Source organism: Triturus cristatus, chromosome 5_2 (assembly GCF_964204655.1).
Source record: "Triturus cristatus chromosome 5_2, aTriCri1.1, whole genome shotgun sequence".
In the NCBI taxonomy this organism is placed as follows: Eukaryota; Metazoa; Chordata; class Amphibia; order Caudata; family Salamandridae; genus Triturus; species Triturus cristatus.
The window spans coordinates 192,301,846-192,446,024 of record NC_140588.1 but is presented as its reverse complement, the minus strand read 5'-3'; the positions used below and the strand labels follow the sequence as shown (position 1 = coordinate 192,446,024).

Below are 144,179 nucleotides of genomic sequence, written 5' to 3'. Positions count from 1 at the left end.
ATGATGAGGCAAATGCTGGCCGCATCATACTCATATGGAAATCTCCCAATCTGATTGAATAAAGAGGGCAAGCGCCCCCTTTGCCCTCCCTGAGTATACCCATGCTTGTATTCATACTTTTTGGACTAGAATCAAAACAAAAAGAAATAAGGCACAAAAAGACTTCAATGAGTGAACACGAGCACAAACTGAAAATAGAAAATGTCATAAAACAAACTTAAAAATGACTAGTTGTGTGCTATGCTACTGGCCACGTACAATTTTAGTGCCCTGCGCATACTATACACGTTATTTAATAATCATATTCATCTGTGTGCATTGCATTAATAAATGATTAGTAGGTGGCTACATTTGTTTTTAGTAAATGCCACACATATACTTGAAATGTAATCATTATATAAAACTTTGCTAACTGTACTTTGTTTAGAATCCATTTTGATGCAAGTTAGCTGAACATGTAACCAGACCAGAGTAACATGAATTTCATTTTATTAAATACCTTGCCATTGTCTTGTTTTTTCTCGCCTATGCAGGTGTCTTAACATGTACTTCGTTACCTAGAATAGGCTAATTTGTTATTGTATTAGATTGGTAGGCAACTGACTCGATCAATCCAGACAGCGTTAAAGCAGTCGCAGAGGTCGGTCGGTGTCAGCATCGAGCAGAGAGAGAATATAGTTATGGGCTATTATCTTACGGTGATGGTCCCTCACTCTGTAGGAATATTGCTTGCCCATACTAACACACAACACATAACCAACAGCAGACAAACCTGCTATGGGCAGATCATAATTGGTGCTGAAAACATTAAGTTGAAAAGCTTTTGCAGCCTCAGTCCTGCCACATGGTAACCCCTGCCTGGATCTGAAGCTGGGGGGCCGGGGGGGATTGAGCATTACTGTCTTGATGTCACGGAATTGTACACCAAGCCAAGACCTGATATTAACCCCTTCGATGCGTGTGACGGAGCGGTTCCGTCATGCGCGTCGGTCGCGCTGTGCGCATGACGGAACCGCTCCGTCACGGCCCTCCCGCGCACGGACCCTTCAGCACGGTGCGGTAATCCGCGACGCACTGAAGGGGTTAAAGATTAACCTCTTGCAGAGCCGGATTATGTATTGTTTGTGGAAGGCTCATTTGAGGGAAATTAGAGAGTTTCTTATTCTGTCTGTACCTTACAAGGTGTAGTGTAAGCCTCCTGGCACCACAGTGTAACTTCTGCACAAGTGGCTGAATTGGTCATTCTTACTAAATCTTGCTGTGTTTCAGGTCAATTATAAGTCACTATTTTCACTGATTGTCAATATGGCTTTGGTGTTGTCCCTGATTTCGGACAGTTGTAATCACAAAGGGGATTTCTGACATCATCTGTGACCCCGATTAGGAATGGGGACTCTGACATGAAACATCTTGAGGCATTGGAGATGCCCTAAGAAATTGTTGTAGTTAAATGCACAGTTCACAGGAGCGGAAACGATTATGTGACAGCAGGTAACTGGTATGCCGGCAAAATCATCTGATATTGTGCTTATGGGTCCTGTGCTTTTAATGGAGAACATTCGGACAAACCTAAAAATGAGACAAACTTCAATTTTTTGTTGTCCGTCACTAATATATGGGAGGAGGCTAAGTGATTGGAGGAAAACTTGCCAGAGGTTAAATGGTAGGGCTGAGTTAGAGCAGGATGTGTGAAGAATGAGGATAAGATTTGGGTTTTAGCACATGTAAGACCTGTGCTGCCAGACAGTTTGTTGTGGCTGATGGCTAGGCACTTTCATGGTCCAGTGCACATAGGGAGGCATGCAATGTTGAGGCTGTTGAGGCAGAACTCATTTAACCTTGATTCAACTTAATAGCTGAGACTCTATGTCTTAGATATGTTGTCTGCCAACAGATAAATGAAGGAAGAAGAACTCCAGTCACCTTGAGTCATATAGGGAAAGCAGGAGGCCCCTTCAACAAAAATCAGTTAGATTTTATCTAAATGCCTGTGTGTAACAGGCTGAGATGTGCCCTGATGTAATGTGTATTTTCTCTCTCTGAGTTGAAGTGTACCCGACTAGAAGGAATGTCAGTCTCACTGTAGCTAAACTGCTGTGGTGTGAATTGATACCCAGGTTTGGATTCAGGATTTCTCTGAAGTTAGACCGAATTTCAATAAAGAAGTCCTGGCATTCATGAGTTTGGCCTTGCAGGTGGAACAATGGCTGCACTGTAGGTACTAACCCGAGTTTCATGCTTGAGTACTCAGGCTTTTTCCTTAAACTTTAAACTTGGTTCTTCTGATGCTGACACCTTCCTCTTAGAATTTCCTCATTCCACTTTCATTGCTTTATTTAGCATAGGGAAGTTCCTTTATGTTTTCATTGGTGTATGTGATTTTATTTTTCAGCTTTTTTCTAATAATATATACATTTAGACTGCATGATCATTTAAATATGTATACCCCAACCTAGCCCAATATACTAAGTCCGGTCTGGGAGGTGGTCACACCTCCCTGTGATAGGAAACCTATTGTCCTGCCTTCCACTGCTGAAGCTTGGCTGAGCAGCAGGAGGGAAGAATCGTGTCTCTGGTCAGCAGCAGCCATAGTTTGCTGTTCGGGTTTGGAAGACTGGTACTGGTAGCACTGAGGGCTTTCCGAAAGGGCCCCACAGTGCATGGAATCATATCTCCAACAGCATTTATGGTTTTGGGGTATGATTCCAATATGTTAGATACCAAACACGTCAGGGTTAGTTTGTCTTTGAGTGATATTGCATGTACCTGTTCCGTAGCCACTTATACTGGAGACCACGGTGTATTTGTGCAACTTATGTGTTCTATTACTAAGGTATTGTGTGTATTGTGATTATATCTTCAGGGGGGGAGATATTGCAATGTGTTAGTGAGTGTTTATAATAAATACCTATTTTTATAACTACACTGTATGGTTCTCTTTCACTTAACCTACACTATATGATTAGTACTGGTAAAACAAGCTGCTTTACACTCTTTCTGGACTAAGCCTGAAGGCTGATCTTTACAGCTACCACTTAGAAAGCTTTCTAAGGTTGTCTAAGACCACTAAAATCACCATAAGGGTTGTCTGTATCAGTGCATGGTGCTACACTTACATAAGTGAACACCATATACTAAGGCAGCCTCCTGCAAGTAGCTATCAACGTTTTTAAACCATTAAATCCACTTGTACTTTTGAACTCCAGCTTCCGCTAAGAATGGCGGAGGAATATTTGCATTTTGCAACTTGCACAAATCCAGGTAATTAGAAAACATAGAAATATATACTAACACAGGTATATATACTATATAGCCTATATAACGTATACCATATGTTCAAAATATAGGAATGTGAGGCAACTAAAGAATAACCCAAACATGTCACCCACAATCACTTAATATAAAAACTGAACAACTAGAAGGTTGCCAGAAATGAATAAACTACAAATCATAGAGAATGGCAAATGTTGAGTAAAATTCTTGCAGCAGAAATACCAGACCAAATGAATCTCAATCAATCAATCAATCTAATCCTTTATTCGATCTTACACATAAGATCATAAAAGTGTCAGCGAAATATTTACAATCACGTTTTAAGAGAGACATTATAAAATATAGCTTAAAACCTAAATCTTAAAAGTGTGCTACCATACAGTTTAAATAAGAATCCATTTAATCTATTTACATAATACAGTATAGGTTATATGAATCATTTTTAGGTCGTCTTATGCGCCAACCTGCTTCCTCTTTTTAATACATGCCCATAGGAATGATGCTAATGAAAAACACACTAAAGAATTTTGCAATGATTCGAAAAAAACAGTGCTACACAACAATATTTAAAATTGTAGCGCTTGCAAATTGGTACGATAAAATTACACCTTTCCTGATGGTAGAAACCACAGAAAAATAAAACATGAAGATCATCCTGTACAGATAAATTATCACACGGACATAGGGAAAGTGCGAATGTTTCATATCTTTTCCCTGGATATCCCACCATCAGAGGAATCAACTTTAGTTGAAATCTAAGCAAAATATATTTGTGCTGTGGGAATGTAACATCAGCCAGATTGTAATAGCTATTCTCCTCCAGTACTGGGGTTAGTTCATACAGTTGTGTCGACTGAGTATGGAAGTTTTTTTCCCTTCTTAAATATTGGACTCTCTTAATAAAGATCTCCTTTACTTTCCACTTTGATAGGGATTTACAGGTAGAGGGATCGATAAAAAGGCGACTTAAACCAAGTGCACATAGTTCTGACTCCACGTACTTTATCTGCCTAATCCTACTGTAGTTGTCTGACTTTAGAATAGTTGTGATTAGGTTTTGCATAAGGGGGATTTTATCCCTCCGCCAAATCGAATGCCACAGTAGAAGTGGAGCCATTTTAATGAAGTCCGTAATATAAGGTAATGCCAGTTCCATATGAAGCACATAATTCGAATATGACTGGGGTAGCGAGGTAAAAGACTTAAAAAATGTATTCTCTATTACTTGTAAAGAGTCGCTTGGAGCCGTCCCTCAAACTGCTGCCCCATACACCACTGCTGCCTTTGTTTTAGCGTGATAGATTTTTTTCATAGGAATTAGGGGTTTGGCTCCCAGCTTTTTAGAGAATGATCCCAATGCAGCTAGATTTCTCTGCATGCCCATTGCTCTGCCCTCTAACAGTTTGGACCAGGATTGTTTATTATCAAATACCTCAATCTTGGCAGAGTCCATACTGAAACAAGGGGGTCGTACGCGTTTCCCAACCCCTGCAATAATTATAAAAGATTTAAATTGATTAACCTTTAACTCCAATCAATTCATAAAAGCTGCGTAGGCTGCTATAAGACGCTGAAGCCCCACTGCAGTTCGGGCCATCAGAACAGCGTCATCAGCATACGTCAAAATCGGTAACCGCTGATGGTCAGAGAGCACAGGGGCATCCAAGGCTGCGCTCTCAAGATGTTTTCTCACACCGTTGGTATAGATGGAAAATAAGAATGGTGCCAGGACGCAGCCCTGCCTAACCCCCTTTAAGATCTGAAATATTCGGGTACACTCCCCGTTCTTCCCGTAGCGGACTGGTGACGAGGCTTCAGAGTACAGCTGTCTGATGAAGTCGACCAAATGAGTCAAAACAAACAATATGCAGCAGGGCTCTTCAGCATGCTTCATTTTGTGTTTCCTTTACTGAAGACAAAAGGCGTGCCGATCACTGAGAACGAGCAACTACAAATGCAGCAAAACCTCAGGTAACTGTAAGCTATGCTGTCGCTGAAGACAGGCTGATAGCGAAACAGGAAGGGTTGTGTTGTGGTTTTACTTATTTAATTCATTCCTTTTTATATAACCTTGTTCCTGCTTCACTACTTCTTTGCCTGTGCAGCTCGTTGCATTCTATGTTCTATCTGTGACTAGCCTGGCAACAGAATGTGGGCAAAGGAGAGTGGAGGTTGGTGTTGGAGGAGGCGGTTAGCTGGAATAAGGACTGGTGGTTTTATTCTTTTACTAGAATAAATGTTACTGAAACCTACTTGTAGTCCTTCTGAGTTTTATGGACGTTACACTGGCGACGAGTGACCTGCTTGGGGACAGGAATTGATGCCACCAGTTTCCCCATATCGAACCTACAATCAAGATATACTTATTTCATGTCAGCTGAATCTGGATTTTGAACGTTGTGCACAACAAGAATAAATACTCAGAGACATCGGAGCTGTACCGGGCTGTACATTGGTCTTCATCTAGTTTGGTACTTTAAGCGCTCCACAACGAGGAGGCTGTTCATTGTGTCAAGTCAGCACGGTAAAATATGTATGGCGAGAATATTTCGTGGATGTTGACAAGAAGGCTTTGCTGATGGGTGCCGATGTCGAACTGCCCGTATCCAACAACTTTAAGTAAACTTTAACGGCGTTCGCGCTGCCGTACTGTCGTGTGGGAAGACAGATTTTCCGAACGCGCTGCTGTACTGTCGTGAGGGAAGACAGATTTTCGGAACTACTGTGTGCTCATGAGCTAACGTGTGGAGAGACAGATCCTTTGGAGGAAGGATTCAATTTGCGATATAGTTTTTGTTTTTGATGACCTCATCGATTTTGGATTGAACATTTGACAGTCAATATTTGAACGTCAAGATTTGAACGGTAACGGTAACAGCTCCGCGAGCTAGACTCACCTGCTCGTGCGCTGCCCCGTTGCTGTGGAGTCTCGAGAAGCGTGAAGCGAGAGGCGAGCGGCAGCGTTGCTGAGAACCACCCGGCTCACGTTACGCTAGCGTCATGATCAGTTTCATCGTGTATCAGTGATACACACACTGGATATCTACGGCGTTTGACTACGTTTCGTTTGGGAGGAGAGCTGTTGTGTATCAGTGATATACACACTATTGACACAGAGGGTTTATAGAGAGAGGTTTTTGAAACAATTTTAACCTTACGTTTTAATGCAGATTTTGGACAAAACTATTCCTTATATTTCAATGTATTGAGATTAATGACAACTAGTTTTTTTTTGTTGTTTTGTTTATTTGTTTATTTATTTATTTTGTACAGGTGCATGAGTTATTACTCTTTTAGTACTTATTCATGATGACTGCGTCTAGCATGTCGCAACCTCCTCAGTTTTTGAGTGATGTGGGTGACCCCATGTTACCTTGGAAAAGATGGAAACCTCTCTTTGATTCGTATTTACGGGCTATTGGGGGAGAAAAGTTCTCAGCAGTGCGAAAGCAAGCTACACTTTTACACAATTTGGGGATTGAGGGTAGACATGTGTATGATAGTCTAGATGAGATTCCCCTGGGACGTGGTGAGGGTGAACCTGAGAATATTTATGACATGACTGTACTTATGCTGGAGAATCATTTTGGTTCCAAGATCAACGTAGTTTTAGAACGCCATAAATTTTTCTCCAGAATTCAAGGGAAGCAGGAGAAAATCACTAGTTATGTGGCGACTTTGAAGACTTTGGCACGTACCTGTGAGTTTGAACAACTCACGGATTCTCTCATCAGAGATCAAATTGTCAGGTGCACGAATGATCCTAAAGTACAACAAAAGCTTCTGGCCAAGAATCCAGATCTTAAGGACACGTTGTCCATTGTAGAGGGTATGGAGAACACAAATATGTGGGTACGAGAGATGAAAGTGGATAAGGGTCCTTGTGTTTCGGCTGATGAGAAGACTGTTAGCGAAATAAAGAAGGAGGAAGTTGTAAAGACTGACGTTAAGGGTGTGATTAAGGAGAATTGTGAGAAAGACAAGAAGTCTCCATATTCAGAACAGCCTAATTTCAGAAACAGGTCCTCTGAACAATTTGGATTTAGGAGTAACAGAGGAGGTTTTAAATGTTTCAGGTGTGGGAGTGAAAATCATTCACCTAACAGTCCCAATTGTTTCGCGAAGTCTGTGGTGTGCAATAAGTGTGGTAAAAGAGGCCATTATGCACGGGTGTGTCGGAATGGTAGAAGTCAAACAGTGCAGTGTGTGGATCAGGAAAGGAAGTTTGTTTGCAGCATCAGGCATGATGGAGTTGTTGATGGGGACACATTAGACATGCCTGAATGTGAAGTGTTGATTGGGGGTGAGCGATTTTCAGTGTTGGCTGACTCGGGATCACCTTACACGATGGTTGGTGATGCGAACTGGGATGCTGTTATTGGTCTGGAGAAGACTGAATTGTTTCCCCCGGATATTAGTCCTGTTGGATATGGGGGAGTTAAGATTGATGTTTTGGGTTTTGTTGTAAGGAAGATCCAGTTTAAAGACAGGGAGACTTTTGGTAAAGTGTATGTGGCGAAAAGGGGGGACAACCTTTTGGGGTGGAGACACCAAAGAGATATGGGAATCAAATTGGATCCAAATTCCCCAGAGAAAGTTTTACTTGTGTCACCTTCTTCCATGTCAACTGATATATGCTCCCAATTTCCCAGAGTTTTTAGTGATGGGTTGGGGTTGTTGAGAAATTTTGAACATAAGATTATTCTAAGGGACAATGCTCAACCTTTTGTCAGCAAGGTTAGAAGAGTTCCACATATGTTAATGGAACCGTTGGATTTGGAACTTAAGAAGTTGTTGTCGAGTGGTGTGATTGAGGAGATTGAGTGCTCTGAGTGGTTGGCTCCCATTGTTTTGGCACCTAAGGATGGTGGGAAGGGGATCAGGATGTGTGTGGACTTGCGTGGGTTGAACAAGCACATTTGGGTGGACAGACAACCTTTACCCAATATTTCCCAAACACTTGCTTTGATTAAAGACGCTAAATGGTTTAGTGTGATGGATCTTTCTTCTGCTTACCATCAAGTTCTTTTGCATCCTGATTCTAGGCATTTGACTTCTTTTGTCACGCCTTTAGGAGCTTTCAGGTTTGTCCGAATGCCCTTTGGGTTGGCCTCTGCTGCGGCTTGTTTTCAGAGGGTGATGAATAAGGTGCTGGCTGGGTTGCAGAAGGTTCTAGTTTTTCAGGATGACATATTGATTTATGGTAAGGATGTGTGTGACCATGATGAGGTGCTTTGGAAAGTTTTGGAAAGGTTGCAAGAAGCTGGTTTGGTTATAAAAAAAGAAAAGTGTAAGTTCCGTGTGTCGTCTGTGGATTATCTGGGGCACACCATTTCTTCTGATGGTATTAGTCCTAAGCTCAATTTGGTTGAAAGCATAGTTAAAGCCCCTGTTCCAGTCAGTAAGGATCAAGTTCGTTCATTCTTGGGTTTAGCCGAGTTTTGCTCCAAGTTCATACCTAATTTTGCAGGGGTTTCATTTCCTTTAAGGGAGTTGTTGAGGAAGGGTGTACAATTTTCATGGTCGGTTGAGTGTTCTTTTGCTTTTGACTCCATCAAAAAGACAATAAGTCTTATGCCCACTCTGGGACATTTTGATTCTAGGAAAAAGACAATCTTGTCTACAGATGCGAGCACGCTTGGTTTGGGGGCGGTACTTTCACAAGTTGTTGAGGGTGAGTTGAAGATTGTTGCTTTTGCGTCTCGTTCTCTTAAGGGTGCTGAGGAACGATATTCAGTAATTGAGCGGGAGGCGTTAGCGGTATTTTGGGCTGTACATCATTTCAAGTTTTATCTTTGGGGGTTACCGGTGACAGTTAGGTCTGATCACCGTCCCTTATGTCAAATTTTTGCTTGCAGAGATGTTGAAAATGTTTCTCCTAGGATCAAGCGTTGGGTTGAGGGACTTTCTGATTTTAATTTCATTGTTGAGTATGTTCCAGGTTCTATGAATGTTGTTGCGGACTGTCTGTCTAGGTTGCCTATTGATCAGTCTGGTGCTGAAGTTGATGGGTCTTTGGTTGGATGGGTGCAGGAAAATGCTGTTAATCAAGAGGAATGGTCTTTGATCTCTCATGATGATAAAGATTTGGAGTTACTTAAGAGGTTCACGATTAAGGGTTGGCCAGCGGTGGAAGACATTCCGGAGCAATTGAAGAAGTTTATTAATGTTAAGGAGGAATTATGTGTTTTTGATGACAAATTGTTAAGGGGTAACCGTGTGGTGCCTCCTTGTGAACTTAGGAGTAGGTTAATCAATTTGGCTCATGAAGGGCACTTGGGCAGGAATTTAACAAAAGCTAGAGTCCGCGAATGTTATTGGTGGCCAACAATGGACAAACAGGTGGAGGAGGTAGTTAAAGACTGTTGGGAGTGTGCTAATAATGATAAGAGCAAGAGTAGTCGTACTGCACCGCTTTCACCTGTTGAGATTCCGACTGTACCTTGGACCAAATTGGGTTTAGATATTGCTGGTCCTTTTGAGTCCTTCGCGCACAATGAGCGGTATGTGTTACTGTTGGTGGATTACACCTCCAAGTGGGTAGTTACCAAATGTGTACCAACAGTAAATACTAGAACTGTTATTGAGTTTTTGACTGAGGAATTTTCAAGAGAGGGTATACCTAAACAGCTTGTCACAGACAATGGTGTTCAGTTTGTCTCCTTTGAGATGAATACATTTTTGAAGGAATTATCTATTGTACATTTTAAGACAGCTCTATATTCTCCGCAATCCAATGGGCTGGCGGAGAGGATGAATAGGATTGTGAAGTCGTGCGCTCAAAGAGCTTTGCAGAGTAGATCTTCGTTGAAAGAAATGCTTAGGAAAACATGGTGGGCTCACCGCAACACTCCAAATTGTTTAACTTTGGTCTCACCTTTCTCTGTTTTGAGAGGGAGGAAACCTCGTGATAAATTGAATCCGGCTTGGTTGTTTTTGAATGTTGAGGGTGTGCAGTTGGATGAGGATGCAGTGTGGAGGCAGAAGTGTCACCAGGAAAAATATAAGAGCAGGTTTGATTCTAAGAACTCTGCTGTTCTCAGACAATGGAGTGTGGGTGATGAAGTTTTGGTCAAAAGATCTGGGCTTCTGAGGAAGGGTCTTTCACGTTTTATGGGCCCATTCATTATCAAGGAAGTGAGGAAAAATGTTGTGGTATTGGATTCTGGGGAGGTTTGGAGCATGTCTCGTCTGGTTAAGTGGGTGCCAGGTTCTGAAGGTACGTCTGATGTGTCTACTCATGATTCTGCCTTGACTCATCACGATTATACTCCGATGGCTATGCATCATTCTGGCAACCACCGTAGGATGAGATTTACGCCATCTTGGCATAAAGATTATGTAATGTCTTGAGGTTAACTTGACAAGGGGACTATGAGATGTCTGTTTGTTTTGTTTTGCTTTATAAAAGTTGCCTTGTAAACTGAAGTTTCAATATTGTGGGGAGGGAGATGTGTTGTGGTTTTACTTATTTAATTCATTCCTTTTTATATAACCTTGTTCCTGCTTCACTACTTCTTTGCCTGTGCAGCTCGTTGCATTCTATGTTCTATCTGTGACTAGCCTGGCAACAGAATGTGGGCAAAGGAGAGTGGAGGTTGGTGTTGGAGGAGGCGGTTAGCTGGAATAAGGACTGGTGGTTTTATTCTTTTACTAGAATAAATGTTACTGAAACCTACTTGTAGTCCTTCTGAGTTTTATGGACGTTACACTGGCGACGAGTGACCTGCTTGGGGACAGGAATTGATGCCACCAGTTTCCCCATATCGAACCTACAATCAAGATATACTTATTTCATGTCAGCTGAATCTGGATTTTGAACGTTGTGCACAACAAGAATAAATACTCAGAGACATCGGAGCTGTACCGGGCTGTACATTGGTCTTCATCTAGTTTGGTACTTTAAGCGCTCCACAACGAGGAGGCTGTTCATTGTGTCAAGTCAGCACGGTAAAATATGTATGGCGAGAATATTTCGTGGATGTTGACAAGAAGGCTTTGCTGATGGGTGCCGATGTCGAACTGCCCGTATCCAACAACTTTAAGTAAACTTTAACGGCGTTCGCGCTGCCGTACTGTCGTGTGGGAAGACAGATTTTCCGAACGCGCTGCTGTACTGTCGTGAGGGAAGACAGATTTTCGGAACTACTGTGTGCTCATGAGCTAACGTGTGGAGAGACAGATCCTTTGGAGGAAGGATTCAATTTGCGATATAGTTTTTGTTTTTGATGACCTCATCGATTTTGGATTGAACATTTGACAGTCAATATTTGAACGTCAAGATTTGAACGGTAACGGTAACAGCTCCGCGAGCTAGACTCACCTGCTCGTGCGCTGCCCCGTTGCTGTGGAGTCTCGAGAAGCGTGAAGCGAGAGGCGAGCGGCAGCGTTGCTGAGAACCACCCGGCTCACGTTACGCTAGCGTCATGATCAGTTTCATCGTGTATCAGTGATACACACACTGGATATCTACGGCGTTTGACTACGTTTCGTTTGGGAGGAGAGCTGTTGTGTATCAGTGATATACACACTATTGACACAGAGGGTTTATAGAGAGAGGTTTTTGAAACAATTTTAACCTTACGTTTTAATGCAGATTTTGGACAAAACTATTCCTTATATTTCAATGTATTGAGATTAATGACAACTAGTTTTTTTTTGTTGTTTTGTTTATTTGTTTATTTATTTATTTTGTACAGGTGCATGAGTTATTACTCTTTTAGTACTTATTCATGATGACTGCGTCTAGCATGTCGCAACCTCCTCAGTTTTTGAGTGATGTGGGTGACCCCATGTTACCTTGGAAAAGATGGAAACCTCTCTTTGATTCGTATTTACGGGCTATTGGGGGAGAAAAGTTCTCAGCAGTGCGAAAGCAAGCTACACTTTTACACAATTTGGGGATTGAGGGTAGACATGTGTATGATAGTCTAGATGAGATTCCCCTGGGACGTGGTGAGGGTGAACCTGAGAATATTTATGACATGACTGTACTTATGCTGGAGAATCATTTTGGTTCCAAGATCAACGTAGTTTTAGAACGCCATAAATTTTTCTCCAGAATTCAAGGGAAGCAGGAGAAAATCACTAGTTATGTGGCGACTTTGAAGACTTTGGCACGTACCTGTGAGTTTGAACAACTCACGGATTCTCTCATCAGAGATCAAATTGTCAGGTGCACGAATGATCCTAAAGTACAACAAAAGCTTCTGGCCAAGAATCCAGATCTTAAGGACACGTTGTCCATTGTAGAGGGTATGGAGAACACAAATATGTGGGTACGAGAGATGAAAGTGGATAAGGGTCCTTGTGTTTCGGCTGATGAGAAGACTGTTAGCGAAATAAAGAAGGAGGAAGTTGTAAAGACTGACGTTAAGGGTGTGATTAAGGAGAATTGTGAGAAAGACAAGAAGTCTCCATATTCAGAACAGCCTAATTTCAGAAACAGGTCCTCTGAACAATTTGGATTTAGGAGTAACAGAGGAGGTTTTAAATGTTTCAGGTGTGGGAGTGAAAATCATTCACCTAACAGTCCCAATTGTTTCGCGAAGTCTGTGGTGTGCAATAAGTGTGGTAAAAGAGGCCATTATGCACGGGTGTGTCGGAATGGTAGAAGTCAAACAGTGCAGTGTGTGGATCAGGAAAGGAAGTTTGTTTGCAGCATCAGGCATGATGGAGTTGTTGATGGGGACACATTAGACATGCCTGAATGTGAAGTGTTGATTGGGGGTGAGCGATTTTCAGTGTTGGCTGACTCGGGATCACCTTACACGATGGTTGGTGATGCGAACTGGGATGCTGTTATTGGTCTGGAGAAGACTGAATTGTTTCCCCCGGATATTAGTCCTGTTGGATATGGGGGAGTTAAGATTGATGTTTTGGGTTTTGTTGTAAGGAAGATCCAGTTTAAAGACAGGGAGACTTTTGGTAAAGTGTATGTGGCGAAAAGGGGGGACAACCTTTTGGGGTGGAGACACCAAAGAGATATGGGAATCAAATTGGATCCAAATTCCCCAGAGAAAGTTTTACTTGTGTCACCTTCTTCCATGTCAACTGATATATGCTCCCAATTTCCCAGAGTTTTTAGTGATGGGTTGGGGTTGTTGAGAAATTTTGAACATAAGATTATTCTAAGGGACAATGCTCAACCTTTTGTCAGCAAGGTTAGAAGAGTTCCACATATGTTAATGGAACCGTTGGATTTGGAACTTAAGAAGTTGTTGTCGAGTGGTGTGATTGAGGAGATTGAGTGCTCTGAGTGGTTGGCTCCCATTGTTTTGGCACCTAAGGATGGTGGGAAGGGGATCAGGATGTGTGTGGACTTGCGTGGGTTGAACAAGCACATTTGGGTGGACAGACAACCTTTACCCAATATTTCCCAAACACTTGCTTTGATTAAAGACGCTAAATGGTTTAGTGTGATGGATCTTTCTTCTGCTTACCATCAAGTTCTTTTGCATCCTGATTCTAGGCATTTGACTTCTTTTGTCACGCCTTTAGGAGCTTTCAGGTTTGTCCGAATGCCCTTTGGGTTGGCCTCTGCTGCGGCTTGTTTTCAGAGGGTGATGAATAAGGTGCTGGCTGGGTTGCAGAAGGTTCTAGTTTTTCAGGATGACATATTGATTTATGGTAAGGATGTGTGTGACCATGATGAGGTGCTTTGGAAAGTTTTGGAAAGGTTGCAAGAAGCTGGTTTGGTTATAAAAAAAGAAAAGTGTAAGTTCCGTGTGTCGTCTGTGGATTATCTGGGGCACACCATTTCTTCTGATGGTATTAGTCCTAAGCTCAATTTGGTTGAAAGCATAGTTAAAGCCCCTGTTCCAGTCAGTAAGGATCAAGTTCGTTCATTCTTGGGTTTAGCCGAGTTTTGCTCCAAGTTCATACCTAATTTTGCAGGGGTTTCATTTCCTTTAAGGGAGTTGTTGAGGAAGGGTGTACAATTTTCATGGTCGGTTGAGTGTTCTTTTGCTTTTGACTCCATCAAAAAGACAATAAGTCTTATGCCCACTCTGGGACATTTTGATTCTAGGAAAAAGACAATCTTGTCTACAGATGCGAGCACGCTTGGTTTGGGGGCGGTACTTTCACAAGTTGTTGAGGGTGAGTTGAAGATTGTTGCTTTTGCGTCTCGTTCTCTTAAGGGTGCTGAGGAACGATATTCAGTAATTGAGCGGGAGGCGTTAGCGGTATTTTGGGCTGTACATCATTTCAAGTTTTATCTTTGGGGGTTACCGGTGACAGTTAGGTCTGATCACCGTCCCTTATGTCAAATTTTTGCTTGCAGAGATGTTGAAAATGTTTCTCCTAGGATCAAGCGTTGGGTTGAGGGACTTTCTGATTTTAATTTCATTGTTGAGTATGTTCCAGGTTCTATGAATGTTGTTGCGGACTGTCTGTCTAGGTTGCCTATTGATCAGTCTGGTGCTGAAGTTGATGGGTCTTTGGTTGGATGGGTGCAGGAAAATGCTGTTAATCAAGAGGAATGGTCTTTGATCTCTCATGATGATAAAGATTTGGAGTTACTTAAGAGGTTCACGATTAAGGGTTGGCCAGCGGTGGAAGACATTCCGGAGCAATTGAAGAAGTTTATTAATGTTAAGGAGGAATTATGTGTTTTTGATGACAAATTGTTAAGGGGTAACCGTGTGGTGCCTCCTTGTGAACTTAGGAGTAGGTTAATCAATTTGGCTCATGAAGGGCACTTGGGCAGGAATTTAACAAAAGCTAGAGTCCGCGAATGTTATTGGTGGCCAACAATGGACAAACAGGTGGAGGAGGTAGTTAAAGACTGTTGGGAGTGTGCTAATAATGATAAGAGCAAGAGTAGTCGTACTGCACCGCTTTCACCTGTTGAGATTCCGACTGTACCTTGAACCAAATTGGGTTTAGATATTGCTGGTCCTTTTGAGTCCTTCGCGCACAATGAGCGGTATGTGTTACTGTTGGTGGATTACACCTCCAAGTGGGTAGTTACCAAATGTGTACCAACAGTAAATACTAGAACTGTTATTGAGTTTTTGACTGAGGAATTTTCAAGAGAGGGTATACCTAAACAGCTTGTCACAGACAATGGTGTTCAGTTTGTCTCCTTTGAGATGAATACATTTTTGAAGGAATTATCTATTGTACATTTTAAGACAGCTCTATATTCTCCGCAATCCAATGGGCTGGCGGAGAGGATGAATAGGATTGTGAAGTCGTGCGCTCAAAGAGCTTTGCAGAGTAGATCTTCGTTGAAAGAAATGCTTAGGAAAACATGGTGGGCTCACCGCAACACTCCAAATTGTTTAACTTTGGTCTCACCTTTCTCTGTTTTGAGAGGGAGGAAACCTCGTGATAAATTGAATCCGGCTTGGTTGTTTTTGAATGTTGAGGGTGTGCAGTTGGATGAGGATGCAGTGTGGAGGCAGAAGTGTCACCAGGAAAAATATAAGAGCAGGTTTGATTCTAAGAACTCTGCTGTTCTCAGACAATGGAGTGTGGGTGATGAAGTTTTGGTCAAAAGATCTGGGCTTCTGAGGAAGGGTCTTTCACGTTTTATGGGCCCATTCATTATCAAGGAAGTGAGGAAAAATGTTGTGGTATTGGATTCTGGGGAGGTTTGGAGCATGTCTCGTCTGGTTAAGTGGGTGCCAGGTTCTGAAGGTACGTCTGATGTGTCTACTCATGATTCTGCCTTGACTCATCACGATTATACTCCGATGGCTATGCATCATTCTGGCAACCACCGTAGGATGAGATTTACGCCATCTTGGCATAAAGATTATGTAATGTCTTGAGGTTAACTTGACAAGGGGACTATGAGATGTCTGTTTGTTTTGTTTTGCTTTATAAAAGTTGCCTTGTAAACTGAAGTTTCAATATTGTGGGGAGGGAGATGTGTTGTGGTTTTACTTATTTAATTCATTCCTTTTTATATAACCTTGTTCCTGCTTCACTACTTCTTTGCCTGTGCAGCTCGTTGCATTCTATGTTCTATCTGTGACTAGCCTGGCAACAGAATGTGGGCAAAGGAGAGTGGAGGTTGGTGTTGGAGGAGGCGGTTAGCTGGAATAAGGACTGGTGGTTTTATTCTTTTACTAGAATAAATGTTACTGAAACCTACTTGTAGTCCTTCTGAGTTTTATGGACGTTACAGGTTGCCTGGCATCGCAACAAACGTCAGAATGGGAAATATTATCTCCAAATATGGCCGCCGGGCATAGCTGACATGCTGTCAGTAGACAATCTATTCTGTGCTTGCATGTATGTGCACCAGTTAAAGAATACCCATGACCAGGGCTTTAAGTGGGCTGGGCCTCACAGGTGCTGAGCACTGGTAGTTTTTTAAAGGGGGACTCGAAACGGGTCTCTATTGGGCTCTGTTTTGTGCCCTGGCACAAGCGGTCTGTTTTTTTCCGGACTGCAGTGACAGCAGGCACATCATGTGCCCGTGCTCACACTGCTCACTTCTCACTAGTGGAGAAGTTAGGGCATGATGTCATGCCAAGTGAGCGTTGTAGGGGAAGGGAAATCCTTTAAAGAGAATCCTTTTCTATCTGGATTTCCCTTCTCTTTTTGAAACTCAGCAGCAGCAACATTGTCGTGGTGTCACCAGGGCTTTAAGTGGAAGCTTTTTCAATATTATATGCAAGTCATAGTTGCTGCTTATTTATCTTATGCAACTAACAACCATTGACAAAGCCAATAGTCCTGACTTCTTGTAGGTAGTATGTTACTTGTATTAAATATCTGGATGCAGTGACCGAAACAGCAAAATACAAGTCTGGCGGCACACTATGCTAAGCACAGATTTTTAGCTTATGTGTTGTAAGCCACACCCTTAATAACATTGGCCACTCCCCTTTGAGAGACCCCGAGTTTTTTCATCCCACCTAAAGCCCTGCCCATGACGTAGTGGAGATGGAGAGTAACCGTTTGCAGAGCTCGCGCTGACCAAGGCGGGTGCATGGAACTGGCTCGTGGACCCAACTTGCGGCAGTCAGAACACGCAAGCCGGCCATGCACACCCAAGGCAGACGTGTGACACTGGGCAATGTAGTGGAGGCTGTGAGTAAAAACGTGCGCAAGTTATGCTGACTAAAACAAGGGCTCGTAAATATAGCTCATAATAGTCTGTATGCGCAAACTGGCCAGCTCAAAAACTGCCTCCCAACAGCTTATTGCTGCTTCGTCTGCGGCCTCCGTTCCGACAAATACCAGCCTCAAAATTCACTCACACAGAGCGCCAACAACTTGCCTGTCCATTGTCGGCTCAACATCAACTGAATAATGCGGTTGTACAGGTGCTGAAAATTACACGAGGTTCTAGCCACTCATTGCCAAAACATGTTGTGAAGAACAACGCAAAACAGGTGTTTCGAAAAGCAAAGTTGTATGTTATTCCAATGGACATCACACGGCCAATGAACATCACACCGCCGTTCCAGCAGCTCTTCCAGTTGAGACTAACCGTCTTCCCCAGTACGCTCCTCCCGAATGTCCATGGCAACATTCCAACACAAGTTCTATATTCCATTACTACCCCATTACAATATGTAATATTTACTGTGAAATGTATGTTTATTTTTACAGCCCTAAAGAAGCAGTCGTTCTTCCACAAAACAGATGTTGGCTGTGGCTGTACTTGTTCATCAAGAATCAAATCATTGGACTCCAATGAACTTGAATATCCCTATGTTGGAGATTTGCTTTCAGTGAGACTTAAGTTATTTGTATATTTCTGGTAATAATTTCTGAGAATGTAAATCAGTAGAGCTGTGAATTAGAACTATAGGGCATATCAACAACAACCGGTGATAATTATCTCTAAGCGCACTTAGCGCTAGGATAATTATCGCCGGCTAGCGTGAATTTTTATCGCTGAGATAGCGTGCTATTAGCAACGCTTATCTCAATAGCGATAAAAATCCTCACGCTAACAGGTTAACGTGAGATTATCGCTGGAAACCCAGCGATAATCTCACGTTACCTTGTTGATAGGGACAGGCAAATTTAGCCATGATATCCTCCTTCCATAGGATATCATGGCTAAGTCAGAAAAATACCAGAAAAAAAAAAGCAGCGATAACCGTGGCTAGCGCTGCTTTTTTTGTCTCTAACAGGGTTAGCGACATTCTTGATTATAGGAGAAATGTCGCTTAGCGACATTTCTCCTATTATTTTACTCTGGAACGCCCCCTTTGCATCTCATTAGAGATGCAAGGGGAAGCGTAGAGTAAAAGGGTGCTAACATGCAAATTTGCATGTTAGCACCCTGTTGTTGATAGGGCGCTAGTTTTATCTCTCCTTTTTTGGCTTTTAAAGCCAAAAAAGCAGAGATAAAACCCTTGTTGATATGCCCCTACGTCTTTTTTTATCATTTATTTTTTTAAATAAAGAAAATTCAGATTGTAAATTTGTTACGTTTTTGTATTTAATGTTTTGGCTCTCCAAAGGCTACTTAAACTTAAACAATATTCATTAGTCCACTCACCTGTCAGTACCCCACTTGGGTCTAGGCGGTAGGGCAGGGCGGCAGTTTCTCTGTTGTTATTTCCCGACAAGGCGCCTGCCCCTCTTTGACCATACAAGGCGATTGGCCCCCAAAGCAGACACTTGGGTGACCTGCGGCAGCTTTGAATTTCTTGCACATTGAGCGACTATGAGGCAGGACTGAGCAGTTGTGCAATGTGTTGCATACAGCACCAAGATGACTGCAGCAGCAGGGACTGTCAACCCGCCCCCAATCCCTGAACATTATGCAGCTTGGCATTGTCCTCCTGACAGCTGCTGGGCAATACAGAACTGTAAGTACTCAGGGTTTCACTATTATGGTCTTGGATGAATCAAGAGCCACGCCGAAATACAGATATCGCAAGGGTCGATACAGCACTGAACTATTCCTGGTAGTCGGTACGGGAAATGCAAATATCTTGTGAGATTAAAACACCTACTGCAACCATCTTTGTGTACACAGTGACTTCAATGGGATAATTGTAGGGGTGGGCAAAACTCGTAGAGTTTCACTCTGGGGAATTCCACGGAGTTACATAAAAACCCAGCGAGATTACACGGAGTTCTGCTAGCGGGTAGGATCGGCACGTCACGCTGATTTTGGGCGCTGAGAGGTTGCTCCGCACTGATCAGAGTGAACGGCACCATGTGGTATGCCAGAGGGCGCTGCTTCATTGCTGCATCTTAAGTAGATTTTCTACTCGAGCTGCAGTTTTCTTATCACAAACTGTTTTAGCTGCCCGCGACACCTGGCACTGAGAAAATCTTGCTGGATGCCTTCCTAGTGCCCGAAAATCACACTAGGTGCAGTGGTCTTTTAAATGCTGCACCCGTCCCCCGTTAAAAAAAATCCTCTGTCACCCCCTCAAATTTTTCACAATTATTCTGCTAAATTGCCAATGTTTAAATATGTCTAAGCATATTTAAATATTGCAGTTAAGCCCTGTTACTCCTTTTACATGTACTCTAAGTCAGGATATAAATTACAAAGTGGCTTACTGCTGCTCATGATTTTAACACTTAAAACCAAACATAATGCTTCTCTTGGCCAGAGACTGGTGCCCCCCCCCCCCTCAGATTACTTAAGGGCCCCCTGTGGGGCCCACACCCCAGTTTGAAGACCTCTGCGCTAGAGGATGCCAGTTCTCGCTCGCCAACTTACTGTTGGCGAGTCGCGCCCAAGAAATAACTCTGCAACGTGGCGATTGGTGGAGTTTTGTCAGAGCTTTGTATTAAAAGGGACACGCAGATGGGGAAGAACTCTGCCGGTGGAGCGGAATTTATCGCCCACCACTAGATTATAGTAGGAAGATAACTCTGATGGTTAATGCACTTACTGGATGATCTGTGTCCAGTCTTGTCACAGCTTTAACCCATCAGCATAGAGTGCTAATGTGCTTGCTGCAAAGCACAGTGTGTAATAGGCAGGACACAGATTTGAATTTTATGACGTGGAAGGTTACCACAAAGGAACAACGGGAAGGACATTCCGCTTTGTTAAGGGTATATAAAAGAGGGAGGACGTGTCCTTTCTAAACCTTGTGATCGAGGACCTCTCTACCATTCCTGGGCACGTGTGGCCCTGGAGTGGGGTGATATAGGCTCCTAAAAACAAGAACATCATTGAAAAATACAAAGTTAGAGCTTAAGTTTGGTTTAGTGAGCAAACAATAGAGGCCTTCTGAAGTGTTTCAGTTGTGTATACAATGCACCGTGCAAATGATAACAAATTGGCCCAGCTATTCTCAGTATCCAATATGTCATTGCTCATGATTAAAAACTTTGTCTACCAAGACCAAAGCATGTTGTGGCTGTCAGTTGTGGTGTGTGCGGTGGATTGCATACATATCTGGTGACGCGGAGGGTTTTCACTCTTTTTGTTTGTTGACCAAAACTAGCTTTTAACTTTGAATTTTTCAGAGAATCTATAATTCACTGAAGGAGAAGAGAAGTCATGTAGGACTTAAAAAGAGTAATGCATACGATCTTTGCCTCTGATCCACAGAGGGGTGGCAGGGGTATGACCAATTGGTCTATGTTTTTAATAAGGACCAGGACACACACATGCCAGTATCTAGTATATTCACAAAAGGTAAGACACAAAAAATTGAAAGATTACTACTTGGAACCCACCTAGGAACGAAGCTTTGGTCAACGTCAACACAGTGTATGTTCGCCGTATGCTTTCACCCTCAGGAGAGGCATCCCTTTACCCAGTGGCGTAGGAAGGGGGGTGCGGTGGGTGCTGGCCGCCCCGGGTGTCATCACTGAGGGTGGTGACAAAATGGCAAAAATATGTGTTTAAACACATATTTTTGCCATTTTGTCAAGCTGGGGGTGACAAGAAATCACTGAGGGGGGTGACAAAATGGCAAAAATATGTGTTTTAAACACATATTTTTGCCTTTTTTGTCAAGCCGGGGGTGACAAGAAATTTTCCGCACCTGACCTTGCTAAACCACTGCTTTTACCCTCATTGTGAATATCTCTTGTACTTCTCCGTTTAATATGCTGAATACTTCAAGTTCATTCTGTTGCACTGTATGCTATACTAAAAAATAGTGGAAAGATTTGTGCTGCTTTTCGTTGCCTGGGGGCCAATATTGCAGCTATGTTGCAAAACCTAACCCTGTAACAAAAGCTCCCCCCCCCCCCTCCCCAGGGGTCTAAAACCGGGCACCACCCTGGCGGCCTACCGGGGAGACGCACAGTGCCACCCCAGCCCACCTTCCATGGATCGGGCCCCACTCACACACAGGTCCCCTCCAAGGTCTAATATATTACAAGACTGATTGAATTATCCCATTGACCTATAATTCGTGGACTGCACTGAGTCTTAAACAGAAGTAAGTGGCATTTTTTAGCATTATTTAAACTCCTTAAATAAATGTGATTATGCACAAAGTCTCTCGTTATGAGGACAGGGGAGTAAACACAGTGACCCCACAGTGCCTTCGAGGTGATGCTAACTTGTCTGATTATCCAGAAGTAATGACACTGGTCCTCTTAAAACTAATGTTTCTTGTAAAAACTTAAACTTTGGGCTTTTCTGTCTTATGTGTAAATGATTACCTAGAATAGTATTTTAGGGCATGTTTAAACATCTACGCCTTTCTTGTATCAAAGCAGTTCCAGGTAAACAAATTGAAGTGACTCAACCCTTACAGGAAAACCTGTATTTTCGGTTTCCACTTTAATTTCACATACAAATCTCTACACGTTGCGAAGGGCTCACGTTGCCCTTGAGCGCCATTAAAAAAAGGATCACAGCGACTTGGATGGAAAAGCATCAACACAATGCAAAATGTCTGTTTCGACTTGCAGGAAACATTATCTATCCTCCTGCATTTTGTATTTTTCTTTGGTATACGACATGCCCTTTAACTGCTGATTTTTGGCCTGCAACTCTGTAAATGCCAAACAAATAATGCAAATTAGTTTTGTTTTTGAGGTACTTCCAATGGGGGACTGAATTTCTACACCCACTGCAGAGATAGGTGATTAACTCGTCACAGGTTCGAATCATGTTGGGTCAACTCAGCAGTTCATCCTCCTATGGTTGATAAAATTAGTATAATTGTAATTAGTACTTCTGTAATGTGCTTGTTGCCGTTGTTATGGCATCGCTCAATAGTAAAGGGTCGAATTTCTAAACTGTTCTACTTTTTGACTTCTTAATACTATTCAGCCTCTTGGGGATTTTTTCCCCTGCATTCTTTGTTTTTTTTGGTAAACACTCACTTTGCTACTTGCTCATTGGTTGCAAGAATATATTTTATGGGAGTTACAGACTTGTAGACAGATTTCATGGGACATCCTTCACACAATGCCTATTCTACACTTATTGAATATATATATTCCCTGGCTATTTTATTCATAATTTGTAACAAAATAGAAAAAAAGGGTCAATGAATATGTTAAAGCAAAGATTCATTTTATTATTAAATATTAGGAAAGAAATGGGAGAAATATTCTGCACTCTCTTTCTTGACGTGAACAATAGCCTGCTTCTCTTCTTACGCCCACCACTTCTCATAGAGATGATGTCTTGCCCTCATCTTTCAACAAAGCTCTCTCTGGGGAAGTTCACTCACCCCTACTCCTCATTGTTAATATCTCCCTCACTCAAGAAATCTTCCATAAAGCTGTCAAGACAGCCCAGATCCTCCCACTATTAAAGAAACAAACACTATACTCCTAAAACCCTGCATGAAAAATGTATAGGGCCCGATTCACAGAACTAATTTAAGACAAAATCCTAAACTTACTACCATTTTGGTATTCACAGAAGGCACTTACTCATTTTGTTATTCACAGAAGGCACTTACTCATTTCGGTATAAACAGAAGTTAGGAGTCCTAACTTTAGGACTCCTAAATGCCTTCTGTAAATACCGAAAGTCTTAAAGTTAGGATTTTTCTCAGTTTAGGAGTCCTAAAGTTAGGAGTCTTAACTGTACTACTCCTAAACTGAGAAAAATCCTAACTTTAAGACTTTTGGTATTCACAGAAGGCATTTAGGAGTCCTAAAGTTAGGAGTCCTAACTTTATGACTCCTGAACTGAGAAAAATCCTAATTTTAAGACTTTCGGTATTCACAGAAGGCATTTAGGAGTCCTAAAGTTAGGAGTCCTAACGTTACTACTCCTAAACTGAGAAAAATCCTAACTTTAAGACTTTCGGTATTCACAGAAGGCATTAGGAGTCCTAAAGTTAGGACTCCTAACTTCTGTGAATACCGAAATGAGTAAGTGCTTTCTGTGAATACCAAAATGAGTAAGTGCCTTCTGTGAATACCAAACTCGTAGTAAGTTTAGGATGTTGTCTTAAGTTTGTTCTGTGAATCGGGCCCATAGATTGTTGATTCTTTCTTTCGTTTGAAGGACCCTCTCCTTACCTGCCATCTCTGCATGCCATCTCTCTCTAGTGTAGCCTACTCTAAGCCGCATGCCTGTCTGTGTTAATCTGTATCAATGTATTTCTCAAATGTGCCCCCACCTCATTTCATGGATCACATGCTTTTTTAATTTGAATCCACTCATCTGTAACATCACAATACCTAATCTCTTCTAGCTTAGCTATTCATATTGCCAGTCCTTTGCATGTACTGATGTACCCCCACTGTTGGAAGCTGTCTCTGTATATGGTATCAGCACTAGGTGGTTATACCGTGCACAGAGTCCAGGGGTTCCCCAAAAGTGTACAGAGCTCAATGTAAGACCCAAAGTTCTCTATTAGTGGTAGCGTGGGTGAGCAGCCTTTTGCCTAACACAGAGGAGCGTAAGACATTTATTGCACAACAGTGATCAAAAATGGACACACGACTCAAGAAGGAGATCCAGACCAATTTTAGAAAATTATACTTTCTTGTACTTTATTTTAAGACCAAGAACTTCACAATAAGTTAAGTACATTTTTAATTAAAAATACTTTTCACTTAGAAAAATCGACAAAATTTTCAGCACAGTTCAATGTTATCCTATGGGAAAAACAATATCGCGGTGAAACAGGTAAGTAAGGCACATACAATCCCAGTCTTTGGAACCAAAAGTCAGCAAGGGGAAAGGGTCAGGTGAGTACCAAAACTGTACCACCAGCGGCACAGGGGCGGCCGGGTGCTGAGGTCAAAATCGGAGTTTGTCCAATGCGTTTCAATGGAGACTGGGGTTGCCAGGAGCCACACTACTTGCAGATATGTACATCTGTTGCAGGGGGTCAGGCTTTGGGGGTTAGCACCAGCGCAGGGTGGCACAAGGCAGTACCAAACATGCACCACCAGCAGCATAGGGGCAGCCAGGTGCAGGGTGCAATTTTGACGTCGGGCGTCCAACGCTTTTCAATGAGGATTCTTGTTTTGGCAAAAAGGCTGCAGGCGTGGTGCCAGAGGTTGCAGGAGGAAGACCAACAACAGCAGAGGTAAGTAGATATTTAGGGGCACCACTGCTTCAGCTCACCAAGGCCCAGGGACTTCGGGCGCAGGGGTGAATTTCGACATAGGAGTCTTCTTATCGGAGCCTGTCTCGGTCAGGGGGAGCCTATGGATTCATAATGCAGGCGCCATCATGGAGATCAGAAGAGGTCTATCAATGCTGGACACAAAGTCAGGATCACTGGGGAGACTTCACTCCACATGTGAAACACTCAGATTTGGGCTGTGGGCATCGGGTGCAGAGTGGGCAGGAGATAAGGATCCGCCTGGATCAGGGGTCCTTGGAGCTTGTTTCTTCTTGGACAGGCCTGCTATCCACAGGAGATTGGAGTCTTTTTCAAAGGAAACAATCCTCCCAGGGTTCTCAGAAGTCGCTGGCTGCAAGACTGGTTGCAGGTTTGCAGAAGCTGGAAAAAGATCGGTAGGGCTGGAGCCACGACAGTCGTCCTCTTCAGTCTTCTCTGCAGGGACGTTTTCTTGCTTCTTAGGTCGTAGATCTAGTTTCTAGGTCTGAAGGAGCCATCTAAAAACTAGATTTAGAGGCGTTTTAGGGGAGTAGCAGGTAGGGCCAATGGACACCTTCCCTGTGGTGACTACACCGTCCATTATGCCACCCTCCTGTGGGATGAGGCATAGACCTAGCTCTGATTAGAGGGGAAGAAGAAGAAGTCAATCGCAATTCTCTCCCAGGCTCGCTTGAGAAGATCAGACATGTTCAGCTGGTGCTAAGTCATTTTGGGAGACGGATAGTTGCACAAGACAAGCTTTAAGCTCCCTTTCAATACGTTCATCAAAGCACGAGAACCACATTCGATCCCTTAGGGCTCTTTTAGTTGCGGCAATGTCACAATGTCCTTCATGTGCCAGTTAAATAACTTGCTGCCTCAGGCTTTCAGAGATGACTATTCTTGCCCCTCTTAATATGACACCGTTGTGTTTTAAAAAGTTCTTACCTAATATCCTTAAAATTCTGGTACTCAACATCATCTATAAGACGTTGAGCATGTTTCCACGAGCATTACTTTGTCAGTATTAGTAGCTGTCAGAATATGTTTAACAGTAAAAGCTGCAGGTGCACTTGACGTTAGTATGAAATTATGTAGGCTTCAACCTCTTTGGACATTGTGCTAAGACGCTGTAGCGGCGCTCGTGAAAAGTAGTCTGAGAGGTTTGTTCCTTCCCCGGTTTGTGCACAATAGTTTAATCATACTCCTGCAGATGCTGCTACCCCTATCTCTCAATGTGAGGGGGCCCCTTGGCTTTCATATTTCCAAAGCTGGTGTGTAACACCTGATGATCTGTGACAAGTGGAAATGTTTTCCATACAGAAACACACAGAAGTGTTAACTCGCCCATACCACAGCTAAGCTTTTTTTTTCAGGTTGAGAATAAGCATGTTCAGTTCGAGATGTATTCTAGCTAGCATAGGACATAATATGTCTCTGAGCATCAGGCTGTCCATTGTGTTGGGCAGGAATCATGCACAACCCCACCGGGCTTACATCCACCTCAATCTCTGTATGCAATTTCAGATCAAAGCAAGCCATTTCAGTTGCATTTTCAATTGTACGTTCTTTTTTCTTTAAACTTCTTTCACATTCAGATTAATATTCAAACGGAATATCTCGCCTATCTTTTATCTCTCTGTGACACACTTAGTTTCTCCTTGGCTTTGCAAACCGTCAAAAAATGGTTTTCTCTCCCGCAGCCTGTGCATATCTGTCCAATGGCTGGACATTTACCTTCATGTGGAAAAGAAAATCCACAGCAGAAACAGAATTTCCTTTTCTTCAGACACATCACTATGTGTGCCTCTGCCTTGTTTTTCTGATTACGTCCTAAGTTCCTCCACTCCTGCAGCCATGAGCACTTTCTCCAAACTGAACGTTCCTCACCGCATGCGTCATCGGGATGAATCGGAGAAGCAACAATCAATACCTCTAAGGCGCATGGCTTCTTCATCATTGAATTAATTGAAATTGCAGTGCTTTATACGCGTATCAAGTCTCTCAACAAACTCATCCATCGTCTCACCAGGTTGCTGTCTTGCTTGGTTGAAAGTGTATCTTTCATAGCTGACATTCGTCATTGGATTGTACTTGCCCTCCAATGTCTTCTTGATTTGACAGTATGACACTTCATCAGCTTGTGTTATTTTCTTTATCACTTCTTTTACTCTGTCACCTGCAAGGTTATTTAAGTATTTGATATTCTTTGTCTCATTTGCTTCTTCTTCAGCATCTGTGAAGTCATTGAACGTTTCGATCAAGACAATCCATCTGGCGCCAATATTCTGCTTTTTGGTGGTATCAAAAGGAGGTGGTGGTTTCAGGAACATGGCTGAGCCATATTTGGCACTCTTATAGCAGCCATTGAAAAATATCGCTATTCCGAAGACCTTTCAGTGTATTGGACGCTACTTACCACTTTGCACACATTGATGGGACAACCATCATGCGTCGTCACACCCGATTCAAGGTCGTGTGGCACTTCCCTCGCTCATGCTGATACGTACATTTGAACTTTCTATATCTGGTTGTCACTGCCTTTAGCACTTTCTCGTACCTGGTTGTCGCTGCCTTTAGTGTTTTCTTTGCACATGGTCATCTCTGCCTCTAGCACTTTCCGGCACCTGGCTGTCACCCCCTTTAGTTCTTCTTCATAGCTGGGTGTCACTGTCTTTAGCATTTCTGATTTCTGTCCGTGCTGGCTCTATCTTATGTTGTGGTACAGTATCTCTTATTTCGGCCTTACCAGTAGATTTTTGGCAGGATTTCTGATTGTGCTCCTCCGTAGGGCCTTCAAGGACCTCTCTAAAACTGGAGTTGCACTTTGACTGCACATACGCCAACTGTAGACTGTTTCTTGAGATGCACGTGGCATGCAGGAGCAGTTTTCTGGCCCACAGTCTTGTATCTTTGGGGGCACATATTCCCTATCTCGTCACGAGTTGCAGCATCCTCCATATGCCCAGGAACAGGTAACAAGAACATGGGACAGAATTGATGCAGTAAATAAATCAAAGGGTGTGTGTGAAAGTTATACCTTTTTCTTATGCTTTCACATGGCTTGTTCTTCTGTGATAGGAGGAGGAGGTCGAAAATGTTGGCCCTTATGCCTATAGTTCAGCCATATTGTAACCGGAGAATGACCCATGGATGAACTGTACAGAGAAGTTGCATAGCAAAAACTTGAACTCATGCTGTTACTGTTCAGTCATGCTGTCACAGAAGATTGAAGACCCGCACGTGAATTGTTCAGAGAAGCGTGGTGAGAACATCGGCCCATGTAGGAGCCATTCAGCCACAGGAGAACAATGGCCCACATGTTAATTACTCAGAGAAGCTTGGCGAGAACATGGGTTTGTACAGGTGCTGCTCAGCCATGTTGTAAAAGGAGACTGGTGACTTCCCCCCATGAATTATACAGAGAAGGTACATGGTGTGAACATGGGCCTGTGAAGCCATTGATCAGCATTTTGCAATGATGGATAGATGGCCCCTGCATGGTTAGCCTATGCTCAGGGGCCATTGTTATCCAATTACTCTATTTCTTGTATTGTTCGGGCCTGGTCTGGTCGCTTAGTGGTCTAAAGCATCCACTGTAGGGGCCTGCGATCGACCTCATGGTCACAGGTTCCTAATTCCGACAGGTCCACTCAGCCTTTCATCATTCTGAAGTCAATAAAATGAATAGCATTGAGTAACAATAAACATCTGTTATTCAGCGCCAAAATACCCTTCGCGGTGAACGTGCACTTTACAAATACACGCTATGTTATTACTTGCATTGTTCAGACATATTTTAATGAGAGAAGGACAGCCTGTGTAAGCATTGTTCAACCATGTTGTAATTAGAGACATGTAGGAAGGTACATGAGCGCCCTTTTCTTTCCTTGTGTCTGGCTGTGCTCTGACCCTTCGTTTGTCTGTCTCTGATTCCCGCACCAACCTTCCCCTTTAATTACGGGAATTTATCATTTTTGCATGTTCAATCCTGAAGCTTTGTGCAATTTTTGGATTAGCTCATGCTTTGGTATGACCTGTCCGGATTAAAGTTTATCTTGTTTTTCAGTATTTCTACTTAGCACTTACTTCATTCGTATTACCGTATTTTTCCTATTTTTTTCACTCCATTTGTTTAGAACTGATTTCATAAAATTGCAGGCAGGTGTGCAATCATTAGCAGTGATACCTACAATAACAGAAGCTGCCTAGCGATTCAGGAAGCTACATATATTAAAAATGTGTTTTGCACATCATTATTTTTTTTATTGGTCGAAAACGCTGGACAGGGCCTTGTAATGTCTCTTTCTGTGTAACTGTTTCTTTCATATTGTGGGGCATATTATCAAGCCAGGCGATAAAATTATCGCCGCTTTAGCGGAAAAAACTGCCGCTAAAACGGCGATAATGGGCTTGATAATATGCTCTATGGAATTCCAATTGAAGCCCATGTTAGATGTGAAGGACATCTAACATGGGCTTCAATTGGAATTCCATAAAGCATATTATCAAGCCCATTATCGCCGTTTTAGCGGCAGTTTTCTGCCGCTAATGCGGCGATAATTTTATTGCCTGGCTTGATAATATGCCCCTGTGTTTGCCCAGTGGGGAAAAAATCGAACATTGGACATGAGGTTTGCAAGGCACAAACACTAACGACCTGATCAAATTGGGACTTCTATTCTCTTTTAGGGCCTAAACTCTTTTTGTGCCCCAAACGGGAAGAGGGCCGGACTGGGGACTTAAAACAACCCTGGCAAAAATGATAAATTCTGCCACCATGTGCAGACACACTAGAACCAGAGCAACATGTTCAAGTTGCCGCTGGGGTCGCTTAAGACGCATCACCGCTCCTGGAGGCGGAAAACTGCCTCCAACTGTCAAAACCGGCCTCCTGGGGCCCCAGCTACAGGGGAATTGCCCAGACTGTCAAGTCATAAATGGGATAGGAATATAGTTTGGGTGCAAATTGAGGATGTTTCGTCCTAATAGTTGCAGCAGTCAAAACCCTACTGCAAATCATGGGAGCAAATAGCACACAAGCACTGTTTGGGAATCCCGGAATGGGGAATAACATGCACAATTGAAGCATAATTCCCCATTCCAAATTGTCAAACTCGTAATTTGGAACAAATCGGAAAAACTACTAATTCGGAAATAGTGGCAGCACAATTTACCACCCTGCAAAACACGGCCCTTTCGTCATCACGCGCTAAGTATGAGCACGTGCCAAGATACTGCGGGCCTCATTTATGAAAACTGTCGCATCGCTACGATAAAACAGAAATGCAACAGTTTTCACTGCGCCCTCCTTGCGACACGATGGATGCACCGTATTTAATGTTCTTTCTGTAAGAAATTACAGAAACGCCAGGAATCCTGACATATATGTCGGCACAAAAGTCACGCATTGCTGGGGTTGTGTCGCAAGCATGATGCAGCTCCAGCAAAGCATGGAGTAGGCCTGTCCCTATGGCACTTCGTCACCCAGGCGCCAGGTTTTGATGCAGTAGCATCCTGGAAGTGTCATAGGTTTCACTGCAACACTTCTATGACCCTTTTTCAGGTGGGGACGCCCATTCTGCACACATTATACCTGACGCAGCTATAATGTGGTGCAGGGTTTTACAAGGTGACGCATCTGCGTAGATGCGTCACCTTGTAAATATTGCGCAACGTGGTGCATTGTTTACACCACCGCTGCCTCAGAAAAAGTGACACAGCGGCAGTACAAAAGTGTTGCAAGGCCTTCATAAATAAGGCCCTGAATGTACAGAAGCAAGTGAGTGACAGTCCTCACGCCTGCGCATTGCTGATTCAAACATGCACCCATCGCTCATCGCTGTCACATCAATAGGGCTGCAGAGAAAGAGGTACACAGTATACAAGGCCATACATATTTACCAGTAAGGCTTTGTTTTTGAAATCTAATCCGAAATGTTGTTATGCTTCTAAGATGAGCTGTGAAACTCTCAGGTCGGTGCAGTAGATAGTTGTCAGTCTCAGATTTTGTCAAGCATTCCTGGCAGGCCCTGAATCATCCTGCAGAGATCATATCAGCCCAGCATGTTTCAGCACGTGGGTGTTTTGCAATAATGAAAGCCCCTAAGTCACACATTCAAGCATATCAGATAAAGTGCAGTCATGGCAGACAGGCAATGAGTCACATAACAGACACACAGCTTCGGAGTTTCTTGTGTAGCCCGGAGGTAAAAATCTCGAACTACTCAAAAACAGATATTTTTGTCAGCAGGAAAATATTTCCTAAAAAAGAACCAGTCTAGTGTGCTGGAAATGTAGGATGATCGCAGAAGGGTTATGTGATGTTTGTCTAAAGAATTATTTATTCCATGCCAAGAAACCAAGAAAAAAATCAAAAGGGCAAGGATCTTCTTTGACATCCTTAAGTATGGTTAGACAGAGGTTTTATTTTTTAAATCTAGTGATCCTGTGCTTATCTTCAGTCGATTGGTACCTGTCCACTTTTCCCTCCGCTCTATTTTAAGCCCTGTCTTCTAATAATTAGAGCAACCTGTCTTTATATACCGTTTCGCTTCATACCCCATATCAACCGTTTCTAAGCGCTCTAAATAACAGTTACTGCTAAGATATAATTTAAAGACACACAGTTTTGCGGAGTGTGTAGGACGCCTGATGTAGAAGCAAAGGGCCAGATGTATCGAGCAGTTTTACGCTCGCAAATTACCCGATTTGTAAAATCAGGCCGTTTCCGACAAGAAAATTTATTTTTGGATGTATCATTCCCAAATTGCGATTCGGTAACATGTTACCAAATCGCAGTTTTGAATTGCGAATTCATATTGATTCAGTATTAGGAAGGGGCGAGCCAAGATCGTCCCTTCATAATGGCTAATGGCAGTGGTATTTAAGAATGTTTAGTGACTGAAATGCGGTCGCTAAACCTTTGCCTTTTACCACCTACTTCAAATAGGTAGTAATCCATTTGCAAACCGGAAGGGGTACCCATGGGCCACTTCCCCCTTGTGAATGTTCATAAAAACGTTTTTTAAGAGCAGGCGGTAGCCCCATGGACCACTGTCTACTCTTAAAAAATGAAAAGAAAACTTTTCATTTTTCTTTTTAAACGTATCCCATTTTCCTTTAAGGAAAACAGACTGCAGTTTAAAAAAACTATTACTTTTTTTAAAAGCAATCGCAGACATGGTGGTCTGCTGACCCCAGCAGGCCACCATCCTGTGTTTTTAGTGATTCCTAATGGGTCACAAATTCCAACTAACCTCATTATTATTCATGAGGTAGGTCGATTTGCAACACACTATGAATTGCTTATTGAAACTATCAGTTTTATACACTAGGAATAACAATTTTCTAATTGTGATTCGCACAGAATCACAACTAGGTGATCGCTATTCCCAATATTGATACATCTGGCCCTTAATGTTTGCGATTCCCAAATTGTGAATTTTCGGGATTCGCTGTTTGGTAATCACAAACACTAATGTACGAAATTGTATTTGACACTTTCTGAACTTCCCAGTGGGTCGCAAATAGACCTACCTCATGAATAATAATGAGGTAGGTCTCAGTCTGCGACCCACTGGGAATCACAAAAATCACAGGGATGATGTTCTGCTGTGGTCAGCACACCACCATGTCTGGGATTGCTTTTAAATAAACAATCTTTTTTTTAAAAAATGCCTCCCGTTTTCTTAAGGGAAAATGGGATGCGTTTAAGAAGAAAAAATTAAACTTTGAAGTTGCATTTTTTAAGAGTGGGCAGTGGTCCGTGGGACCACTGCCTGCTCTTACAAAATAATTTACCAGCAATTCTCAAAGGGGACCCTCGGGGACCCCTTCCCTTTTGCAAATGGGTCACCAGCAAGTTTGAGTTGGTGGAAAAGTGCAAATGTTTTGTGACCCCATTTCGGTGGCGAAACATTTGTACATACCAATGTGAATTGGTATTTGGAAGAGATGCCCTAAACACACCCCTTCAAAATACCGCATCACAAAACCCAGTGTAGGAGTGTAAAATCTAGTGGACCGGCCTGCCTTGGAAAACAAATTTCATTACACAACGTAATACCTTACAGCCGTTTCTGTGCCCTCTTATGCTCTCCTCATTTCTCGGTTTCTTATGTCTTTTCAGATTACTGTACTACTTCACGGTTTCACAGGAAAGGGCTTGCCTGAATCCTTAACTTCCGAAACTTCTCCTTCTGCTATTCTCAGTTACACAGTAACCGAGAATACAATTACTCTGTATAAGCATTATTTTGGACTATAGATGTGCACCTATATATGCGTATTGCTTTGTATAAATGTGTCTAATTATGTTTTTAAAAATATAGATATTCATTAGTTCTGCTTAACAAATGTACATATTACTGATAGTTACATTATTCTATGTTTTTAACATGTTTATAAGTGACTGCTTAAATAAGGAAATCTTTGATCATAACTAGTTATCTACAATTTCTTCACTATTGAATTACAAAAAATGAAACAAATACATAGATTTAAAGTACAGCAACTTGAATATCAGAGTTTATTAACACATCTTTAATCTACATATACTACCTTCCTTATGTATATATATATATACCTTCCATGTACTTATGTATCTATATATTTATTACTTTTCTTCTAATTCAGCATATCCAATGCACTACCCTGTTTCTCACCCTATACCTCTATCAATATATTATCTACCTTCACTCTCTCATTCATCCCATACCACTACTATGATCCTCAAAATAACCCTTTCTAGACTCTTCCCTACTTTACCCCTCCTTGCATCATCTCATACCTCTTTTTCCATTCAGATCTCCCAATCAAGCCTTTCTAAACCCTTCTCTCTGACTCTTCCTCCTCCACCTCCCTTTTACTCATCCCAAAACTACCAATTTATATTTCTGCTTCTCGCAGTGCGAGAAAGCAGAAGGGTTTGATTGGGGACGAGCGGATTGGATGGGTCTGCTGGAGAGCAGGGGAGGAGTGGCTAGCCCAATGCTGTGGGCCCTGACTGTTTGGCTGGCCTTCTGGGGCCGACCAAACCAGTCATGTGCACTCTCCCTTTTCTCCATGTAGGCTGCATGCAGTCTACATGGAGAAAATGGCCTCCAAATAAGCACCTGGCTGGGCGCTGTCCCCACCAATCACAACTTAATCATTTTTGCAATTTTCATAAAATTGAACAGAAATAATTGTGAGTCATGGGCAAGGCACCGATTTCTAGCAAGCGTAGGAAATTTGGTGAATAGCATATACCTGGCCTTTTGTTGAAGTCGTAATTTGGAAAACTGTAGAGGAAAGTCACAGTTGTAGAAGAATTTGTTTTAAAAAAAATCAAGTTATTTATTTTTGATAATCAAGTTAGATTGTCTTAAATCCAGCAACCCTGCAAATGGATTGTGACAGACAGTCAGTTCGAAGACTCCCAAAATGTCTCAAGGTCAGAGTTGGAATTGTAAAATATATAAATAGTTCTACCTAGGCTGGGGTGGCAAATTGAAATATTGGGGCGTGGTAATATGGTGGAGGGTGTGTGGGTAGAAATGTCAGAAATGTTCATCATTTATTCTTCTGTTGGCCAGGCCTGGACTGGCCAATGTCCCATTTCCCCAATTGGCTGCTTTTAGGGGGGGACGGGCCGCAATGACACATGGATGCCCCATGGCCTCATTTTACCAACAGCCTCCTGAACAGCAAGTCTGGTTTTAATTTTTTTGCAAGGACTGATTTTGTTTTCCAGTTCAGCCTTGTTGGCCACCTTTATTGCTGAAAACAGAGACACATGTACATTCTTCGGGGCAAGGGTTGAATTTATAGGCATCTGTGTCTTGTTTGTCAATAATAATAGCTGGTACGGTTATCCTGGTCTCTATTGCTCCTTAAGTTGGACAAAACGTTTAGCCCCGACCTGTGAAAGCTGACCTAATTTAAAATCGACCTAACTTAATGGATGTCTAAATTAGTGGGGCAAAAGGCACAGAATACGTCCGTTATGTTGCACAGTTTAAAAACATTTTTTTTCCCCGTTTCATAGCCCACAGGCTAATACCAGCTCGATTCAGACTTTAGCTAACACACCCAGTGGATGAAAGGCTGTCGCGCAATAAACAGACCACGGTGTGTCTTAAGCGTAAAAGGCCATTTATTAGGACCAGGCTGCATAACTGTAAACAATAACCAAACATTACATCAATAACAACTTCCAACATCACTCTCCAACCCTTCACTCCTTTCACCCACTCCACACTCACCTTTTGTACCACTCCATGCCCCTTCCGTTCCTCACCATTTCACAAACCTCCTAGCATCCTCCCCGATATCATCGGCCATTTCACTCATGCCTCATTATCCCCACCTCTTTCACTCTTCCCCCCGAGGGATGGGTGTGCCTGCTAATGACTCCCACCCCCCCTTCAAAGTACCGCCAGCCCCGCAGCCTGTCCTAAACTGGCACGCTTTAGCCAACCTTGAACCCAAACCCTTAAATGCAGGGAGGGTGGGTGGCCTTCGCTACAACCCTCCCAATGGTGCCGAGCGCAGGAAGAGGAAGACGCCTTCCTCCCCTGCACTCTTATACCCACCCCCTAACTCCACCCCTTGACCCAACCTGGTCCTACCCCTGCTTGAAAGACCCCGGGGGAAGACTAGTCTGCGACTTTGCTTCCCCCGGAGTCCAGCATCATGCAATAAACAGACCACGCTGTGTCTTAAGCATAAAAGGCCATTTATTAGGACCAGGCTGCATAACAGTAAACAATAAACAAACATTACATCAATAACAACTTCCAACATCACTCTCCAACCCTTCACTCCTTTCACCCACTCCGCACTCACCTTTTGTACCACTCCATGCGCCTTCCGTTCCTCACCATTTCACAAACCTCCTAGCATCCTCCCCGAAATCATCGGCCATTTCACTCATGCCTCCATTACGCCCACCTCGTTCACTCTTTCCCCCCCCCGAGGGATGGGTGTGCCTGCTAATGACTCCCCCCACCCCTCCAAAGTACCGCCAACCAGGTAAACCCCTTTAGGGCGGTTACCTGCCCCCCCCCCCTGGGACTGGGCAAGCCACACACATCCCCGCCCACTCAAACATCCCTGCAACACCAAATTGCCTCATTCCAAAGCTTGCTGACCACATCTCTCATTTCCATCATGTAATACGCGTTCCCCATCCTGGAAAGATGCACTCCGTCATCCCTAAACAGTAGCGGTTCCTCCAGTCACAGTCCAGGGTGAGCTGTAACCTTAATGTCCTTGTCCCCACAAAAAACTCGCATTGCTCTGTTAAGCTTCCGTCGTGCCTTCTCAATTGCCCCATGTTTAACAGCGCCCCTCCATATTCTTCTCGGAACAAATTCAGTCCAGGCAATGCAGGTCCCTGCCAGCCTGTGCTTTAATACCTCCAAGTCTCTTTGCATCAGCTGTAAGAGCGCCAAACCCGACAGCCGAACCAAATCATTTTCCCCCAAATGGATGATCAACAGATCAGGGCATCCCTTCTGTGGGACCATCCTCGCGAGCCAGGGCAATAGTGCCCCCCATCGCATTCCCCCTTTTCCCCACCAGTGCACCTCGTGATGTTGTCCTTTGAGTCCCAGGTTACGTCCGTACACCTGTTGCTCCGCATACTTTGATGCCCAGTGCACGAAAGAATGCCCCACAATCCACGTGACCGTCTTGGCCCCAGGTCCTCCCACGCAACCTATGGGAGAAAAAGATGTTAGACACACATATAAAAACAGCCACCCCATCCTCCAAAACCCCAGCTCCGTTCTCCCAGACCCTTCACTTCCGAACATACCGCTCACAGCACCGGGACTTCCATCTCCCAATCTGCCGAATCCTATCCCAGGACCACCCCAGCCGGGCTGCCGCCGTCGCCGCCCCAATACGGCTCCAAACCCAGACGCACCAATGCCATGCGCAGCAGCGCCAACAACTGTCCCGCCGTCACCTTCGCACCTGACCTGTGACAAAATATCTCCCCTCGCACAGCCTGTGTGGCAAGCACAAATGACCTCCTTTCAGCCACCGGGCACACACCCCCACAACCATTCTTACTCAACCACACCCACTTACCCCGCCCCAACTGATCTGTTTTGGACCATCCCAACCAAATGCCCAGTCACCCAGCATCCAACCTGATCTCCTCATACCGCCTACCAGCCACCGCCCACGTGCCCAACAACTCAGAAACCCGAAACGCCCCAAAAAACATCCAAATCATGCACAAACGGAAAACTCGGACCTCAGACTCATCGTAACAACAGAGCGGCAAAGCCACAACCAACCTTACCAACACTTCAAACGTTATGGCCTCCCGCAGTACCCTCCCCCCGCTCTTTCCCTGCTCCAACCTCTGAGCACCCTACTGATAATCACACCCTTCGTAGGGTCAAACCCAAAAAACAAACAGCAATAAAATGACACTCCTGACAATTTCCCTGAAATGGTCGCAGCCGACAGCCCCTTGTCCATGCAGTGCAATACAAACTGTAACACTCCTTGCTCCACTGCTGCACGTTCCCCAAAGGCAGATTCCCCGCTCCATCCCATAAAGGCTCCAAACTCTGCCCACGCCAGTCTGTAGGTCCGCCTGGTGGTAGCAGCAATAGAATAGGCCTATCACCCTCACTCCCCCAAGGCCCAGATGCCGTCCGGCAGCCTGGTCTTGCACAGATCCGCTCCTGGTGCCAATCGCCGGAACCGCTGCCACTGCGAACGAGACAAAGCATCCGCAATGTCATTATTCGCTCCCGGAACATGTTTGGCTCGAACGTAAGCAAACATGAAACTCCTCAGCAATCGCAGCACTCTCAGGTCCCTGGGCCTCTGTCGATTGACCAACTCGACCACCGTCATGTTGTCCATATGGAACAACACCGCCCTGTTCTGAAACGTGGGACCCCACACTTCCAGAGCCACCAGCAAGGGAAAGAATTCCAAAAACGCAATGCTCCTCCCCTGTTTCATCCTGTGATCCGGCCAACTCTCCGCGCACCACCTCCCATCCCAGAAAATTCCCAAACCAGCTGCCCCAGCCGCATCAGAGTAAATTTGGATTTGCCAAACCATCTTTTCGTCCACAAAGTCCAATGATACCCCATTGAAATCTGTCAAGAACGTCAACCATGTCCTCAGATCCGCCCGCACTCCCATGGCGATCCGGACCCTGTGGTGTGGAAGCACTGCCCCCGACATGGCCATGCCAAGCCGTCTGCAGAACGTCCGTCCCGCCCTGACCACCCTGCACGCGAAGTTCAAGAAACCCAGCAGTTGCTGCACCGCCCTCAATGCAATCCTCTTCTCTCCAATCACCCATTGTAGGCACACCTGAATTTCGGCTACCTTCGCGGCCGGGAGCCGAGCTGTCCACTGGGTGGAATCCAGCTCAATGCTCAAAGAATGTCAAAACACAGCACGGCCCACTTGTCTTCTCATGTGCCAACGGGACTCCAAATTGCAGCGACAACTCCTGGAACCATGTCAGAGCCCTGCCACAGTCCCCCGACCGCGCCTTCCCGAGGAACAGGAAATCATCCAGATAGTGCGTGACGTCACGATGCCCACTAAGCTGCGTAAACGCCCACTGCAAGAAAGTGCTAAACATTTCAAACAATGCGCATGAAATCGCACACCCCATGGGCAGGACTTTGTCCACGAAGATGGCCCCGCCAAACTGCATTCCTAGAAGTGCGAAATCCACAGGGTGTATAGGCAGCAGGCGGAAAGCTGACTTCACATCGCATTTTGCCAGTTCCGCCCCCGGCCCACACACCCGCAAAAGGCGGATCGCATCATCCACCGACGCGTAAAGCATCCGTGAATCTTCCTCCGCGATGAAATCATTCACAGGCTGTCCCTCTGGCCAAGAAAGGTGATGTTTCATGCGAAACTCACCCTCTTCCTTCTTTGGCACCACCCCCAACGGGGAAATAATCAAGTCATCCATTGTCCAGTCATAGAATGGTCCTGCGATCCTCCCTTCCTCCACCTCTTTTCGTAGTTTGGCTGCCTCTACCTCCGGCAATTCTTTAGCTGATTTAAGATTGTCGTCCCACCTCTTCAATCTGGGACCTTGATACCCGACCCGAAAACCCTCTGTAAAACCCCACTGAATCTTCAAGGCTGCTTCCCTGTCCGGGTAGAGGGAGAGTCACGGGGCCATTGCCTCCACCCTAACCGGTGTAGGGGCCCTTCTGTCCAGCCTGACCCCTACCTTTGGAATTCCTTCACTGTTCGGAAGGGGTGGCCAGTGTAAGGCATTGCATAAGGGCATGTTTCCCCCCACACTTAGAGCATTTGTGCTTGAACTTGCACGGATACCTAGAACAGTAGCCCCTGTTGTAGCTCCAACAGGCCCCGGTATTGTAGCTGCCTGGCTTGGCGGCCTGTCCCGTGCTACCAGTACCGGCTGCATTCCCTCCCGCCCCGCTTTAGGCGGGACACGACTGAAAAGACCGATACGTGACCGGCAAACCGCTAGCCGTGTGAGTCGACGCCGAGGAATGCGTTGATGCCATCCACTGCATCCACAATTCCTGAACCACTTCCCCCCAGTGTTTGTCCGGATTCGCACTAGCCCGAGCCCTAAACTCCTCGTCATAACTCAGCCATGCGAACCCCCCGAACTGCATTTGGGCCTTCCTGATGATGTCCATATACTTCAGCAACGCTATGGCCCTGTCCAGATGCTTTTCGCAGTATATGCTCACATAAATGAGAAATGCCGATGTCCAGTTTTCCATATTCACCGGTACCCTAGGCCGTCTCGTCAATTCCCATTCCTCCTCCTTAGAGCCCTCCTTAGCCTCCACTTCCCAGTGTAATAATTTAAAAACGTCTACATATTCGTGCTTCCATATCCTGCTCTTAATCTTGTCTGACAGATGCGACCCCAATGGCATGGCTAAACCCATGTAGGGCAGCTTCTTCAGGTGTCTGTCCACCGACTTGTCCCCTTTGTCCTCATTCCCGTCCACCTTATCTGTCTGCACTCCCACTGTAGTCACCGACTTACCTCCTACCGGCTTGTCCACCAGCATGGGCCTGCCCTTCGGAACCCCTGTAACCTCCCTCACAGAACCCTCTCCCACCCCGATTGACCTACACGCCTTCTTCCTTCCCCCTTTTGGGCCACCGTCCCATACCGTCCACCAAGAACTCTCACCTGCTAGTGATGGGTGTCGCTCACTAGGCCGGCCTCTGGAGGTGGATGCCTGGCATGTCTCCGCCTTCTCCTTCGCAGCTGGTCTCTGGTGCACCTGCAATACACCAAGGTCTCTGTTGCCCTTCCTCGTGCCCGATCCGTCATAGTCATCCCTCACCTCCCCGTCCTCAAGCTCCTCACTCTCCTCCTCATAATCCAACTCAACCTCAGGCTCCAAGCCCACAGGCGCCCCCAACACCTCTCTCACCGCTCTCTTCACACCTTTGCCTCTCACTTCACCGGACACCCGAGACCCCTTCACACACGACGCCACTGCCCGCTCCCGCGCTGGAGGGATGGCCGCCGCGGACCGCCCTACTGCTTCCTGACGGCGACATGGGGCCGTCTTGCGCCCAGCCGTGCTCCCCCGAACTCTGCCGACATCCGCCGACTTAGACCCCCCTACCCCTCAGGTCGCTCCAACCTGAGTGGGCCCCGGCACCATCAGGCCTCAAAGCCGTCCCGGCCATCCCTAACTGCACCTGCGACCCCCTGCCTATTTCCTTCCCCCGGCACCTATCTCTCCCGGACCTACCCAACTCCTCCTGCTCTGCCCACCTCTCCTCTTCGGACGTGGGAGTAGGGGTTCCCTCAATCTCCTCTTCCCACACCTCCCCCACTCTCTGCGCGCTCTGCTCCAAACGCCTGGCCTCAGCAATTTGAGCCAAAATGCGCTGCTCGCGAATCCGGTCGTCCCACGCCAATGCCTCCCAACTCGGGAGGGGAGGGGGGGGCGGTAGCCTTAAAAACCCCCTCCTGGCGGCAAAAACACAGTCTGTGGGGGCAACACCCAAGCCGAAACCCCCCCCAGGCTCCCGTCCCCTGCAGCCCTGAACCATGCACCGCCAATAACGGTGTAGAGGTCCTGGACCCCCTAGAGAGGTAAATGGACGTGTCCTCCGCATGCTCCTTACCCCCAACTGCTCCCCCTGCACCATCCTCAGCCCCTCCTGCCACCACGTGAGCCTCAACACTGCCCCTCCCCCCTCCGCCACTCCTGTATCGTGGTCAGACTCCCCGGCCGCCACTAGCGCCATGGGGGGCCTGCCCGTCCCCGGTCCCGCCTCCCGCACCGCCTCTTCGGGCTGTCCGGCATTGTCCCTTAATGCAAGTAGCAGCTCCCCAGTGGGAAACCCTGACAACGCGCTCCCCGCCGTCCCCTGGGCCTGAAATTCCAATGGGGGAAACTGCAGCCGTGGAGGCAGGCTCCTCCGCCGGCCCCCGCGCGCCGGCAACGATCGCCGTGAGCCCCGCCCCCTCCCGCGCTCCGATGACACTGTTGGCGGTGGCGGCGGCGGCTCCTCTTGACAAGCAATTACCGCCGCCGCCACCCCCGCCGAGGCCGCCCGCGGGGTCCGCTCGAACCCCACCCACGCCTCCCCCAGCACACCGGGCCGGAGGAGATCCTCCCGCCCGGCACGCCCCAGCACCAATAAGGCCCGCCACACCTCCTCAGACGTCACCATACCGCCTCCGTCGCTGTTCCTGCCCGCGCTACACCGCTCCTCTCCCAGCCAAATGACCGCAAACGACCGGCTCTCCGTCCCACACAAATGCTAACCACGTCCCTGCCACCTAAACCTACACCAAAGCCCCCTTCGCTACAACCCTCCCGATGGTGCCGTGCGCAGGAAGAGGAAGTCGCCTTCCTCCCCTGCGCTCTTATACCCACCTAACTCCACCCCTTGACCCTGCCTGGTCCTACCCCTGCGCGAAAGACCCTGGGGGAAGACTAGTCTGCGACTTTGCTTCCCCCGGGGCCCAACATTACCAGACATCACAAAGCATTAATAAAGCTTGGGGTTGTCACATTCACATATCCGTGCGTATAGTAATAATGGAGGGCACATTTGCTAATTTGGTCATTAACGTGTAACTACTAACCCTGGTGTGCTTTTTTAAAAGCAGGTACTTCCGGTGACTCATGAGACTGCCATCATCCACTTCAAATGTTGACTCGACCTCGTCTGAAAGGAGTTTTACACTGTTGGGATGTGTTCTACTATCAACTTTTTTCACAGAATGTTTCAAATTGGCAGACAGATTGAATCACTGCCCCTCGTCGAGGAGCCACGCAGTTCGGTTTTTACAACTTCTGAATAAACTGTCATGGCGCACGTTCTACAGGAGGACGGTCTGTCGCTTTTATGAACATTACACATGGCAGCTGACTAACAACAATATTGTTGCGCAGTGTTCCGTCACAGCTTGTTCACATTCAACTGTTGATGTGGTAATAAGTATGTTTACAACCCGCTCCGGGAATTTTCTCGGTTTTATGGAATCACACAAGCTGACTCCTGCTTGTTCACTATCAAAGCATTGCTTCTCTGACTCATATACAATGTCTGCGTTGTTTTTGCAAAATTGTTGTGTATTTGCCTAATCATAAGCAGTACCAACAAATCGGGCCAATTATAGATTTTAATCAAGTTCCCTGTAAGCACAAGCGCTTTATGCTCCATTTTTCAAAGAGCCTGATTTTTTAAAAAAATTTAAACATTTGGTGGCCGTCGTCATCATTTGACAAAATTTGTTTGCCAACTCCTTAAAGAACTGTGCATTTTCATGCAGCTCTGAGCTGTTTCCTAGTGGCTATCTTGGTGTTAATTAGATCGCACGTACAAAGGGAAGTAGCTGGAAAATTAAAATACACCCCACTTGAACTATGCCTCTAATTACACAGAGCGAGTGAAGCAACCAAACCTAACCCTCCTTGAGAGACTTCCCTTCAGCCTTTCACCACGTCAATCCATTTAGCCATCCGCCCTTTCACCTTTCCATCTAATCATTCAATAAACAGGCCATCCCAACACCATTCCATCAACCAATCCAACCTTCCACCCTTTCATATATATATCTATCCTTCCAAGCATCCACCCTAAATATATTTTTTCACATCGCCATCTATCCAGCCTTTCACCCTTCCATTCACCCTTCTATTCTACCTTTTACACTTTCTTCCTCATTTCATCATTCTTTTTCTTCCTTTCACCCTCCAGTTCTTTCATGTTTGCTCCTACCTACCCTTCTTTTGCCTCATCCTCACCCTTACTTTTTCTTTATCTTTCACTCTCACTTACCTTTTAGGTCTCGCCCTCGCAGCGCGCATGCGCTGCATAGGAGAACCTTTAGCCGTCGCTCTGCTCTTTTTGGAAGCACATACTCGTGCTTGTGGCGGCATCCACCTTGCGGGAGCGTGCAGGAAAGCGCCACAAGGCCAAGTATGTGCTTCCAAGAAGAGCAGACTGCGTGCGCACGCACGCACGCACCACTCTGCTTTCCCAGGTCTCTCGTCTATCCCGCCGTCCACAAGGCCGCCTTCCCTCTTCAGTTTCACGCTCCATCTTGTCTTAGCTTCTTCCCTTTGTATACCGATTTATCCCCCATTCTTTCTGTGTTCCCACGTTTCTCTGCTTCTCCTAGTCTCGCTGTTTTCACCCTTTCTCTCCCCATTTCTAAAGCTGTTTTCCCATCGCTCACAATTTCGCATTCTCTTGCGGTTTCGCTTCCACTTGTGGTTTTGCTTTCACTTGCGATTTTGCTTTCACTCGCCTTTTTCTCGTTCTGTCCCTCGGTTTCTCCTTGCCCCCTCCCTCTTCTCTCCCTCTGTTTCTCCAGTTCACTTGCGGTTTCGCTTTCACTTGCGGTTTTGCTTTCACTCACGTTTTTCTCCTTCTCTCCCTCGGTTTCTCCTTACCCCCCCTTCTCTCCCTCTGTTTCTCCAGCTCCCTGTTTTTTCATTTTTCTGTGTCTGCTTGGCTTTCTCTTGCTACTTTCCCCTTCGCTCTATTTTTCCCATTTTCTCACTCTCCCCTCCTTCCTTCCTATCCTTTCACTCACTGTTCCCTCGATCTCTCTTCCATTCTCTCCTTCTCTCTGTATCACTTTCTCCCCATTTCTCCCTCTTTCTCCTTTTTCTTTCCCTCTATTCACTCTCTCTGCACATCGAGCATTTATTTTTCCGACAGCACAGCATTAAAGTAAACATTCTGTGTGGATGGATCCATGGTTAAGATAAGCCGGCAGTAGACATGGTGTCTGCACCACAGAACATATAAGCAGCATGCGAAGATCTATACAAGTCCTTGGTATGTAACAACAACTGGTGTGTCATTGCAATACAAGCAGTTCATGCATGTATATTTTTATGCCGACAATTTAGTGTCTACAATTTGAAATGTGTTGAAAACCAGAGGTTCTCCTGTTGTGCTAGTTGTGGATTGCTGTAGCTCTTTAAGTGAATTATTATATATATAAACATTTTTTTTACAATTCAGTATTGATTCAATACGCCTTTTTGATTTCACCTCAATTCGTTGTTTAAATCCTCATCTGTCAATCCACGTGCATGTAATTTTATTAGAAATTGCTAATTCTTATCTCTAGTTTAATTATAAATGTTATATATTTTTCAGTGGTAATGTTATTTTTTCATTTTAAACTCTTCCCAACATGTACCAAATATGTTCCATTCTTTGTATCTTTCAAATCTATCTGTTTATTTCCGTGATTTCATTTGTTTGCCCTTATGCACAGACCTCTTTTCTTGTGCTGAGCCAAACGTTTCATACCCTTTTTTTGTCTGTCTAGTGATGGTTTTTAAAGGCTTAAACTGGGTTTCCTGTTCCAGAAAGGCGTAGTTTTAGGGAAAACCCCTAAACTCCAGCTCGGTTTATCGGAAGCAACGCTCTCTTCCCACTTTGAAGCTTGTCTCTCCATCATGTTTCTAGAAGGTGTAACCAGTTGTTTACATTTTGTTAGAATGTCTCCATGCACTCTTTCTCTAGGTGGGATGTCCCTGGAGTACTGCAGACTAGAGTGATGCTGTGATCTTTGTAGCATCTTGATCATCTGGACAGAAATGACCCTTCCCAGACCATGGTCAGTCAGTCGGTTGTCCCTTTTCGAGCTGGTTCTTCAGAAAGAGCTGTGCTCTGTCTCAGAGAGGTGCGTCGCTCTGTGTGTTTTTAGGTCGAGCCTGGGCAGCGCGTGCAATGCTCTGCGAGGAATGGAATAAAAGCTCCGCCCATTTCCCCACCCATTTTTTCTATTGGGGAGAAAAGGAGGCGGAACTGTGCCACGTTGCCATGCATATCCAAGGAAAGCCCCCCGCTAGAAAGATGCTGGGTCTCCAAGCCTTGAGCTTCACTCTTTCATCTTTTTAACAATGTGCATCATACACAATGTGCTCCTGTGGATAAATCTTGTTGCTCCTTTGTGATGTTAGGCTGAAAGCTTTCATCTTTTTAACAATGTGCATCATACACAATGTGCTCCTGTGGATAATTCTTGTTGCTCCTTTGTGATGTTGGGCTGCAAGCTTTCCTCTTGTCTTCCGCCAAGCTTCAAATAAGCTTGGGAATAGCGGGAAAGGATTTGGAAAATGGCAATCAATTCTTTGTCTGAAGCCAAATAGCAACACCATCAGAAACAAGCATTGGCATAGCCAATAGGTCTCGCCTTTGGGACCTTATAAGTGTTTAGCCATGCAACAGTTGGTGTTGTTGCACTAAGGATATTGTGCTGCTTAAGTAAATACTTATAAGGTCCCAAAAGCGAGACCTATTGGCTATTCCAATGCTTGTTTTTTATTTGTTCATCCCCTCTATATTTTCCTCTGTTGTCCTCTTGTCATTTAAAAAAAAATTATTTATGTTTCCTTCCCTGTACATGCCAGCCCACCTCCCACGCCTCTCTGTCATGGCATTCCCTAACAGTGTTATTTATGAGCTTTTTGTCTGCAGAGCTGCAGACAGAAGACTCCCATAAACAACTAGCTAATGTTTTAGTGGTACCCAATTCTCCTGCCCCGGGGGCCGAGGGCCAGTCCTCGACACTTTAGCTGCTTAAGTGGGAGGTTCCCTACTCCGCAGGTACACACACATATTCGTTCTAATACATCAAGGGGCATATTATCAAGACAGGCGATAAAATTATCGCCACTTTAGCGACAGAAAACTGCCGCTAAAATGGCGATAATGGGCTTGATAATATGCTCTATGGAATTCCAATTGAAGCTCAGGTTAGATGTGAAGGACATCTAACCTGAGCTTCAATTGGAATTCCATAGAGCATATTATCAAGCCCATTATCGCCGTTATAGCGGCAGTTTTCTGTCGCTAAAGTGGCGATAATTTTATCGCCTGTCTTGAAAATATGCACCTGAGTTAGTTCTGTGGTGCCTTTGCTGTAATTAGGAGTACTGTGCTGCTCTTTCAAGATAAACATCTTCGGTAGTTAACTACATTTAGCTTGCATCGCTTCCGCAGCCATGCCATCGGTTTAGAGGCATCACTAATCTGTATTTGAATGACTCGATTGGTTTGAGTCTGTTTTGAACGAATCGATTGGTTTGAGAGCTTATGATGTTCCACTGCTACAACTGTCTGGCAAGTCAACAATTCTTTAACAGCGTCCTCCATTTGTCGCAGACTCCTTAAAATGTAATAATGTAATGGATGAATACTGTATTGAACAGTTAATGATAACCATGTCAATAATAGTGTTACATATTAAGCACAAAATTAAAAACAATGTATATACTGACACTGTCTTTACAACAAATAACGTCTTCGAAAGGGAAGAATTACATTAAAAAACACGAAGACACCCACCTGTCCTCTTTTGCAGCCAGTAAAACATCTTATCTTTGTGCGTGATTATCATTGAACTAAAACGTCAAATATCTTCTACCTGCTTGCTTACAGCTTTCGTCAACTTTATGAAACTGCTAGTTAATTGCGTAGCAGAGCTGCTAAAACATATTGGGCTCCATAATAAAGTCTCCATTAGCCCTGCATGGAGATAACAGAAATTTACTACACTAGTCGGTATCTCTGTGAGATAGCAGGATTACAATTTATTTCACCCAGAATGGGGAATAACATGCAGTACTTGACATGCCGAGTCCAATTCCACATGTTTTTCTCCCTGTCGTGAGAAACGACAGGCCCAAATCCACGGTCGTTTACCACCTGCAAGGAGCTCTCGGTGACTTCTTTCTTCTGTATCCCCCTTGTTGAAGGAGGCGGGCTGCTGGGGCCAGGAGCAGCAGTTGTCCACACAGCCACCACAGCTCCAAAGATGTCTTTCAGGCCTGGAGTTATCTGACCTGAAACTTCCAGGCCCAGACACACAGAGTTGCCCGGAGACCAGTGGCGTCTTAACGCATAGGCACGAAGGGCAGTTGCCCGGGTGGGGGGGGGGGCACAAGCATAGGGACCCTATGCAGACCAGAATTTAACAATAATTTTCCATTAAACGTTTTTATGCCTACGAGTGGTTGTGTAGGCAGGGCCCAGTGCACTGCTTTGCCCGTGGGCCTATAATGCTGTTAAGACGACCCTGCCGAATAAGTATACCTCCCCTTGGGAATTGCGCGTCGGGCAGCCAGTAATGGAACTTTTCGGAAAGAAGGTCTCAGCAAAAGATTTGATTCATACTGCAAAGCTGAAAACCAGCATATAATATGCGCAGTAATTTCTTGGGCGCTCCCGCGGAGCCTGCAAACTGTCGAGCTAGTCTCGTGTTTGCAAGGTTGACTAGAATCTCCTAAATTAAGTAGCACAAAACCCAGCCTGGTATAATCTTTGCTATTAGCCATGACATTGATTCGAGCAGGTAGGGCTGAGTATGACCTTGAAGGAAAGATTGCATTACCAGCCTGGGGTGCTTCATCTTACTACACACTGAATTATCCATTTCAAATTACTTTAATTAAAGCTGGTGGTTTTAAATTTGACAAAAGTGGATTGTATCCTCTCAGGGCTGGCATTATTGCATCAATTTAGCGCGCTGCAGATTGATAGCAATCACAGATTTTCCACAGATCTTCGTATTTCATGCCAGATAATAGACTTTATTTTGTTTATTACGCTTTTTTACAGCGGTGCAGGAAATGCAGAACACTTGGCGATTTATTTCTTTATGCAGCAGACTGTGACAATAGGTAAAATTCAGGCATGATTTGGTCCAGGATTGGCCACTGGATTGTGGAAGTTGAAGAGTTTTCTGAAAATATTATACCCCTTACTGTCCATCCAGTCAAAACGTTTTCCTATTACTGCGACACGGAGCTGCTCTGACGAAGGATACATTTGGAGACCTGTATATCAAACTTTCACGCAGCGCAGCAAGCCACCTTGCTGCGCTGCACTGGGTGAAAAGGAAAGGGAAGGAAAGCACTGTATTTAACATTATTCAGCATGTTCCTGTTCTTTCTTTGCACTGGCGCATAAACTGCTCGTGCATAAACTGCACAATGCAGCACTCATAGAAAGAGGAATACACCAGGAGAAATTAAGATATTTCTTCTCGCATTTTGAAACATTCCAATCACTACCAGAAATGGCAAATCTGGGAATGCTGCAAAATCCATGGGATGATGCGTGGGAACACCCACACTCCACCCAAGAAACATCTCCACGGGGCAGAGTAACGCAACACAGCAATTTGCACTGCGTTGCATTACTCTCGATTTATCAAGCCATGCAGGGTCACACAAGGTGGCCTTGTGTGGCTTGATAAACCTTGCTTAGTAGTTGCATCGCCCTATGCCCCATTGCTTGAATCAAGGGCGACTCAACTGCATGATAAATATGCCCCTTGTTTTTTGATTGCATCAAATAAGGCTTATCGAGTGGCCCGTGAACCCCTTTGCAATCTTTAGTCAAGCAAAAATCAGCGAGTTTAAAGTGGTCGGATGCTTTAAATATCTGCCTCTTGCAACCAGATGCCCTGTTAATTAAATGAAGGTGCTGCGCGGATTTGTTGGCCATTCAGGAGCTATCGCCCTGTCGTTGGCTGCATTTACTACTAGATCATTCTCAGAACAGTGTTTAGCCAAACCCTCCCAAGAGTGTAGTAAATGAATACTTGATCAGTCTAGTAAAACTGTATCATCTGTGTACTTCCCTGTTGGCATAGCCTTCCCGCCTACCTTGTGGGAGAGCCCTGTAGTTCCTAAATCCATCTTGTCCCCTCGCTGAGTTCATCTACCATTCAATCCAAAGAGGAGTTACACTCAACCAATGCTTCTGCCGAGACACAGTTCCCTTCAGCTTTGTCTTCTCACTTAACTGTCTTAATTAAGACCTAAATTTGCTCATGTATTTCCCATATATCCTCCCATTCCCTTTCCTTCTGTACCCGTTTCGCTGCCCAAACACATAAGCCGCAGTTAGATTATCCATAGTGGACTGGTTAGCTAAGAGAGCATTGCGAAGCAGACATGTGTTCTTTCCCTCTTTTCATCGTTTTTTTTAAATTTTAGATTTTCATGAGTAAGTGGCAATGCTAACTGAAGCAGAAGTATTTAATCCAAAGCTGAAAGCAGAACATTTGCCTACCCACGTTTATGATGATGACACAATCCTATGTGCTCATATAGACGTGTACCGTCAAAGGGCTTGGAGGGCTCTGGAAGCCTATTGCATCAGAATTGGTTCACAATTAATCAGGGGAAAATAAAAGTAACGTTGATATGTTCATCTCAGCGATGAAAGTTGAAGTATATGGCTAAAGCCCATCTGTGGTTCATCCATTCTAATTATTTTTTGGGGAGCTGTATTGGATGATAGTTTGAATTGGTCACCCCTATGAAAGAAAAACATTCAGAAAATCAATGCTGATGGTACGGTGAATTCTTTGAACCATATGAACGCAAAATATGAGGCTATGACATTAATGTTCTAATCAAGCATATGCAGCTGGTTTTAAACTATGGTGTTTCGATGTGATTGTCATTTGTCCAGGGTAGTCTTAATAAGGTTGATTGGAGACTGTGAGAAGGTGACATGAAGTTAAGAGTTGCTACTTCTGTGAAAGAAATCATAAAGGGAATACAAATTGTAGGCCTGCCTAAGAAATGGTAGTCCATTATATGACTGTTTGGCATGATGAGCTCTTTCTTGCCAGAGGCCTCACTCTCTTAGGCATACATAGAAACTAAACATTGATATGGAGATCCCAAGGGAAACAATTATTTGGTGATTGTGGGTATGCCCTCATTAACTTTAGACAGCGGGCTTACTAGTAACTGAGAGAGTTTCCAAATCTGTTAAAAAACATGTGGTATAGAGAATGCACATGCATTGTTTTTCAAATTTAGTTATTTTGTTACTTACCTTTTTAGTATTGTTGTAGCCTGAACAAAGCATCTTGGACAACAGAGAGTTGCATCAAAGTTTCAGAATATTAGCAGCACTGCAGCAACCAACGGGCACAAAATAAAATAGAGTTCAGTGGGACAAGAAAGAGATCGTTCGACATAACAACAACGGCAAATGACAAACGACAAATTAAGAATACAATTCAAGGGGGCGTACAAAGAGGAACAACATGGCACATTATTGTAAAGATTGGTAGCTGATGATGGAGAGAGACTGGTTAACTTATCAGACTTGCAGGTCTTATTGAATTAGAAGACTATTTAGTTCTTTTTCTGAAAGTGGGGAAAGATGAATTGGTCAGGAGAAAGGATAAGGGGGAATTCTAGATTATGTGTGACTACTTGAGAAGCACTGAGCCAAGCTGTGTTGCTTCATAAATGCAGGTAGAGCCAAAATAGGAACCCATTAACTTTGTAAGTGCAAAATCCATAAGAGATAGTCAGGTTTAATGCCGCTTGGTTGGCAGCATCAGTATGAAAGACTTGCACATGGTTGTAGTATTGAATATCGACAACCCCATAATATTGTGGTATAAGGATATCGAGGACAGAATATCGAGGGACAAAATATTGAACGGTAAGCGTATATATAGGGAAGTATGGATTTACTATTCCTAACTCCACAGCTACGTACCTTGAAGGTGTAGTATATATTGCCTTGGTAACTATATGTAGAGTTAGGTCTTGAAAATCTAGACTTATTTACATGCCAATATTTTATTTCGATATATTTTGCCCTCAATATTGTGTCCGATCAGTGTTCTGGTGTTGCTATTCAGGGCGCACAACTTTGCACAGTAGCTACACCATTATATAAATAGCTCTCCATTCAATAAGCAGACAGAGGAGAGTAAGAAGGAAGGTAGGAATAATGTGATTAATCTTTTTACTCTCTGTAACTAGCCTTATCGCCACATCTCAGGTCACCTTCAAAATGCCTGCCAATAGTAAATTACCACCGTCAAGTTCGAATGGGATAAAGACCTGTACCACAAGTTTGAAATCAGATTTTGGGATTTAACCTCTTTTAAGAGTCTCAGATGGTATTGTGTCTTTTTGGTGAAGTTATGAGAGCATGAAGATGTAGTGTAATCAAGAACAAAACTAGGGATTTCATACACTCAGGTTTAGACAGCAATGCAACTCTCGGGAGCCATGGGGAAAGAGGGAAAATGCAGTTTTTGAATGATTTAGTTTAAGATGATGATGGGTCATACAAAATTGTAAATTCTCTATTGCCTGAGCCAGAACAGTGATGTCAACAGGAAGAGAAAAGTTTCATATCCAGCTGAATGTTGTAGACACATAGATGTTGCAAGAAATGTCTTAGAAGAGGACTGGTTCAAAAACAAATTGGAGCAAGGGATTGAGTCCAGGGATACTCCCTGTAGGAGAAGACCCATGGTAAAGAGAGAGTTTCATATTTTTATCTGATGCAATTTGTCAAATATGAAGCACACCAGTTTAGGACAGTCCCATCCATGCCTGTATGATGTTTTAGGGTATTATGATTCACCATTTTGAAGGATGCTGATAAATCTATCAGTACAAGTACAAATGAATCTCCAGAATCCAGTATGCAATGCGCATAATCAACCTGCAGCATGGTGGTCTCATTATTGTATCCTGATATAAAACCTGACCGCAGATCATTCATGGTATTATTTACAAAAATGAAGTTTTTTAAATTGGGTAATTACATAATTCTCTAATATTTTCACAAGAAGTGGAAAAGTCATGACTAGGTGGACATTATTGAGATCTGTGGGGCCAGCTGGGTTTTCAAGCAAAGTTGAGAACTCCTCAACTTTAAATCAATCTGGGCAAATAGTTTATTACGTGAGTGTACTCTTGTGCAACTCTCTGATTTTTTTGTCCACAGAGGACTGGTTAGAACGGGAACTGTAAAAATAATGTGTCCATGGACCAGCGTAATTTTTGACCTAAGGCGCTCTTTTGTTGGTATTTCCCATGACTTTTGTACAAGAGTATGCCCTTGTGGAAATTTTTCAAGAAGATGACTGATGGAATGTTTTTTGCATGATGCACAAAAGTTTCACAAAATGGACTTATATTACAGAGATCAAAATTTCGCTATTTCACTCACCGTTAGTATTTATAGCAATCATCGACAGTGCACTGAATAAAAGAGATGTTTTTCGGATTGACCCCATTATGATCTAGGTATAGCTAGATCTTCTCACCCAGTTTTGCCCGAATAAGGTCAATGAAAATACTGAAACATCTCAGGATATGACCAGTGCTGGCTAAGTCACACTGGAAGGCTATTTTTCAGATAACCAATTCTCTGAGAATTTACTATTAGATGAGTGAAGTTCTGCCTGGCCACTGAGCAGATTTACAGTGAGCGCAATAGTTTTGATTTTGCTATCAAAGAATTGTGCAAAACACATTTCTCGCTTAGGTTGGGTGTAGGCTGGGAATACCGAGTCTCACATATCAACGAGACAGCATATTATTGCCACGATATCGAGGGAAAGTATTGAAAAGTATGTTAGGATTTTCTGTACTTAACTCTACACATAAGTACACTGGTGATATATATATATATATTTTTTTTTTTCAAGGAACGTAGATGTGGAGTTAACAATATTAAATCCTTACCTCTCTCAGTGCACTTACCTTTTGATATTTTGTAGTTCGATATTGTGGTAACAGTATTCTGTCCTGTCTATGTTTGAAATTCGATATTACCTCCTACAATCTTAGGTTGGTTTCAGTGAAAGCGACAGGAGTGGTCATTGTCTGATTGACAAAGAAGGTGATGGTAAGTTAGTGCACATATTATCACTTCATTTATGGTTTATGTTTTGCCAACAGGACCAAATTCAGACATAGTCGGGGGCAGCTCCAGGGTTTTCAGATTTAGTGGACAATCATATGCTGCCTATTAAACCAATCATGTCAGTCTTGAATGTAAGAGATCCATTGTCTGGCCATAGTAAGGAAGTAAGATTATTCAGTAAAAGTCCTAAGGAATAGGAAATGCTCACACATGTATTGTGTGTATCCTAATTTAACAAATCTTCTGAATTTTCAACTTTGGCCATGTATCCCCTAAATTTTGTTTCCTAATAATCTGAGTTCCTGATTAAGATGTTGAACCTTGAATCACATTTGGTTCCTAAGAAGGTGATTTTTTCAGAGATTTTGCGGTGAGAATATAATTTACAGAATAGATAACCGCTTTTATATAGAACTTTGTACCGCAGTTTTGCCATTTCAATGCACTATAAATAAAAATGATGATTACAACCCGACTCAAGGCTGTCCAATTTACCTATCACATAAGGATAGAAGGTGAGTAAGCTGTGCTGGTATTCTAACTCATTAACTGCAGTTCAGAGCAGAGGGCAGCGGTGAGGTTTTGACTCACTGAGCCATCTTGATGGCATTGTGTAAGTTTATGTGTTTTTTTCAACTATGACTAAACCAACAAAAAATATTACTAACAGAGGATAAACCTCAAGAACTGCCCATTTTCATCATCTTTGTTAGGTAATACTCGTCTGGTCTTTTCTAGCATGTCTTCATGCATTTTCTGTTGAGGCAGATGTGGGATCAAATGTACCCTGTAGTTTAATGTGCATCAGCAACATCACATTTACAATTGAGACAGCTTAGGCCCAGTATTCTTTGAGCAAGTGGAAATTTCTGCTCCCAATGTTTAATCTCTGGTTCTTGTTTGCAGTCTGCCATTGCCGTGCACTGCTGCCTTACAATCACTTGTTCGGGAGCAAACAAAGCCTTGTGTATTTATTCTGCCCCTCATCAACACTTAGAGCCATTTCCCACCAGAAACCAGCTCTGTCCATACTATCCAGCCCAGAACCCATAAACTCTGAATTTGATTTTTGAGATAGGCTGGTATTGAAACTTACATCAACCCACACAACATGGTTAGTTCAAATAATTCCTAACAGAGGTCCCACGTAGAGGATAATTTGTCGTACTTTGCAATTTGGGACCGCGTAGGAGACAGGGCACTACCCCTGTCTATCCCGGTATTAGTGAACCGCGAATGGTTAATGCGGTATGTACAAGTGCTTTGTGTAACGTTTTAGCTATGAATGCACTGTGTATACGTTATTATACATCACTACGTGGGTTCCATCTTAGAGCGGTGGCCATCTTATGGTTGCCCTCACATAGGCTACATAGCATGAAGCAAATACGAGCCTTTTAGAGCACATGTGCTTTCCTTTGACTTCTCTGTGACCTGGGCAGCTTGGCTCCGCTGCCCCAGGTCAGTCCGGTCTCACGAGTTCCCCGTCCTCTGGCCACCTGGGATTAGCATCAGGGCTTGACACACCATAAAGCCTTTACATTAAACACGAGCCTCCAGCTAATCTCTTTCACACCTGACTGTTCCTGCTTTATGGCTTGTTTTCCAAACAGGAGATGCTCATGTTTATTGGGGCCTATCAATATCTGATGTGGGATCTGAGCCTTGCTGGGTAAATAATTGCGGGCTGGCTTAACTGGAATGTGGGATGGTCATCATGACTCTGCCTTTTCGTTTGTAATGTATACATGTAATGGCCATATCGTAAACCAAGGAATGTGTGCCTGAAGCAGGATATTTTGTATTTAAGGAGAAGCCCGTTTCTGTGATTTTTAGCAGTCTCCTGAGAACATACACGCTGTTGTACTTCTAGGATACCTGTAATTGGTCTGCAGCCAATAAACTGATCTTTGACTTCACCCAGAAGACTCTGTGTTTCTGTAGGTCTGAAACAGGAAGAACCCCGAAGTCATAGGGTGTGTTCCCCTGCACCGCTGGGCTTAAAATACCCAGTACTTCAGTTGGCGCCCAACTCGGCACGATTTCAGCGGTACCGGTCCAAGCCAGAGGTTCGTGAGGAGCTTCGTGTGGAAATTCTGGAGGAAGGCCGCCACTTCATCGACCCCTGCATGTCGACGTGGTCCAAAAGTCTTTTCTGCGAGGTTCTCCGCGTCCCGACGGCTACGAAGGACTGCTGCCCTGATTAATCGCCCTGTTTTGGACCCTTGACGATTTTTTTTGGTAGAGCGAAACAATCGAGAGAGTCTTCTGGTGACGCCATCGATCATCAATATTCAGTTAAGTATAAGTGGAGCGTCTCCCAGTTTGAATTTGGTATCCTTCGGGATCATTTTGATTTGGTGCTTGCAAGTCCCAAAGCCAGAGGACTCGTGTATTCACGAGATTATCCTATTCGATAATCCTTTGACGTTTGAAACTAGACTAGTGAGCGAAGATGCCTGGTGCTAGTGTATTTGGTAATTGGTTTTGTTTAAGTTGTAGAAGGGATTTCCAGATGGAGGATTCATGTCCGGTTCCTCCAATTGGAACTCCAACTTATGAACTTTATGTAAAACATTGCGTGGGCCCCATTGCATATAATGAAGTATGGATCCGATACACCAGAAAGGACGGTGTTTTAAAATGGCCCCAAAATGGTAGTTTTGATACAGATATCTTAGATAATTTGGAAGTGAAATTGTTTAAAAAGAAAGCCCGGCCGGCGATGTTTGATTCTTTCCGCCTATGGCGAAAGGAAGCCAAACAGAAGGAAATTAAGCTAGCGAAAAGGAATAAGAGAGAGAGAGGTATGTCAGTGATGCAAGCAGCTGTGCAATTTAAAGATAATGAGGAGGAACAAATGAATGAGCAATTACATAGACAGCGCAAACTAGGGATTGATAAATGTTACCCTGTTTTGTCATCCCTTGTGCAAGATGAGACAAAAGAGAAAGAGAAAGATTCCCTAATGTCCCATTTGCTAAGTTCGCCACCCCCGTATGCGCAAAATGCCACCGCACCTCCACAGCTTGTAAATGCGCAGCCTCCAGTAAATATGCCGCAAGCCTTCCCGCAGCCGCCAGCTCCTCCTCTGCTGGCTCCTACCCCTGCAGTGCAGCCCTCTCAAGGGCCGCCAGTTTTGTTACCTGTTACCCCCGCGCTTCCTGCGACTTTGCCTAGCACGCCAGCGGCTTCCCCTGGCGCTCCTTCTTACACTACCCAGGTACCTGTATCTGAATCTGTTTTTCTTCCCTCTGTCTATCCCCCCGTTTTCGCCTCAACTTCTCCTTCAGCACGACAACGACTAGCTAATGTAGTTACTAGTATAATGTCGCCTCTCTTTGGGTCATCTAGTGCGACTCCTGCCTTACAGCGTAAGCAATTGCGCAGTCAGCTGCCTGGTCCCGACGAGAAAGAGGTGTTAGATCATCTGGCGCATAGGTGGATTGGTTTCCCTTCACTCTATGATGTGGAATCAGTTGTTAACGTTTTTCACCAATGGGATGCCCCAAAACAGAGGTATGTCTTTGATAAGATGTGTGAATTCCTCTGTGAGGAATTGGAGGATAATGGTGCAAACCCAAACCCACAGGAATTGTGTCGAGTGCGATTTGATTTTGAAAAAGGTACAATTGTGGGCCCAAATGTAGATAAAGCAGTTGCAACATTACTGTCCCTCAGAAATGGTGATTGTCAACAATCATTGTTCGAACAGGAATTCCCTGTGGGGAAGAAGGGAAAAGCGCGACAATACCCTATGAGAGAAGTCCCTCCGGTATGGAAAGAAGCCGTTGCGGCTAATGCCGCTCAAGGTATTGCTGCTGCTCCAGCACATTTTCAGCGTGTTTGGGTGCATGTCCCTTGGAAACGATCTGAAGTGTTAGCGCTTAAACAGACATTGCCTGACCCCCGTAAAAACCCTACCGGTTATTATAAGGAGTTATCACAAACTGCAGAATCATGTGTAATGAATTTGGCTGACATAGATATGCTGTTTGGGAATGTGGTTCCACAGCCTTTATGGGGATCCATTCGTAATGTAGATCACGCTGCAGAATTGGGTAACACATGGGCTAATATCATTGCTGCAGATGCTGGCCAAGTTGGTGGCGCGAAACCTGACCCTTTAGTAGCAGAACTCCCTGGTAGAATTATCACCTACATGAAAACTATAATGCCTGCGATGCGCGTAAATTGGGATAAACTATCCACATGTAAGCAGAAGAAAGATGAGACAGTGTCTGATTTTTTCACCAGGTTTGAAGAAACGTTTATCGACCACAGTGGTCAAGACATGAGTACTGAAGGTGGCCAACGGTTATTTGTTGATAAATTTGCGCAGAATCTACTTCCCGAGTTGTGTAAAAAGTTAAAAGACTCAGAAAGTTCTTGGGCTGTTTCCTCTTCAGCGCAAATACTGGCTACTGCACAGTATTATGAAAATAGAGACAAAGATGAGAAGGATAGAACAGATAAGAAAACGAAAGAACTAAAAACAAAGGTCCTCTTGCAGCAGGCCTATCCGCCACGTGGAGGACAGAATAATTATAGGCAAACACAAGGTGTCTATCACCAGCCCCAACAGTTTCACAATAATCAGCAAATGAATGGGTATTATCAACCACGAATCCCTGTAGGTCCCAACCAATGTTCATATTGCAAAGAGGAAGGTCATTTTAAATATAGCTGCCCTAAATTAATGCAGCGTAACAGTAATGCGTATGGCGCAAGAGGTAGAGGTGGTCAGCAAGCTCCTAGAGGCAGAGGGCGTGGAAATGTTCTCCAGAACGCGCGTCTTCTTCCGCCTCAAAATACCATAAATAGCTTTGATCAGCAGGCCAACGCGACTGGTAATACAGCCCAGTACTACAATAATGATTATTATGCAGAAGACGACAATGTAGAGGATAATGATTACTAGGACAGCCGTAGACAGAGAGAGGGAGTTGTTTCAGTGCCAGTGGATCAGAGCGGACCTTATGTTAAAGTAACTACAGCAAATGTAATGGAGCCCTTTCTGCTGGATACTGGTGCTGCAAAGAGTTCAATCATGCATTCAAAACTCCCTGGCGCGCCTTTGTCTGGCGAAATGAATGTTTCAGTAGGTTTTTCTGGCGCCCCAGTTAGGAACCCGATTTCTAGTCCTATGTCTCTTTCTGTTGGACCTTGCGAGCTAAAAGCACCTCTCATCCTGACAACAGGTTGTGGTGAGAATTTGTTAGGATTAGATTTGCTAAAAAGATTGCATGCCACGCTGTATTGTTCTCCCTCAGGAGTACAACTTACATTAGGTAAGAAAGTGATTTCCCCGATGTCCTTTGGGCTACTGGTCCCAATGATGTGGGTCTCTTGGAAATACCGCCATATGTGGTAACTTTAAAGGCCAATGTCAGATTGCCACGTATTCCCCAGTATAAGATCTCCAATGAAGGTCAGAAAGCGTTGTTAGAAATTGTCAGCGATTTGATTAAAAAGGGTGTGATTGAAGAGACAAGAGGCAACGTTTGCAATAGTTCGGTTTTACCTGTCTTAAAAAGAACGGACCCTTCACAGCCACCTGTTTACAGATTTGTGATTGATCTTAGAGAGGTTAATAAGATTGTTGTGCCACAGTTTCCAGTTGTCCCTGATATAACTGCCTTGTTAACTATGATTAAGGCCTCCGCTGCATGGTTCTCAGTGATCGATTTAAAGAATGCTTTCTTTAGCATCCCAATTGCAGAGGAGAGCAGAGACATTTTTGGCTTTAGTTTAGGAGGTCGCAGCTTCCGCTTTAAACGCGCTCCCCAGGGCTACTGTGAAAGTCCATCAATATACAGCCAAGCTTTGAAAGCGCAGCTTGATGCACTTATTTTACCTAGTGGCGCTATCCTCATTCAGTACGTTGAGGATTTACTGATCGCCGCGGATACAGATAAGATTTGCAAAGAAGCTACATTGTCATTGTTGCGTCATTTGTCTGCCTTTCATCACAAAGTGTCTCTCTCAAAATTGCAATATTGTCGACAAGAAGTGACCTACTTAGGTCATCTCTTATCGAAGGAGGGAAGGAAACTGACCCCAGAAAGAATTCAAGCCATTGCACAGTTGAGTGTGCCAAGAACACAGAGAGAAGTGCGTGCTTTCCTGGGCATTACTTCATACTGTAGGCATTGGATTCCTAATTTTTCCTTGTTGGCAAAACCTTTGTTAGCATTAACATGCAAAGACACACCGAATCCTATCCCATGGTCTGAAGAGTGTCAGAAAAGTTTTTGGGAATTGCGTAATGCATTATGTTCAGCTCCTGTGTTGGGTACCCCTGACTACAGCAAGCCTTTTACATTGTATGTTCACGAGAAAGATGGTTGCGCGTTATCAGTGTTAACACAGCCTTTTGGCGACAGACCGCGTCCATGCGCATATTTTTCATCAACCTTGGACCCTGTAGCGAGGGCATTGCCAAGTTGTCTGAGAGCCACAGCTGCCGCAGCTATGTCTATTCGACAGTCTGCTGGCCTAGTAATGGATAATACATTGATTGTTATGGTCCCACATGCTGTGGACACATTGTTAAACAGGACCAAGACGCAGCACTTAACTAGTGCGCGATTATCTGGATATGAGCTGACATTGTTAGCAAATCACATACACATAAAGAGATGCAACACGTTGAATCCAGCTACATTATTGCCAATTCCAGCAGATCTAGATGAGATTGAGCAAAATGATTGTCTGTTCAGAACAGAAGAAGAGACGAAAGGAAGAGTAGATCTCAAAGATACTCCCCTGACTGAGTGTGATGGTACCTTATGGGTGGATGGTTCGTGTTTCAAGCTCCCGAATGGTGATACGACTGCTGCATATGCTATTACTACTTTGCACACGATTGTGGAAACTGCCCGTGTGCCACAAAATTCGGCTCAAGCAGCAGAATTGATTGCCCTTACGAGAGCATGCGTGTTGTCTGAAGGAATGAGAGTGAACATATATACGGACAGCCAGTACGCCTTTGGCGTGGCCCACAGTTTTGGGCGATTATGGAAGGAAAGTGGGTTCCTGACTTCGCATGGAGCTAAGATTCAGAATGGCAAGTTGGTGAATGATCTCCTTGAGTCACTGACCGTACCATTGCAAGTTGCGATTATGAAATGCAGTGCGCACAAGAAAATCACTGATGATGTTGGTCGTGGTAATGCGTTTGCTGATGAAGTCGTGAAAGAAACAGCAAAAGATGTAAAGACTCGAATGTATGTTGCAGGCCCTGCAAGATGGGTTAGTGATGTTGGAATGTGTGAAAACACAATAGAAAGTGTGAAGTCCCTTCAAGCTGAAGCCACAGAGAAAGAGTTGAGCAAGTGGAGAGAAAGAATGGGTAAGTTGGATGAGAATGGTTGTTGGGTTGATTTGTCAGAACATCGGCGATGGTTGTTACCTGATGCATATGTGCTTCCAGTAGTTACTATGGCACATGGAATGGCACATATCAGTATGAAAGGAATTTGTAAGTTATTGGCTCCAGTATGGCAGAATGCTGGAATTCCCAAGTGTGCAGAGAATGTGGTCAAGAATTGTATGGTATGTTTGAAGTACAACCCTGGTAGGGGAACCCCAACTCCTGCTGGTCATTTTGCGCCTCCATCATATCCATTTGAAGTTTTGCAGCTAGATTTTATTCAAATGGAAAGGTGCAACAACCTGAAATATGTATTGGTGGTTGTTTGCGCTTTTTCAAAATGGATAGAGGCCTATCCCCTAAAAGATAATACTGCTCTATCCACAGCCAAAGCCCTTGTGAAAGAATTTTTCCCTAGGTTTGGAATGCCAAGAATGGTGTGGAGTGATAATGGAAGTGAGTTTGTGGGTAAAGTGATGAATAATGTGTGTGAGGGACTAGGTATAAAGCAAAAATTTCACGCTGCAAATCACCCCCAATCAGCTGGATTAGTAGAGCGCTACAACGGCGCTCTAAAACTTAAATTGGCCAAAATCCAGGCGAGCACCGGTCTTAAATGGCCTGACGCTCTGCCTTTAGCACTCCTATCCACAAGAATGACCGTGCACTCACGAGTGGGACTTAGTCCTTATGAGGTTGTTTTTGGCCGCCCGGCCAATGTATGGGGTGTGCCAAGACCTACGAAATTCAGTGAAATCGAGCATCCAGTACTGCTTGATTACTTGTATGATTTGACGGTTAAACTGCGTGTTTTACACCAACAGGTGCATGATACTCTCCCCCCGGCCTCTGAGGCTCCAGGACACCATATCGACCCTGGCACGTGGGTCTTGGTGAAAAATTTTCAGCGCAAGAGCAACGATGAGCCTCGTTGGATCGGCCCTCATCTCGTACTTCTATCTACAAGATCAGCTGTTCGAGTAAAGGGGAAGAAGAACTGGATCCACGGCGCCCACGTGAAGAGGATCCCTTTGCCTCTGCCGTATGACCAGTGGGTCCAGGAGGGTATCGCAGACTCTGAAACAGACACTGTACCTCGTTTTGTGCCGTTCAGTGATGCACGCATAAAAGGCACAACTTCAGCACAGGAAAGTGACGATATTTTGCAAGAAGCTGTGCCACCGTCAATTCGATTGGACACTACCGAGCCTGAACTCTTGTTTCAAGATCAAACAGTACCTGGCCATCTCCACTACAATCTGAGACCAATGCCTATGGACAAATAAATATTCTTTTCCTCACCTTTTTGTTTTTGATACCATAGCTCTCCCATCTGAAGGACTTTCTTGATTTTTGTTTTTCGAACCACCATCCGGGTTCAGCCGCAGGGTCGCGGTGCCAAGACTTTGGGGTACAGGCTGGAGACGTTAGGTCAACGGTTCTGGTTGGTCTAGGGCGTTCCCTGGACTGACAGGCGTACTCCTTAGCAGAAGAAACTCACCCGCCGCGAGCGGCACGATTAGAGGATGGAGTTTTTTGAGATGGAGAGACCCGCTGAGGAAATGAACTTTAAAGCAAGAATATGTAAAATAATGAAGAGCAAACGTTTTGTGTTTTTATGCCTGTTTGTATTATGTAGTATGGTAGTGTTTACTGTAGGATTTGTATTCTTCTCCTCTCAAGAGCCCATTGAACCCACTGTACAGCCTATACCTCCTTCTACTGTCTCCTCACACTCTTTTCACCCTCTGCCTGAACATGAACAAGCCAGATGATCAGAATTTGTAAACAACTCATTTATTCAGCTCCTGCATCAGCACCAACTAGTCATGAATACAACCAATTGCTGGGTGTGTGGTTTAATGCCAAATACCATTAACAAGGGTATTCCTTATCTAGTGCTGCCATTTAGTTACAATGGATCGTCATGGGCATTCCAGACCATGTTTCTCTTTGCCCTAGATGCCTACTCCCCGCGACAACCGCGTTCCATCAGACCTAGCACCAATAATAAAGCTTTAATGAAAGGAGTTGCCGATATGAGCAGAGATATCGATGCATACTCATCTATTCCCAAAGAAGAGTTGAGAGCTGGGTGGAACGCGACGGGGTATAGTAATAGTCTGGGTGAAAGACAGCGAAAAATCTCATCCCCAATCTGGGTCGTACCCCACATAGGTCGGTTCTGTTTAAAAGGTAATGGTCAGAATCCTAGAGCTCAACTGGGAAGAAGTGACTGTACTGAGATGTACACTTTTCCATCACAGTTCTCCCCTGCGTTTTTGGCTGCCAAGGGTACATATTTTGTCTGCAATGACCGAGCATATACGTGGTTGCCCCCTGATTTCTCGGGCACATGTTATATTGCAAATCTGCTACCGCCGACATTTACTGCTGCCTCTGACTATCACAAGACCAGAGTTGTGAGAGGCGTGATTAGTAAGGAGGATACTGCCGGTCAGGAAGCGGGTGACTTCTTCTTGGGTTTCTTGCCGTTTTGGGGACCTATGGTTAATAGTAGGAACCTGAGACAACTGGCTCGTGTGGTTGAATCCACTGTTAATGTTACGGCTGGTGCCCTTGGTAATTTGACAGCTGAGCTCCAAGCGGATCGCCTCATGACTTTGCAGAACCGCATGGTTCTAGACGTTATACTTGCAGACCGCGATGGGGTATGTAAGGTTATCCAATCTAGTTGTTGCATTTTCATACCAGACAACGCTCCAACAGTTTATCAAGCCATCTCCAAACTACATAAAATATCTGAGTCCATACACGTGGATAAAGGAGATTGGTCACTGGTGGGGTGGTTCTGGGAACTGATATCTGCCTGGGGTTGGAAAGTTCTGATGGTTATTGGAATGATCTTAGCCATCCTTTTCCTGTTCTGTCTGTGCATTCAGTGTGCTCCTGCGATATGTGGCCTCTGTGCTACATTATGTGTAAGGAAACCTGTATCAAGGGACGAGCTAAGTAATAGGATGATGCTACAGCAACATCTCCATGACTTCGTGAACATTGACCTAGACTCGGATTGAAATGAGTATAGTTATTGCCTATGTAAGGGCAAAAGGAGGGTCTGTCGTATTTAGCAATTTGGGACCGCGTAGGAGACAGGGCCCTACCCCTGTCTATCCCGGTATTAGTGAACCGCGAATGGTTAATGCGGTATGTACAAGTGCTTTGTGTAACGTTTTAGCTATGAATGCACTGTGTATACGTTATTATACATCACTACGTGGGTTCCATCTTAGAGCGGTGGCCATCTTATGGTTGCCCTCACATAGGCTACATAGCATGAAGCAAATACGAGCCTTTTAGAGCACATGTGCTTTCCTTTGACTTCTCTGTGACCTGGGCAGCTTGGCTCCGCTGCCCCAGGTCAGTCCGGTCTCACGAGTTCCCCGTCCTCTGGCCACCTGGGATTAGCATCAGGGCTTGACACACCATAAAGCCTTTACATTAAACACGAGCCTCCAGCTAATCTCTTTCACACCTGACTGTTCCTGCTTTATGGCTTGTTTTCCAAACAGGAGATGCTCATGTTTATTGGGGCCTATCAATATCTGATGTGGGATCTGAGCCTTGCTGGGTAAATAATTGCGGGCTGGCTTAACTGGAATGTGGGATGGTCATCATGACTCTGCCTTTTCGTTTGTAATGTATACATGTAATGGCCATATCGTAAACCAAGGAATGTGTGCCTGAAGCAGGATATTTTGTATTTAAGGAGAAGCCCGTTTCTGTGATTTTTAGCAGTCTCCTGAGAACATACACGCTGTTGTACTTCTAGGATACCTGTAATTGGTCTGCAGCCAGTAAACTGATCTTTGACTTCACCCAGAAGACTCTGTGTTTCTGTAGGTCTGAAACAGGAAGAACCCCGAAGTCATAGGGTGTGTTCCCCTGCACCGCTGGGCTTAAAATACCCAGTACTTCAAATTTCTGCCCTCCCATTCCTGTTTTGTCATTTTACCCAATAAACCCCCCAAAGTAAATTCTCTTTTCGCACACTTTCTACTTTCATGTTCGATGTAGTGATTCTTTCTCTTTGACCAGAAGGTACTCTGGCTTATGAGAAAGCACGTAGGGCCTGATTCACAAAGGGACTTACAACATATAAAGTTATGAGTGCGGAGTCTATGCACTCAGGGCGTAATCTCTGTGCAACACATTGCAGAGAGTGCACAGTACGGAGAGTCCGCCCCGAGTGCAGTGATTCCACCACGAGTAGGGAGACTCCACACCGAGTACGGAGAGTCCGCACTTGATATTTTAGATGCCATAAGTCTCTTTGTGAACCGGGCCCTTAAAGTTTTCATATTTACAGCTATCTGCTGCTTTAGTTCACAAGCAGCTCTAGTTTCACAACACACGTATGCTAGATTATCAGAACATCGGGCTTCAAAAATATCATAGCCAGAATATCGACGACTAAAATATCGAAGTATATACATAGATTTATTATTAGTAGCTCCTCATCTATGCTCCTTGCCAAATACATATATCATCAAGTGCACATCTTTCAAATTAGGTATAGTAAACATACACTTACCTATATAATCTCACCTTGTCGATATTTTGGTTGTTGATATTTAGCTATGGTATTTATGTAGCACGATATTAAATACTCAACATTTTGATACCACACCTTTAAAATTCTACCCTATATACTCTGCAATTGTGCATTGACTAAGATGAAGCATGTGGCATAACTAAATTGTATTGTAAAACAATAAAAAAATCAAAGTGCAATCTTTAACTCAACACATAAACTGCATGGAGAAATCTTATGGGACAACAATGAATATAAATGTATAAATCACTTATTTTATTTACAAGTTTTATATAGCGCTAGCTAGACCCGGGGGTATCAGAGCGCTTAACATACACAGGGGAACACAAGTTTCATTACATAGCGGAACATTGGGATGCATAAAGATATAAGCTAAACATAATAATTAGACATATGTTACATAGCAGGACACAAGGGTGCAAGAGGATAGAGCAACACATTATGATTGGGCATATAGTGAAGGGTAAGGAGGAAGCTCAAGAGATTGAAAACAGTCCCGTAACCATCTATCCATGATGGACAAGTGAGCTGGGAGTCAGCTAGGTTACCGAAGTCCAGCTTCGTTGGCTTGGCTGGTGAAGTATTTCTTGAGTAGAAGGAGTTTCAGGTCCCTTTTGAAGCAGGGGAAGGAGGGGTTGCATCTGAGGTCAATCGGGAGTGAGTTCCATAACCTGGGTACGTTAACCGTATTGGAGGCGGCATGACTTTTACCTGCCGCCCAGCCTTCCCCCGCTCTTTACTCTACCAGGGGCCGTCCCGGGCGGCAAGCACAGGAACCGCCAAGGGCGACATGCCACTGGAGTCAAGCTAGCCTGGATGATGAGGGGTAATACCCTGAAACCAGTCCCAGGATGTTATGTTATGTTATTTTAATTTATTCAGCGCACAGCTACTCGGAAGTGTCCCGGCGCTATAGACCGCTGGGGAACCCGTCCTGGCTATCCCTGTGAGATGGTCCCTTTCTGGGTATCTCCAGGGTGAAACCAGGCATCCCCGGCTTCTGTGGGGGGCTGTAGAGATGAGGCAAGCTTAATGCCCAGAGTTGCCGAGTGTGTTCCTGGTTAGAGTAGGTACCGAGGCGAGAATTATCGAGTCCGTTTTGACCCTGGTCCACGACCCTGCCGCGTCGGGAATTGAACCCTGGTCCCTGGCTGATTCTCTGCTTACGGGTCTGCCGCCTCTAACCAGTGAGCCACACCTCTCCAGGATGTTTGTTTCTGGTCCAGGGAGAACCTGGCTTGGCAGTTAGGTCTGGACTGTTCCCATGAGGAGCAGGGTTAAGATTGATTTGCATTTGGCTGGGTCTAAACTGGGGTGGCATGGTGAGCAAAAGAACAATGAATTTAACCCAGATCTCTTGACTGGGGGTGAATGTCTAATTTGTTCTGCATTCTGTCCATCATTTGTGTGTCTTTTGCTGTCTCGCTCTAAGTGCGCAAATATGCCCTGACGTGGGTCCCGGGCTCACTGTGCCACTGGATTCAATCTAGCCTGGCTGATAAGGAGTTAATCCCCGAAATCGGTCTCAGGAGGCCTGTTTCTGGTCCAGGGAGAACCTGACTTGGCAGTTGGGCTGTGCTGTTCCCATGAGGAGCAGGGTTAAGACTAATTTGAATATGGCTGGGGTGGGTAAGTGAGGAAAAGAAGGATGTATTTAACCCACATCTTTTGACTGGGGGTGAATGTTTGATTTGTTCTGCATTCAGTCCCTCGTTTGTGCGTCTTTTACTTATATCATGTGGCATGTATTTTACTGTATGGGTCCTGGTGCATTTCCTCCCAGCTCATGCACGCCTCCTGCCGGTAATGTCACTTCACTGCACTTGCCCTCATGCACCGCCCTTATTCAAAGCAGCTCCCCAATCCTGCTCACTTCAGATAAATAGCAATATATTACACTTGTTCAAAACAGGCCTCAGTCCTGCATGCCCTCACTCCCACCACAGTTCCGTGGCTGCGGCCTGCACTGACCTCCTGGAGTGGGCGGATCCTCGTTAAAGCCTCGAGCGATGTTATCACCGACTTCAAAAACACATCAAAGAGAACAGAAAACAACAGCCCCTCTCTTGTTAGTTGTTAGAAGAATAAAACCCACAAGAATATCCTGGAAAAGGCCGGCTACGGAGTGACAAGTGGCCACAGTTTCCCACGGCTTTGTTAAAAGATGAAAGCGCGGCAATGCAAACTTCCAGTTTTTAATGCTCAATTGGCCCACAGTACAGACGGCCCTTAGCTTCTTCTGTCCTCCGCGGAGGGTGAAGAGTGTGACGCACTGATCGATTTCAAGGCAGACAAGCCTTGATTCAGAGACTCGCGCAGCCGCGCACCTCAGCAGTGTGGGTGTGCACGTGGGCTGCTGAGCAGGAGAAGGTTTGTTGCAGGTTTGATTGACGTCTAGTCATGTCTGTCAAAGATGCGTCTCCTCATGTATCTTGCAAAAACTGCCTGCGGTGCTCGTTTCCCGCCATCACAGACAGCCCCTAAGCTCCGGCTGAAAGAACCCTTCACAATATATCCACCGCACGAGCCCCCTCTCTCGCTGCTCACTGTCAGTTCTCCCTGCAGCCTCATCTGCCATTTTGGAGATCAATGACGTCAGCATCACTCGATCCTCTCAGCTGCTGTCAAAGGGCTCTCTGCTCTGCCTGCAATGCTATTATGCATGTAACAGGAGGCCCCAGGCCAATCCTCTAGAGAAAAGGTGATTGATTTAAAAGGAGCTAAAATGATATCGTGAAATTCGGGTATACATATGTTCACCGCAACCTACTGTCGAATTTGTGTTGAATCACGTTTGGGTAGTAAGCTGATAACCAGAACATACGTGAGTGGAACAAACAAAATAAAACTCTGTCATTATGCTTCAATTAAAGATTCTTTGATGGCTACAATGAAATTGACATAATTTAAACAGGGCAGCAATCCGATTGCAGTTGTACACTCAGGGGCAGATTTACTAAGATTGTACGCCATGTCATAAAAGTGACACAAATTGGCGCAAAATCTTTTCCGGTTTGCTTTCCAGTGCTGGAAATAATGTGAAAGTATCGCAAAGCAGCGCATAGCGATATTTTGCATTACTCAGCGCCAAGGGGACGTACCATGGATGGTGCATGGGCTTTCCCACGCAATCGCCCAAGATTTCTGACACTAAACCAAATTTACTACAAAACACTAAACAGGGTTTAGCATCAGAAAATAGTGCACAATTTAACCAGGCGCTATGAAGGAAAAATTCTTTTTTTCTCCTTTATTTTCCGACTTCACGTGTGCTGCACTGTACAGCACACATACAAAGTGGGGGAATCTTTAAAATTAGTCTAAGCAAAGTACTTTGTACTGGAAGGGAGACCTTCCAGTACAAAGCCTATGCTTGACTCAGGGAGACACTCTTGCAATATGTCGCAAAGGTGTCTCCGTGGCGCATGGCAGCTGATTTCAGCGCCGGCCCTGGGGAAAGGGGAGGAGAGTGCCATATATCTGTAAATATGGCACTCTCCTGCTCTCTTCCTCTCACGCAGCGCAGCATTTATGACTGCTGCACTGCGCTGTGTGAGATACTGGTAAATCTGGGCCTCAGACTTTGCTTGCAGATAGAAATTGATTTTAAAGCATTTTTTTAGACAGTAATAGATTACTAGAGTCAAACAAAAAAATGTAAAGTAACATCAGAAATGGAAGGTGTACTAAAGCACTGATTATTTAACGGTAGTCTTCATTACTTCCATGAACCTTTCTCATTCATCTTCCACCAGGCACTACAAGACCTACCTACATTCAAGCACTCTCCCTTCCCTCCTCCTTTGGCCTCTATCTCAGGCCCCTCCCCCTCACGAGGCACCCTAAAGGCAGAGCTGAACTGGTGCATATCCCGACATTCTCAAGCATTAGGAATCAAGGTCATGACAAGGGGAAGGGAGTTCTGGGGCGAGGAAGGATAATCTGCATAATTGCGTTTACTGGTAAGTAGTCCGTGCATTACCTACTCAACCTTTCCACATTCCGGTCTTTGGTATATGAGAAAATGCCAAAGTGGTAAGCCCACAACCCTATCCCAATAAGCACATAAAACCATGACTTCATGCAACCAGCTTCCAGAAAAGGATCCCAGCATCACCGGGGAAATGCGGTCAAGAACAAAAGGAACCAAAAAAGTCCTCACACTGTCAAGCAATACCACTTCAAAATGGTAGGAATCTGCTTGTACTACCACAGCTATCCTCACACTTTTCTCCACACCAATGCTTATGTAAAGCTAGACATTCTCTGCAACATGGTATGATCTGTTTCTTTCATACACGCACAACACCAAAACACATCAGGCCAGATTCACAAGGGGCTTGCATTGTCCTTCCGTTACGCAAGGTGTTAATATCGGTAAATGCGATGTCAGTGTGCTCCATAATTTAAGTACACGTAGCAATGTCAATACGGGTAAATATGATGTTGATGTATGCCATGACAAATGTACGCATATTAATGAGAATGTCAGTAACCGTGATATCAATGACGGCTATGTTATATGTACACATGTATGTAATGTAAATGTAAATGTATGTGTTTTGTAAAGCACACTGCTGCCCTGAGGCGTCCTGGCGCTGTAGACCGCTGGGGAACCCGTCCTGGCTATCCCTGTGAGATGGTCCCTCCAGGGTATCTCCAAGGTGAAACCAGGCATGCCCAGCGAATGTGGGGGGCCATTGTGGAGATGAGGCAAGCTAATGCCCAGAGTTGCCGAGTGTGTTCCTGGTTAGAGTAGGTACCGAGGCGAGAATTATCAAGTCCGTTTTGACCCTGGTCCACGACCCTGCCGCGTCAGGAATTGAACCCTGGTCCCTGGCCGATTCTCTGCTTACGGATCTGCCGCCTCTAACCAGTGAGCCACACCTCTCCACATAATAACAAGCTAGTATCATTGCTGTCTAATCCACCAGAGATGACCTCCCCATCAACGCTGTGTCAGAGGGACGTGGTCAGACAGGCCCTGCGACCCAAACCCAAGCCTACCGATTGATAGGTCACAGGTGGGGTTAGCCTTAACCCGAAGACAAACACGCGAACAGGGCAAAACCCAGATCGTTCTGACAGATAAGCCGCTGCAACATAAAAGGTCTTTGGAGATTAACCCCAACAAAAACATGTTTGGCCAGAGGGGCACGTGTTCCCAAAATACCACAAAGTCAAAAGCCACATGTAATTAGGAACACTCAGCCAATCAGAAAACTGCATGCACACTATACGCAGTGATCACATGCTCCCCATGCCGGACATCTGGGCACATACACATTTGGCCCACGTTGGTTCTCAGCCGTGACTGGAATGACTCGTGGTTGGGGGGGCAGGGGCTCGCGGGGGGAGGGAGTCACGCGGGGTTGATTTTAAATAAATAAAAAAATGTAACTTATCTTCGTGGCCCAGTCCGGTCCTGCGTCCTCTCCTCCACACAGGAAGCAGGCAGCCTCCTTCCCCTCCCCTAATTGGCTGGGACACCGACCGCACAGGCGTCTATGGGGAGGCCATTTTCTCCATGGAGAAAGGGTCAGAGAGCGTATGACTGGTTTGGTCGGCCCTGGGGCAGACCAAACAGTCAGCCAAACAGTTAGCCAAACAGTCAGCGCCCACAACAATGGGCAAGCCACTCCCCCCCTGCCCTGGAGCAGGACTGCCCACCCGCCCCCAACCAAACCCTTCTTCTTTCTCTCAGTGCGAGAAGCAGAAACATAAAATTGTATTTGTAATCCCATTTTATCTATTTGCTTCTCGCACTGCGAGAAAGCAGTGGGGCGACGCTCCTCCGCCCACATGGAGGAGCCGCCCCTGTTGGGTCTCCACAAAGTCGAGAGACACCTGTGCCCTCTTATTAGATGGTCGAATTTATGGGTAATGACTAGGCCAGATTTATGTGCTTTAAAAGAATGTGTAATCGGTATATTAAACTTCAAGAACTGTATATAATGTTGGCCAAAACCTCTGTACATTGAGACAGTCTTTAGACTTGACTCTGTTGCTGCTCTCCCAGCCGCTGCATTTAATTAAACAAACTTGTTCCTGTTCTGCCAAATGCCTCTTGGCTTTTCATTTTTTCAAGGTTAATTCATATTTGAGCAACAAAGGCAACACAAGGTGACTCAAGCCCTTAAGTGGGATTTACTGAGCCACCTTGCATGGCTCTGCATGGGTTAGTAAATCTAAGGTAATGTAAGGCAGTGCATTTCGCTGCCTTACATACCTTGCAGCAGGGAGGTGTTCCATGGTAGAAGTGTGGGCATTCCCACTCATCCCCCCATGGATTTTGTTATATTCTCAGTTTTACAAAGAGTTGAAAACCTGGGACTGCGTAAGAATTGTATGCTTCCCAGACCCAGTCAATCAATCAATCATAGAATTTGTAAAGCACACTACTTACCCATGAGGGTCTCAAGGGGCTGGGGGGGGGGAGGGGGGGAATGCTGCTACTGCTTGAATGGATGGGGAGGGTGTTCCAGGTCCTGACAGCGAGGTGGGAGAATGATCTGCCGCCGGAAGTCGCTCTTCGGATGCGGGAGACTGTGGCGAGGGCAAGGTCGGTGGAGCGAAGCTGGCGGGTGGGGGTGTAGAAGCTGAGTAGTCTGTTGAGGTACGCTGGTCCGGTGTTGTGGAGTGTCTTGTGTGCGTGGGTGAGGAGCTTGAAGGTGATCCTCTTGTTGACGGGGTGCCAATGCAGGTCTCTCAGGTGGGGTGGGATGTGGCTGCGATGAGGGATGTTGAGGATCAGACGTGCAGATGCGTTCTGAATGCGTTGAAGTCTTTTCAAGAGTTTGGCCGAGGCTCCTGCGTAGAGGGCGTTTCCCAGGCGTAACTAGGAGAAATATCTCTATTTCTCCTTGTTACCTTCTTTTACTATGTGTGATACATTTATAGAAAAAGGAAAATGCCTTTAAGGTCCCTTCCTGCCCAGAAAACATTCTGCCTTTGAAGCAGACACCCTTGCAACATGGTGCAAGGGTGCCTGTGGTGGTGCTATGCAGCGCACATTGTGCCAGCGCATGGAGGTAGCAGAAGTGCACCATATCTTTGTAAATATGGTGCCTTTCTAATATTTCCTATTGCTTTTCTGCAATGGGTTGCGTGACATTTTAATCAATCTGCCCCTTCTTACATAACCACTTGGCACTCAAGCACCTTCTATCAATATGTGAATATGTAAGTATTCTATCCCTCATTCTTTGTCGTATCAATACTCACTAAAGAGCAGCGACAAAACATCATAGCACAACTCTGGCCCTCCCGCATGGCCCGCATGCATATGCCCACCGAGCCCCTGGAACGCTTTAATGTAATACTGCCCCCATGTATTATAGGGCAAGGCTTGCTACCGGTCAAAAATCCAAAGCAAATATTTATTTTCTTGAGATTCTAAGGTTTTAATTCAGCATTTGTGTAATTTTCCCTTTGTGCCGCTACATACAAGCACAGATACTTTTGTTTCACTATTTTTCCAATAGCATTTTTTTGGCTACATACCCAGTTAGGCAAAAGAAACAATGTATCTGTTTATGGTCTCTAAATGGACTAAAATCAAGGTGCTTTTTCTGTAATGTTCTGAACCTGTTTCATCTTTCTTTTTTTAAACATTGGTCTAGATTCCCAATGGTTTTAAATAGGCCCAGTGTCACCCCCTACAGTTATATTTAGCTGCCATTTGCTTTTAAATGAGGAGTGTATTTAGCTGTTAATTGTGGGCTTCAATTTTTCCTTCCATATTCTTCCCCTTCTGTTTCTCTGAGTAACGTTGCCATTTTAAATATTCTGGTGCTTTGTCTCTTCCAATAATAGTCTTATTTTTGTTTGATCTCGTTAACAAATGTATGGAATTGTGCAAGAAGGGTTCCTAGCTCCAGCAGAATTTAGTTTTTATTTTGTGCAACATCATGCATTTCAAAGAAGACAATGCCTGTATTCACTTCTGCTGTTGCATGTGCTTGAAATCTGCAAGCATCTTAGGAGGTCGAATATTCCCCTCCCCCAAGATGAATAACTCTCCATAACTGCACTGGTGATTATTGCATCACTGAGAAACTCCCTCCGCAAACTCTGCTTTTTGATTGGCAGGCATATGGTTTAAAAGTATTGTCGGTTTTAGGACATCCTTCCTCTCCTCCAAGCTAGTTATTGTAGTAAATTGGGTTAATGGTTGAGGGGGGTGAGAACCCTTCTCAAGCAACAACCACAATCCTTCTCAGAGTGAACCACAAATGTCACTAAATTAACCTGTGCTTAACCCTCTGGCCGCTTGGCACAAAAGCAGTAAGGCTTAACTTAGGGGCACTGTGTTAAGTATCTATGCAGCACACAAACAGTAATAAAGTGAAAATACAACAGAAGAAATTTCACACACCAATTTAGAAAAATGAGAATAAAACAACAAAAATCCAATAAGTAGAACCAAGCATATACAATTTTAAAGGTTTAAGCATAAATAGTGCCAAGAAGCAGAAAGTGCTGACTGTAGGTATCAGGTTGCGCTATACTGGGACAAAGCCACAAGTTCAGGCTGGCCACGATGGAGTGAGGACGGATACAGGGCCCAGGTTAGTCCTGCTGAAAAAGTTACCGTCTCATAGTCGTCCAGACTTTTTGAGAAGGAGCTCAACTGATGCCAGACAAGTGTGCAGGATCTTGGGGGACACCTTTTAGGGATCAGGAACTCGCTCCTGAAGAGGTCAGGAGGGCTCAGGCAAGTCCAGTAGCAAGTCCAGTTGTAGGTACAAGTAGGGCCATTTGCATCAGGTCAGCTGGGCAGTTGCAGGGAGATCTCTGGAGCTTGTTGTGCATCTGTATCTCAGAACAGGAGGCCAGTCAACTGACCCTTGAAGTCACTCAGGTTAGCATGGTAAGAAGTGAGAAGGTCAAGTCTTCCTTCTCAGAGAGCAGGGCAGGCCTCAAGCAGCGGGCAGTCCTTTGAAGAACAAGGCAGGCCTCAAGCAGCAGGGAAGTCCTCTCAGAGACAAGGGAGGCCTCAAGCAGCAGGGCAATCCTACGGTGAACAAGGCAGTCCTTCTTCTGTAATGTTCACAGGCCCAAGAGTGTACTGATGAGTGGCATAGGCGGTCCAACATGTATACCTGTTGCCACCCTTTAAAGTGGGGGAAACTTCTAGTCCACCCCCCACATCTGGTTTTGTAAAGTTCCTTCCTCCCCATTATTTTCCCTGCCCAGGCTCCAAGAGGTCAAGTGTAACAAAGGGCTGGTGTCCAGACCGTTTATGAGTGTGCTGGAGGCAGCCCTTTAAAATGTAATTGGGGCAAGGAACAGCTCTGCCCTTCCCATCTTGGCAGGATGGCCCTCTCTCAAGTAGTCTCAGGTCCTCTTGCACTCTTTCTGGGACTAATCAGCATTCCCAATGGGGTAGCAGTTAAGAGGCCCAGGCAGCTGGAAACTCCTTGAAGGCCTCAGAAAGTTAAGGACAGGAAAATGCAAACTTTCTAAAAGTGGTATTTTCAAAATTGTAATCTAAAATCCAACTTTACCAACAAAAGCATATTAAATTACAATTCATTTGAGTCCAAACATGAAGTTTCTAACTGTTCCGAATCAAAACTTAGCACTTATGCAACACAGTGGTATCCTTTGGGAGAGGTAGGCCTCACAGTAGTGAAAAACAAGAAATGTAAAACGTAAAAACACATGCCCTACCCTTTCAATAAAATGCACCCTACCCAACGGGCTGTTGAGGACCTACCTTCGGGGTGAGTTATATGCATTATAAATCGCGGTTTAGGCCTGGCAAAAGGATTCATTTGCCAGGTTGAATTGGCAATTTTCACACTGCACTACAGGCTGCAATTGTAGGCTTGGGACAGGTTTAATAGGGCTACTTAAGAGGGTGGCATAATGACTGATGCATGCCTACTAGTAGTATTTAATTTACAGGTTCTGGGTACATGCAGTACCACTTTACCAGGGACATATAAGTGAATAAAATGTGCCAATTGGGTTTAAGCCAATTTTACCATGTTTAAAAGACAGAGCGCAAGCACTTTAGCACTGGTTAGCAGTGGCAAAGTGCACAAAGGCCTAAAGGCCCAAAAAATGGGTTCAGAAAATAGGAGAGGTGAATCCAAAAAGTTTGTGGGAAGACCATATCAAAGCTGTCGAGTCTAACAGGATTGTTCTTGTTCGTTTGAAAGTAAATCACATTTGCCCCCAAAAAGGTAATTAAATTAATAGGAGATGTGTCAGGCAGATGCCACCTGCTTCCCTTTTTCACAACTGGGAAAAGAGTGGAATGGAAAGCAATAGATCACATTTTTATGTAGCGTAGTCTAGTATATAGCAGGGGGTTGAATGAAGGAAATATTTTGCAAGTTGTAGACTACTCCTGAGGTTTCATACTAGAAGTGACATTTTAAACACTCTGCAGTACCTCCATGGCTTTCCATCCTTATCTACTATTTCTAGAAAGTTTTAGAATTTTTCTTAACTGAAAAGTGTTTAAAGCAGAATTAAGTGATAGAGGGCCTGATTACGAGTTTGGTAGTAAGCTGCACAGTTGGTGGTCCACCCGCCGTATTACAATGTTGGCAGTTTTCTGAACGGGAGACCGCTAGAGCACCACCACTACCGCCAACCATTCATAGACTGCCTCGACGGCGGTAGGGGAAATGCAGCTGCCAGAGGGCGGTACAGAGAAGTTCATCGCCGTCTGAATTATGAGTTGGCTTTCTGACTTGCCAACCATGGCGGAAAGACCACCTGCTTTGAGTCTGCGGAAACAAAGGAATTGGGGTGCATACTTACCCATTTCCTTTTTGTCCCTTCAGTTTCCCATGTAGGTCCCTTCTTCCAGGTCCCCCATTCACAGCAGCATCTTGACCCCGAAGAAACCGACCCTGTTGGTGCCAAAATCCAGGTAAATCCATTTTGCAGTGTTTACCCATTGGCAGGACTGGGCACATATGGTCCACACTCCAGCAATGGGAAAGTACTCGTAGTAGGTATTTTTTCAAATGTGTCATGCATATGTGTAAATTTAACACTTGTGTATTCAAAAAATACTCACATGCCATGACACATGTGAAACAAGCATTTGCAATGGAATAGTTTAAGCTATAGGCATTGTAAAATGCATTTTATTTATGTTTCAAAAACCAAAACATAAATAAAAGGCATTGTCATTTACAATGCCAATAGCTCAAACTCGTAAAAATGTGAGTCCTGTTGCCTTGCAAATGCATGTTTGCCTGTGCTACACTGAACTGATGCAGACGGCGCTGCAAATTAATTAAATAAAGCAGCGCAGGCGCTACAGGGAAAGCAGACCACGCTGGAATAAGGAAAGACCATTCAAGAAAATAGTGCTCACCCACTAAATATCGGAGACAGTGTAATGAGCCAAGTAAAAGGTCCAGTCGTTATGGGTGTTAACAAATGTAGACAAGGCGGAACCAAGGCGGGACTAACAAGCCTACGTACGAATCAGAAGCCAGCATTTTCGAAGGACAATGACACAAGCCAATGACAAATATGGGCGAAGAGTGGGCGGGGCTTCCAATGCATATCCTAATACAGCATGCCTTCCAGAGCGAGCAGCGCTAGCATGCTGCCACTAGGCTCGACCTAAAAAGATTCCCCGCCATCAGAAACACTGCCGCTGGGCCAGCGATGAGTTCATAATATGGCGAGCAGGAGACTGCTGCAGTACGGCGGTAGGACTGCTGAACTCGTGATCAGACCCAGAGTGCTTAAGAACACATAGTATGCTCATAAACTAGGCCAGCTGGTGTGGATTGAGAGACTTCTGGTAGATTTTCATTCAGATAGAATTGTTGTGGAGCAAACTTGATTCATTTAAATGGGGAATGGGAACCTAGATCCAAGGGAGGCCGTGCCTTATCTCTCTTTTTCCTTTTCTCTCTACTTTATTTTTCTTCTACTCCCTGAAGGCCCTGTGCCTTCACTTATTTGCTTTTCCTCTCTTTATTTCTGTACTTTTCTTTTTTTCTAATCTCCTTTACTTTTATTGTTTTGTCTGCCCCCTTCAGCTGTATCCTGCCGCTGCTGCCTGCACAGCCCCTCCTGCTCCGCGTTTCCTGCTCCCGCCTCCCAGCTGTCCCACCCTCCGCCGACCCCTTCTTAATTGTGGCCAATATGGGGCCGCATGCATCAGGGGTGCCGTTGGCGCACCGAAGGCAAGACTGTCTGCGCCTGTCCGCGACCCAACCGCAACCAGCACCAGGAACGCTGGCTCTCCGGCCCGCCAGCACTATCAATCAATCAATCATAGCATTTGTAAAGCGCACTACATACCCGTGAGGGTCTCAAGGCACTGGGGGGGGGGGGATCCTGCTACTGTTCGAAGAGCCATGTCTTGAGGAGTCTCCTGAAGGATAGAAGGTCTTCGGTCTGCCGTAGGTGGATGGGGAGGGTGTTCCACGTCTTGGCAGCGAAGTGGGAGAATGATCTGCTGCCGGTGGTCACTCTTCGGATGCGGGGGATGGAGGCGAGGGCATGGTCTGTGGAGCGGAGCAGGCCGGCGGGGGTGTAGAGGCTGAGTTGCCTGTTGAGGTATGCTGGTCCGGTGTCGTGGAGTGCCTTGTGTGAATGGGTGAGGAGCTTGAATGTTATCCTCTTGTTGATGGGGAACCAGTGCAGGTCTTTCAGGTGGGGTGTGATGTGGCTGCGGCGGGGGATGTCCAGGATTAGGCGAGCGGAGGCGTTCTGGATGCATTGGAGTTGTTTCAGGAGTTTGGCCCGGGCTCCTGCGTAGAGTGCGTTGCCATAGTCCAGTCTGCTGCTGACGAGGGCCTGGGTGACCGCCCTTCTAATTTCGGTGGGGATCCACTTGAAGATCCTGTGAAGCATGCGGAGGGTGTTGAAGCAGGAGGAGGAGACGGCATTGACTTGCTTTGTCATGGAGAGTGTGGAGTCGAGGATGACCCCTAGGTTTTGTGTGTGGTTGGTGGGTGTAGGGGGTGCTCCTAGTGCCATCGGCCACCAGGAGTCGTCCCAGGCTGAGGGGGTGGGGCCGAGGATGAGGACCTCCGTCTTGTCCGAGTTCAGCTTCAGTCGGCTGTTCCTCATCCAGCCGGCGACGGCCTTCATTCCTTCGTGGAGCGGAATGGGGGTAGGCAGACACTCTGGGTTCCTCCGGAGAGGAAGGAAGTGGTCCAGACCAGGGCCTTCTCTTGGATTCCGGCATCGTGGAGGCGTCCTCTTAGTGTGCGGTGGCAGACTGTGTTGAAGGCGGCTGACAGGTCCAGGAGGATCAGGGCCGCGGTTTCTCCGTTGTCGAGCATGATCCTGATGTCGTCGGTGGCGGCGATGAGGGCAATTTCGGTGCTGTGGTTGCTGCGGAACCCTGACTGGGATGGGTCTAGGATGTTGTTCTCTTCGAGGAAGCTGGTCAGTTGTTTGTTGACGGCCTTTTCTATGACCTTCACTGGGAATGGGAGCAGGGAGATGGGTCGGAAGTCCTTGAGGTCCTTGGGGTCCGTCTTGGGTGTCTTTAGTAAGGCGTTGGTCTCTGCATGCTTCCAGCTCTCCGGGAAGGTCGCTGTCTCGAAGGAGATGTTGATGGTTTTCCGAAGGTGGGGTGCGATGGTCCTACTGGCCTTGTTGAAGATGTGGTGTGGGCAGGGGTCTTCCGGGGATCCGGAGTGGACGGTGTTCATGATCTTGATGGTGTCGTCATCGTTGGTCCAGACGAGCAGGCGGTTGGTGCGGGTGGTGGTCGTGGGAGTGGGGGTGTCGGCTGTTGTCGGGGTGGTGACGGTGTCGAAGCTGTAGTGGATGTCTGTGATCTTGCGGTGGAAGAAGGTGGCCAGCGAGTCGCATAGTTCTTGTGACAGTGGGATGTCGTTGGTGTTGCAGCTGGGGTTGGAGAGATCCTTCACGATGCTGAAGAGCTCTTTGCTGTTGTGTGCGTTGTTGTTGAGGCAGTCTCTGAAGGCGGACCTTTTGGTGGATCTGATGAGTTGGTGATGTCGGCGGGTGGCATTCCTGGGGGCAGTGTAGCTTTCCGGTTCAGTTTTTTTCTAGTTTTCGGCAGGTTCGCTTGGAGGAATGGAGGTCTTCGGTGAACAAGCTGGCTCTCTTGCTGGTGTGGGTGTTGGAGGGTTTCTTGAGCGGGGCGAGGGTGTTGGCGCAGTCGTTGAGCTACAGCTCATGTGCTCTCTATGCACTCAACATCGGCACGAAAAACAACTGTAAGCTCTCTTCACCCTCCAACACCCATGGACCCTTCACTTGTCGTCACTTTCGCCACTCCTTCACCTTTGCCGAGACCCAGGACTCTCCTCCACCCTCCAACAACAACTCCATCACACCCCAATCCCTGCAATGCCTCATCCTCAATGTTCGACCCTCCATAGACATGCCGTGGAAATATGGGACCTCCTTGACAGCACCACCCCTGACTTCACCTTCCTTACCAAAACCTGGACTAACGCCGCCTCGGGACCAGACATCGCGATCACCATCCCCGAAGGATGCACAATTACCCAGAAGGACCGCCCCAACCGCCGCGGGGAAGGCATCACCATTGCCCACAGAGCCAATCTCCATCTGAGCACCTACACCGAAGGGCCCACAGACCTAATGGAACACCTCCACTTCAAGATACAGACTAGCCTGTCCACCACCCGCCGAGGCACCCTTATCTACAGACCCCCCTAGGATCCCGCGCACCTTTCTCCGAATCCATCACGGACATCATCACCCCGCATGCCACCACCTCCACCGACTACACCTTGCTGGGAGACCTCAACTTCCACCTTGACAACTGCCAAGACCCCAACTCCACCTCCCTCCTGGACAACCTCCACAACATCGGACTCAAACAGATCGTACCAGAACCAATGCACTCAGAAGGACACACCCTCGACCCCATCTTCACAGCAGGAAACTCCATCACACCTCCAAACTCCCATGGACGGACCAAAGCTGCGTCCACTTCACCTTCAAAACAAACATCTCCTGAAGACGTCCACACCAGCTACAGTGCAGGAATTGGAATGGGATTTCCGACGAAAATCTCGCTGCCTCCCTCAGCAGCTCCGCTCCCACCATCCACAGATGACGACCCTACCATTGCCGCCCGTACCCTACACGATTGGTACACTGACTGCACAAACACCATCGCCCCCCCTCAAGCAAACGTCCAACCCACACACCAAGAAAGTCAGCTGGTTCTCCACGATCTCCGGGAATCTAGACGAACCTGCAGACGCCTCAATAAGCTAATGAGGAACTCCTAAACAGCTGACTTTGACAACTTCAAAGCAGCCACCACCGCCCACCACAAACTCATCAGATACTCAAGGAAGAAGGTACTCTAGGACAGAATCTCCACCCACGCACACAACAGTAAGGAACTTTACAGCATCATCAAAGAGTTCACCCAACCCAACAGTGAGACCACTGGCGTCCCCCCAGGACCTCTGCGACAGACTCAGCACCTTCTTCCATCACAAAATGAAGACCATCTCTGACAACTTCGAGGACAACAACCTTCATGAGCAACCCACTCTCACCGTTCCCTGCTCCACGCAGCAGACACTGAACAGCTGGACCGCCCTCAACAACGAAGACACCCTAAAGACTATGAAGACCACCCACACCGGGGCCACCACGGACCCCTGCCCCCACCCCATTTACCATCTTCGCCCCGAGCTTCAACGAATCATCAATCGCTCCTTTGAGACCGCCTTCTTTCCAGACGACTGGAAACATGCTGAGATCAACCCTCTCCTGAAAAATCCCTTGGGGGACCCCATCGACCTCAAGAACTTCAGACCGATCTCCTTACTCCCATATCCGGCGAAAGTCATGGAAGCAGTCAACAGTTAACTCGCCTCCTTCATAGAAGGAAACAACATCCTTGACTCCTTCCAATCAGGCTTCAGGAAGTACCACAGCACCAAAACCGGCCTTCTCGCTGTGACAGATGATATACGCTCCCTCCACGACAGGGCAGAGACTGTGGCCCTCATCCTCCTGGACCTCTCTGCTGCCTTTAACACAGTCTCACATCATACCTAGCCCGCCGACTTCACAAAGCAGGAATCAAGAACAAGGCCCTCAACTGGATTCGCTCATTCCTCTCTGGCAGAACTCAGCGGGTCAGGCTCCCTCCTTTCATCTCGGAACCCACACCTACCACCTGCAGAGTCCCTCAAGGATCCTCCCTCAGCCCCACCCTGTTCAACATCTACATGGTCCCGTTCGCATCCAAAGTCAGATCACATGGACTCAACATCATATTGTACGCAGACGACACCCAACTCATCCTCTCCCTATCCAACGAACCCAACATCTCCAAACACAACTTTCAAGAAGGAATGGAAGCACTCGCCAGGTGGATGAAGAACAGCTGCCTACAACTCAACATGGACAAAACCGGGGTGCTCATCATGGGTCCACGCCCTGACACCTGGAATGACACCTGGTAGACCCCTGCCCTCGGGAACCCTTCCTCCCCCACGGACCACGCATGCAACCTCTGAATCATCCTGGACTCTGAACTCAAAATGGACTGCAAGATCAACGCTGTCACCTCTTCCTGCAACACACCGTCCACCTACTCTGAAAGACCTTCAACTGGATTCTCCTCGATCACAGGAAAACTGTCACCCACGCCCTTATCAGCAGCAGACTGGACGCCAGCAACGCACTCTACGCCGGGATCAACAAGAACCTCACCGCAAACTCCAGAACGTCCAGAATGCCGCCGCCAGACTAGTCCTCAACCTACCGCACCAGTGCCACATCAGCCAAAACCTGCGTACACTACACTGGCTCCCCGTTGAGAAAAGAACCACCTTCAAGTTTCTCACCCACGCTCACAAGGCCCTTCACAACACTGGACCCGCCTACAAGAACCACCGCCTCTCGTTCCACGCACCCCAAAGATTCCTCCACTCAGCCCAGCTATCCCTTGTGATGGTACCACGCATCAAGACCAGAACAGGAGGACGCTCCTTCTCACTCCTCTCGGCCAAGGCATGGAACTCCCTCCCTCTCCGCCTTCAACATTCACTTACACTCTCCAAGTTCCTGAAGGACCTCAAGACCTGGCTCTTCAAATCACTGTGAACATCCAGGAGCTGCGCACCCCCCCTCCCCCTTCAGCACCTTGAGACACTTTCGGGTGAGTAGCTGCGCTTTATAAACCCCTGATTGATTAGTTTGAATGTAGGTCACAATCTCCTCCCATAGCAGTGAAACAAATTTACAAACGAACAACATGTGTTTGAAGTCGCCTATGCATTTAATGGAATTCCCAAATTTATAAGTCAGGATACCCACCTTATTGAGCCTGGAATGAGTCTGAAAAGACAGAAAACTACTTCGCTTTAGAGCTGGGAAGTTATCGAGGCAGAAGAGGGGGACTAAATACAGCCCAGTGCGCTAACTCTACAGATGGGGTTTATTGATAACTTGGATGCTTATTTTCCATTTATAATCTAGTGGGATGAGAAGTCTGGAATCTGCAGGGGGAAGCAGTTTTCGATTCAATGTTCCCTTGTTTATTTAGTTCCCAGCAATGTTCCGGACAGCTGAATTTAGAATGTTAAATTCTCCAAAAGTCAAGTTTGGGGAGATTGAATTTGCAAGCTTGAGAGGAATGTCTAACATTTCTAGATCACAGATCCTGTTGTTAATCCCATTCATAGCCAGTCCTCCCAGAACACAGACCAACCGTACATTTTGATGTTCCTGTTGTGCCATCATAAATTGTGATTAACACTTTCTTTATTTTTTTAAAGAAATAGTTTATTTAGACTATGCTAGGAATAGACAGATGCTCTTGTACGTTTATAGTCTAAATGTTAGAGATGCAACATTACATAAAATGCTATTCAATAAGACCAAAATAACATTGCATGATACCGCACTATGGCCCATCTTCATCATTTTTTCACGCAGCGCAACATAGAAACCCACCTTGCTGCACTGCGTGAAAGGGAAAGTGCAGGAATGTGCCATATTTAACATTATACAGCACATTCCTGTCATTTCTTAGTGCTGGCACACTTTTAGCTGCCTAGTGCCAAAGGTGCCTGCATTGTAGGCAGGATTCTTTTACTGAGCAGTAAGGGACAACTTCCTTCACAAAAACATTTAGAATTTTAAATTCTCCAAAAGTCAAGTTTGGGGAGATTGAATTTGCAAGCTTGAGAGGAATGTCTAACATTTCTAGATCACAGATCCTGTTGTTAATCCCATTCATAGCCAGTCCTCCCAGAACACAGACTAACCGTACATTTTGATGTTCCTGTTGTACCATCATAAATTGTGATTAACACTTTCTTTATTTTTTTAAAGAAAGAGTTTATTTAAACTATGCTAGGAATAGACAGATGCTCTTGTACGTTTATAGTCTAAATGTTAGAGATGCAACATTACATAAAATGCTATCCAATAAGACCAAAATAACATTGCATGATACCGTACTATGGCCCATCTTCATCATTTTTTCGCGCAGCGCAACATAGAAACCCACCTTGCTGCACTGCGTGAAAGGGAAAGTGCAGGAATGTGCCATATTTAACATTATACAGCACATTCCTGTCATTTCTTAGTGCTGGCACACTTTTAGCTGCCTAGTGCCAAAGGTGCCTGCATTGTAGGCAGGATTCTTTTATTGAGCAGTAAGGGACAACTTCCTTCACAAAAACATTCCTCAGAGTCATTTTCCTCTTCCCAAGTGCGCTGCAGAATGCAGCACACATAGAAAGAGGAGAAAACGAGGAGAAATGTAGATATTTCTCCCTGTTACGCCTCACCTGGGAGGCAGAGCATTTTGACGCGTTTCCAGGTCTAGCACTAATGGTAAATCTGGGAACATGCCAAAATCTATGGGTGGGTACGTGGGAACACCCACGCTCCACCTATGGAATGTCTCCCTGAGGCAGAGTAATGCAAGGCAGCAATTTGCGCTGCCACGCAATACTCCTGATTTATCAAGCCATGCAGGGCCATGCAGGGTGGCCTTGCATGGCTTGATTAATCTCACTTAGGTTTTGTATCACCCTTGGGCCCCCTTACATGGCACAAGAGCGACGCAAAACCTTGATAAATATGCTCCTACATTTCCATAAGAAATCTTCAGCTGGCAACTTCAACATTGGCTCACTACTGCTTTTGCTCACTAAGGGCCTCATGTAGGTAGCATACCAGTTACCACTTCTTAAATACCGAACGTTACCGAATCGGTATTTAAGAAGTAGTAACTCGTATGTAGGTAAAGTGTCGGTAATTTTTACCGATTCGTTAAAATTCGGTAATTACCGAATCGGTATTTACCGATTCGGTAATGAGGCATACCTTCCCATTGATGGGAAGGTATGCCTCATTACCGAATCGGTAAATACCGATTCGGTAATGGGGGGAACACATGCAAGGGTGGCAGGGTGTCACATTGACACCCTGTTGCACCCCTGATTCGGCCATGTGGGCACATGTGGCACACATACATGCCCTAAGGGCATGTATGTCTGCCACATTGCACACTGCTAAGCGCTTAAAAATGCTTACACACATCCATTCATTATTTACCACCAACTATTAGTTGGTGGTAAATACCGACTCCTATAAACACCCACACACTCCCCCTACATCTCATTTCTGTATTCGGAATTTTCCGAATCGGTAAAATTACCGATTCGGTAATTTTACCGATTCGGTAAATTACCGAATACAGAAATGAGCCCCCTACATACCAAAAGCCAAAATACCGGTCGGTAACGGTATAATTACCGAAAATCGGCCGTTACCGACCGGTATTTGGCTTCCTACATGAGGCCCTAACTGTGAAGCCTCAGTCCAACAACTCCTCCAGAAACTGAATGACCCCAGTAACCTGGTCTGGGCACCCACCACACCAAAGCATCTCTCTTGAAATACGTCTGAAAAGGTGTTCAGATTTTTTCAAATTTGGTCATTTTACTCCTAAGTGTCTCTGTTAATATTTCCATTGCACGTAAATGACACATTTTAGCCCACTACAGATACATTATTGGAGGCTCTGGCACTTTCCATTTCCATGCAACAGTCAATCTAGGTACTAGCAGCAAATGTATTATTGATTTTTCAGTAGGCGTTGACATTGGATAGCCTCCTTCATCATCTGCATTGCCTGATAGAGAGATCAAAGGATTCATTTGGAACTAGATGTTAGTAATGTCTTTAATAGATGACCGGACAACCCTCCAGAAATTCATAATTTCATTGCATTCCCACCACATGTATGTAAATACCTTTCAACCCGCAACCCAGGAAGCATGGTGCAAGAGGCATAATGTCTAATAACATTGACACAGGTGCATGATCGAAAAATACTTGAGTGTCTATTGTTGTGGGTCTCACAGATGGAAACAGTGCATATGAAACAAGCAAGTAGTCAGTTCTAGAGTGGGATCCATGCACATTAGAATAAAAGTATAGTCTTTTTGTCCGGGGTACTTTACGTACCATACATCCCTAACGATCAGATTCCTAATCCCACTAGTTAGTGAGCGAGATATTCCATCCAGGTACCATGTGGGACCAGACCTCCTTAGGTTACATTCAAGAGTAACCTTTAGTTCTCCTCCAACTATCAAAGCACCCTTTGCAAATTAGCATATGAACGGGAACACCCAAGAATGGAAAGCTTCCCTGCTATCATTGATTAAAACTTTCTTATCATCAGCCCAATCCTTTTTATCTGGAAGGGATAAAACATGTTGGTGCCTCCTTCTTAAAGATAGCTAGTATATGGTGTTGGTACATCAATTCTTTCTCGCGGCAAGCTATGTTGGAGAATTGGAGTCTGTCTTAAACACATTATTCCCCTTATTGAATAAGAAAGGCTGTTTGGTATGAGTAAACTGGCTATGCCCAATCACCCTGCTGTTTCATTAGCCACGTTTTTTAGGGCAACCTCACCTGTTTTAGAAAAACACCATAGAAATCAGATTCACTGTAGGACCTTGACTCAAGAAGGTTTACCTGGGAACACAGCAAAAAATTTGTGACATCGCTTATGACCATTCTCGGTATTTCTACTCTCCGCCAGATACGGGATCAATCGTTTTCCAGTGATGGTGTTTTCATTACATCTATCCAAATTATGTAGATATTCTGAAAACCAAATTCCCAGGTATTTATTGAAGAACAATTGCCATTAGTGACCCATATAGTCTTTCATTTGTGAATTGTAGATTCAAAAGAAGGGCCCCAGTTTTCTCCTTATTTTGGATCCTGCCTAAGGTGCACAGCAGCGATCAGTGATATCCAGGATGTTGGAAATAGTGTTGAAGGCATTGGCTGTAATAAGTGTAAGCTGCAGCTTTACGAATTCCAGATTTAAATGGTATGCTAGTGTTCTCAGGATCATTCAAAATTATACATATTATTAACTCATTGGCGACTAGAAACAGAAGTGGGCATAGAGGACAGCCCTGACATGTACCATGAACCATGTGTACAATTGGGAAGAGTCCCATTTACCTGATCCTGACCATGGACTCATCATAGTGTGTGCGCTTCACACGTGCAACCGTGTTCTTGAGTGCCTTGCATGCAGAAGTGTAGAAGCTCTCAGGCACCCCTTCTTCACGCCACTGCAAAGGGATCAGCGCTGCACGCCACAATTTATTTTTGTAATTCTTTTTGGCGTTACGTGCGGGCGATTTCTCTTTAACAATGGCGGATGCCTTTCTTAGTGCCATTATCGGCAACATCCCCACCCACAGTCTGAGCATGCATGAATAAATAAATACACAACACAACTTTTGTTATGGGAAAATATTGCTGCAGGTTTATTCCATACAAAAGTATGCAATATGGTGGGTTATTTTACGAGCAATCCAAGGGCAGGCAGCTGTAACCAACCTATGCTGCCCTGCTCGCCTGATGAGCCAGCACTGTGGGTAACCCAATCTGTGCTACACCTTTTGGGTGATCCTCTTCCCGGATCACGTGACATATTAGTCCCGTATTACTCACGCCCCTTTCTGGGCGTAGTGTAGCAAGGCAAGCCCCCGGTTGGTCAGGCCCCCAACCTTCAAAAGGACTAACGGGGCGCTGACGCGTTTTTCCAGGAACCTACCTTGAGGCTCCAGAGATTTGGCTCTGGCACCCCTATAGTGCTAGTGCAGAGGTACCCTTCTGTACCCATCTGCTTCCAGATCACCCTGTAACTCCGCCTGCAACGACAAAAGAAAACATTACAACGTTCTACGTACTTTGTCTGCCGGCCCCATGCCGGGTAAGCGGCAGGGTGGGAAACGGCATGTCCGGCGCAAAGAGGACGTCAGAAAGGCGGGGTGAGGTTTTGTACCCTCCCCCAACCTCTGTGCGCCGGAAGCGACGCACCTAGCAGGCCAAGGCGAAAGGACTCCTTCCCTGAGTCCAACCACTAAGGGGGGTGGTGTTTTGTCTCCGAATGGCACTAAAGGGCTGCCCTTTTAGGTGGCCCCGGGTGGGGGCCGCGGGCAGTCACATTTGTTCAGCGCAGCTCACCCACCCACCTCTTTATTTACTTTGGCCTTGGACAAATGAACCACAGTTTTGCTCCATCAACCAGGTCTTTTTGGACTGCAGTAAGGACATAGGGAAGGGGGCAGCGCACTGCATGTGGATTGATACTTCTGTCTACACCTATCGGTATTGTTTAATTGTATTTCTTCCGATCTGCATGTTTTTTGCTTGCATGCAGGAGCATAGACGCTCTCAGGGGGCTCCTTCTTCACCGCCATTGGAAAGGGATCAGCACAGCACCGTAGAAGGGCTTGGCTGTCCTGTCCCTTGTTTAGGTTTGGGATAACAGTGCCTCAGTACCTTTAGACAGACATTATTACAAGATTGCTACAAGAGTGGCAAATATTACAGGAGTTTAGTGAAAGTTTCGTATTTCAAGGTGTGCTTCCCTTACTGTGCATTATGCCTCAATGCACAATCATGTTAGAATTTTGTAATGATCCTGGTTTATACAAATTCGTGTTTGACAATAAATGAAATGCTTTGTCATTTTCGTAGCAAATGTATTTTAAGAAGGAAAAGAACCAACTGTATATACTGATTATTATCAAAATTTAAAAATGTATTACCAAACTGCCTTTGTGATTGTAGCAGGCGTGCGAAAGCGTGAGCTGCCTACGTTTTCTCAGTTAAGCCGCTGACGCGGTAAAAAGAGAGAGAGACTGAGGCTGGAGCAGGAGGGAGGGAGGGAGTTTCCTGCTGCAAGTGTCTGAAGGTCAAAGGTTGTGAAACCATACAGGGCTGCCCCTGGGTGCTTTGGGGCTAAAGACAGGTGCCTTTTTAGAACTCACGTTTTCTTAATAGACACTGATCTCCCTTTGTTCATTTTGGGATTCAGTGTGTGAGTCTGGAGAAGACTGTGACTTCCCTGCAGGCTTGCCTGATTCCACAGTGGGAGGGACTTCCTGCCTTTGTCAGGGGCCACTGCCCAATAGTGTAGGTACCTAGTGGGCTGGGGTAACAAGCATCCGCTCACTTCCAGACCAGTTTCCTTGCTCTCCAAAGAAACAAGTTTTCTGCAATGTGTAGGCAATCGCCTAGCAAGCAAGGCGCTGCAGTTCAAACACTCTAGCTCTAATCAGCATAACACTTTGATCAGACACGGTCAGCCTGCCCAGTGCTTAGAACCCGAGCATCCAAGAAGAGGAAAGGACAAAGGCCAAGGGGAAACATTCTGGCAATTCATTTATTTTTAGCTTTCCTTCAGTTCCCCAAAGAACCTATCTAACAAAGCAGTTATGTGCCCTTAGGCGCAGGTGCAGCTGCAGGTGGGAGGACAGACAGGCTGCAGGTTTGACGTGGCTTGTTTGTTTTGACTTGTGCCCATTGGCTCTAGCCAGCTGCCCTGACAGTGGGATTGAGTGAACCATCTCTCTCGCCATCACATTTCCACTGATATCGAAGTCTTCTAGTGTAGTTGGCCCCAAATGAGTTTTAGGAGAACTTTTTTAGGTCTCGCATACTCAGCGCACAAGCGCTGCATAGGAGGGGACCTCATGTAATTGATCACCACTTTTGCCTAAACGGTGCATGTTTTGCCTTGCTTTGTATTGCAACGCGTGCACGTTTAGCGTTTCCCTTGCGGGAGCGAGCGGTGGCGCCATCTATTAGCAATTATCGCCCTGCCACTGCTTGCTCCCGTAAGGCAAATGCCAAACGTGCACAAGTGGCAAAACAACCCAATGCAAAACATGCACGCGTTTAAGCAAAAGTAAAAGCTGTGCGTGTCTGGTCCCTGTTACCATGCAGAGACTGCTTGTTTCTTTTCTTTGTGAGCCACTCTCACTGCAGGCACGAAGTGTTTTTTTTAATTAATGGAGCATTGCGCTTTAATGCGCTTTAAATTATTTTTTATTAACAGAGCATTGCTCTTTAATACGCTTTAAATTTTAAATGCAGTACTGGGCTGTACAGAGCCCTCATTGCTGTGCATACCCTACATGAACGGATATTTGTTTGTTGTGTAGTGTGCAGTACAAGGCTGTACAGAGCCCTCATTGCTGTGCGTGCGCTACATGAACGGATATAATAGGCTCTTGCTCTACAAGGTCTGCTGGCTGTTTGTTTAGCAAATTCATACAGCTTAAACTGAACTCAAGAGTAGTAGAGACCTGTACAAGACACCCAGTTACGTTACATGAGCCACTCTCACTGTAGGCACGATGTGTTTTTTTTTATTAACGGAGCATTGCGCTTTAATGCGCTTTACATTATAAATGCAGTACTGGGCTGTACAGAGCGATCATCATGCGTGAATAATCAATTAATCTCCCCATTGTCCCTCTGTTTACTAAAAACGGGGTGCTAAGGAACATTCACATGCGCTATAAGAAGGGACCACCCCGTTAAATCCGTTTTGTGTTCTATCTACTCGCCGTTTTTTGTTTCTAACATTCGGCCTCTTTCTGCTCTCCCATTTGCCCCCTTTGAGATCCTCCTTCTGCATTCTGCCAGCACCCTCCTACCCAATAGTCGTCCACCACCATCACAACGTCTACCACCACCACACCACGTCCACCACCACCACCATGTCCACCACGTCCACCATGTCCACCACCACCACCACCATGTCTACCATCACCACCACCACGTCCACCACCACCACCAGGTCCACCATGTCCACCACCATGTCCACCACATCCACCACCACCAGGTCCACTATCACGTCCACCACCACCACATCCACCACCATGTCCACCACCACCATGTCCACCACCACCACATCCACCGCCAACACTACCACCATGTCCACCACCACCACATCCACCACCACCACATCCACCGCCAACACCACCACCACGTCCACCACCACCACCATGTCCACCGCCACCACCACCACCATGTCCACCACCACCACATCCACCGCCAACACCACCACCACGTCCACCACCATGTCCACCACCACATCCACCACCACCACGTCCACCACCACCACCACCACATCCACCGCCAACACCACCACCACCACCACATCCACCACCACCACCCCCACCACATCCACCACCACCATGCCCACCACCACCATGTCCACCACCACGTCCACCACCACCACGTCCACCACATCCACCACCAAGTCCACCACCAGCACGACGTCCACCACCACCACGACGTCCACCACCACGTCCACCACCACCACGTCCACCACCACCACTACCGTGTCCACCACCACGTCCACCACCACCACGTCCATCATCATGTCCACCACCATGTCCACCACCACCACATCCACCACCACCACGTCCACCACCACCATGTCCACCACCACAAAAAACCACCATCATGTCCACCACCACCACCCTGTCCACCACGTCCATCACCACATCCACCACCACCATGTCCACCACCACAACCACCACGTCCACCACCACCACGTCCACCACCACATCCACCACCAGCACCACCACGTCCACCACCACCACGTCCACCGCCCCCACATCCACCACCACCACATCCACCACCACCATGTCCACAACCACCATGTCCACCATGTCCACCACTTCCACCACCACGTCCACCACCAGATCTACCACCATGTCCACCACTACCACATCCACCAACACCACATCCACCACCACCACCATGTCCACCACCATGTCCACCACCACCACGTCCACCACCACCACGTCCACCACCACCACATCCACCACCACCACATCCACCACCACCACCATGTCCAGCACCTCCACATCCAGCACCACCATGTCCACCACATCCACCACCATGTCCACCACCATCACATCCACCACCACCACGTTCACCACCATGTCCACCACCACCACGTCCACCACCACCACATCCACCACCACATCCACTACCACCACATCCACCACCATGTCCACCACCCCCATGTCCACCACCACGTCCACCACCACCACGTCCACCAACACCACATCCACCACCACCACCACGTGCACCACCACCACATCTACCACCAACACATCCACACCACCACCACATCCACCACCACCACATCCACCACCACATTGTTCACCACCACCACGTCCACCACCACCATGTCCACCACCACCACCATGTCCACCACCACACCACTTCCACCACCACGTTCACCACCACCACCATGTCCACAACCACCAACACCACCACGTCCACCACCACATCCACCACAACCACCACGTTCACCACCACCACCATATCCACCACCACCTCCACCACCACCACCACATCCACCACCACTACATCAACCACCACCATGCCCACCACCACCACTACTTCCACCACCACCACCACGTCCACCACCACATCCACCACCACGTCTACCACCACCCATGACAGGTAAAGTGTCACTGGAGGGAAGGGGTAATAGGAGTGTCAACCCCGGCTGTACATGCGACATTTAAGGATGCATTAGGTGCGAGAAGACAGGAATAGGGGCTAGAAGTATTACCCCAGACCCAAGATACATTTTGAAGAGGCGTAATGTCACAGGGGCTCCTGTAAAAGCACTTTCAGCATCTCTACCTCACAGTGGCATACCTGCACGAGCCACTCACTCAAAACAAGCATTGGCATAACCAATAGGTCTCGCCTTTGGGACCTTATAAGTGATTAGCCATGGAACACTTGATGTTGTTGCACCAAGGATATTGTGCTGGATAACTAAACACTTATAAAGTCCCAAAGGCGAGACCTATTGGTTATGCCAATGCTTGTTCTAGTCAAGCTGCTGGTCCAGTGGATGCCCCTATATGATAGGTCCCTTTGCCAACAACTGTCCTTTAATCAGCCCATCTCCATATTCACTCCTCAAAGTTTGGTACCCCTGGGAGATGCTTCAGTGAGTGTTAGTGCACTCCATTCTGTGGTCCTTCATTAAAATATTTAAAAGTCATTAAGATAATTTAGGTCCCTGACTGGTTCTAGCCAGAACTGTTTCCCGCTGCTCCCCGACTGGTAGATGTGTTCATTGGGCACCAGAGTCCTGTGGGATCTTGAGTATTTCAAGAATTTGCTAGGAGCGTTCTCCCAGTTTTGGTGGTGGGAGTTTAGCTTCACTGGATTTTGGCTTGGTTTTGTTCAAAACTCAGTTGCAGGGTGTCAAACACAGGGAGATGCTTAGCCTTGCAAATGGAGCTGAATGAGATTGTTAAGTATAGGGCGAAACCTATGAGATCCGTTTAGCTGCAATATATGTGTCGTTGAATAATTTATACTTATTGATTGTGTGAAGTAAACAAACTTCAACATTGCTCCACTCCATTAGCCTGAAGCTTAGCTCGAACACCTGGATGCTTTCCGGAGGGATCAACTTTACAGCAAGAGATTGCCAAGTGTGTAAATACAATAAATACCCTTGAGTTGTATTTCGGTGTCTGAACGTGCCTCTGTTTTTTATCTGCATCATATTTTTAGTAGCCCTATTTTATCTATGCAATTTTTACAAAGGTATAGAACTGATTGGGCATTCAGTTTGTTGTATGATATTCACAAAGTCACGCAGTATCTCGCCGGGGTTATTTAGATTCAGGGTTGGACTGGGACAGAAAATAGGCCCGGACACCAAAATAAAAGTGAATTAGGAAGCTAAAAAAAAGTGGCTCATGTTTGGAAATTGCGGTACATTTTACCTTGTAAATACACACTGTATAAGTGTTTTGCAAGGTATGGAAGACTGTGCAGATTTGAGCTTGCTGCAGGCAATGTTTGTGGTAATATTACATAAGGTAAGAGTATAAATTGACCCACAAGGCCATAAAACGTCAATAGGTCAAACTTTCCGTGATGCAAGACCTATTGCATTGCAAATGCTTGTTTTATCTATCTATCTTTATTTTGGATTTTGGCTGCAGGCTCAGTCCAGGAAGTCTTCCGGGAGGAACCAATAGCTGGGCAGGTAAGTTTGAGGGTTCAGGGACAACGTGCACCTCAGGTCCTCTTCTCAGGGCACAGGGCGGCCAGATGCCGGGGTGTCTTTTGAGATCGGATTTCACCTTACCGGGACACTCGCGGTTGGGGGTGGTCTCCATGCAGAGGCTGCAGGCAAAGTCGGGGTGTCCTGTAGGGGTCAACCCACGGTGGACTCGTACTCTGGAGCGCTGGGGGACCTCACTCAGACCGGTTGGCCACTTGGACTCGGGGCGTAGGCAATGGGTGCAGTGGGGGGGGTCCAGGCGTCGGGTTTCTTCGTCCTCAGGAGGCTCAGAGCTTTCCTTTGTAGTTACTTTTGAACAGAGCTGCTGTTCGCAGGAAATCCGATCTTTGTTGAAGGCAGTCAGTCCTCCTAAGAGTTCTGAATGTCTCTGGCTGCAGGACAAGTCGACTTTGGCTCAGGATTTCCGGAAACTGAAGACGGGCCGGTAGGGCTGGGGCCAACTCACTTCTTCTCTGCAGGCTCCTCTGCTGTGCAACTTCATCCATCCTTCTTCTTCGTAGGTTGCAGGAATCTGCCATCTGGGTTCAGGGCAGCCCCCTAAATACTGTATTTACAGGGCGTTTTAGGGGTCTCGAGGTATTAGCCAATGAGCTACTGACCTTAGGGTGACAACACCCTTGGTGTGCTCACCTCACATGGAGGAGTGGATACAATCATTAACCCTGATTGGTGAGTGTCTGCCATCTGCAAGATGATGGGCACTGAAGAGTGGGCTTCACCTCTCTTCCCCCACCTGAGGGGTGTGGTTGGCAGAGATGGGCACACCTTCAGGGCTGTTCTATTTTTTCACCCCTATCTTCCAGCCAAAAAGGGGGTGAGACAGGAAGAGGACCTGCTCCTGACAGCAGGAGAGGCTGGGGGTCACATTGCCAAGGCGACAAGGCATTTGAAACTACCCTGCCACAAATGGCTCTACTTGGCCTAGGAGAGGTGTGAATACCTCCACCCAGGAAAGGCTTTGTTTCTGAGCCCAGGGAGCGAAGGCTTCAACCCCATGGGTCCAGAAACCTGTCTTGTGCTGGAAGGCTGGTGTTTATCAGTCAGGGAACACACCAGAGGCTGGTTATTTTTCAGGAGGCATATCTAAGGTGCCCTCTAAGTGCATTGCAAATCCCACACTGGCATCAAAGTGGGTTTATTATGCTGAGAAGTTTGCTACCAAACTCCCCAGAATTCAATAAAGCCATTATGGTGCTGTGGAGTTCGTAATGACAAACTCCCAGACCATGCACTCTTTATGGCTTTACTGCAGCAATGTCTAAGAATGGAATAAGACACTGTAGGGGTACAGTGCTTATGCAACTGCAACCCTCACCAGTGATATAGTGCACCCTGATAGAGGGGCCACTTACCTATACCATAGGCAGTGGGTTATAGGCATGGCACACAGCTATGTCGACTCTTCACTTTTCTCTGCAGCAAAACACGCATCCTGCAATGGCAGTGTGTGTGTGTGTCGAGATACAGTGCCTCTTAGGGTGGCACAATATGTGTTGTAGCCCTTAGAGGCCTTCCCTGGTCACAGTGCCCTTGGTACCCATTGTACCTTTTACAAGGGACTTACATGTGGCCAGAGAGGTGCCAATTGTGAGTACAAAGGTGCCGTTTTGGGAAATAACACAAGACCTGGGAACCTGATTGATAGGGACCCAGGGCACATCAAGTCAAAGTGCATCAGAAATCTGGCAAAAAGTGGGGGCTTGCTGCAACAGAAACCCACTTTCCTACACAAGCCCATCGCAGCCCAAATGCCAGGAGACTCAGCCAGACAGAGGAGAGTCTTCCTAGTCTTTCAGGAGAGGAAGGGTAGAGGAAGTGGTTTGAAAGTTACAGGGCCTACTCTGTCTTACATCCTTCTGTCCAGTTCTGTCCCTTTGTGGAGCTGGCCTACCTCAACAGATTCAGGATCTAATTCCAAATGTGTCTTTCCTAGCACTTTAGTGTCTTTACCCCATCTTTTTATTTTGGGTTCAAAAGTGCTAACCTCTGCAAATTCTAACTTTGCTAGGGCAAGTCTCAGCTTATCCACAAAGGTTACCCACAGCTTGAGTAACCCCACCATGACCAACAGGGTCAGGGGGCCTAACTTGCTATTTGGCATGGGGCTAGACCACCATGTCAAGGATAGTTCTGCCATGAAGGCCAACACCTAGCAGGCCACTGACAGCCGTCAGTGCCCAACCATACCTTGAGCTCTTCACTGGGAGGTGAACGGGCTAACTTACAGGTTTCTTTGGGATATAGTGGCCTGTCTGTTTTAGTGTAGGGGGGCACTACACTTTGTAGTGAATACCCTTTGTGCACCCTCTGTTCTGTCAGCTGAGGAGCCACCAACTGAGGCTAGACAGTTGCCTGACTAGTCAGGTCTTTTTGTGGGCTAGAGAGGACTTCACCAGTTCCAAATTTGGAGTTCTACCTTATTGGGATAGAATCTCCCTGGTCCACTGGAACTGCGGCTAACAGTTGTCCATCTTCCCTACATCGTCTCTTCTTTTTCTTTTGGGGCTTGCTTGCACTAACTGCAGATTCAGCCCACCCAGGATCATTGGGTGGGGACTGGCCTTCGACCCCACTTTGGCTCAGACCAATCTCTGGGTGATCATTCCCAAGGAGACAATCAAGGGGTAGGTCTTTATTGACTACCACCTTTCTCCAACTAAGCGGCCCAGCTGTTTCTAGGGGAACTGCAGCCACAAGCCTAACAGGGACCTCACCTGGTATAGCCTTTACTCATGTTGTCTCCTCTGGGACATACTGGTTTGAGAGTACCAACCTGTCCTGCACCACTGTGTGACTGGCACATGTATCTCCAAGGGCAGTGGTTGGGATTCCATTTGCCAGTAGGTGGTGGAAGTGTCTACTCCCCAAGGGAATCTCCAACTTACCTTTTGGGTCCACTTTCCAGTTGAAGGCTATGTGGACTTCCTCGTTTGAGGTACTAACCCAATAGGCTATACTAGCAACCCCTGTAGCTACACTAGGGGATTTGTTTTTAAAACAGATAGGGTAATTGGTGGGGTGTCCTATCTTTTGACAGTTGTGACACCATACTTTGTTGGGCTTCCAACTCTTACCTTGGTACCCAGTTGTAGGGTGTGAGGTGTTTTGGGCCCACCCTCCTGGACAGGTTTTTGGTGGGCTACCTGGGACTCCTTACTTTTATCTTTAGGATGATGACCCTCTTTCACTTGGGGAGGTTTTGTAACCCCTTTCTTTTGGTCACCCCCAGTGGACATCTTGGTCACCCTTATCTTGACCCAGTGGTCCACCTTCTTTCCCAATTCTTAGGGAGAAATTGGACCTAGGTCTACCAGATACTGATGCAACTTTTCATTGATGCAGTTACTTAAAATGTGTTCCTTCATAAACAAATTATAAAGTCCCTCATAATTCTGCATTTTACTTCCAGTCAACCAGCCACCTAGTGGTTTTACAGAGTAGTCTACAAACTGCACCCAGGACTGACTCTCGAATGTTTGACCCCCCCTGGAATTTAATTCTGTACTCCTCACTGGTGAGTCCAAATCCCTCAATCAGGGTGCCCTTCATATGTTCATAGGACTCTGCTTCTGCCCCATTAAGGGTCTGTCTGTCTCTGCACTCACCAGAGAACAGCTACCAAAGGAGTGCCCCCAAGTGAGACTTCCTCACTTTTCTGGCTTCACAATCCCCTTCTAAGGCTGCTAACCACTTGGTGATATCATCACCATCCTCAAATTTAGGGGCAGTCCCTTTGGGGATTTTAGGATCATAGGATTATTTTCTTTCTTATTGTTGCCACCATTGTTGAGACATACGCCCATATCTGCTCTCTCTTTCTCTAGAGCTAGGAGGCTAGTCTCTAGCTCTAGTCTCTTGGTCAACCATGCTAAAAGGTTGTCCTCCTTTGTGAAGTTGTCTTTTCTGTCTTATACAATCTAGCCCACCTCTGTAGGCTCTAGACCCTCTACTCCCTGGATTCGAGGAAGGGAGCTCAAGGTTCTCTTCCTCCCTAAGTAGTTCAGGTGAAGGGTTAAAGACCTCTCCCCCGCACTACCTTCCCCATCATCCTGTGAGTCTTCCTCATCAAGAGAGGGGTGATCCTTTTCATACTCTGCCAGAAACTCCAGGAGTTCTATTCAGGTATGGTTGGACCCTGTTCTTATTTTTCTAGCTTTACAGAGAAACCTTAGCTCCTTAACCATTTGGTAGGAATAAGGGGTGAAGTTGAGTGCCTCAGCCATATTCCCTGTGTTGCTCATTATTTTTCTAAAGTGGGGTACTTTTTAGAAGACCTAAACAAAAATGTTCTAAGTATTTCCTGCCTAACTTCCGTTAGTTTTACTTTTTCGAAAAATTCTACAGGGACTTAATTCAAGGCCCTATCAAGACTTTTAGTAATTTTGAAAAAGAATTGGCGATTCAATAAAATGAGTCGTACTACAGTCAGTTTTTGGATTTTTGTCATGTGATTAGAGGTTGACTAAGTTAGTCCAATAAATGCAAGGCTTTACATCCCACCACAGATCCACCACAGTAGGACGCTGGCCCTGTATATACTATACCAAAGTAAGGTATAGTGTGCACAGAGTCCAGAGAGTCCCCAGCGGTATATCAGAGGCTAAATTAGGTAAGTACTAACGGCTTTCATTGTGGTAGTGTGGGCAAGCAGTTAGGCTTATCCAGAGGGTGTGTTAAACATTTATTGTATTCCCTCAATCAAGGACTGATTACACAGACACAGATACCGAATCCAGACCAATTAGGTAAGTTAAAAAAAGGTATACTTATGTTTTATTTTAGAACCAAACAGGACTTGGCACAGGTAAGTGAAATATACTCTCAAATGCAAGACTTTATAAGGAAATGCTGTTGTGGTTGAATTTGCAATTGTGACAGGTTTGTATTGAGTTAAAAAACTGTTTAAATGACAAAGTAATTACTTTTGGAATACTTTTTGCTTTACTTTTAGATTACATCGACTACTCGGGTGGTATGCCTAGTTACCACACCGCCGATCTCACAATTCAAGGTAAGTTGACCTTTCTTGATTTAAAGAAAAATTACTTTCTTTTCATACAAGAGTTCAAGTCGACACAGAACATTTTAGGAACAAAAAATCGTAGCATTTGTGGGATTACAAGTGGGAGTTTTGAGGGTTAGGACCAAGGTTCCCCAAGGTCCAGGTAGGCACTGAAATTGCACCACGTGCAACACAGGGGCGGTAGAGTGCAGGGGCCCAATGTTAGCCAATGGGTCTAAGGTTTTGGCAGACAAGCTCCTAGGGTTAAGGTCAGGACAAAGGGGGTCCCAGGTTAGAACCAAGCCCACACCACCATTGGCGCAGGGGAGGCCGGGTGCAGGGTGCTTAGGTGGGGTCGCAAACCCAAGGCAATCCTATGGAGGTTGCCAGTTTTGAATTTTGGCTGCAGGCTCAATCCAGGAAGTCTTCCAGGAGGAACCAACAGCCGGGCAGGTAAGTTTGAGGGCTTGTGACATGAGTGCACCGTAGGTCCTCTTCTCCAGGGCGGAGGGCGGTCGGATGCAGGGGTGGTCACTGTCTGCAGGACAAGTCGACTTTTGGCGCAGGATCTCAGTAAACTGCAGACGGGCTGGTAGGGCTGGGGAAAAGTCAGTTCTTCCCTGTAGTCTCCTCTGCTGTGCGACTTCTGTCCTTCTTCTTTGTAATTTGCAGGAATCTGCCTTCTGGGCTCAGGGATGCCTCCTAAATACTGTATTTAGGGGCACTTTAGGGGTCTCGAGGTAGTAGCCAAAGGGCTACTGACCTTAGGATGACTACACCCTCGGTGTGCCCACCCCATGTGGGGGAGTTGGCACAATCCCTAACCCTGATTGGAGAATGCCTGCCATCTGCAAAATGGCTGGCACTGAAGAGTGGGCTTCACCTCGCCTCACCCACCTAAGGGGTGGGGTTGGCAGAGGTGGACACATCTTTTGGGATGTTCTAATTTTTCCTGCCTGTCTTCCCGCCAAAAAGGGGGTTGTAGGAAAGTAGGATCTGCTTCTTATGGTTACCCCCACTTTTTGCTTGAAGTTACACTGTTTTGACTAGTCTGATTGGGATCCTGCGAATCAGGACCCCAGTCTATCTGCTTTCTCCTTTAAAATGTTAAACATGTACTTAGGTACACTGCAGATTGAATACTGGGGTACCCTTATAAGTCCCTAGTATATGGCACCCATGTACCCAGGGCATAGATACCCCAGAGGCCTCCCATGGGATGAAGCATGTATAATGCTACCCATGAGAGGCCATGCAAAATGGAACTACAGGTCTGCTACTGCAGCCTGTGTAAGATGGTGCTTGCACCACTTACTTTAGATATAGGTTCACTATATCTATAGGTCACTACACTTAACATTTATAAGTCACCCCTATAGCAGGCCTTAACAATCCTGAAGGCAGGGTGCTGGGGTTTATGAGAGAGGGTGCCCCTGCACGAGCAGAGCCCCTCTGCAGCCTTCAGAGACTATTTTTCCGGGTTGTCTTGACTCAGCCAGACATATAGGTAGAGGTGCATTATAACCTCGCGGTAAATGCTATTTCGAAAACGGCTGAAACAAAGTATGTTGTGTTTGGTATCAAACACCTTGGAATCATACCTCTACACCGGTAACTGGTGTGGGAGGTATGATTCCACCCTTCTGAAGCGAGCTTCGTGGGGTCACTAGTCTTTCCGGTGCCAGCCTTCTCGACCCCGTCAACACAAAATGGATGCTGCCGACCAGAGACACATTTCTGCCCTCCTGCTACTGAGCCAAGCTCGAGCAGATGAAGGCAGCACAATAGGCATCCTATCACAGGGAGGTGTGACCATCGCTCAGACAGGATTAAGTGTATTGGGGCTGGGTGGGTGCACTCTGAGAGTGCCAGAAAGTCTGCCCTTGGAGAACATTTGGTGTCCCTGTACATAGTCCAGTTCAAACCAGTTTTGGGAGCTGTTGGCTCCAGCTCTGGCGTGAAACTGGACAAAGGACATGGGAGTAACCTCCCCTCTGTCCTGACCTTCCCCTAAGAGGTTCCCCAGAATCTGTCCAACCCTCTCCCATGGGTACAAAAGGGCTTACCTGGCTGAAGACTTTCGATTTTATGTGGACAAGATTCTACAAAAAGAAACCACTGACCTTCGACCGTCTGGACACTCTGGACTTCACTGGACTTCGACTGGGCCCGACTTCATCTCCCTCTCTGTCCAAAGCTTTGTCTGTGCCCTTGCTCCACACAGGCTCCATGCAGGACCTGTGGTGCACTAAGGACAACTGAAGAATCACCCTTGGAGTGAAGGAGTCACTCCCCTGCATTTGCAGGCACCACAACGCAACTGACCAGTCTGCTGCTCCCAAGCTCCTCCAAACTCTGAAGACTCCAGCAACACAGGAGGTGGGTTTCAAAAATCCCTGAGGTTGATCTGCCTACTCAGCAAGTTTGAGGGCAGTATCCCTCGTGGGTACTGCATAACCCGAAACCCCTGTGCACCGCATCTATTTGCAAGTGCATATGCTTGTTGGCAATTCCCAAGCTTGTGCATTGAACTTTGTGTAGTTCTGACCCCAAGCAGTATTTCCACTGAAGAACTCCAATCTCCTCACACCGAGTGCACCGTGGGCTGGTACTTCGTGTTCTTCCTCGAGGTCCCCTCGCGACTCCTGGTCATTCGGCCTTGGGGTCCGCTTGAGGGTCATCCTGATTTCTCTTGGGCTTTCCAGATTGCTCCAGATGTGTCCAGACTCTCCATTGCTTGGAGAGTCCCCAGGACCTTGCTGGTCCTCACCGTAACCTGCTTGCCCTTCCTGCGTGGGTTGCTGTTGCCAAGGCAGCCAGACATCAACCCCTCAGCACTCGACATCCTTTGTGGGACAGCTCGCATTTGGCTCCTGGTTGTCTTCAACGTCTCCTGGTCTTCGTGGCTGCAGAGTCAAGCATCCCCTCATCGCACCTGAAGCACCCAACATCGGTGGGCATTTGTCTCCCGAGCCCCTGGTCACTTTGAAGTGACCCAGACTCTGTCCCCTCTGCTTTCAGGTTCCTTTCTTCAAGAATCCATCCTTGGATTCCACTGGACCCTTTTCACCTTCACGGCAGCAGCACTTCTTTGAAGCCTTCCATAGAGATCAACGGTGGTTTCCGACACCACTTCAACCCTTTGCACCCGGCTCCTCTGGGATAGGTAACTCTGGTACTTCGGTATCCACGGGTGGGGTGGCTCTCCAACAGGCCTGGGCGTAGTTCACGGAGTTGTGCTGGTATTTCTCCGCTCGGGTAGAAATTCTACCTGAGCGGCAGCTCGCGCTCGTGAACTTACTATTCGCGATCGCAAACTTACCATTTGCGAAGCAGAGTTTTCTGCACTGCGCGAGCTCCCGGGAGTGCGGAGTGCAGAAAACTCAGCAAACTCCGCGAACGGATCGAAGTTCACCACCCAGGCCTACTCTCCAACCTCTTAAGTTCTGAAGGATTTCCTCAAAGTCCACCAAGAAGGGTCCTTAAACTGTAAAATTGCAACTGCGACTTCCCCAAAGAATAATACGGAGCCCGCTATAGTGTTCACACACTGCACCCGTCCTCCATGGGGTCCCTATCTACTCACCTGGGGTGGTTGCTTTGGGTCCCAATGATTCTATGTGGTCCAGGCCTTGTCTTGACCCGAGTCGTGGTTGTTATACCACTATTTTAGTATATGGTTTGGTCTCCCCCTGGAGCTCACTGTGTATTGTGCTACTTACAACTGTTCTATTGACTTCGTATTGTGTGCTTTGTGTTCTATCCTCGGGTAGATGATACTGGAGAGTGTTATATTAATAAATACATTTTTTTATATTACTACTGTGTGGTTCTCCTTTTATTTAATTAATGCAAGAGGTGATATTCTGGTATAACAAGCTGCTTTACATTCCTTCAAGATTAAGCCTGAAGGCTGCTCTCCACAGCTACCACTAGGATAGCTTTCTAAAGGTTATCTTTGACCTCAAACATCATTAGGGTCGTTTGGACTGGTGCAAGGTGCCCACTTTAATTAGTAGACAGCATATACCAGGCCAATTTCTCACAGGGGTGAGACAGGAAAGGGGCCTGCTCCTGATAGCAGGAGAGGCTGGGGGTCGTGTTGCCAAGGAGGCAAGGCCTTTGAAGCTCCCCTGCCACAGATTGCTCTTCATGACCTGGGGGAGATGTGAACACCTCTGCCCAGGAAGTTTTTTTTTCCTGGGCCCAGGGAGCAAGGCTCCCACCCCAGGGGTCCAGAAACTTGTCTTTTGGTAGCAGGCTTGTGTTTACCAGTCAGGGGACCCATCAGAGGCTAGTTGTTTTTCAGGAGGCATCTCAAAGATGCCCTCTTAGTGCACTGTATAATAAGTCCCACACTGGCATCAGTGTAGGATAATTATGCTGAGAAGTTTGCTACCAAACTTCCCAGAATTCAGTAAAGCCATTATGGTGCTGTGGAGTTCGTAATAACAAACTCCCAGACCATATTATCTTCAAGGCTTTACTGCACCTACAATGTCTTAGCATGGACTTAGACACTGAAGGGGTACCGTGCTCATGCAACTGTACCTTCACCAGGGGTATAGTGCACCAAACTAGAGGGGTGACTTACCTATACCTTAGGTGGTGGGTTGCAGTCATGGCACACAGGTATGTGTGCCATGTAAACTCTTCACTTTTCTCTGCACGAAAAAACGCAGCCTGCAATTGCAGTGTGTGTGTGTGTTATGGTATAGGACCTGTAAGGATGACACAGTATGTGTTGCATCCCTTAGAGGCCTTCCCTGGTCACAGTGCCCTTGGTACCCATGGTACCTTTTACAAGGGACTTACATGTGGCCAGAGAGGTGCCAACTGTTGGTACAAAGGTACAGTTTTGGGAAAGAACACAGGCCCTGGGAACCTGATTAGCAGGGACTCAGGGCACATCAAGTCAAAGTGCATCAGAAATCTGGCAAAAGTAGGGGGGGTTACTGCAACAGAAACCCAGTTTCCTACGCAGGCCCCATAAAGACAAGAAACCTTTTGGCAGGCGAGGCCGGCAGGAAAAGCCAAGCAAATACGTCATGGGAGGGGAAGAGTGTGGGGGGATGAGTCGGGTGGGGGCTTGCAAGGCACGTCCGAAGAACTGCGAGGGGGGACCGAACACATGAAGTTTATGAGGGAAGATGTTACAGTGGGGCAGTCTGGAGGAAGCGATGAAGTAGTGTGTGGGGTGCCGGTGACTTTGAAGCAGGGGAACAAAAGTCTGGAGAGAATAGAGGAGCCCCGGGGGGTGGCAGCAGAGCACCCGAAGCCTGCGAGGAGCGCAAGTCAAGGAGGGTGTGTTCGTGCGGGCAGAGGAAGTGTCTGGAGGGGAGAGAGCCAGTAAGAGGAGAGTGCAGAGGAAGCGTGTGAGGGGAAGAGGAAGCCTGCAAGGGAGGGAGCCCGTGAGGGGAGAGAGAAGGCGGAGGGTCAGGAAGCGCAGTGGCAGAGGAGGAGGCAGCGCTTACACACTGTGCCACTGGGAGCACCGGGCACGGCAGACGGTGGCTGGGGAGATAGCAGGCAGTGGCCGAGTCCCGAGATGGGTGTGCGCGGGGCGGGGCAGTCAGTAGGCGGCGCTGAGAGCGGCCGACGTACGGGCTGTTCCCCGGGTTGCTCCGGGTACTGCGGCTCAGAGGATCTCCCCTCTGCGGGTCTCAGCGGGTATCTTTGCTGCGGGTCCCTAGCTCAGGTCCCCTGTCTGGCAGGAAGCTGTGGGGGCCGAGGCGCAGGATGAGCTGCATGGTGAGCGCCGAGAATAAAGCCACGGCCGGCCTTTGTGCCAAGGGAAGCCTGTGCGCACGCGACTGTCTCTGCAAAAGGGTGACCTCTTTTCAAGTGGCACACTGTGTGCAAGGATCAGTCTGCGTACCTTGGGCACTCAGTCTCTAAGGGACAGTTTGCGTAGAAGGGGCAGTCTGTGTTCATGGGCAGGCCGTGCAGAAGAGACATCCTACGCACAAGAGAGATACCCCCACAAGCCCAAACTGATTCCCACTGTCCACCCCCGCCCGTCCCGCACACACTGGTGTTTGGGAAGACGCCCCTCCCGGTTGGTCTCCCCCAGCAAGGAAACCCACTGTTAGTGGGGTGCACTCTAGCGAGTAACCAAGAGACAGCCGTCAGCGCCAAGATGCTGAGAAAATTAAAAACGCGATTAATAAATACTCCGTAAAATATCCTAGTATTGGGTTCTTTGGCGGCTTGTTGTGGATGAGGACGTCCTTCCTGGGGTCTGGAGATATTGGTAAACTCCAGGATCCTTGGCACAGTCTGAGAACGGGGCGCGAGACCAAGGGCAGGAGCAGAAGGCAGCTGTCAGGATGAGGTAGGGGCAGCCTCAGGTGTTCATGAAACAACCAGTATACCGGGGGGTGCCCTGTGTACATGAAAAACACTGATTTATACATGGAACAGCCTGTAGAAAAAGAAGAGCCTGTGTACAGGAGAGAGCAAAATCCTATATTCAATGGGTCGCCTTCTGCGCCGATGAGAAAGGCCGCTGCTGGGTGAGGTCAGCCTGTGTACAATGATGAGGGCGGATCTGGAGACCAGAGGTCGGCCTGTGAGTGCATTGATTAACAAGCATTTGCAATGCAATAGGTCTCGCATTTACACAAGTTTAAGCTATTGGCATTGTAAATGACAATGCATTTTATTTATGTTTTAAAAACTAAAATAAAAGGCATTATCATTTGCAATGTCAATAGCTCAAACTCGCATAAATGCGAGACCTATTGCATTACAAATGCTTGTTTGTGATGCTGTATTGTAGTACTCAGTGCGCTACACTGCATCCTATTTACAAAGTGACACGTCTAGGCAGATGTGTCACTTTGTAAAGCCCTGCACTACATTATGCCTGTGTCAAGTATAATGTATGCAGAGTGGGTGTTCCCTCATAAAAAAAGCATGTAGAATTGGCGCAGTGAAATCTGCCCCACTTCTACGGCTTCACTGCGTAAGGACTGACGTATGGCCTTTCACATGGGACTCGCCAACTTGCTGGAGTTGCGTTTGTTTTCCAACACACACCAACAATGCATCTTTACTGCCACAACAGATACGTCAAGATTCCTAACGTATGTGTTCAATCCTTGCGACATGGCCATTAATTTGAACTCAAGGAATAAGGCAGTAGTGGCCGGCATTGCTCGCAGGTGGGGAGGCGGGTGTGAGGGGTCACGGGGGGGATTCGCGGGGTCGTTGCAGGGGATCGCGGGGAAATAAAAATTAAAATTTAATTAAACGTACTTTCCCGCTTGGTCCCGCGTCTTCTCAGCTCCTGCTCTCCTGCCTCCGACAGCAAGCAGGCAGCCAGGCTCCCTCCCCTAAGCCAATTCCTAACTGTAAGCAGCATTGTGATTGGTCGGGATGCCGCCCAGCCAGGGGCTAATGGGGTGGACATGTTCTCCATGCAGACTGCAATGCAGCCTGCATGGAGAAGGGCAGACTGCGCATGACTGGTTTGGGTGGCCCAAGAGGGCCGACCAAACAGTCTTTGTGCACTCAGGAGTGGGCAAACCACTCCTCCCCTGCTCTGCTCAAAGAGCAGAGCAACCCCGCCCATCTGCCCGCCCGCAATGCGTAAAGCAAACATAAAATGGTAATAACTTTTAGTTATTACCATTTTATGTTTTGGCTTTCTCGTACTGCGAGAAAGCAATGGGGCGACGCTCCTCTACCCTAGTGGAGGAGCCGCCCCTAGAAGTAAGTAACAAATTCTTGAAATGAAAGAGTCCGGCAAGGAAGTATGATTGGAAAAAAAAAACCTTTCTAGATGTGTTCTCTGAGGAGTTGGGTTTATTGAAAGTATTTCTGCACAAAATAAAGCTAAAGGTCAATGCAGAAGTTGAAGTGTGTAAAAGTGTGACAGAAGGGTGTGGGCTGACACACTGAGCTAAGGAATCAAAAAAGAGGCATGGTGAAATGAGAGAAAAACAAACAATGAAGGACAAATTGAAAAAAGTAAACATGAGAGAGAAAGGTAAGAAAAGAACATTATGAAAAAGAAAAAAAGATTTAATAGATATAAAGGGGAAAGACATAACCTAAGATGGAAAGAGGGTTGAAGGGAAGAAAAGGTGACAGGATGAAAAGGTGAAAGGAAAGAAGGGTGCAATATTCATGGATGAAAGGATGAATAAATAGAAGGGTAAAAGGATGTAAGTGTGAAAGGAAAAGTAGATGGAAGGAGGAGGATGTGAAGAAGAGTGTGAGGAGGGATGGTTGAAAGGATGGGTGGTCTGACACCCTACACTGGTATGAATAGCACTATAAAACAAATTAAAGCACTCAGGAGAGGGTCTATGGAGAGATGAGGGCATTGTTGGAGGGGGGTAGTGAGGGAGGGGCCGATTCACAGAACTAACTTAAAACAAAATCCTAAACGTACTACTTTTCGTATTCACAGAAGACATTTAGTAGTAGTAAAGTTAGGATTTTGTCTTAAGTTTGACTTAAAACAAACTTGAGACAAACTTAAGACAGACTTAAGACAGACTTAAGACAGACTTAAAACAAACTTAAGACAGACTTAAGACAGACTTAAGACGGACTTAAGATAAACTTAAGACAAAATCCTAACTTAAGTGTGTCTTGTGTCTTAAGTCTGTCTTAAGTTTGTCTTAAGTCTGTCTTAAGTCTGTCTTAAGTCTGTCATAAGTTTGTCTTAAGTCTGTCTTAAGTTTGTCTTAAGTCAAACTTAAGACAAAATCCTAACTTTACTACTACTAAATGCCTTCTGTGAATACCAAAATTAGTACGTTTAGGATTTTGTCTTAAGTTAGTTCTGTGAATCGGGCCCGGAATCCGTGGAGAAGGAGGTCTTGATGGGGGCACAAAAAAAGATTGTTGCCTTGGGCGCCACGTGCGCTAAAGACGGCCTGATTATTGCACATGTGTTTGTATCACGTGCTAATTTTAAATAACTTTTTGTGTGTTGCGCAGACTGCAACCGGAGGCAGTTCCATATATGATAAGCGAACAGAGAGACACGTACGGCAAGTGATAGGACCTAAATCATATAATCTGACCAAGCCTCAAAGCCAGGATTCTAATACGGGTACTACCAGCCGATTGTGGGGCTAAAGTAATGCTCTGCTCCCATCCTTCTCACATTCCGTTACCTAGTAAAGTCAAAACGATAAACAAAAGTGGTCAGGCGCCTGTCTTGTTATTCTTCTCTGCACAGAATTCTTAGTAATGCCTCCAGTTACTACGGAGCATATTAGGAAGTATATTTTTTTAAGGGATCACAATTCTTAGTAACGCTACCAGTTACCACGAAGCCTATTAAAATATGTTTTTTTAAGCCACCCTTTCTTTATCGGATTAATTTCTTACATAAACAAGCCCTTGCAGGCACACCTAAGCATTTACACTTGGGTTCTGGGCGTTGAAACGTTAGATCTTGATAAACTGCCTTTTGTTCCTCAGTAAAAGTGTCAAGTGAGCACTAAATGCCTCATTTGACTCTTGAAAATACAATACAGGCAAGGTAACCAAGGGTTCACAATTGGAGACAAGGCAAATCTGTGTAACACATCACCTCCTTTGCATCACACTTCATAGAAAGCACGAAAGTCCATGGTGGGTTTCCTCATCAAGCAGTTAATCGTTTTCAAATCAAGCCGGTGCGAGGAAGCAGAATGAAGAGCTCAAGATCACACCTGAAGTCAAATGTCTGAGTAGTGATGCAAATGCGTGATTCCTGATTCTATAACCAAAACTGAAAGACCCGACAGTTGTTGGAGAGCTATTAAACATCATCAGCCGCGCTGTGTGGTTCTCAGAACCAATCAAGGAGGCATTTTAAAACATAAAAAAAATCAGACGCAACTGTTGTAGATATAGGGGCCGAGTCACAGAATTAATCTGAGACAAAATCCTAAACTTACTACTTTTGGTATTCACAGAAGGCATTTAGTAGTAGTAAAGTTAGGATTTTGTCTTAAGTTTGACTTAAGACTGACTTAAGACAGACTTAAGACAGACTTAAGACAAACTTATGACAAATTTAGGACAGACTTAAGGTAGACTTAAGACAGATTTAAGACAGACTTAAGACAAAATCCTAACTTTGCTACTACTAAATGCCTTCTGTGAATACCAAAAGTAGTAAGTTTAGGATTTTGTCTCAGATTACTTCTGTGAATCTGGACCATTGTTCTTTTAATATTGCCAAGATTTCAAAATCATGGATTTAGTGTAGAGAGATTTGGCATGGCATAAGTTATGTGTGATGTGTACCTACTAATAAGCTACTTTGGGAAAGTAGACCTTGTTTTCAATGCCAAATTTCTCGCTTCTTCAATGTGAGTGATCCTGGGCACAGCACATTTTTCAAGATTACTCGGGTTACTTTGTATGCCTAGAATAAATTCAGTTCACTGCAAAAATATATCAGGCATAACTCATATTTTGGCAATCTGAACTTCCAGTGTTCCTCTCCCCTGTTTGCCGGGGTAACTTTCAGTCTCCCACACTGACTGTCCTCAGCCCTCAAATTGCTATATCTGTGAACAAGATCTTAGCATAAAGTAAAGCTGCGGCAGCCTTTTCTTTCCAGTGAAACATGCTGCAAAAGTTATAACTTTTAACTAAATATGCGTAGGAAACTGTAAAAAAGCAAAATTGTTCCTAAATGTTTTAAAAACTCTCCTCAAGCCCTCTGCGCCACAAGCGTGCTGGTATGACAGAATCTGACCCAGGGCACAGGACTCAATAGTTCAGGGAGAAGCGGCCCCACCCCAGGCTTTTCCCCACGTTGGCTCCGAGGGCATTCAATAAGCCAATCCCATTTTGGGGTGCGCACTCGCATTCGTTCCCAAAACAGGTTTACAAATCGTGAATAAATTGTGAGACAGATTTTTTCACTACCACTATTTGTGGAAAAACCTGTCACAAATTGCAGGAGCAAAAGGCTCAAAATAAAATGCCAGTTTACTCAGCTGATAATGCAGTTGCCATCCAGAATCCCTATTCTAAAGTGTCAAACTTGCAATCATGCGTAATTGCGCACCTGCTGATGGCGCAGCTCGCGCTTATGCTGGTGCGGGTGCGCACTTTGAATCTGCAGTTTGCAGGACGTTGGAACGAGGCCTTCGGGCTGCGCAGGCGCAGTGTACAATGCAGCCGCTGACGAGTCACCCCCTTCACAGAGACGGATCTTATTTGCCTTCCCGACCCCTCATCTGCTGAGCATTTCAGGCAGTGGTTTGCAGTGAAAGAAAAGGCAGTATATTTTACTGTGCTCGCTATTTACAGATGGAAGATGGCTGTATTAGCTCGGCATATACATATGCATGCAGTAACCGCCTTCCGGGAAGGGGCTAGGACGGTTGTCAATACAGTTCCCATGACAGCTGTGAGAAAACGAACTGTGATACGCTCGCTGAGATTTACAACGACCTAAACATCTGGTATTTTCCAAGGCTTCTCCTGTCTTGGTGGGAGAAACAAATACTCTCTGGACATTAGCACTTCCGGGGAAAAAACCGCCCGCGTTGTGGTAATTGTTACAAGCATACTGCTACACAAAAAGGCAAGAATGTACAAAGGAAATGAATAGGACTGGTTTTAAATTGCTAACGCATGTAAAGGAGGCATTCCCAAATGCAGTTTACATGCATTAATTGCACAAGTGCTGTTTCTCTGCTCAAAGTAAAAAGGAGTGCTTTACGTATAGAATGTGCACAAGAGACACATAATTGAATATGACAAATGTGATGATTGTGATGTAACTTTGTCCCTCATGGATTCAAATGGGGAAGCACTTGTTGAATGGTGGAATAATGCACCAAACAGTCAAAAGCATGAGGTAAGAGGGAATATGACTCTGGGTGTAACTAAAAGCTAAAGTGCACTGTTTAAATTTGAAAGAGTCAGTAACAATAGGGTGCACATACAGCTGCGCTATCACGCTTGACCTAACAAGCACTGGCAAAGCCAATAGGACCGGCCTATGTGAGAGCTATTGACTTTGGCAAAGTGTTTTAGCCATGCTGTACACCAGTGTGGCTGCTGTTCAGCACAGTGAAAAGTATGTGGCATGGAGTGAGGTGGTGTAGAGAGGCGTGGGGGTGGGGTGGGGTAGATTGGGATAGATTGGAGTGGGGTAGATTGGGATACTGGAGTGGGGTAGATTGGGGTAGAGTGGAGTGGGTAGATTGGGGTGAATTGGAGTAAGGTAGATTGGAGTTGGGTAGATTGGCATGGTGTAGATTGGGTGTGGGGTGGGGTAAAGTGAGGTAGATTGGATTGGGGTGCATTGGGGTGTGGATAAATTGCGGTGTGTGGGGTAAATTGGTGTAGAGTGGATAGTTTGGGGTAGTTTGGAGTGGAGAGAGGAAGACTGGTGTAGAGTAAAGTGGGGTATATTGGGGTAGTGTGGATTGGAGTGAGATAGATTGGAGGCGGGTAGATTGCACTTGGGTAGATTGGAATATGGTATATTGTAATCGGGTGGATTGGAAGGGGGAGAAGTAGGGTGGAGTAGATTAGAGTGGGGTGGAATGAGGTTCATTGGGGTGGATTGTGATCGATTGGGGATGTGTGGATTGCAGCGGAGTGCTCTAGGTTGGAGTGGAGTGGGAAAGATTGGAGTGGAATGGTATGGATTGGAGTGTAGACGATTGGGGTAGATTACAGTCAGGTAGATTGTGGTAGCTTGGAGTGGGGTAGATTGAAGTGGAGTGGGGTAGATTGGTGAGGAGTGGCATAGATCAGAGTGGAGTGGGGTAGATTGGAGTGGAATGGAGATTGGAGTGGGGTAGACTGGAGTGGAGTGGGTTAGATTGGACTGGGGTGCATTGGAGTGGGATAAATTGTAGTGAAGTGGGATACAGTGGAGTGGGGTACAGTGGAGTAGGTAGATTGGGGTGGACTGGGGTAGATTGGAGGGAAGTGGGGTAGATTGGAGCTGAATGGGGTAGATTCCAGTGGAGTGGGGTAGATTTGGATGGCTTTTCGTGGATTGGAGTAGATTAAAGTGGAGAGGGGTAGATGGAATGGAGTGGGGTGGATTGGGGTAGATTGGAGTGGAGCAAGGTATGTTGGAGTGGAGTGTGGTAGATTGGAGTGGGGTAATTGGGATGGGGTGGAGTAGATTGGAGTGGGGTAGAGTGGGGTGAGGTAGATTGGAGTGGGTTGGATTGGGGTGCAGTGGTTAAGACTAGAGTGGAGTAGAATGGGGTGTTGTGGGGCAGATTGGAATTGATGCTTATATATTGTAGTGGATTGAGGTAGACTGGGATAAAGTGGAGTGGGGTAGATTGGAGTGGAGGGGGATAGATTGGAATGGAGTGGGGTGGGGTAGGTTGGAGTGAAATGGGGTAGATTGGAGTTAAGTGGGGTGCATTGGGGTGGGGTAGATTAGAGTGGAGTGGGGTAGATTGGGGTAGGTGGATTGGAGAGGTGTGGTTTGGGATGGAGTGTGGTTGATGGAATGGAGTGGGGTAGATTTAAGTGGAATAGATTGGAGCAGAGTGGGGTAGATTGGGGTGGATTGGAGTGGAGTGGGATAGATTGGGGTAGATTCGAGTGGAGTGGAGGTGGGTAGATTTGAGTGGAGTGGGGTAGATTGGAGTGGAGTGGTATGGATTAGAGTGGAGATGATTGGGGTAGATTGCAGTCAGGTAGATTGTGGTAGCTTGGAGTGGGGTAGATTGCAGTGGAGTAGATGGTGAGGAGTGGGATAGATAGGGATGGAGTGGGGTAGATTGGAGTGGAATGGAGATTGGAGTGGGGTAGACTGGAGTGGGGTAGACTGGAGTGGGTTAGATTGGAGTGGAGTGGGGTGCATTGGAGTGGGATAAATTGTAGTGAACTGGGGTACAGCGGAGTGGGGTAGAGTGAGTAGGCATATTGGGGTGGGGTAGATTGGAGTGAAGTGGGGGTAGATTTGAGTGGAATGGGGTAGAGTAATGTGGAGTGGGGTAGATTAGGTTGGTTTTTCGTAGATTAGGGTATATTAAAGTGGAGTAGAGTAGATGGAGTGGGGTAGATTGAGACAAGGTAGATTGGGCGATGTGGAGTGGAGTGGGGTAGATTGGGTGGAGTGCCGTGGGATAGATCGGGGTAGATTAGATTGGAGAGGAGTAGGTTTAGATTGGTTTGAGTGGGGTAGTTTGGAGTGGGGTGGATTGGAGTGAAGCAGGGTAGGTTGGAGTGGAGAGGGTAGATTGTAATGGGTAATTGGGGTGGCGTGGAGTAGATTGGAGTGTGTTAGAGTGGGGCGAGGTTAGATTGGAGTGGGGTGGATTGTGGTGGAGAGGGATAGATTAGAGTGGAGCAATATGGGGTTCTGTGGAGCAGATTGGAGTTGAAGCCTATAGATTGGAGTGGATTGGGGTAGACTGGGGTAAAGTGGAGTGGGGTAAATTGAAGTGAAGTGGGATAGATTGAAGTGGGGTAGGGTAGATTGGAGTGTGAATTAGGGTGAAATGGGGTAGATTGGAGTAGAGTGGGGTAGATTGGAGTGGGGTGGATTGGTGTGGAATGGAGTAGATTGTAGTGGGGTAGATTGGAGTAGGTGGATGGAGTGGTGTGGATTGGTGTGGAGTGTGGTTGATGGAATGGAGTGGGGTAGATTTGAGTGGGATAGATTGGAGTAGAATGGGGTAGATTGGGGTGGATTGGAGTGGAGTGGGATAGATTGAGGTAGATTAGAGTGGAGTGGAGGTGGGTAGATCGAGGTAGATTTGAGTGGAGTGGGGTAGATTGAAGTGGAGTGGGGTAGATTGGGTTAATTGGAGTGGAGTAGGATAGATTGGAGTGGAGTGGGGTAGATTAGGGTGGGGAGAAGTGGGGTGGAGTGAGGTGCATTGGGGTGGATTGGGGTAAATTGCAGTGGAGTGCTTTAGGTTGGAGTGGAATTGGAAAGATTGGAGTGGAATGGTATAGATTGGAGTGGAGACGATTGGGGTACATTGCACTCAGGTAGATTGAAGTAGCTTGGAGTGGGGTAGAGTGGAGTTGATTGGAGTGGGTAGATTAGCATGGATTAGAGTGGAGTGTGGTATATTAGTGTGGGGTAGACTGGAATGGAGTGGGGTAGATCAGTGTGGAGTGGGGTAGTTTGTGGTTGAGTGGAGTGGAGTGGGGTAGATTGGAGTGGAATAGAGATGGTAGATTGTGGTGGATTGGAGAGGAGTAAGGAAAATTAGAGTGCTGTAGATTGGAATGAGGTAGATTGGGGTGGGGTGTATTGGAGTGGTGTGCATTGGGGTGGACTGGGGTAGATTGAGGTGAGTTGGGTAGAGTGGAGTGGGGTATATTGGGTTAGTTTGGAGTTGAGTGGGGTACATTGGAGTAAAGTGGGGAAGATAGGAGTGCAATGGAGTAGATTGGGATAGAGTGGATTGGAGTGGGATAGATTGGAGTGGGATAGATTGCAGTTGGGTAGATTAGGATGGGGTAGATTGGACCGAGGTAGATTGGATTGGGACCAATTGGAGTGGAATGGGGTAAACTGCAGTGCAGTGTGGTAGATTGGAGTGGAGTTGGAAAGATTGAAGTGGAGTGGAATGTGGTAGATAGGGGTAAAGTGGAGTGGAGTAGGGTAGATTCGTGTCAAGTCGATTTGTGTAGATTGGAGTGGGGTAGATTGTGGTAGTTTGGAGTGGGGTAGATTGCAGGGGAGTGGATGGAGTGGACTGGAGCTTGAAGTGGAAAGGGGTAGATTGCAGTAGAGTAGAGTAAATCGGAGTAGGTTGATTGGAGTTGAGTAGATTGGGGTGGAGTGGGGTAGATTGGAGTGGAGTGGGTAAGATTGGTGTGGCATTCTAATGGAGTGGGAAAGATTGGGGTAAATTAGATTGGAGTGGAGTGGGATAGACAGGTTGATTGCAGTGGAGTAGGGTAGATTGGAGTTGAGTAGATTGGGGTGGAGTGGGATAGATTGGAGTGGGATAGACAGGTAGATTGCAGTGGAGTAGGGTAGATTGGAGTGGAGTGGAGTAGGTTGGAGTGGAGTGAGGTAGAATGGAGTGGGGTAGATCGGGGTGGAGTGGGATAGAATGGGGTGGAGTGGTGTAGAATGAGGTTGAGTGGGGTAGAATGGAGTGGGGTAGATTGGACTGGACTGGGTAGATTAGGGTGGAGTAGGGTAGATTCAGGTGGATTGGAATGGAGTGGCGAGATTGGAGTGGAGTGGGGTTGGGTAGATTGAGGTAGACTAAAGTGGAGTGGGATAGATTGTAGTAGGGTGGAGTGAAGTTCGTATATTCGACTGCATTTGGAGTGGGATAAATTGAAGTAGGGTAGATTGGAATGAGGTGGGTCAGGTAGGGTTAACGGGTGGTTTGGGTAGATTGGGATGGAGTGGGGTAGATTAGAAATAGAGTAGGGTAAATTGGAGTGGTGTGGGGAAGTTTGGTGTAGAGTGGGGTAGACAGGAATGGAGTGGAGTGGGGTAGACTTGGGGAGAGTGGATTAGGGTATACTGGATTGGATTGGGGTGATTGGGATTGATTGGATGGATTGGAGTGAGGTAGTTTGAAGTGGAATACATATGAGACTGAGGACACAGGTTTAAAAGAGAAATTAATTAACTGCAGCACTGCCCAAAATGGAGGGACTTTAAAAAGCCATAAACTTTCTGTTTGAGAAGGCACAGATGTGTTCAAATTCTTAATGTTGCTTAGTGGCAGCCTGGCCTGAAGCATGTGACTAGACTGCTTGTCTGGAAGCACTATGGGAGCTCAGTTTCAGACTAGTGTACGCTTTAAGCAGACAAATAATTTGTATGCGCAGAGAAGAAGGATAGCCTACAATCAAATGCAGTCACACAGACTGCTTTAATATTCCGTAACATGTGTTTGGTGCTATAAAACGAAGCGCTGAACTGTAAAACAAATTCACAGACTTGTTTAATAGTCTGTGCCATTTGTTTGGTGCTGTAAAAGAAAGCACAGAATTCCAAAACAAATGAAGACGACAACAAATAAACCTGTAGGACAGAAGTTAAAAGCAACCCAAGGGTGTAGCATGCAAGTGGAAATTATGGTTAGAAGAATGAAAAAAGAGTACGCTGAATTACAGCGCAAGCAGCGGAAGGACACTAATCAAATAAAATCAATTGGTTCTTGGTCCATGCCCAGGAGAAATAAAAGGAAGTGGCAAGAAACATATGGTGGCCAATTAGGAGGCAACTAAAAAGAATGACAATCAAGCCAGAAAAAGGTAAGCAATAAGTAGCCTCCAAGCCTTTTACTGTATACAACACTCCTCATAGCAACATCGCATCCGCGCTATTAGGTGAGGCCTAAAAATGACTCTTGTGCAACTAGAAAGGTGGTGCTAACCACATAAAACGTCTTACATTCCAACCAGTGGTGGTCTGTTCGTCCCACACATTTATGCACAGCAACTTTAATATTTTACATTTCTGTCTCCACAGCTACTTTGGAGTGCCTTTTCTTGCAAGAGTAAGAAATACTAAACTTTTTGCCTTTCTGAAGGACACTTTAGCCTACATTTTTAAATATGCCCTATTTTGCACTCTATTTCAGTGACCTTAGCAAATGAGCTCAGACTCTCAAAGGATATGTATTAACACAATTAGTGTATGACCTATTTTGATGTCGCAGAAGGGACTGCAAAGAAAGCTATTTGCAACATGCAAATGCAATTTATTTCAGTAATTTATAAATGCAATTTATTTTTTTCTGCCTTCAAGCTCTAGTGGAATATTGGAAAGGCAAGCCAGCTCAAACCAGAACCTGTGGCTAAAACCAAGATATCAGATAATCCAGCAAATAGCTGAATAAATTACCGAGCTGCTGCGTCTTTTGCCTTACAGAAGCACAAGGCTAACAAAGGGAATCATTTAAAGATTGCAGTTTAATATAAATCATGAAATAAAATGTTTAGAGGCCAGACATTCATAAATTTGGAAATTCCAATGCTATATTTTCTGTAGTACCTGAAAGAGTTGAATATGGACATTTGCAGTCACGACAAAATCAAAATCATAGACTATTTATTTATTTGCAGAGTTTTATCTAGTGCAGGCTAGACCCGGAGGTATCAGAGCGCTTTGCATGAGGATTAGCAAGATACAAAATGACATCAGTTACAGAAGCCTAGTTTCACATAGGAAAAAAAAACAGTATTACACAGTAACAAGAGTTATTAGAGGAATAGAAGGTAGAGGGGGAAAAGTAAAAAGGGGTGGGAAGAAGATCAGGCCAGGTAGAACCAGTAAAGGGGAAAGTACATCAGGGGAGACAAAAGTAAATGTGAAAGTCAAAACAAACCGGCTAGGAGATCAGCAAACATAACATCCGGTGTCGTGGTGACTGAGCATGATGTGAGGGGTGTATGAGACCCGGGGGGGGGGTCAACTCAGGATAAAGGTCAGTCAGGCGACATAGGGCATAGTACAGCGGCATGTTGAATCGGATTGAAGCAGCCAAGATGGAGAAACCGGGTCACGGGCACCGATGGCATTAACACAAAATGGCAGGACATGCAAAAATCCAAACCACAACAAAGACTCAATAATAAGCAAAACTGAGTGGATGGTGGCACAATCTACAAATATTAAAACGGGTTACTTATGAAATATAACTTTTCAGATAAAAAGTAAACTTAAACAATTCTCCTAAGTATGCCAAAACAATACATTGGCGAGCAAAGTAGCTTGTTTCTCTTCACTGAAATGCAAAAAGAAAGTTAGGGCCTGATTTGAAACTGTTGACATATTTTTCAGGTGCCAGAGGCAGCACACAGCAGACTGGCAGGCAAGGATCACAGGAGGCAAGGGCTAGCTTAAATACATTATTTTTGCGTATCACTAGAATCACTCTCTACAACTCATTGGTCAAGTCTTGGTGAGCTGGCCTCCACCCATGCAGTCCTGATGCTATCATATGACTAAGAGGCGTCCTTCCTCCTTTGTACACTTCAGGAAGCCATGATTGTCCAGTAACAGACCTTCCAGCTCACACAGTGCTACAGTTTGTCATGTAGTATCAGCTTTCTTCACACAGTGTCCTGGTCAAGAGCCGATATCTAACGATGTGCACTAGGTGAGCTGGAAACTACTGCATTTAGTGTGTTTCCAGCTTACAAGTGGAGCCGTTACACTACTGATATTCATCTGTGGTTTTGCTACCTCCGGGGACATCAGCTGCAGCCTCAAAACCTTTTCTTAGTGATTCAGCGAGGGAAGATAGTGCCTGCAGAAGCTGTGTCATGTTCTAAACCGTGGCCCTTCGCCTTGACCACGCCCCCTCTATTGCTAGAAGGGCAGTGATAGGCCCAACGCGCCGCAACCTCTCCAGAGTCCTCCTCTTCATCACACAATGTGCAAATACTTTTCAGTTCATCAGGTCTGCAGAAAGATCAAGTGACTATCAGTCACTGCAAGGCCCTAGCCTCCATTCCAGTCGCAGTCGGTATTAATCGTGGGTGGAGGGGCAGGGATCGCATTGGGAGGGTCGCGCAGGGAGGGGGGTGGTTGTAAATTTAATAATTAATAAATAAATAAACTTACCTGTCCGACGGAACAGGAAGCAGGCAGCCTCCCTCCCCTTCCCTCCCCTAAGTCAATCACAATGCTGCAATGGCAGCGTTGTGATTGGTGGGGAAGCCGCCCAGCCAGGCGCCTCTGGGGAGGCCATTTTCTCCATGTTGGCTGCACAGAGAAAGGGCAGAGTGCGCATGACTGGTTTGGGCAGCCCCAGAGGGCCGAACAAACCAGTCATGCTCACTCAGGAGTGGGTACACCACTCCTCCCCTGCCCAGCCCAGCTCGTAGAGCAGCCCCGCCCACCCACCCACAACCAAACAGTTCAGCTTTCTCGCAGTGCGAGAAGCAGAAACATAAAATGGTAGTTTTAAAATTTTATGTTTCTGCTTCTCGCACTGCGATAAAGCAGTGGGGTGATGCTCCTCCACCCTAGTGGAGGAGTCGCCCCTGCTTCATTCTACAGTTGGCAGCGATGAAACATCCTCTGATTAGTGGAGGGTGTGCCACATACTCTGTGGAGGATTCTCCAGTGGTACATCTGAAGAACATTACCTCAAGAATGTATGTTTTTACTGAAACCATCACTTTATCTGAGACTCTGTGGAAGAGTAGAGCTGACAGGAAGACTCTCGCAGACTCCAGAGACCGAATGGTCTTGTGGCCTGCATCCAGTAAAGATATTTTCCTCGGGCTATATTACAAATTGGGCGCACTGTTCCTGTTTGTGCATTGACTCGTCTTCAAGTTGACACACCAGGGGCAAACAGGGGCAGTGTGTCCTATTACTTATAGTGCACTGGCAACAGGGCAGTCACAAGCTTGCAGTAGCCCTGGGGACAGCACATTGGGGAAAGACGTAGCGACTTATTGAAGCAGCTGCCCTGTGTTTCACTGTGCAGGCAGCACTCATCTGCACTTCAAAAGGGGGACAGAGATACACCTGGATATGGGTGGAGGCAGCAACTGTACCACCCCACAGGGGATGTCTCGGGTGATCCATGGGAACCCTCTTCTCCATTACCCCATTCCAATCTGCCTCATCCCAATCTACCCAACTGCAATCTACCCCACTCCAATCTATCCAACTCCAATCCACTCTCCCCCAATCTACCCACTGTGCTCCAGCTTCTCCACTCCACTCCAGTTCAACCCACTCCACTCCAAACTACCCCAATATGCCTCACTCCACTCCATCCCACTCACCGCAATCTACCCCAGTCCACCCCAGTGCACACCGAACCACCCCAATCTACTCTATTCTAATCTAGCCCACTCCAATCTGCCTTACTCCTCTCCAATCAACCCCAATTACCCTCTCCATTCCACTCCAATCTACCCCACTCCACTCTAGTGCAATCTACCCCATTCCACTTTACTCCACTCCACACCAATCTACCCCACTTCATTCCAGTCTACCCCACTCTAATCTACCCACTCTACTCCAATCTACGACACACCACTCTAGCCAAATCTACTCCACTCTAATATACCCCACTCCACTCCACTATAACCCAATCTACCCCACTCCAATCCACCTCAATCTACCCACTCCACTCCAATCTACCTCACTCCACTCCACTCTCCCCCACTCCACTCCAATCTACCCCACTCCATGCCAATCTACCCTATTCCACTCCACTACAATCAACCCCACTCCACTCTACCCCAATCTACCCACTCCAATTTACCCCACTTCACTCCAATCTACCCCACTCCTATCTACCACACTTCACTCCAATCCACCCTAATCTACCACACTCCACTCCAATCCACCCTAATCTACCCCACTCCGCCCCAATCTACCTAGTTCAGTCCACTCAACCCCACCCCACTCCACTCCAATCTACCTCACTTGACCCCATTCTAGACCACTCCACCCCAATCAAGCCCAATTTACTCCACTCAAATCTACCTCATCCCACTCCAATATACCCAGCTCCACTCCAATCTAACCCAATCTGGGCACTCCACTGCAATTTACGACATTCCACCCCAATCTATCTCACTCCATCCCGATGCACCTAGAGGACTGCCTTCAGGGGGTGCTCTAACTATGGGCCACAGTTCTGTGGCTTACAGACAGTGCTCCTCCTGACAGCCTCTTAGCCTCTGTGCCCCTGTGCCTATGTCCATAATATGGGGCGGACCCTAAGGAAAAGTGTTTTCCTATTTTGCACTGGGTCTGGTCCCTATTTAAAGGAGGAAATATCCACTTAAGATAGAGCCGGCGTTGTATGTGTATCGATGTTATCAGTATTGCAAAAGGGGCTGCACAAGCCTCTGCATCCCCTTCTGTCATACTACAGTGACCCGAGACACAAAAAAGTTTGTGTATACGCCCCTTCCATCCCTGGAGCACTTTACATAATATGGCCCCCGATCTTCCTTTGCTCTCTGCCTAGAAGCCGGCCACATGAAGATTTGAAAAACTTTACACTGAAAATGCAGTATACATATTTACTTCCACCAGCACTTTATCTGAGACTATGTTTTCCTTCTAAATTCGGGGTTGCTCATGTTTCTGTCTGGGCCTATGCCAAGGCCGTTGAGGCTAAAATATCCTTTCACTTGCAGAAACTACTGATCCCTCTCTTCAAATCTAAAATAATTATTCACCTCAGCATGGCCAAGCACTGGTGAAGTTCATAGGTCTGACATTAATGTTTTTAACACATGCAAACATAGACATACACAAATGTCATCAGACAGCTTGTGCCATATGCTTGTGAATAATTTCTCTTTCTGCGCTTCCTGCCTCTTGGATTTAATTTCTTTCCAAAGTTTGCGGTGATGTGTTACACCAGCACTACAACATTGAGGAACAAAGATGGTGGAGAATTACGTTTTTTTCTATATTTTGATCACAGTCCAACAGTAACTTTCAACTTTTAATTGTTTGATTTGCTAGTGGTATACTGAACCAATTGCAATAATGTATAACAGGATTACCAAAGCCACAAGGATTTTACTGATTCTGCCAGTGGACATTCCACTATGGGAGGGTCATCTGCTGGAGGGTCTAGAGAACTTCCTTCACAAACAGAAAGATTGTTTGGAACTAACCAACTCTATTTCGAATCATCAGTGGTCTCTGAGAACCAGACAAGACATTCTCCAAGATAGAGACACGTCCTTGGTGAGGCCTGGCTACAGGATAATGATGCCTTTTCTCACTCAGCATTCTCTGGGGACGATAAGGGGTGACTCATAAAACTCTATTTCTTTTTTTTCTTTTTATTATTATTACATTTTATTTTCACAAGGTCAGACAGAAAGCCTGTAGCAGGGTTTGCATAAAATATCACGGAAAAGTTATACATATGTAGTCATTAAGTGAGGGTGCTGCGCATATATGATTAGCATGAGACTAACCCCAGTGATCAATAATAAAAGAAGAAAGGACAGGCAAAAGAAGGGAAAAAGGAAAGAAAGAAGAAGAGAAGGGAAGGAAGAGCAACGGCTAGTCGAGCTGTATAAATCACTTCCAACATTCTATGCATATGTTGGCACCAGAGCAGTCAGATATTGGCAGGCCCAACATAGTGCAGCAGCCTAGTACAGGTAACAATGGTTAGTACACTTAAATACATTTATACAGGTGGTGCGTCAATAACGGTACAGGATATGGATCGATGGTAGGCACATAGTTCATGGAGGTTCGTAAAAGTCTAGATACGTGTCCAAAGAGTTCCACATCATCTTGGATGAAGGTCTCCATGGAGAGTTTTGTAAAGCTATGTTGTCTGCCCCTCTGAGGTGGATGATCCAGTTTATTCAGCTTTTGTGAGATGTCTTCTTCATGTCCTTCCAGTTTGCAAGAACCATTTTCACCGCAGATGTTAGCAACAGATCAAGTAGATCTTTGTCAGGGTCAGTTCTCAAGTTTGTGCCTATATAGGCCATGGGTAGGTTAAAGTATTCTCTGTCCATAGTACACTTAAACAAACCTGTTGCAAAGGCAAAAATGTTGTCCCAAAACGACTTTAAGTAATGAACAATGAAACATAAGATGGGCTAAGTCCACCGTTTCTTGGTTGCAGTTCCAACATGTTGTATCATTTCGGAGCCCTAATGTAAATAATCGGGCAGGGGTCCAGAATGCCTTGTGTAGAAGCCAGTATTTGATTTGGGAGAGAACCAGGGGAGATCTTATTTTGTGAGACAGAGCTCCATAGTGCAGACCATTCCTGTTCATTTGGTGTATCAGGAGACAGTTGCCCCTAAAAGGCTATAGTCTTATTATTAAGTTTAGAAGTTTTTGGATAGAGGAGTTTGTAAATCTGCGAGACCTGGTGGCCCAGTTTGTTAATGTTTGTCACAAACAGTGAAATTGATGGTTGGGCAGTGTATAATTTGGATTTTGAAAGGGCCGTTCTAATTTTCAGGAAGTTTTAGAATTCAAAGTCATCTAGGCTATATTTCAATGAAGGTCTGAGAATGTGACTGGATATGAGGCGTTTTCTAGTTGATAAGCGAAAAGGATACCTTTTTTAATCCATGTGTCAAGGGATAGGCTTTTGCCTTTGTATAGTATCTTGCTATTGGCCCAGAGTGATTTCCAGATTCTTATCAACCCTAAGCAGTGCGATTTTTGTTTTTTTAAAAATGTGCTTGGAGGTATGTGGGTATAGCCTATTTGTTGTTAGTAATGCAAGAGGGCTTAGGTTATTGAGAATGGCCCTCTCCACCTCTAGCCAGACCGGGGTGTAGCCTCTAGGTGGTGAGATCCAGTATGAGCCGCACTCCTTGATGCATGGCCAATTAGTGAGTTTTGGCACGCAAGAACAGCCGGAAAAGCTTTTTAGACTGTGTACAAGACACATGAGAAATGCACCCACACTATGCCTAGTTGGAGGGCTAACGGCCAATTCTTGTCACCTTTTCCCTCCTGGGTCTTGGCAGCGATTTGTTTTGGCTCTTTAATGTTAGAATCGATGTATTTACCACATATCATCTTAACTGATGGCCTCCAGTAACACACTCACCCGGGCAACTGACCTCAACATAGTGTCCCTAAATGTCAAAGGTCTTAACCACCCAATTAAGCGCCGGAAAATTCTGGACTACCTAGCCAAAACTAAAGGGGATATAATCCTACTACAGGAAACCAAGCTGGCCTCAGAATATGCCAAACTCATTAGAGGTAACTGGATCTCACAGATGGCTTGCTCGCCTGCAGATAAAAACAAACAGGGAGTAATTACTCTAATATCAAAAAGATCCAACATCTCGCTAGACTCCCAGTCTCACGATAACGAGGACAGACTCCTGGTCACTCACCTGAGAAGGGGGGAGGAGCTAATTCACATAGCAAACATATATGGGCCCAACACTGATGACCCAACCTTTTGGTCTGAGGTGTCCTGCACGCTGGAAAGGTTCCCCCAAAACAACCTCATGGTAGTAGCAGGGGATTTTAACATCCCATTAGACCATATAACGGATAGACAATCCACCTGTCAATACCACCCTACGAGCTCACATGCTGTACTCCAAAATATCTGCTCTAAATTTAACCTTAAGGACACGTGGCGCCTCCAACACCCAGATACTAGAGACTACACCTTCTACTCTAATCCCCACAACTCATACACCAGGATAGATTATATCCTTATCTCTAGCTCCCACACACGACTAATCGAACACTCAGACATAGCCCCAAGGCTAGTGTCGGACCATTCGTGAATTAGCCTAAAATTGGCAGGGTGTCACAACGAATCGGTGCCTAAGAGATGGCGCTTTGACAGCGATGTAATTTCGGACCCTGCTGACAAAAAAAAGATTGAAGAGGCTATAAGAAACTCCCTTAAGCATAACGACACTCCGGAGACTAGCACTAACACACTCTGGGATGCACTGAAAGCTACAATCAGGGGCACAATAATCAAAATCAAGACAAGAATCAACAAGAGTACCAATCAGAGATTAACCCAGCTGGAATAGGAGATCAAAAAATTAGAACTGTCACACGCTACGTCCTTACAAGATAGCAAACTCCTCGCTCTGCTAACACAAAAAAAATATGAATACAACAAAATCCTAAGTGAGAGGGCAGGTTTGTGGATTAATAAATATAAAGCTCTTAACCTATGCAAAGCTAATAAGGTGGGGAAACTTCTTGCTTCCTATTTGTCATAACATCCATTAAAGACTCACACACTACACACACCAAACAAAAGGACATCCTTAGGACCTTTAAAGAATTCTATCAGGAACTTTATAAAAATGATCACGCCCTCAACGTAGAGGAGTGTACCAAATACCTCAAACATCTCAATTTACCACAACTGAACAGAGAGGAGACAACTAGGTTAGGACAAGAGATTACTTGCACATAGATTGAAATGACAGTTAAATCATTAAAAAACAACAAAGCCCCCTGGCCCGGACGGGCTCACAGCCTCTTTCTACAAGACCTTCTTAAACCAGCTAAAATCAATCATGAAACAAGTTTTTAACAACACAGCATCTAAAGGGACAACGCCATACACTATGTCGGAAGCTAAAATAATAGTCATTCCCAAGGAGGGGAAGGACCAGCTCTCACCGACAAACTATAGACATATATCCCTGATTAACGTAGACTGCAAAATATATGCTAAGATCTTAGCGATCAGACTCAACTCTGCTCTCCCAAAGCTAATAAGTAACTCCCAGGTTGGCTTCCTTCATACTCGCATGTCTAATGATAACACTTGTCTACTGTGCCACATTCTAGAGAATAATGCCATTAAGTCTGAATCAGCAATAGCTATCACTTTAGACGCCGAGAAGGCCTTTGACAGGGTATCCTGGGCTTTTTTGGAATGATGTATGCAATCCTTCAATCTAGGTGAGGGCTATATACGTATGGTAATGGCCCTCTATGAACCCATCAGCCTATATTGTCGTTAATGGCTCGCTCTCTGAGCCCTTCACATTGCAACAAGGTACTAGACAGGGTTGCTCACTATCCCCATCCTTATTTTTACTGGCATTGGAACCCCTTATTCAGGACATCAAAGCAAACTCTAACATTAAGGGAGTGGATATCAATGGTGTACAAATAAAACTAGCCACTTACGCAGACGACATACTAGTAGTAACAGAACAGCCTAGTGCATCAATTGCAGCCTTGATGGATACAATAACAAAATATTCTGGCTTTTCAGGATATAAACTCAACAGAGAGAAATCAGAACTCAAACCATTAAACCTCCATTGCATGAGAGACATCCTGGGAGAGTCGGGGCTAACATGGCAAACAGGCTATATCAAATACTTAGGAATTGAGTTTGGTAGCAACTTAATAGATACACTACACCAGAATGAGAAAACAATACTAGAAAAAATAAGGAAGCTCCTGGACTCTTGGTCACCTAAATTCACTACGTGGTGGGGCAGAATCGAAACTATTAAAATGATGATCACCCCAATGGTTAACTACTTCATTAGTATGCTAGCGCTCCTTCTTACTGATGACTTCCACCGCAAACTAGATATCCTCATCTCTAAATTCCTCTGGCGCGGGAAGAAAGCAAGGATCAGTATAAAAAAATTAAGACTGGACAAAACGCTAGGAGTGGTTAACTTAGCGGATTTCAGACTATATCACCTGGCTTTCCTGGCGAAACAAGGCAAAAAACTGTATTTCAATTTGCTTTTGTAAAACTTAAGCTCAATTTGAAAAAAGTGCCATAATTTGCGAAGGGCAATTTCACATAGATAGTAAGTTGTGGTGCATCTTAACTCCTCACACTTTCTATTAGAGAATGTGCAACGTGCTTAGTTAGTGCAATAAACAAATTGTGGAAGATAGGGGGTTTGGGAGTGGTCAACTCATATGTAAGGGCATCCCTGATTCACAGAGGTAAACCCTGCATGCATCCAACCTAGCATGGCCTACTCTTGCATGATAAAACCAGATACAGGTGCCAGCTCAATGCATAGTCATTGACGTGCTCATTGTTTTCTAGGTTTCGTTTTCTCAGTCAAACAAGTGCACCCCCCACATACACAACCTCCTTTCTTGCCGCAAAAGCCAAGGCACAATTCTTGCCCTTCATTGGCTCTCCTTATTAGTAGCCAAGTAACAGGTGTGATACTTTTTGCACCTTATAAAATCCATCTCTGCTGAGTTGGAATGTATTGGGAATGATAAATAGTACCCATTTTCAGGTTTTTGGGGAATAAGATGCAAATTTAGGGCTTAGTGCTTTACAATCTGCATGTTCCATAAAAATACTAAAAAATTTTACCACAATAAATATCGGCAAGTTTGACCAGCTGAAATTTATCGCAAAACACATAATTGCAACATTTAGGGTAAAGGGGTTAAGGCACATATCTCAAATAATTGGGCCACTGGAAATGAGGGCCTTTCATTTCTTCTGCTTTTGATGCTGTGAATCACTCTTTTTACCGGAGTTTCTTTTCTCCCTAGGAATCTGTAAGTCTCCTTTGTCCTTGCACCACTCCAATTTGTCAGCCTGTACTTCATCGACTTGAAGTCTCAAAGAATGTTCTCAAGCCTGAACCTTCTCCAATAGTCCCTCCCTTCTGATTATTCAGCACATCTATTTTTATCAGTGTTTGCTGTGGGAGTCTAGCGCCAGGCAAAAATATAGTAGTAATCCTCATTATTGTCCTAGACACACTACCACCATCAACTCCATACAAACACAGATACACAAAGAACCCCCTTCTTATTTAAATAAAGAATACTATGAGGCTGTGCTCATAGGAAACCTGTGCATAATCTAACACACTGGCAAAAAGGGAGACATTTTGTACATGTTAAGAAGGAATGCAGTGGAAATAATAATGCAAAAAGGACAATTGATGGACAGAATGCAGAACAATGCCATACAATCACCCCAGTACAGAGATATGGGCCTAAAACCATTGTTTTTTTGCTCACCATGCCTTTCCAGTTTGGACAAAGACATATGCAAATCAGTCATGACCCTGTGCCCAATGGGAACAGTCCAGCCAGAACTGCCAGGCCAGGTCCTCCCTAGACTGGAAACAGGCATCCTAGGACCGGTTTCGTAGTTTCACCCCTCATCAGCCAGGATAGCTTGACTCCAGTGGCATGGATAGCACTGGACCCACGTCTGGGCATACCTGTCCCACATGGGGTGACAAATGCTAAAAGAACAATGGATGGACGGAATGCAGAACAATGTCATACATTCACCCCAGTACAGAGATCTGGGCCTAAATCCATCGTGTTTTTTGCTCTCCATGCCATTCCAGTTTGGTCCCAGCCATATGCAAATCAGTCTTTACCCTGCACAAGCAAGTCTTTTAAAGCTGCCAATATAAGTCATATGAGGCTCCACATAAACATTAAAAGAAAGGTGTAAGGGGTTGCGCACTTTGCTGGGAATCATCTCTTTCTAAGGAAGGAGCAGGCATCACTGAAGAAAAGTAGGTTTTCTGAGGCTTTCTGAGAAGTGCATTGGCAAATGTATTTCTCACAACTCATACTACTATTAGGGGTTTCCAGTCCTCGCTGCCTCAGCGGGACCCTCACTTGTACAATGGCAGTCAAATCGTCACAGTTTACAACATTACAATATTGTAGACCTAATCGATGGGTAACTTTAATGATCAACCCTGGTAACGAGATAGACCATCTAGGTGCTTTGCTTTTGCTGTTTGTGTTTGCGGTTCAGGCCAGGCAGTGGTGATTGGTCTGGCTATTGGAGTGACTACCAAACATTTATAGCCTAAACATGTTTGAAATCTCTGTAATTGTAAGCATTCCCTCTCAATTGTCCCTTTATTCCTGGGAAGGGGAAACAGCCTTTAGAACGTGGAATAAGCCATGCATTCCATTTACCCGAAAGTTGAACCACGCTTGCCTTATGTGCAGTCTAGATGCTGGAATGGGCGGCCATAGAAAGAGGAAGGATTGGGAAAGGACACAATCAGGTAAGTGGGCCTGGATTTTGAGGGTGGAGGTAGTTTTTAAGGGTTGAGGGGTGTTTTTAGGGTTTAGGTAGGGTTTGGGGGTAGGTATTTCGGGCTCAAGGCGTCGGGGTAGTTAATGTGCTTGGGCAGGTCGGGGTTGTTTTTTTGGGCTCAGGGTAATTTTTTTAGGACTGAGAGTGGTCGGGGTAGTTTTTAGGGATCAAGGGGGTTAGATAGTTTTCAGGGCTCGCGGGGGGGTTGGGTCAGTTTTAGGGCTGGGGGACATGGTAGTTTTTAGGGCTAAAGGGGTGTCGGGGTAGTTTTTAAGGCTGGGGGGTCAAGGTACTTTTCAGGTCTTGGGGGGTCAGGGTCATTTTTAGGGTTTGTGGGGTTCGGGGCAGTTTATAGGGCTCATGTTAGGGGGGCTGGGGTATACCACACATAACCATTTATCAGTCATGCCTGTACCACGAAAATGCACGGTAAAGGCACGCCTGGTAAAGAAATACGTTGTTCAGATGCATTCATTGTTCAGGCAACATTGTAGAGGCACACGTGGTTTAGCCATGCGTGCCTTTGTCATACAACCCCTGGGAAGAAATGTCCAGTGGGTAAAATCTCATGGCTGGCCTTTTCCTATCTTATTCGGCTGAGGAAGTACAACAAGTAGACCTGTGCCATATACATCTGTAGGATCAGAAAGGATTAAAGATTGGTAGCTGTCAATAACTGGGGCTGTTTTCCGCAAAGGGGATCTAAGTGGGAAAAATAGAAAGTAGTGCTCAAACTGTCTATAAGGGCAATTAGAAGAAACTCTGTAATTAACAGCAGCCTAACTCCAATTTTATGTTGTGTATGGCTCCCCGATCCTCTTTTCCTGCTCAGATCAGCTAGGTAGAGGTTTAAAGTGGGTGCCATGTGCAATACGGCATCACCTCCCTCAGTATGTCAAGCTGCTCATTAAAAATTAAATATATATGGCGCCCTGTCAATCGGTTTGTTTATCCCCTTCCTCAACAGGCAAATCATAATCTGCACCCTCCATCCTCTCTTGAGTGTGCTGAGAGGCGTGGGAGATAGGAGCGGCCAGTGCAGGTAGGAGCAGTGGGGCAATGGGCCAGGGTGTGGGGAAGGAGTCGACAGACAATGACGAGGAGGGAAAATTAAATTTAAAAAAAGAAAAACACTTACCTTGCGCCCTCTGCTTCGCCCCACCACTCTTACCTGCACAGGCCGCTCCTGGTGGAAGAAGACAGACAAGATGACCAATAATCAACCTCTCTTTGTTTACCTCCTTCAAATCATCGGGGGCTAGACGGAGCAGATGATGACCCAGCACCAGCATTGACTACTCTGGCATCAGAGCAAAAATAACCGTTTTCCAAATAAAACATTCTCTATAATTAGTTCCTACACTACAGTGCATTAATGACTAAACTCAGAAATTTGAGAGTAAGTATGGGATAAATGTCCTCCTACAGATCTAGAAAGTCCTTCTGGTGTTTTGGATGTGTCTTGAGTGTTAGCTGAGGGAGCTGGACATCCATTATTCCATGCCTGTTTACACCTTTTAATTGCCAAATTAATGATATAGTTTTGGCACCTTGACACTTATCCCTTAAAAATATCCTACCTTGGAGCAGATCCATTTCTACCAGATCCTTTCCCAGAGTGACCATTTTTGTCAGGTTATCTTGCTGAGGCACCAACACCATGTCTCTGAGGTGCTGGAGGTGCTCTCATGGTGGCGCTGAATGTGACTGCCTTATGGAAATTTGTTACAGCATTTGTTCTTGCCATCCTCATCCAGTTAACCACCCAATGAAAAGTGGCAGGGGCAGTCCTTAACTGAAATGGCACAGCAGTCAACTGAAAGTATACCTCGGATGGTGCCTACTTCTCCTTAGCTCCGTCAGTTAATTCAATATGACAGCATCCACTAGTAAAGTCAAATAACCAAATTTATTGTGGAATAAGTTCATCAGCTTGAGGCATTGGGTGGACATCACATTGATATCTGCATCGAGGCACACATAATCTTCCAAACATTTAGATCATTTACATATTTCTTTAGCAGAAAATGATTCATGTGTAAAATGGAAAGTATATGGGACAAGGTAACCCTGATTTGCATGCAAACCTCAATGAACAGGACATCTGGTCTGTGCCACTGAGTATGAACCAGAATGCCCTTGTGGTTCGGCTTATCTAACGCCCCATAGTCCTGCTTTGAACAGACATGCGCTTGAAGAGGTGGGCAGTTCCTGCTTCACCTACAAGTGACAGATCACACACAGTACCTCCTATTTCTTAACCTTTGGCATTGTTACTTGCCTAATTTGAGCCAGTGTTTGCCGGTTAAAGGCACCTTTACTCAGTTTTGGGGTCTGCCACTTATTTCATCCAATGAGACTTTGACGCAGAGCAATAGTGATAAAGGCATACAAGTTAGAAGAAGGAGGAAGAGAAAGACAGGAGAATGGTAACAAAGAGAGAAAATAGGAATGAAAAATAAGCTGCAAGAGTGAGATCAAAAGATTGGTAGTGTAGGTTGGAGGAAGAAAGAGACATGATAAGGAAATAAAACTAGGTAGTCGCATTATTCGGCAGCACAGGCATTCAGCAGTGCTAAAGAAGGGCTTCTAAGAAAAACACTTGCTGCACTATTTTTATTTGTTTTTTTGTTGTTGTTTTTTTGCAAATGTTATACTTGGTAGTGGCCCTCAGATCTGCTCGCTTCCCTATCAAATAAGTCACACAAATTGAATATACAAATACAAAACTTTGCCACTCCAAATCATATCATGTTCTCTGGCTTAATTCCAGGACCCCGTAATCCATACTGCTCTTTGAGCCTTGGTTCCAAGCTGTGGTTGCTACTACACCCATCTCCAGAAACTTCAACTCTCCAAGGTCACCTCCATCTGCAACAAGCTTTAGTAAATGCATTAGGTTTCGCCTGTGTGATTAATAAAACACTTTTATTGTTGTCATTTGTAGCTTTCTGAACAGTTGTGAAGTATAAGTTACAAAAAGTCTGTTGAAGTGTTTTATCTTTTGACTTGTTTGTGTACAAAAAGGCAATATATTGTGCTGCTACTAGTGGTTTTATAAAGTGGGAAGATTAGATAAATGGTGGAGGACAAAGATAACAAAACATGTACCTGAGGCTTGAAAGTGGTGCAGCTATGGGGAGAATAGGTAATGGGTGGATGAAAAACCATATAAGTACAGCATAAGCACTGTTTTTGTAAATCCACAAAACAAGATTACGAAAAAGTACCTGAAATTCTGTTGTTTGGTTATTTTCCATTGTTAAGATAAACAAATGAAAATTAACGGTACATTTTTCAAATGAGTATTTGAGCAGCTGTGCAGTATAAAAGAAAGAAACACACTGAAAGTTAGATTATTGTTTTATTGAGATGGACAATTTTTTTTATTACAGATTTCTCTCACAAAGTTTTTATTTTATTTTGCACTGCACATGTTTTTTATTATTGCAAAAAATCTTAAACATTACATAAAGTTTGAAACAATTATGAGCATAAGGTAAATATTTGCACTTGCATTGTTATTGGCATTGTGTTACTTATGGTTTACAATTTTTCTTTATTTAAACAGTACACTGTGACATTTTCAAATATTGTGCTATATACTTTGAAGTTTGTAAGATGTAACAAGTACTGTATTGTTTTTCAAGGCATTTGTTATAGTAAGTCCCAATGCCATTACACCTGTTGCAACATTGAAATCGTGGCCCTACGGCCCTCTAGTTAACTGCACTTTGCCACTTTCAAGAATGTGCATTTGGTGTTCTTTATATTGTATAACAACAAAAATACAGGAGGCTGTTTAAATTACTATGGAGAACTCAAACCCATTTGAGCAATTATTAAGCTTAAATATCATGGGTTAAAATTATGCAAATAATTATGAATGCATTTTACATCCACGGAAAGATGAATGGCAAAATTCCTATTATTAGGAAAAAACTCCTGCTTCGGTTTACAGAGTATCACTCAACTACCACGTTGCTTATTAATATGGCCAAAAGAAAATACAACAAATGATATAACATGCTTTTGGTGCTAGAACAATGCAATCTGCACAGCAAAGACCAGTCTGAACAAAAGCCAGTCTTGCCACCTACCTGCTTAAAAGGCTACAGGCTTGGTGATAGAAAAGTGTAGAACTCACACAAAAGAAGAAAAAATTGTTTGCTTAAGTTGAAAGTATTCCAAAATAATAGATACCTTCAGAAAAAAGAACAGCAGCACAAATCCCATAGAGCTACCAAACATGCTTGCTCATAAAGACAAACTATGACATAATGTGACAACAATACCCAGCAGCTAGATTTTCGAATGAATTGCTCTTGAAACTATATAGCCTCCTTTCAAGGCCAGAAGAAGGAACAGACTGCCATCGCAAAACTTGAGGAATACTTTTAGATCAGGCACATGACGTGTTTACAGTCCAAGACTCTGCTGCAGTTTTCATGCGCTGTAATGTTATACAGAAACTATGCCAATGGATAAAGGAGTTTAAAACATCCCTTCAGAGCGTCCATTGGGGCGTAGGGGCGTAGCCCCACCAGCCACTTGGACCCGCGGCTGCTCAGTGCTCACGTATGCTAGCAGTGACGCAGTTTTCCTTACGTTCTGACAATAGCGTGGGACCGGCCGATGAAGGGGGTGGGGCCGGGGGCGAGCGCTCCGTTTGAGTGACAGTGCACACACTGAAGGCCAGCGGCGCGTATGCGCATACTCGAGTTTGGGTTGTGACCAACCCAAACATGCGCACTGTCAGCCAGTCAGCCACTACTGGCTAGGAGAGCGAGGGAGGGGGACCCGAGAGGCCGAGGGTTGCTTCATGCAGCAGCCCCCGGTCTCTCCTATGGGCGAGCCCTATCTGTGCCCACGGTGCTGTAGCCAATTCAGGCGCTGCTAATGTTGCAGCATCTTCTTGATTGGCTGAGAGACACCGCGCAGCCTGCAAACCAGGCATTGGGTGCCACGCAAGGTATGGCCAATCACTGTGGCTTATGCGAACAGTGATTGGCCATCATCGTTAGCAGGTGCGCACTGGCAGTCCGTCGTCACCGCGCCACACACACCTCGTGGCGGTGTACACTGTGTGGTACTGGCTGGCTGCTGCTCCTGCTCGTGTTGCCAGGTGAGTTTGGAACTACTTCACTTTACTTAATATGTTATTTTAAATGCTTGGTTAAGTGAAGAATTATTCTTATCTTCCTCTTAAAAATAATAATTAAAAAATGCAATGGCACAAATGAAAGTGTTGTTATTTGAAAACCATGTCTAGTAAAATGGCCACCCGAGTGGATATCTATTTTTCAATTTACATTTCAATTGTAAGTGCATTTGTAAGCGTACGCCACATATATACATACCTTGCAGTCTCCTGATTATTGCATGGGCCTTCGAATCACTTGCAATATTTGCCTAAGTTGCAGATTTGTATTGCCACTGACTGTTTGGAGAACTGTGTCACACTGAACGGGTCGGGCGGGGATAACCTGTTCACCTGGCGAGTACGTTTGGGGGTGAGGGGGCAACAGAGGCACATGGAAGAGAGAACAGGAGGAAGGTGAAGTGAGGGGTGGGGGCGCCTGAGAGGTAGTGGTGCACCGTCGCCGGGAGAGTTGAGGCGAATGCACGGGTGTGGGGGGGGGATGAAAAAGGGAGGGGAAATGTTAGAGGGAGAAACAGTTAAAGAAAGGAAGGAAAGGTTGGGGCTGAGAAAAAAAATAAGAACCGCTTGTCAAAGGTATTGGGTGGGGTGTCAGATTTAAGCTGATAAAGGGAGAAAAGACAGGTGTCGGAGGTCAGAGAAGAACATGGTAGACGAGCGAGTAAAACAGGGTAAGAGAAGGGAGAAAACACGCAGAAGAGAGGCGGCGGGAGGGAAAGGAAAGAAGAAAGGGGAGAGGGCCCCGCCTTCTCCTTCCCGTGCCTCTGTGCGGCCGCAGTTCCTACAGGGAGCCCAACAGCGCCTTGAAGACCGAGTGACATTTCCTCTGCTGCTGGACACCGAGGGGCGAGGCGGGGCAGGAGCCTCAACGCGCCCTGTGGTAAGAGGAGCACAGATGGGCGCTCTCCGCGTCACTCAGTCCTTTACTTTAAAATAGAGCGATCACGTATAGCTCCTAACGGTCTATGGACACCTCACAAATAAAGATCTGTGAGATTAATTTTTAATGCAGTCCCCCACCAGGTGCTTGTAAACACACATTTGTAGGGATTGAGTTAAATTCAATCGAAAGTTGCACGACTCCTTAATGTTGATACACAGTTTGGTATGTATTACGATACTGAAAGTAACTACAGGTAATTTACAATGCAACAAATCCACGTATTGGTTATTGTGACCGTTTTCATGCAAAGAAATGCTTGCATTTTAAAGATGCCAAACTTGCTTTGTAATTTTGAATTAAAGCCTACCTAAAACGTTGATCTCTCATTATCATAGACATCAGTCAGTGGTCTCAGAGCTGGCAAAAATAGTGCCAAGAACACCGGGGTGGCACCGCATTCTTTATTTTCCATCCGTTTTTCATCATACTAACGGAACACTATTTTACTATTCGCTATTAGTGAAATAAAAAAAAATGGCGCATACTTAGCTGGACCGAAACCTTTAGTGGCAGATGCGATTAGTAAATATGGTTTAAATGCATGTTGTGTATGTGCTGGGGGCAGTGTGTTTATGTGAGGCGGCAGTGTATGTGTAAGCATATGTGTGTGAATGAAAGTGAGTGAGTTGGTGACAGCTAGTGAGTGACAGAGGACCAGCCGCGGTGAGTCCTATTCCTGATTATCCCGTAACACCGCTCTCAGTTAATCCTTCCCAGGGACTTTGTGGGCTCCTTTTCAGCAGATTATGTCTAAAAAGTGGATCAGCGCATCTATTAATAAATGGGTGAACATCTTTTTGCAGCCTTGAGCCACAGATCACGTAATGACATTCTATGGCCAATGCATTGCAAAGCACTGCAATGCATAGATCATGGCTTCCTTCTCCTGTGCAGATTCCCTCCTCCTATGTTTTTCCTGGTATTAGGTTCTATGAAAAATTCAAAACCGAGTTTCTTCAGCTGTAGCTCAGCCTATCCGGGCTTGCCTGTGCACAATTTCCATGATTTACCTTTAGAAGGGCATCAATATTTTAAACTTAAAGATTCTTTACATTTTTACCAGCACAAACTTGGACTTAGCTGGATAAGTATCACAAAGTTGCTTTGGGAAGGCTTCTCTAGATATCCAGTACGTAATGAGAACTTTACCAGACTTTTGCCTCTAAGCCAGCAATTTGCAGCACAATATGGTATCTGTCCAGCTCGGAATAAATGTGTCATGGCACTCAGCCGCATGTATTGCTTGAAATGGAAATATAGAAGTATAAGTACTTATTATCCCTAGTACTTGTTTGCTCCAGCAAGTTCTGGTACTTTCTTGGTAAAATTACTAACTGTTTTACAAACCAAAAGCAGTGGCAGACAAAAATACGTCACAATAATATTGTTATCTTTTCCATGAGTCTTATAGTCTGAATTCAGCACCTGAGCATAATAGGACAGAATGTATGAAGCTCTGTGGTAATACTGAATAAGCAGCTACCTATGTTATGCCATCTATTAATGTAATAACTGCACTTTCACAATTGCTTTATTAACCTTCCTGCTTTCTCAAATTTGCTTGAAAATGCACGATTTTTCTTCAAAATTGTCTTGGGGGGGGGGGTAACCCCCCAAAACCCCCCTTTTGGGGTTCGGGCTCGCTCGCTGCGCTCGCTCGCTACCGTGCTGTATGCTAATTCGTTTGCGCCCCACCACTTGAAAATCTCACCCACCGCCCCTGCAGAGCACCACGTAGTATGCTCATGTAAAGCACTGCAATCACGTTGGTCGGGTTTGTGCTACATAATGCGCCAACAACAAACACATGACACAGAAACAAATTGCAATTTTATTAGCAGAACAATATTATAAAGAATGTGAAAAATAGTTAAAAGTTCCACCCACTAAAGTAGAGTTAAACAAGCATGTTTTAAATGCATGCAATCAGGGGAAAATAAGTATCGGTAAACAGTAAAAGCTGTGCAGTCTTAACGTAGGAAAAAAAGTTCCACAACTTTTGAGCACGGTTCCACTGCACCTGCTGCATCATTCAAATCATGACCCTAGTGCCTTCAAGATAACCGCATTAGTGACTGCCTGTTTAGAAGTAAAATATATCAATGATCGATGTTTACTGGGGGGCCTAAAGCTGTTGGTCCCAGTGCTACTGCACTTGCTGCACCATTGAAATCATCACCCTAGTGCCTGCTAGATAACTGCCTGTTTGGTAGTAAAATATATAAATATTTGGAATTTAGAGGAGTTAAGACAAATTTTAACCCCACTGCCACTGCACCGGCTGCACCATTCAAATCATGACCCTATTGCCTGAAAGGTAACTGCACCTGTGACTGCCTGTTTAGTAGTAAAATATAGCAATAATCTGTGTTTAGTGGAGTACCTAAACCTTTTGGTCTTGTGCCACTGCACCTGCTGCACCATTTAAATCAAGATGTTTTAACTGCAAGGGAACTGCAATTGTGACTGCCTGTTTAGTAGTAAAATATAGCAATATTATGTGTTTAGAGGCGTTTTGACAGATTTCGGGCCCATTGTCACTGCACCTGCTTCACCATTCAAATCATGACACTAGTGCCTGCAAGATAATTGATTTTTTGACTGCCTGTTTAGTAGTAAAATATAGCAATATTATGTGTTTAGAGCAGTCATGACAACCTTTGGCCCCGGTGCCACTGCACCTGCTGTGCCATTCAAATCATGACCCTGTTGCCTGCAAAGTAACTGCACGTGTGACTGCCTGTTTAGTGTAAAATATAGCAATATTGGGTGATTAGTGGTGTGCCTAGAGCTTTTGGTCCTGGTGTCAATGCACCTGCTACACCATTGCAATAACCCTAGTGCCTGCTTGCACTTGTTACTGTCTGTTTAGTGGTAACATTTTGCAATAATCTGTGTTTAGTGGGGTCACTGAAACTTGTTGTCCCAGTGCCACTGTACCTGCTGCACTATTTAAACCAAGCTTCTTTTAACTGCAATTGTGACTGCCTGTTTAGTAGTAAAAAAAATCAGTATTAGCTATTTAGAGGAATACTGATAACGGTTGGGCCTGGTGCCATTGCACCGGATGAACCATTCAAAACATGACCGTGTTACCTGCAAGGTAACTGCACTTGTGACTGCCTGTTTAGTAGTAAAATATAGCAATATTTGTTTTTTAGAGGGGTTCCTAGACCTTTGGGCCCTGGTGTAACTGCACCTGCTGCACCAGTCAAATCATGACCCTAGTTCCTGCAAGATAGCGGCACTTGTGACTGCCTGTTTAGTATTAAAACATAGCTTTTACCAACACGCTGCTGCCACCAACACGCTAGCTGGCGCCACTCGCCTGTTTGCCGCCGACATCTCACGGCAGAGAGCGGGGACTACAGCCCCCAAGCACCCCTGCGGCCGCTGACGCTGCAAACGCGCCCGGAGGCGCTTTAAAATCTCGCGCCTTTCACGGAGGAGCGGGGGATCTTTCCAGAGACCACTTGCCTGTTTGCCTGCCGCCTGCTGATATTGCTGCTGCCCTGCTGCCCTGGAGGGAACTGGCCGCGCTGCCGTTACCAACACGCTGCTGCCACCAACACGCTAGCGCTGCTGGCGCCACTCGCCTGTTTGCCGCCGACATCTCACGGCAGAGAGCGGGGACTACAGCCCCCAAGCACCCCTGCGGCCGCTGACGCTGCAAACGCGCCCGGAGGCGCTTTAAAATCTCGCGCCTTTCACGGAGGAGCGGGGGATCTTTTCAGAGACCACTTGCCTGTTTGCCTGCCGCCTGCTGATATTGCTGCTGCCCTGCTGCCCTGGAGGGAACTGGCCGCGCTGCCGTTACCAACACGCTGCTGCCACCAACACGCTAGCGCTGCTGGCGCCACTCGCCTGTTTGCCGCCGACATCTCACGGCAGAGAGCGGGGACTACAGCCCCCAAGCACCCCTGCGGCCGCTGACGCTGCAAACGCGCCCGGAGGCGCTTTAAAATCTCGCGCCTTTCACGGAGGAGCGGGGGATCTTTTCAGAGACCACTTGCCTGTTTGCCTGCCGCCTGCTGATATTGCTGCTGCCCTGCTGCCCTGGAGGGAACTGGCCGCGCTGCCGTTACCAACACGCTGCTGCCACCAACACGCTAGCGCTGCTGGCGCCACTCGCCTGTTTGCCGCCGACATCTCACGGCAGAGAGCGGGGACTACAGCCCCCAAGCACCCCTGCGGCCGCTGACGCTGCAAACGCGCCCGGAGGCGCTTTAAAATCTCGCGCCTTTCACGGAGGAGCGGGGGATCTTTTCAGAGACCACTTGCCTGTTTGCCTGCCGCCTGCTGATATTGCTGCTGCCCTGCTGCCCTGGAGGGAACTGGCCGCGCTGCCGTTACCAACACGCTGCTGCCACCAACACGCTAGCGCTGCTGGCGCCACTCGCCTGTTTGCCGCCGACATCTCACGGCAGAGAGCGGGGACTACAGCCCCCAAGCACCCCTGCGGCCGCTGACGCTGCAAACGCGCCCGGAGGCGCTTTAAAATCTCGCGCCTTTCTCCGCGTCGCGGGACGCGCGCGGGCGGCGCCGGGCTGAGCCCGGGCAGAGGGCGGGCCGTCTGTGGCCGTCAGGGGCCAAAGGAGGCCGGGCTGGGCCACCCCTCTTGCACCCACAGCACACCCCTGACTGGTACGTTTTACATTGCTGTTGGACATATCTGGTGAAGTGCTTTATAACAGACTGGAAATTGCAATTACAGAGCGACGCCTTTCCCTGGACGCTTTAAAAGATAAGCGTTCCTCAATGGGCGCTTTTACGCTAGCTGTTTCACCCGCACAAGCCAACACTCAAGCGGTTAACATCTTAACAGGGAATTCACCACACCCACTGACGAGTGTAGATACAAATTCTCCTGGTCCTAGTGACCCTGCCCCTGTGTCATTGTTGGATCTTTCATACTCTCCCCTGTTAGTTGCTTCTCAAGTTACACCTAACACTGCTAATACTGCTACTCCATCTCTTGCAACCCCCGCAATTACTGAGCCACCCACTGTAGTGGACCCAAAAATTGTCCAAAACAAAAGGAAAAGAGTGGGTAGCGGTAACAGGGAAGACCAGACAAAAGCTCACAAGAAAAGTAAAGGCAAATCACGCACTGGTACGGGTAAGAAAGTGGGTCACACAGCTTCCCCTATGCACCATCCTTCCAGGATAAGGTCGCCCCCTGTCCACCGGGCTAATTTAACCACTGATGCTGTTGCAGAACAACTTCCTCAACACTCTGTATCCCAAAATGACCCTGATCCTCAGCTTGCACTGATTGGTCAACTGGAAAAAACTATTAAATCCTTCTTACTTCCCATGATGGAAAGAGTAAGGTTATTGTCTGAGAGGCTTGAGAGATTTGAGCAGGCCTCTCTTGACAATTTCTTTTCTCTCAAATCTTTAATCAAGTTGCACTCAAAGATAGGCAAGGATCATGATACTACTACTGATCCATCTTTAATTACCCCCAACAAACCTATACTTCAAGCTGTATTGTCGAAACCAAATGCTGCCTTAAATTTGGGCTCAAAGAATGGAGCTACCTCATCTAACTTAAGGTCTCCATTACCCATGCTATCTTTGGGTAGCTCTCTTCAAAATAAAAAATCAGCCTTTGGCTCGACCAATAGTTATCCAACTGCCGGGGAATCGGGAAACAATGTTGAATCTGCTCAAAATTTCCAAAAACCATCTACCAATGAACCTTTACAAATTCAATCTAAAGCCCTCCCTACTGGTTCTGAGCAGTCCCTACCTTGTATTGATCTCCCACCGGAGTGCCTACCATTTGTTGCCATTCTGACTGGAGTCCCGCGCCCTAAAGCCGCCAAGCCAGAATCTTACACTGAATTACATAATAAAACAATCCACTGGCTGAATGCTAATAGGCCGCTTCCAAAACACCTAAATGGGCAGGTTCTTCATGTCAGAAGGGTATCCTGGGTGGGCAAAAAACCGAAAAATACGTCTGGTGACTGTATCATTATAAATTTTAGGGACCCCCGGGTTACAAGATTAATTTGTAACAGCCAACAACCCACTATGAGTGGCATAAGATGTTTAGACCTAAACCACTTCTATTCTGATATCTCCTACCCTCACTACTTATACCCTTCTTTTTTCCAATCACCCTATGATGGTTATTTTAAGGGAGTTGGAAACACCAATGATAGGGTTCCTCCCATTTTTGCCCCCAGCAGATATCACGATACCTATAGCTGCTATGAGCACTATTGACACGGAATTCCAGCAGTGATAGATACTCCTCCAGTTGCTGGAATTAATGCCATCTCAAGAGATCCTGAAGCAGTTCTTGATCCTGATAAGGTTCCTTTTCAAATTGGTTCAAGTCCTCACACCCTACAGCACTGCCCCAACCACACCTCAACTATCCAGGATACTAGTCACACTCCACGGACTTCCTCTTGTACCCCGATCCTGGCTACCACTAATTATTCCACCTCACCTGCATTGCAAGACACATCTGCTATCCCTCCTTCTCTCAGGATCCTAAATTGGAATGTAGCTGGTCTTGCTAACAAATTAGACCTCCCAGATTGGAATTCCTTCATAACAACCTACAGTATCTGTATTTTCCAGGAAACTTGGGCAACAGAACCGCACCACATGATTGGCTACACCACCTTTTGCATACCAGCCACTCCCTCCCGGTCGGGAAGAGGACGCCCCTTGGGCGGCCTGCTGATCTGGGTTAGTACTTCACTCGGGTGCACCATTAGGCAGGCCCATATTGCTTCCCCAGATTTATTACGTCTAACCCTCAAGGGAGCCCAGGGGAATAAGCCTCTTGATATATTTAATATTTACGCAAGAGGCCTTAGTGGAGGAGCTTTATCACCCACACTTGTACTCCTAGAGGACGAACTGCGAAAGTGTCATCACGCATCTTACGTCCTGGTAGCAGGAGATCTTAATTGCTCCTTCGAGCCCCTGGCCTCAGTAGATCTTCCTGATCTACTAGAAGATGACGCTAAACGTGGCATTCCGTCATTAACATTGCCTCCTATCAAGAGATGGACTAAGTCTGTTGTATTTTTGAATACCATGTCCTTGGAATTCGGCCTAAGGGCGGCCAATGGGAGAACACCCTCTGACCCTCAGGGTGCGCACACCTACAACAGGCCTAATCATAGTTCAAGGATCGATTATATATTTCTCGACCTTAAACTTTGGGCATTCATGGAGGACATGGAAATAATCCCTTCTCACGATAGCGACCATAACCAGCTATCTCTTTGTATTAAATCACTATGGGTAGATCAACAAGGGCCTTCGATCCTTCGAGCAGCCAGCTCTCTGCAAACCACTGAGGTTTTCCCTGCCAACTGTGAGCGGCGTCTCAAATGGCACAAAGTCATGTTGAATGATGACAAGGTTGAATTAATAAAGTCAATTTTATATGCCTCACAGGTCGAGTTGGCCCAATCAAATACCCATCAGGTTGCACTCGATAGGGCCCCCTCTGTTTTTCATGATATTATTTCCAAACTGGGAAATATATTCCGAATACATAATAAGGGTGGCCCATCGAAGGGAGGGCCTAAACCTATCCTAAAGAATGGCTGGTATACGCAAAGCTGCAGAATTATGAAATCTGCCTTAATAGTGGCCCTAAAAAGTGGGATTGCATCTGCGATCCAAAAAGCTAGGAAAGACTATAAGACTTCCGTCTCTAATGCCAAAAAGTCCTGGGAGGAGCAGTACTGGCAGACCCTAAGAGAGGCCTCCTCCAACCGTAATCCCGGTGTCTTCTGGGACGCTATAAGAACAAAGAACAGACCAGCCCACGATCTCCTGACATATAATATTACTGGTATAGCATGGTACGAGCATTTTCATAAACTATACTCTACTGGTTCTGAGAATGTGGCAAAGTTTCCGCCCGAGGACTTACCCCCCCTCATGGATGCCTCGAATGCTGACCCCTTCACGGAAGGAGAGGTACATAGTGCTATCAAGTCCATCATCTCGCAGAAAGCAGCTGGCCCGGACGGCATTCCTGGAGATGTCCTCAAGCTTGATCCATTGAACTGGGGGAAGCTACTCTCTACCCTTATCAATGCCATCTTAAATGGCGCCCCGGTCCCCGAATCGTGGAAGGGGGCCGAGGTCGTTCCCATTTTCAAAAAGGGTGCCCGTGACGATCCTGCTAATTATCGGCCGATTAGCCTGATCGACTCCTCCCAGAAGGTCATCGGGAAAGTGATACTGGAGAGGATATTAGCTTGGGTGGATGATAATGGCATCCTCTCTGATTATCAAGCAGGTTTTAGGGCCGGAACAGGCACTATAGAACAGGTCTTTAGGCTGTTTCTTATCTACTGGAAGGTTGTCCTTCTTGGAAAGGGCTCTCTCTATCTAGCCTTCATAGATTTAAAAACAGCATTTGACCTTGTTCCCCGAGATAACCTCTGGCGTGTCCTGGCCTCGATGAACATCCCCTCTTATCTATTGGCCCTGCTAATAAAACTTCATGATGGTAATTACGCCCAAGTACGCTGGGGTCCCCAGGGCCAGAAAACGGAGAGAATCCCAGTAAACAGGGGCGTCCGCCAGGGATGTGTTCTCGCTCCCACCCTCTTCTCACTTTATGTGAACGGGGTGGTGGACCATCTGCGGGAAGTTCCGGCAGATGCACCTTCCCTGGCGGGCGAACGTGTTCCAACCCTCCTGTTTGCTGATGATACCCTCCTTCTGTCTAAGACACCCATGGGCTTGCAAACTCTCTTGGACAATTTTCAATCTTTCTGCAATGACAGAGGCCTTATTATTAATACCACCAAAACAAAATACCTAATTTTGAATCCTCCGAAGAAATTAGGTCGGCCTCCAGTCTTAAATGCAGTTCCTCTTGAAAGGGTCAAAGAGTTCGACTATTTGGGCATCCGCATAACAGACACCATGCGCTGGGTATCCCATGTACAGAAGATGCTCTTAACTCACAAAAGGGTCACTGGTGCCCTTCTTAGAGAGCACCGTTCATCCTCAACTAGGCCAATAGCCCCAGCACTAGATATTTACAAGGCAAAGGGCGTGAGCTCAGCGCTCTACGGTGCTGAACTATGGGGCTCAAATAATATCGTGGCACTGGCTAGATCCGACTCCAATTTCTACAAGGAACTGATGGCACTCCCACAGAGTACACCTATAGTGCCTCTATTGTCGGACTTAGGGTGCCATTCACTGTCAGACCTGGCAAAAATACGCCCCCTACTTCTTTGGGCACGGCTTTGGCGGACTCCGGAGCTAACCAAGTATGCGGAGGGTCTGACTGAAATACTTTCTATGCCTTCCTGGAATAAAATCAAGTGGCTGAAAGATGTCAAGACCCTCCTCTACGATCTTGGTCTTAAAGATGCTTGGACAAACAGAACCTCGCCCCCGAAAGCTGTACTAAAGAAAATCTACTGGAGTTGGGTTATAGGTAAAAGGAACTCTAGCTCCCAACTAGGTAGATGCACCACTGAGTTCCTTCTTCTCAAAGATGTAGTTTGCTTTGAGCCTTACCTTGATATTATTCAGAAGCCATATGACCGTGCTCTCTACTTCAAATTTAGGGTTGGTACCCTCCCGGTGCGTGAGCTGACCGGCCGCTGGAAATTTCCCTCCCAAACTTCTCCTTTCTGTCCTTTCTGTGAAACCAAAATTGAATCTATTGCACACGTGCTTTTCGCATGCCCAGAATATAAATTCCCCAGATCATATTGGCTCAAACCTCTATGTAGAATCTTGGGCACACGTGACCACCTTACAGCGCTGCGTATCCTTAAATCAGACACGAGACCTTTGTACGCTTGCGCACTATCAAAATTCCTAAGGTGGGCCTGGCTCCTAAGATCGAAAGCTCTGGCAGTTCTAGGCTAAAATAGCCTGGCTGTTTCTTTTACTTGTTTGCGCATGTTTTTATATTGTCCTATTTATAATGTTTGCATGTTTTTTTAGAAAACCTCGTAAGATCTTGGGAACATGAAATATGATATGAAGAGCTTATATGTATATGGTTCTTATAATGGTTTCACATGTCTGTATATTTTTATATTTGTATGTGCTTTTTAAGATATCTTTTATCGAAATAAAGCTTATTTCAATTTCAATTTCATTAAAACATAGCAATATTAGGTGTTTAGTGGTATGCTTAGAGCTTTTGGTTCTGGTGTCACTGCATCCACTGCACCATTATAATCATGACCCTAGTGTCTGCTAAATAACTGCACTTGTGACTGTCTATTTAGTGCTAAAAATTAGCAATAATCTGTGGTTTGTGGGGTCCCTAGAGCTTTTGACTCGGGTGTGACTGCACCTGCTGCACCATTGAAACCGTGACCCTAGTGCCTGCAAGGTAACTGCACTTATGACTGCCTGTTTAGAAGTTAAATATGTTTGG

The 144,179-nt window shown here is 45.7% G+C and overlaps 1 pseudogene; it reads right to left on the bottom strand.

Annotated features, from left to right (window-relative positions):
• Nucleotides 1-35,788: 35,788 nt before the first annotated feature.
• Nucleotides 35,789-79,287, bottom strand: LOC146822777 (uncharacterized; annotated as a pseudogene).
• Nucleotides 79,288-144,179: the final 64,892 nt, after the last annotated feature.